Source organism: Stigmatopora argus, chromosome 14 (assembly GCF_051989625.1).
Source record: "Stigmatopora argus isolate UIUO_Sarg chromosome 14, RoL_Sarg_1.0, whole genome shotgun sequence".
In the NCBI taxonomy this organism is placed as follows: domain Eukaryota; kingdom Metazoa; phylum Chordata; class Actinopteri; order Syngnathiformes; family Syngnathidae; genus Stigmatopora; species Stigmatopora argus.
Window position 1 is genome coordinate 6,541,241 of NC_135400.1, and position 122,177 is coordinate 6,663,417.

The following is a 122,177-nucleotide window of genomic DNA, read 5'->3' on the forward strand; positions in this document are numbered from 1 at the left end:
GAAGAAATGCATGTTCAACAGGACTTTACTTTTCATCCTTAAACAGGGGGCGCCTGGTTCACACCTGTTTTTCACAAAATGGATGACTTCCCAAAATGAATGCTCTGCACTGCGTTTTTTTTAAAAAACATTTTAACCAATTGCACAGCCTTAAGTGAAACTAGTCAGCCAACTAAATATTAGATCTGTGCTTCTGGACTAAGTGAAGATAAGTAAATATTTCCTGCTGTGAAGAAAAAGCATTTGAGCTCAGATAATCTACTGTTGTTGTCAACACTATGCTTAAAGTAGATTAAAGGTTCAAATGATTTGCCTTCCTTGAACTGCCTGGAGTAGCCGGGTCCATCTTAGAACTGGGTTTGGGGACAGCTGCTGCTAGCGTCAAATGTTGCAGCATTATTCGCATGCACACATTTGTTGTGCACATTTGTTGGTGATTCATAATGTCAACTTTTTGCAACATTTTATTGATATTTTGGACACAGAAACATTTTCTTCCATGCAAAAGACTGATATATTTCGCAATCATGCTTTATTTGACAAGCATGTCTTGCAGATCATGGCAAAAGTTCAAAGTTGTAAATGGCTGCGATCTGGGAAACCATGTGACGTTTGTGTGACATTTGCTGGGAGAGCTACAAGGAGCCTACATTCCCTGTCAGTCATGAAAACCAAGAGCTAACCTAGGTGAATTTTACTGTCTGGTTGTAAAGTTTAAGCATGAAGAATAGTGGCACGTGACAAATACCTACATGAATTAAGCACATGGTACGTTTTCAGGAACACCTGGTCACTTTCACCGCCTCCTTTCTTCATCGTTGGTCTATTCAACTAACATGGCGTAATCTTCAAAATAATAAGATAATTTTTACAGGGGTGTCAGAAACTTCCACTGAAATGGGTCATATGTTGATATTTGGTATGCCTCTTCCGTTTATAGCAGGGGTGTCAGACTCGGGTTGGTTCGCGGGCGGCGTTAACGTCAACTCGATTTCATGTGGGCCGGACCATTTTAGATATAATATTTAGATTTTTTTTATAAATGGATTAAAAGCCCTGAATATTCAGTTTTTATAGATCTAAAACATTTTAGCTTTTTTAAAAAATATATTTTTAGATTTTACAAACTTATTTTTGAACTAAAAACACATTAAAAAATTACAATTATTGATTTAAAAGGGGGAAAATCAGGAAATGTAATATTCATCCATGCTCTTCATTTTAATTTCATCCTCAAACAGAAAGTCGGTACTCATGATTTACTTTCCCGGGCCACACAAAATGATGCGGCGGGCCAGATTTGGCCCCCGGGCCGCCACTTTGACACATGTGGTTTATAACATATACTTTACCAAATGGTATGTATATATATATATATATATATATATATATATATATATATATATATATATATATTGCAGCAACACGCTTATTTATTTATTTATGTCTTTATTTACTAACTTGCTTATTACCTAGTCTAATAAGATTATTTATCTATTTATGTCTAAAATGCCTTTCCTGTATCTGTATTCTCACCCTCTTGCTACTGTGACAATAAAATTTCCCGAATACGGGATGAATAAAGTTATCCAATCCAATCCAATCCAATCAAATAAAATTGTAGCAAAATGAACAGCTCAAATTTGGCAAAATATGTACACACCATATTGCATCTGAACATATTACTCTTTGTATAGTACAGGCAACATTGACCGTTGTGAAATTTTATACAATTTGATATCGCTTTTTCGAAACTCAAAGGGAACACTTTGGTTGTCAACATTTTTATGAGCTAACAGCGGGTGTACTTTCATGTGACTTCACAGTGGGTGGGGTTGGACAAGTGCTTCTCATATGCACACTGAAGTCACATTAGGCCCCAAAATAGCCTGACAGAAACTATATAGGTGTGCTAGCATGGCTTTCACCACAAGACGACCATTCTTTACATCTGACAACTTCCACCGCAACAGACAGAATTTCAGCAAGTGAAAGAAGAACGCAACTTTAAAAAGAATTAGATCTTGTCTAGGCAAAGAAAATGCCTTAACTTTTATCATTTATAGAAATTAACAGATGGATATCAGTGGACGCTGAAAAGAAAAGGACAAGCAAAGAGGACTAAAGGATTGAAAAGGATATTATTGTTTTTAGGACACTTTTTTATGTCCATCACGCTCGGCTGACAACAAAGAGGAAGAACTTTAAACGCTGCAGGAATGAAGTACAATTGCAATACTCTAGTGTCAACGTACACACGGCATTCCCAGTACACACCAACTTACAACACACCTACACAATATAGAACCAGTTACTATACACCATCATATCCCTCTGCATCAAATTACACCCTAACCCCTCACAGTGGCACACATTACACCCCTTCATACGACACACCCTCCTACAAGTATGCGTCGACATACATTCCTTCCCGGTACAGTTCAACGTGGCGCACCCAAACACGAGAAAATCCAGCTCCTGTGATACCAATCACACCTGCGAAGAGAACTGTGCACTTTCCCAATGACATCATCTTCCAAGATGTAGTTAGACACGGAGAACTGGAGCAAATTGGTCGTTTCATTAGAACAAGGAAGGTTCGCATCGATACACTCTTTCACTCAGGTGAGTAGTGCGCTAGTGGTTTCTTTGTGCATGCATGGGAACTTAAACTGTCAGTGGTTTGAGGTGAGAGCAATGCCATGCTGGAGTCATCTCATGTAGTGGGGTGCTTTCAGGTATGGCAGCGCTACATGAAGCCGTACTGAGCGGAAACCTGGAGGTGGTGAAGCTGCTGGTCAAGTATGGTGCTGATGTCCATCAAAAAGACAAAGAAGGCTGGACACCGCTTCACATGGCATGCAGTGATAGCTTTCCTGAAATTGCAAGGTAACACACTCTTACTTATTTTATCAATATTCAAAGAGTTGGCAGTGATAAAAGCAATGACTGATGCAAATTTAAAAAAAAAATGAAAGGTAGAGAATGATTTCATATGGCAAATGGTGGTTGGCACATTGTCCCAACACCGGAGTAGTTTCAGATTTTAATCTTAGTTCATAAAGGCTGCTGGTGGTCTTTTTTTTTTAATTAGCATCCAGTAATTAGCACGACACACAATCCCTTCTGTGCAATAACTTCGAGGTCTGCAATAACAATGTGCAATATCTTAGTCTGTGCAATATTTTATAATTTACCTTGCCCGGATGTGACTTTTTATATTTTTATATTACTTATTCATTTTTTTTACTGGGAAAACGCACTTTGTGGAGCAGCACCACCAATTTCGTTATACGCAGCTGTTTATAACGACAATAAAGGCTTTTGATTTGATTTTGATTAAAATGTTGACAATCAGGTCACATCAGAATTCATCTGCTATTACGTCATCTTAAAATATGTTGAAATTTGAAGACTATGATGAAGATGAGCTCGCTTGACAAAATGATTAAAAAAATAAAATTAAGAAATAGGCAGCTCAGTGGAAAATGGTTGGCATGTCAGTCTCACAGTTCTGAAATTGAGGGTTCAATCCCTGCTGGAGTTTGTGTGTTCTATCCAGGCTGGCGTGGGTTTTCTCCGGGTGCTCTGGTTTCCACCTTCATCTCAAAAACATGCATGGTGGGCTGGTGGAACACTTTAAATTGCCGCAAGATGTGAGCGTGAATGGTTGTTGGTCTCCTTGCGCTCAATTCAGAGTGTCCCACACCTACTCCCCATAGTTGGCTGGGATATGCTCCAGCACCCCCGGGATTCTTGTGAGGATAAGCAGTACAGAAAATGAAGGATTATTTAAGAATAATTCTATCCTCAAACCACATCCAAAATCAACCAATAACCAAAAGATTGTATTGGATTGTATTGGATAACTTTATTCATCCTGTATTTGGGAAATTTAATTGTGACAGTAGCAAGAAAAGGCATAGTTATAAGTTAGACAGTACAGACCACAGAACAACAAAGCAAAAAGCACAAAGTACAAAGCAAATATGAAACATAAATACAAAACAGATGAGAAAGTTAGGACTGAATTCATTCTTACACGGTCTGGAATTCTACATGTCATTCTCCACACAGCTATCTCCTTTCGTTGGGTGCCAGCACAGAGGCAGAAAATGAGAATGGCGAGAAACCGGCCGACCTCATTGACCCTGACTGCAAAGAGCTGTCCAAACTGTTTGAGGTTGGCTGTATGTAATGGCACTTCCGAGACAGAGGGGTGAAACTGAAGAAACAACTGAAAAATTGCTTTAGATCCTATTTTTAAAAAGTTTTAAACTGAGCTTGGTATATAATTTTCATGGGTTTTTTTTTTTCATTTCAATTAGGTAAGAACCTAATCTCCAAATAGTAATTTTTAATGTTTCATTTCTGTCAGCGTGTGACTCACAGTAAATGCTTATTTCCTCTCCTCTCGCTGGTGTAGTAAAATGTGTCACAGAATTGAAAGATTGTGCTCATTTACTGGAGTAGAGTTTAAGAATTACGTCTTGCAATAAATTGAAAGCAGAGTTTGAGATACTGCACTACAGATGTAGACCATTCAGTCAGATGGAGGTCATTCCTGTTAATTCTAACTGCTGGGCAGGGAATAGATCATAAAAATGATAAATTAACACTTCACTCCGAAATCCTAAATGTTGGTTATCTAATAATGTACTGCATTTCCCTTTCATGTTTTGGTGTTTCTTTTATCCTGGTGACTAAGCAAAAGAAAACAATGTCACCAATGAGTCTTATCAATTTCTCCTCAATAATTATTTTTGTACATTTTCATAAATAAAAACTTTTGATAAATAAATATTAGCTTTGTTATTTGTGCAAGTTATTGATTTTGTGTGTTTTTTACCTTAGCTATACAGGTTATCTATTATCATTAATTGAATTAGCTATTTCATCAATGATCATAATAATGCTAGAATGACTAATCATAAACACTATATTTACAAAAGAAAAGACCTGTTATTCTTTGTATTAGTGTTGGTATTATTATTGGTATTAGTGTTAGTGGAGGACGGCCTGGCGGATGAGTGGTTGGTGCATCAGCCTCACAGTGGGGGACCTGGGTTCGAATCCAGGTTGGTCCACCTGTGTGGAGTTTGCATGTTCTCCCCAGGCCTGCGTGGGTCTTCTCTGGGAACTCTAGTTTCCTCCCACATTCCAAAGACATGCTGATTGGACACTAAATCAGGGGTGTCAGACTCGGGTTGGTTCACGGGTCGCGTTAACGCCAACTCGATTTCATGTAGGCCGGACCATTTTAGATATAATATTTATATATTTTTGTATAAATGGATTAAAAGAACTGGATTAAAATCCCTGAATATTCAGTTTTTTTATAGATCTAAAACAATGTTTATTTTAGCTTTTTTTAAATATATTTTTAGATTTTACAAAATACTTTTTGAACTAAAAACACAGAAAAAATGATTAAAAAATTATAATTATTGATTTAAAGGGGGAAAATCAGGAAATTTAATATACATCTATACTCTTTAATTTGATCCTAAAACAGAAAGTCGGCACTCATGATTTACTTTCCCGGGCCACACAAAATGATGTGGTGGGCCAGATTTGGCCCCCGGGCCTTCACTTTGACACATGTGCTCTAAATTGTCCCTAGGTATGAGTGTGAGAGTGGATGGTTGTGATGCGAATAGGTCAGCAACTTGCATGTGTGATTGGGAATTTCTTTTTTCTGCTTCTATTACTGGGTCATGCTACATGCAGGATAGGCTCCAGCACCCCTGCGACTCTAGTGATGATAAAGTGGTTCAGAAAATGAGATGAGATAATTTTTGTATGTATGATGGAAGATGAGAGCTGATTCTTTCTTGGAGTCAGATTTTTTTGTGGGATTCGCCAAAACTAATGGACTCCTGATTGTATTGCTGTTTGCCCTAACCTTAACCCCGAAAAGAACGTATGAACAGTGTCTTAATTGAAAAAATAAACGATTTTATTTGACTGTAATTGTTCTGTTCCGTTGAACGACAGTGTGTAGCGCTTTAATGCCGTAAAAGAAAGAAGGAGGTGACGAAGAAGACCACTTCCGCGTTTCATACCGGAAATGATTGGTTGGCATTGGCAACGATTTAGCTCAATCCAGCGTCGTATACAAGTAAACTAAAATATATATTACTCACAGGTTTGTTTACTGCATTTACTTCCTTTTATAAATAAATCGTGGTTTGCACCTCAAGGAATTTTTTTATCTGGTGCTCATGTTGATAAAGATTCTGCGATTCAAAGCTAACGTACGTCAAGACAATTAACAGCTAGCTATGCGGAAAAATGTTAGCCGAATTTATTGTGTCAGCAATTCTACATCGGTAGCGGTCTCCTAGATTTACAAAACGACAACACATCCCCTTAATAATTTGAGGTATTTAACAACCAGTTAGTGAATAAAATAGCTAAACGTAATTTAATTGCATTGCTTAAATCCCTGTAAGTTAAGGGCGAGGAAAGTTTAGACGTAAACAAAGCTTTTTCACCGTAATTTCATTCTTTTCTGACGTATCACGAGCCTTTGCAACACGGCTAATAGAAAGATCTTAAAACCAACAGTAAAAATAGTGCCTGTTAAGCGACATCTATGTATTTGTTTAACACAAAAGTTGTTTGTGTTTTAGCATTGTTTGACGTTTTAAAAATCTCATTTTTCAGTGGTTGCTAGTTGAAGAAACCAGCGAATTCTTCCAAAGCAGTCACCGCAGAGCAGTGGGACGACAGCAGGACTGTAAACAGAATGACAAGGTATGTTGTTATTATATTATTACAAAAAGTAGTAAATCATTTCAACTGAAGGTAATGGATGGCACTTGTCTGTTGTTGTGTTCAAATTTTCCAAGCTCATCTGCTCCAAGGATGGTGAATAGTTACAAGCGCACTTCAAGCCCCAGATCACCTACCAACTGTGGGGAGCTCTTTACCCCAGCACATGAGGAAAATGTGCGATTTATCCATGACAGTAAGTGTTATTTCACTTTGGGTGGATTATTTTATTTCCAAATTGTACAAATATGCGTTCATCCAGTTTCTATGAGCAACCATTGATACTCATACCTAGGGACAATTTAGAGTGTTCAGCCAGCCTACAGTTTCCTCCCACACCCCAAAAACATGCTTGGTAGGCTGGTTGAACACTCTAAATTGCCTGAAAGTATGAGTGTGAACTTGAATAGTTGTCTATTTCCTTGTGCTCGTGCGAATATCTGGCCACCAATTGCACTAGAAACATTTTGAGCTATATTCTTATTTCAATTAAATTTTCGTAAATAATTTGGATATATCCAGTTTGAAGAAATGTTAATTGCAGAGCAGTTTTTTTTAGAAGAATTTCAATTCTTATTATTCCTAAAAGTATCATTGCATTTAATTGTCTTTTCAATCTAAAATTCCCTGATTGTACACCACAAATTAGAAATATATATTTTTTTTTCACAGCTTGGCAGTTTGTGCTTAGAGAAATCAGAGCAGCACAAAATACTGAGCGTAATGACCGCGGACCACAGGAATATGTTGAGAAGAATCCAAATCCTAACCTTCACTGTAAGCATAGTTGAAATCAAATACATAGATCCCATTAAATAGTAAAATACTGACACATTTTCCCTCTTGGTGATCATTAGCTTTCACGCCAGTGGACCTGACTGACCTCAAGAAACGTAACACACAGGACTCCAAGAAGTCTTAGTCCTCAAGATGGTCCAAGCACTTTTTCCCACACCCATCATCATTGAAAACTTTTCCTCTGACACCCAAGTCAGCCCCATTTGCCAATCTGAGGCAGAATGCCAAACATTTTTTTCTCTAAACTTTTGAACCACAGCAAGCTTGTCTTTCTTTACATCCTGCAAGTGATGGCGAAGAGTTCTAAGTAATTAAAAATCTCTGTTGTGAATCATATTGAAATGCAGCAGTCCTCCTACAGGACTGATTACTCTTCATCAGATATTGGGATCTGATGCTGAGGTGAAGACTTCCAATGGACACAAAAGACTGCAGTTAATACTGCTACCACAGACATTATAGAGAAAATAATAAAGGGCTTTTCTGTTTTTATTTTTTTGTAAAAAGTTATCTGGCTAGAAAAAGTGTAAATTTACAATGTGACACATCGGGTGCACGGTTGATGAGCCAAAAACAATGTCAACGTTTTTATCCAAATTTGTGTTTTTCCTAAAAATGCTTTTCCCCTCTAGTATTTTGTCCTGTCAATTAACACCTCTTCCGAAGGTATCCATCCACCATTTGTCTACAGGGACTGTGTAGTCTACGAGTACAGCTATTCCTGGATGAAGAAACCGAAACCTATGGATTTCTAACACCATTGCTGGAAAATTCTGTAACCTAAATGCAAAAGATATGAGGATGCTATTCAAAACATCTCACCCAGGCATCACATGCCCCGTTTGGAATAATGAACAGAAAAGGAATGAAAACACTTAATTCTCTACGCTTTGCAAACGCTTGGACCCGATGCCATGGCATCGATGCTGTTTTATTGTTTTTATGCCCATAATACCTTCAATGATTTTACAGATAAAATCCAATAATAAATACCTTATAGATCCCAATGTTGCAAAGTATTGTTACTCACGCTGAATGTTTTTTAATTGATCACAAATAGCCTTGACTATTGTCAATGCTGATTGTTTGGGCCTTGTGTAATTGACTATCCTTTTATTTTAACACGTGTAATATTTAGTTTGAATGTGTGAGTTACACTAAGAACTATAAATACCCAAGATTAAACACCATAAATAATTTGTACTGTACATATTTAAGAGTAAGATGATGTAAAACTATTGTTTCATTCATACCTTTCTTATAAACTTAAGTTACTCTATAGAGTATTATATATATAATATAATATATATAGTATATATACATATATATATCGCCATTTTGAATATATAGATATTGTGTGCCTGTTTGTGTGCATACATATACAAATACAAAGTTGGCATCATTTATCTTGAAAAACCACACAGCTAATCTACAAACACCAGACTATACATAGGTTATAGACATTATAGTACTTTTATTATTAATTTACTGTCCCATATAATAATATTTTGTATTAGTTTTTACACACAAACTCGCTACCACTTGCAAAACATGGCAATTTTCAGCGTCAGATGAACTTTAAACTTATAATTAGGTAGTGTTTCTCTTTTTCCACGTAGTTCCTAGCGTCAATTGATAAAATTTAAATGTTATACGACCAAAAAAAACAGCAAATTTTTGAAACGCAGACGCCATTTTGGTTTAATACGTGTGTGACGTTGTTACGTACGTTGCGTAATGACGTGTGGTTCCCGTACGGTTTTTTTTATGCTCTTTGTCTTGAACCTAGCCAGTTGATTTCCGTTTCGTGGAGGCAGGCGAGCAGCACTAGCAAGTTTAGGGCGTACCTTTTTTTCTAAACACCTTTTTTCAGTAGTTCATCTTTTTGAAGAGCATTATGACCGACAAAATGGATATGTCTTTAGACGACATTATCAAACAGAACAGGCAGCAGAGAGGTGGCGGTAGAGGTGGAAGAGGCCGCGGCCGCGGAGGCTTTGGCGGCGGCCGAGGAGGAGGCGCTGGGCGCCTTGGAATGAGCGGCGGAGGATTTGGAGGCCGAGGCGGAGGATCCGGTCCCATGAGGAACCGGCAAAACACGAACCGCGCCCGAGGCAGACCGACGCCGTACAACAGGGTATGAGAATGGGCAGAAAAGGGAAAACCTTCGGCAAACTTCGGAATGCCTGGGTAGCAACCTTCTATACTGCGGCCAGCTTGCTAGCTCAACGCCTAGCTAGCTAGCTAATCGACGAATAAAAGCGATTGCTAGCTGCCAAATTTCTCTCGACGGAGGGCTCTTAAACGAGCGGTTGAGCAGTAAAGGAAATTGTATGCTTAAAAGTGTTTGTCCTTTCCGAAACAACAGCGCCTTCCATTTTCCCCCTCAAGAAGATGCCCATTTTTGAAAGAGCAGATACGCAGGCCTTCTTGGCCTAGTAAAGTTGGATCGTGGAGGGTCTTGGCGTCGCCATTTTGAATCTTCTGCTGTTTCGTCGTCCACCGCCAATATATTTGCTATTCATCAAGTCTCTTCGTGGCGGCGAGAGGAGAACATCAAGAGCACCCCCAGTATTTGTTTTTGTTTTTATTTTTCCATTTTGAAAGGAGCACTGTATTGCGTACAGCCAGGATGTTGTTTGTCCGGGAGTGGCCCACAAGCGCCATTTGAGTGCTCTTTTCCCCCCCTTTGCAATCGATGTTGTGGATGCACACGAGGACTTCAACCCCCTTTCATAATGTCCTGATAGTTAGCTAATCCTCAGCCCGTTTGCGTGCGTCTCTGAACGTACCAGACAAAGTCAAAATGGCGTGTTCTCAAAATGGACGCTCGGCTAAAGCTACCCTCTCATAAACGCCGTAGCAGCTCTAGGTGTTCAGATCGAGCCACATTCATCATGGACACTTCTCCCCCGACATTTAAAGCCAATCTAATCGGCTTTTAACGAACTTTTGATCACCCTGGAAACATTTTCAACGCGGGAGGCAAGGCTGCTTCAGCAGGAGATCAACAAGATGAGGATAATTTCTGGAGAGCCTCCGGTGGAGGAAGCAGTGGGCCACATTTGATGTTAGTCTGGTGGGCCAATCTAAAAAAAGAAAAAAATGGCGCTGTGGTTAGGATGATTGTATTTTTTAGCAAACCTAAAAAGCCAAAAAAAAATCTGTGCTCAGTAATGCATGTATTCAAGGCAGTGTTGCCCATATAGATCTTTTTTTTGTGTATAACCTGTGAGGGGTGATTGGGTGGGCATTGGGCAAAAGGATAATGGGCACCCTCTTGGGGGAGCTGAGCACTCTGGCCATGTTGGAAGTGGAGCCTCTGCTTGTCCCAACGCCCAGCCATGTGGACTCTGTGATTGACAGAGACAAGCGGATTCCCCAAGTCAGCAGGTGCGTTCTCTTTGGTTTGTTGCAGCCTAAACAGCTTCCGGATAAATGGCAACACGACATGTTCGACAACGGCTACAGTGGATTCAACGGCGCGGCTGGCGGTGGGGCCGGCGTTGAAACCGGGGGGAAGCTCCTCGTGTCCAATCTCGACTTTGGTGTCTCTGACGCAGATATCCAGGTATCAAATCACAGTTTTGCTGTCGCGAATAAGGCGTGAAGTAACAATCATTCACCTTTTCTTTGTTAGGAACTTTTTGCCGAGTTCGGGACGCTAAAGAAGGCTGCAGTCCATTACGATCGTTCAGGAAGAAGTCTAGGAACGGCAGATGTCCACTTTGAAAGAAGGGCCGATGCGCTCAAAGCAATGAAACAGTACAATGGTATTCCCCTCGATGGTAAGTTCTTATAGTGAAGAGTTATTTCCTTGCAGAATTGCCAACTCGACGTCCACTCACGCCTGTTTTTTTTCCCAAATTTTTTGTCCTTTTAGGAAGGCCCATGAACATACAGCTTGTCACGTCACAGATTGATACACAGAGGCGGCCAATGCAGGGGTAAGTGTTGGCGAGAAACCTCATCCTAAAGAACACACCGTGACATTTTTTTTTCTTTCACCTAGCATGAACAGAGGCGGTGGGATGAACAGGAATCGCGGGGGCAACTTTGGAATGCAGAGAGGAGGCCGCATTGGCGGTCGTGGTGGTTTTAGAGGACGGGGTCGAGGAGGACGTGGAGCGACTAGTAATAAGCAGCAGCTTTCAGCAGAGGAACTTGATGCCCAGTTAGACGCCTACAATGCGAGAGTGAGTCTGGCTTTTTCTGGGTGGTCAAAAAGTAACATTTATATAGCTTACTAATTTGCTGTTGCGGTTCTGTATTTTCAGATGGACACCAGCTAAGCAGTGTTGCTGTTCTCTTTGGTCATCCTTTCTCATCATGTTCCACACTGAAAGGATGCCTGTTACAATAGTGCAAATTGTTTTACACATGGTTGTCCTGATGTGATTGGTCGTCGCTCCAGCCTGTTAACTGCTCTGAAATGTTTTTTACCTCTTTTTTTCTGATGAAAATGGTTTGTGTCTGTAGGTTCAAAGTTGGAATTTCCAAGTGCATTCCTCAAAACTTGTAGTAAATGAAACTTATAATAAAACCTGCAGTGTATATAAACCAACTATTGTTCTCTATTTTCTGGCTTGTTCCTACATCTGCAATGAATCCATCATAGTTTTAAATGATGTCAGCCATTCTTGGTTTATGAATAAATGTGAGAGTAATCCTAGGGCCCAATTAGTTAAAACAACCTTACAAACCCACATTGAGATTCATAATACCAGCATAATTTTATACAAGTAGCAGTGGGGCATTCATTAATTTGCCCGTAATCATTTAGGTATCTGTAATATGAATAAACTGGCAAATTCCTGTTATGAAACCTACATCTAATATATTTACTCCTTTAGATGTCGCTATAGAGCCAATTGAGAAATAAGTGTCCTCGGAAAGTTGAAGCTAAAATGTTAAGTCATCTACACTATATGGTGGCGACCCTGACAGTTTGCTGTGTTTCAAAGTAAAACACCCTTAATCAAAAATTATTTATCCTAAATACAAAGATAAACATATACTGCTTTTCATTCATATTGTCTAAATTTCCGACTGCTTTTATAATGAGCGCATGAGGGGGGCTGAATTGTATTATTTAATATGCCACGGGCTTTACAATACTTTTTACAAAATAATCTATATGTCCATCACTTTTAGAGTGGTAGTACCGTTCTCATTTTATCGAAAGTATGTAATGCAATATAAATCCTTGTTTCATATTAAAAATAGGTAAAAACAAAAACCACAAACCGTCTTTTGGGGTTTAAACATTTTTGCCTGCTTTGCCCTGAATCAGCTTTTCTTTTTACCCTTTTATTTTGGTGGTGCTTTTTCGGATGTTGTTTTGCCTGTTTACGGTAATCCTCACCTTTTTCCTGTCACTTGTACACTTCATTTGTGCCCAGTTCTCCACTCTGTAAGAGCCTGTCCGGTCACTGAGAAGTAAATAGGTAAGAATCAATGAAAGTTCGGGGGGAAAAATCATCGTTTTCTGTGTCTTGCAAGTAGAAATTGACCTTGTGTTAAAAGATGGATTACGTTCCAGCACTAAAAAAAATCGAATGATTAAACTATTAATTCGCGCAAAGAGCAACTTCCTCATAGAACTTGCCGTTTTATTTCACATTTGACCTACACTGTGTTTTTCGTGTGTTTTTTATCTGTTCATCTGTTGGTCAATGCTTCTGAAAAACGCGCTTCTTTGGCGTGGCTTGTAAAGTCCATTTGCAAATCATTTCCGGGTGTAAATCTGTGCATAACTATTGCGGTGTTGTTTATCTGCCATTACTAATTTATATACGATGATTTTTAAGGTAATGCGGCGTTACTCTAGTTGGTCCAATAAAGGTGGAAAAAGTTGACCACTTTTTATGAAGTCGATGTGGCGTTACTGGAAGATTCCATGCAACTTCCTGGATTTCAACTCTTTCCACTCCCTCAAGTGTTAATGTTTAAATTTCCATGCATGGCTCAAATTTGAATTGTGTTTTACAGTTCGAAGTGTGTAAAAGTCACACCTCTGTGGATCAAATGTACTTGAAGTGATTGTAGGCGATAGGATAGGCGATTATTCCAAATCCGCCCTTCTGTTTCTACCCTACTTCGGCGATTAAGTGTTAGCCCCCCCCCAAACGTCACGTTTAAAAAAAAATCCGAATTTCCCTCTCACAATTTCAGTCTTTACAAAAAACAAAAATCATTTTGTAATGATTTTAGTTACATGTGCAAGAAATTTGTCATTTTTCAATTAAGAAAACATTCCAAAATAATTAAGATGGTTTCTTTTACCTAACTGAAGGTGACTGTATTTTTTTAAATTCCCCAAGTAATAGTAGGAATTAAGTAATTTCATTTTTTTAACTGCTTGTCTTCACAAGAGTCGTGGGGGGTGCTGGAGCCTATCCCAGCTAACAATTGGCACTAGGCAGGGGACACCCTGAATCGGTGGCTAGCCAATCGTAGAGCACGAGAAGACGGACAACCATTCACACACACAATTTAGAGCACATGTGTCGAAGTGGCGGCCCGGGGGCCAAATCTGGCCCGCCGCATCATTTTGTGTGGCCTGGGAAAGTCAATCATGAGTGCCGTCTTTCTGTTTTAGGATCAAATTAAATGAAGAGTATAGATGTATATTAAATGTCTTGATTTTCCCCTTTTAAATCAATAATTGTAATTTTTAATCCATTTTTTTTTCTGTTTTTAGTTCAAAAATCATTTTGTAAAATCTAAAAATATATTTAAAAAAGCTAAAATAAACATTGTTTTAGATCTATAAAAAACTGAATATTCAGGGCTTTTAATCCATTAATTTAAAAAAAATCTAAATATATCTAAAATGGTCCGGCCCACATAAAATCGAGTTGACGTTAATGCGGCCCGCGAACCAACCCGAGTCTGACCCCCCTTGATTTAGAGTGTTCAACCATCTTACCATGTTATTAGGATAGGGGAGGGCAGAGTACCCGGGGAAAACCCACGCAATCCCAGGGAGAACATGCAAACTCTACCAAGTGCGGACCGACGTGGATTTGAACCCAGGACCCCAGAACTCTGAGGCTGAAGTGCTAAACACTCGCCCACCCTAAGTAATTTTATTCTAGGAAAAAAAGCCATCTTAAAAAGTCTGTGATGAGGTGCTATTTTTAAGATATGCCGTAAACTTGAAACAATAAAACAATGTTTTATAAGTTACAATGTCTACAAGGAAAAGGAGATCAAGTTAGCATTTTACGGAGGTTTCCACATGCTAGTGGTTTGATGTTGAATTTTTGTGCAACATTAAAACAGGGTTTGAGTCAATTTCCTCCTTGTATGACATTGAGAACAGGTGATGTTTACCTGGTGACAATACTTGCAAGGTGCATCATCTGACAATATTTAAATTATTCAGCAAACTTTTGCAACCTACGCCGTCATCTATCCTTGAACACAGATGTCGACCAACACTTAACCTGATTTTAAACAGTATGTTCCAGTGTTACCAAGTTTGTTTTTCAATGTCCTTATATTTCATTTGAAGTTACACTAACTTGGCATAACTTTTTTCGCAATACATGGTCAGAATAAGTAGCTAACCTACCACCAATCCTCTGAAAACTATTTAAGCAGGCCCGATACCCAATCAATCAAATGGATCAGTCACATTCCCATATTTTCTCGCATATATTTGTCACAAAAAATGATGACTGAATCGATGGCACGACGTATATCCGCACAAATTTAACTTGAGATGCACGAAATGCCAAAACAATGTGGCCGATGCGGTCATTTATTTCAAAATAGAGAAAATATAATCAGATAAAACGCTTAGCAAAATTTATTTTGACGTCCGTGAATGAAATTTAAAAAATCGTATCTTGCGTAAAATGTGAAAAAACTCACTCACTTGTGCCTGCCATTGCTCTCTCAGGGCGCCGCCATCTTACAATAGGGATGACAAACAAGACCGCTACGGACACACTTCCTGGTTGTACTGCGCACGTGACTTCCTTTTTTAATTTGTATACGTGCAGGCAACACCCCTTTGGAATGTGCAATCCAGCAATTAATTTATACTGTACTCAGAAATACCACGTGCGATGATTTTTCTTAAGATTTTCCCTTCAAAGAAACACATTTGTACTCCCTATTAAAACCTATGGAGGTGAAAATTGTGAAACGGGGTGTCTTATATGAGAAAAATTGTAAAATTCAACGATTTTAAGGCGATTTTAAGGATACGGCTTATATGTGAAGGTGGCTAATATGCGAGAAAATACTGTATGGTCTGGTCTTAGATTGGTGTATATTTGTTCTTTGCACTCTATATGGTGCCTTAATGCAGTGTTTTCCCAACCACTGTGCTGCGAGCGATGGTCAGGTGTGGCGTGGGAAATTACCAAAGGTCGTACATTGTAATATTCCAAGAGAAAATCTTAATATTATCAGATTAAAATTTAACTATTACAAGGTTAAAATCAAAATATGACAAACATTGAATCATAGATTGTACTATTACAAGATTCAAATCGTAATCTAATCACGTCGGCCTCACAGCTCTGGGGTCCTGGGTTCAAATCCAGGTCACGTCCACCTGTGTGGAGTTTGCATGTTCTCCCCGGGCCTGCGTGGGTTTCCTCTGGGTGCTCTGGTTTCCTCCCACATTCCAAAAACATGCATGGTTGGTTGATTGGAGACTCTAAATTGGCCCTAGGTATGGGTGTGTGTGCATGGTTGGTCTCCTTGTGCCCTGCGATCAGCTGCCCACAGATTCAGCGTGTCCCCCGCCTCTGGCCTGGAGACAAGTGGGATTGACTCCAGCACCCCCGGCCACCCTAATGAGGATAAAGCGGTTCAGAAAATGAGATGAGATGAGAAATCATAATATAGTATGGGATTAAAGTCATTTTGTTGTTTATTTTTACGTAACGTGAACTGGAAGTTGTTTGGCTTCACAGGCTTCAACTTTTGTCGATGTTAACTCTCTATGAGCATAAAACTAATCTTCGTGTAATGTTGAGAGATTGAAGTAATATTGGGAGTAAAAAAGTTGTAATGTTTCAAAATTTAAGTTGTTTTGATTTGTTTGGTTTCAACTTTTGGCAACGTAAAGTCTTGTGAGCACAACATTGCTCTTCCCAAAATATTTAAGTAATATTGGGGAAAAAGTAATAAAATTGAGATTAAAAACGTTACCATACCAATTTTTACATTACTCGAACCAGGCGTTGTTCGGGGTCCACAGACTTCGACATTTGGTGACATCAGGTTTGGTGTAAAAAATTTGATTTTGGAATAATTTGGGGGGATTATTTGATTCTTGTTGAAAACACTTTGATGAGAACAACTTTATAGTGGTAATATAGGCGACATTGTTTTAAATTAAATGATTTTCAGATGGTGGTGTGCCTAGAGATTTTTCAATCCAAAAAGTGAGCAGGAGCTCAAAAAGGTTGCCCTAATGTATATCTCCTGTAGTTTATGAACAAAAAAAAAAGAACACTACAATAGCATTGGGAAGTCAAAAAGCACAAAGAGCAAGCCAAAGCCCGGACAGTGGGGACCCAACGGGGGCTTTTGGTGCGGGTGGTGGGTCACTGTGTGGGAGAATAAATTATTGACCTTTCAGCTGGGCACCTTGCTATCCCATTCTGTCACAACTTCCTGCCACTGCCTGCAGGGATTTCTCCTCAGCTATTTTTAAAGCTTCTATTTGTTCTGGTCCTTCCTGTGATAGTCGTCTTTTGTTTCTCCTAGTCGGCGAGTCACACGTTTGATGTCCGTTTGTGTTGACGATGGGTTTTGGACAATTCAAAAGAGAAAATCTGAATACTTGCATGCATGAATTACCATAACCTGAAGCAGGGGTCGTTTTTCAAGAGTTTTTATGACACAAACGGACAATAACACGGCCAAAATAAGCGATTACGAGATGCAGGACCACACTGACCCGACCCACTATAAGATCCAAGTGAATTCTCCCTGGTGTTTTCTTCTTTTTTAAATTTTTATTTGTATTTTTTATAAATGCCTAATACCTGTGCAAAGAGCAGCCTTAAAGAAAATGTCCTTAACCCACTGTCCTCATTTGAGGACAGCCTGTAATATTTTTATTACTTGATATCAAGATGTTTTTCCATATTATGTAAATGTTCTGCAAATCTAAACTTTATTATCTTGGGTTAAAATGGGTTATGTTCATCCAACTTTGTATTTTTTTGTAAATGGCTATATGTGAGATAAATTTACTTTTATGTGAGGCTGAAAATAGTCTGCTTGCCAATGGTGATATTGTCTTCAGTTGATTACTTTATTTATTTCATATTCCACAGCAACTTTTGGTTTGAAGGTTAATTTGTGAAAATACAGAAGCCTGTCAAAATTTCTGCAGGTTTTATTCTTTACTTTAGGGCATTGTGTTATCTTTATTGCACGACAGAATAACAAAAATTACTTTTTAATATCATCACGTTTCATATTCTCTTTTCTTATAAAGTAAGGTAACATAGTTACTTTCATATTTGAATAAGGAGGAAAGTCATTTACTTATTCACATAAGTTTGAAGTTTCAAATTTGAACCAAAATATGTGATAGTTATCGTGATAATTATCGATATGGACTGATATTTTTTTTTATCGTGACATTTTTTAAAAAAATATCGCCCAGCTCCAAACGTAAACCGCTGTCCCCGAAAAGCTTAACTATGTAATCTTCAAGCAGTAACTTTTGGTTGAAAGCTAAATCAACTTGTCACATTTACTGGTCCTTAAACCATTTCCTTCTTCCCCTTTTGATTGCATAATTTTTTCATCACTCACTGGACTTCCGCTGAGTTGCGTTAGTTCTGCAGGAGTTCATGCTGTGGCACTTCCTCATTACTTGACTTGTATGCAAGTGCTTGACTCGTTTAAATATTTTTTGTCTAGCTATCTCAATCTGATGTTGCTTTCTTAGTGAAGAATCTATACTTTAATTAAAGTTAACTCAGGTACAGAGGTGGCAAGCTGGTTACACCAGAGTAACGAATGAACCAACTCTTTCCGGTTGAAGGAAGTATATGTAGTATGTTGCAAAGAGTGGACAGGGGTAGTGTTGTGACATAATGTTGCAGTACTTTTAGCGTTTTTGCGTTTTCAATTTTTAAATCCTAATTTTAAAGGTCTTTCCACAGGCTTTGAATTTGCATTATAATTTACCAGGAAAGCGACGAACAGATAATGTCATGCATTGGGTGCCTGAAATAATAGGAAAACACATTTTCAATATTTGTTGTAGTTTTAATGGAGATTTAGAAATGGATCATTGGGACCATTTGGTAGCAAAGAATCAAAACCACCACTAAAGTCTGAGGGGGCATCTTAAAAAATGATGTGATGCTGCCGCCTGCTAAATGAAATGTCATTTTTAGAAACCCTATAACTATTACTTGGAACCAAACAGAAATATTGTCTGTTTTAATGATCAAGTTTTATGTGGTTTTGAATGTGGTTGAGTGCCCGGTCTGCTGGTCAAGAAATAGATATAGATGCCCAATTGTTGATAATTAGAGACTTCTGTGGGAAGTCCTTGCACCATTTTGTTATTTGCAGTCTTCCAAAACCTTGCACAACTTGTCTAACCTGTCAAATCAAACAACCGTTGGTCATATAAAAGCACTTTAGAAGAAATAATGTAACCTTAGACAAGGGGAGCACTCTGAAAAAGTACCCTTCTGCTTAACCAGTTAAGTTCAACCCTCATCATCACCAGGCTGCCTAACTGTCATGTACATTTATCACCTCTTTTACCTTTGCATTCATGCGGCAAAATATTATCACTCTTTCTATTAATAATTACCTAACCTGGTCATTTGAGTTTATTAGGCTAATATGTTATCAAAATCGTGTGGTCGATTTACGAACACACACTCATCAGAGAGATCAGTTATCTGTTGGTGACACCAGTAATACTCAAGAAAATCCTCTTTAGCCAGGTACTTCCAAAACAATGAACTCATTGCTACGTTGCGTATAATCCCATTTACTTTAATCTCACTCTCTACAGCGGTGTTTAAAGTTATTCCAGTCACATATTTTTGCACCCTAGTTTGAATCCGAATCATTTGATTTCGAGGATTTGCTGAGAGAGATTACTACTGACCCGGGACTATCTATTATTTTGTTGTACATGTTAGCGATCCGATCTTTTTTTTTAAATTCCGTTCCTGCAAATGATGTGATCCGGCCCAATTTGCGATCACGTGATTGGATTCATTTTAGCTTGCCAAAACTGGAAATGATTATCTTTTGGAGGGTTTTCAATCCTCACAGGTATTTGATGAGGGTCAACAACATGATCCAGCATTTGCCTGGAAGATCTTATTGTGTCAGAGGACTAAACAATGAGCACAGCCTGCAGCCAGTTAGACATTGTGTGGTTTGTGCAGTCACCCTGGAAGAATGTGTATCATAATCACTGCCATGATTATGTTGTTAACGCCAATCTATTTTCCTTGTGGCTTGGCCTTAATTTGCTGATTCATATCTAGGAGTAAAACAAGACCACTAGGTTAAAGTTTTATGTATTGTTTTTTCTCTCTGAGTTAAATTATTTGCAATGTTTACTTTAAGATAAATTTGTTAATATTAAGAATTGCAGGAAAGGCATGTGTGTTTTGTAAACATGTCTTAAAAATAAAACGTTTTGTGTAGATGTGAAGTGGACTTGGCACTTCAGTAATTGGCTGTCCTTCACTGCGCTACACCTCTAATCGATTTTCCCTGAGGGAGTGAGTGAATGTTCATTCGCCATTCCCAATCATCAATCAATCAGATTGGAGATTTAGCATCGTCAATAGCATTCAAATAGTCCTATGACATGATCAGAAATCAGGCCCACTTTTATTAGAAATATTCTCAAAATCAGGTGAGTCAAACTCTGTTGCAAAAATGTGATGAGGACAAACCTGCATGCAAAGATAAGCATTCAGAGCCAGTGCTTCTAATTTATATAAATTGGAAGTCTTGCATTGTCAATTGTATGCAGTGAGTTAAAAACCAGCAGCCACAAGACTATTTTTTGTTCTATTTTATCAAGGTGGAAAAGCTTCATGTAATCTGCTTCAATATTATTGTGAGCCCTGCTTAAACAAATTCACTAGAAATTAGTCGTTCGATAAATAAAAATTTAAAAAATGCGTTAATGCAGCTACAGGTGGGAAAAGGACGAAAAAGGTTTGTAGAAGTCATACTTCCAGAACACCAAAACTGATAAACATTGAATTTGTAGTTGTTTGGATCACATTTTACGGTTGACAAACTATTTCAAGTTTTTATAAACAAAGGCCAGGTATTACATCTAAATATTGAAATATAAATTACCGTATTTTCTGGCATATAAGACGTGGTTGTAACAAAAAAAGATGACTGAATCAAGGCTACGGATTGCTATACTCTTTTTCACCGGTATATGTCGGCAAAGTAACATTTACTATTTGTTGGTTATTTTCTGCTTTGCAGTAAGAAAACAACCATTACTGGATGAATTAATTACTTATGATATTGATCCTAATAATGTACCTTGGATTCATACAGTATCTCAGAAATAACACGTGATGATTTTTCTTAAGATTTTCCCTTCAAAGTAACACATTTATACTCACTATTAAAACCATGAATATGGAGGTGAAAATTGTGAATCAGCGGCGGCTTATACGCGAGAAATATTAAAATTCAACGATTTTAAGGCAATTTTAAGGGTGTGGCTTATGCAAGTGAATACGCTATTTTTTTCTTGGTGAACAATTCCATGCCCTTAAATTGTTTTTTAAATTTTAATTAAACTAGACGCTCTTTGCGTTACTTTTTATGATTAAGGGCAGGAAACTGTAAACCAATTGAACGTAGCTCCATTATACAATGGTATGCAGTACATTGCTGCACTGTAAGACACTGAAGCAAAGTAGAAGAATAAATGACCTGCAAGCCTTGCCGTTGTGGCGGTGTGATTTACGACTCTCACCTCAATGTAATATGTCTCAGGTGTCTAGTTTTTGGCTGAAAGTATGTTGTCGTTTTTTGTTTGAGTTTGTCTTTTGTGTCATTTTATCCCATTGTCAGATTGTTCAACAACATTCAGCTTTTAAATCCATTTTTTTAAAGTATTATTTTTTAAAATAAAAACAAACTTGACGCATAATGGAAAAAAACCTCTCGAGCCTCTGCCTAGCCCTGAAATCCTGCTGCAATTCTGTGAGATGTGTTAAGCACAGTTTCCCTGATACAACTGTCAAGCGATGAGGTATTGGGTAAGGGGAGGAGGAGTCTATTTTAGTCCTCTGTTGAAAAACAAAATTTAAAAAAGGACAAATAAGGCATTAGTTGGCAGTTCAGTTTGAGTTTGCACTACGGGAAACTGTCATGATGTGGGCCATTTCATGTCACGTTTGATATCAATGTCACTATGTATGTAATTTTAAATAATTTGGCGGATTTTTTTTACAACAATTATGATAGTGTTTCCTCCACTACCTTAATTCCACTTACACTGACCTCCCACAAATGTTTAATCAAGTAGTGCTGCAACCTAAAACTAACCAGTAAAAACAGTAGCATAGATATTTTACAAAAAATGTGAAGATATTTAAGTTGACACTAATTGTGACTAGTGGTTTTAACTTTTAAGACTTATAAGACGAATAATGAAATCACATTGGAGTGAATTGTGTCGGAGTCTATTATGGGTTGCCTTTACATGCGTTACTTGCGTTTTGTTGGCCGGTGGAGCCAATTTACGAACTATTGTTTGGAGATTGAGACATCTTGTTTGTGGTACTACTACTATGGCATGTGCAATCACATTTGCCCATCTGCTGTGTTCAGGTCCAGTTGTTTTTGTGGCTTTTGTGGACATCTGCAACGTCAATAGAAACTTGGTATATGATTTTGTATATATCGTAAGCACTAAAACATTTCAGTTTGGTTCTGTTGTTGCTGAGGAATAGCAGAAAATAAATGGGTAAACATTGCTACTATGGTGACGGAACAAGACAAGAACCAGACTGACCGTGTCTAATGAGAAACAGATCTCCAGCTGCCTCTGGTTTGCTGCAGGTGTTGATAACCTGTAATGTTGGTCTCTGCCGAGCATACGTACGCCTCATGTCATTAGAAAATGCCGACGTTATAAGCTTTGTTTACTTTGGCGTCCAGTGATTGGCATGTTAGGGAATTTTGTTCAGAAAGAATTTACTATTTGTCTTTGGATTTCAGTGACGCTGGTTCACGTTTGTTTTCTTTTAATTACTGTGAGAAAAGGAGCTGAAACGGTTTTGTATAAACTGTTGAGCTTTGCTTCTTTGCCATTTTCTTTTGTATTTTTATGCCATTTAAAAGAAATATTTAAAAACAGGCAATTGAGCATGAATTTTGCAGTGTTATCACGTCATCGCATGCCATTGACAACAATAGACATCCATTTAAATTACACTGGAAGGACTGACTCGTTTTTCAGTGCCAGTTTCGTTGGTAGACGTCCAATCCAATTTGAAAGCTCCAGTCGAAATGCATTGGACGTGTAGCACCGCCAATGACTGTCAAAAAGGTAATAAGGCAAGTTGTCTCATCGTTTTTTGTGGCTTCCCCTGGAGCATCACTTTGTTTTGCTATCCCTCCTGACAGTCTCGCCGCGTTTGCTTCTAATGACCAATGACTGGTGTTTGTCTGCAGCTGGGCAATATAGCCCCCAAGTGTGTACGCGGGTGCATGAAAGGGGAAATTGAAGGCTTACAAGGACCGTTGTGTCGATAGCACTACACTTGAAGGCCTTACTGGCTACTTGGGCTCATCAAGAGATGGTCAATGATAGTGGTGAAAATAAATGTTGTAGCGGTTTTTCTCCAGGAATTTGTTGTAAATGGGGTATTTGTTTTTGCACTACTCTTGATAGTAATGACATTTTTTTTTTTCATTTTCCACTTTTAATGCATTTGCTGCCATTTTCGATGATGCATGTCCAATTTATTTGGACAGGGACGGGCCAAATGAATGTTTAACCACTCCCAGTCCAAATAAATTAAACGTTCATTACCGTTAATGGCACTGAGTGATGAGCATTCTGTTGTTGTCAATGGCAGGCAACGAGTTAACTTTGTGTCACTTTCTGGTTCATTTTAGGGTGTGTATTTCAGTACATTTTGTTTCATTTCAGTTTTGTTGTTGTTGTACATTTTAGATCATTTTTGTTGTTTTTAGGGCATTTCCGGGTCACTTTCTGCTAATTTTTGGTGTCATTAAGATGTTATTGGGGCATTCCCAGGTCTTATATTCTTATACATTTCGGGTCACTGTCTGTTAATTTTAGATTACATTTTTGTGGCAACAGTAGTACCGTATTTTCTGGACTATAAGTCGCACTTGAGTATAAGTCGCACCAGCCCAAAAATGTATAATTAAGAAGGAAAAAACATATATATAAGTCGCACTGGAATATAAGTCGCATTTTTGGGGGAAATGTATTTGATAAAATACAACACCAAAAATATACTTGTCATATTGAAAGGCAATTTAAAATAAAAAATAAAATAGAGAATAACAGGCTGAATAAGTGTAAGGCATGACTGACTTTCCTGGAAATGTCAGTAACAACGTAACATATTAAGAGTTATTCAGATAACTCTAGCATAAAGAACACGCTAACAAGTTTACAAAACTATCAGCTTCACTAAAACCAATGAAATCTTCATCCTCGGTGTCACTTTTAAACAACTCCCCCAAATCGAGAGGTAGATAATTTCACACATAAGTCGCACCAGAGTATAAATCGCACCCCCGGCCAAACTATGAAAAAAACTGCGATTTATAATCCGGAAAATACGGTAGATAAACCTCACCTAAACACGTTTTGAGGCCATTTCCTTCACTTTCAGAACCTTCTGTAGCATAAAACATGTGGACTGTTACATGTTGAACCGGGATCTGTTTAAAAAGTAAAACAAAGTATCAAGACTGCTTATTTTATTGCCACACCAGTCAACCATTAGTATTGCTTTTTTTCTCTAAACAGTACAACATATCTTTTTGGAAATAATTTTACAGTCCCCCTAGCCATGGCTCTAGAGACCTCAGTTTTAGAACCTAATTACCAGGCTCTGCAAATGGGCATATGGAGGCTAAATTACATTATTTTAATAAAAAAAAAAGACAGATTGTGATGTGCAGCCTCAATTGGTTGGGGTCTAACGATCGCCTCATTCTTTGTTCGTTGTGATCAGCACGCCATGGCAGAGTCGGAACCCACAACCGAGCAGTTGGCCGCCCTCGCCGCAGCCACCGAGGAGCCCGACACCGCAGTCAACTACAAACCTCCGGCGCCGAAGAGCTTGCAGGAGATCCAAGACCTTGACAAGGATGATGAGAGCCTGCGCAAGTACAAGGAGGCGTTATTGGGGAGCACCGCTCTGGATGCAGGTTAGACACCTACCAACAGACACGCAAACAATTTACATGCCAGTCGGGTTGTCAAAAGTATCAACAAAAATCAAATCAAAAGCCTTTATTGTCATCATATACAGCTGCATATAATGAAATTGGTGGTGCTAGTCCACAAAGTGCGTTTTCCCAGTAAAAAAAAACATGAATAAGTAATATAAAAATAGTAATATAACAATATAAAAAGTCACAATACTGAAATGCTGTATCTAAATATGAATTTTGAGTGCAAATCAGCATTGTTGTTAAAGTCACTTTGAAAAATAGTTATTTATCGTTACTTCTCTGAAAAAGTAATCAAATTATGTTACTCGTTTCTTAATGATGAAAGTAATTCTTACTTTACTTTCAAAAAAAGAAGTATAAATTCTTATTTGGCTGGCCACCAATTCTGGGTGTCCCGTCCCATTGTTGGCTGGGATTGGCTCCAGCACCCCCAGTAATGTTTGCACTGTGATTCTTCTTCACTTCGTGGCTTCACTACGTCGTGTTTTTTTTTTCTGATTTTTTTTTTTTAAGTTCACAAAAATTTCTAAATCTACGCAACCGGAAGACAGTTGAAAAATGGCGGATGTCAGGGCAGCGCTTCCTCTCTCAGCGCCGAAGAAGGTATCTACAATAGAGGGAGATTGGACACGCCAAGTATCTTATATACTGTGCTTCGATTGCGTCTTGCCATTTCCTCTTTTGTTGCGAGTGAATTTTGCCCTTTTTTGAGTCGCCGTTGAAAATGCCTCCTAAATATTTTTGTTCCTTTATATGGTAAGTGAGTAGCATGCAATTGCGTTATAAATGAATCTACACTGTGGCATTCTTTTGTACATAATTCAGCTGGTTGGAAACATTTAATATTAAAAAAAAATAAAATTACTTACTTTGTGTATTTACACTCCAGCCCCCCATTAACCGCGATAATCGAGGTATTACTGTAATGGTAATGGTATTTTTGCATTTTTCTTATTAATAGATAATTTTCCATTTGGACTGGGAGTTTAAATTGGTGGGACGTTTAGCACCATGATAGTGAAGGATAAGCAACAAAAGCTGACATTAACTCATTGGTTGCCTTTGACACTTGCTAGACATCCAACCATTTGAATGTTCATTCGCTGACGGCCCTTGCAGTTCAAATGAATTGGACGTCTACTAGTGACGAACACAGAAGGATGATTGGACACATTGGACATCTCTCATTGTCAAAGGCGCTGAAAGTGTTAATTTGAAATCATTTAATTTTTTATTGTATTGAGTAGTTCTTCAAGTATTGATATCCAATTAAAAACTTTATTATTTTGATAATGGTAATTGTAAGAATTTTTTTTTTTTTAAAGAAGGTGATTTACACATTCACTTCACTGTCCTTGCCTTTTTAAAGTGATTGAAGTATTTTCATTAATATTCTTTTCATTTTCATCTGTTTTAGATCCCAACAAACCAAACATTCAGGTGACGCGAATGACTTTGGTATGTGAGGCCGCACCATTCCCTTTGGTACTTGATCTGCAGGGTGAGTGTGTGTCAAATGGACAAGTGTCTTTAACTCTTTCATTACCATTGACGTCGATACACGTCAAATCCATTTTGACTGGGAGGAAGCCGTTGAATTAGCTTTTTCCAGGGGTAAACAGTAAACTAACAGTCGTTCTTTAGTTGTTTTTTTATTTATAAGCACTCACTAATTTGGACTAGGCAATCTATTTGTGTGTAAATAAATTAAAATCAATTACAATTGGTCAGTAGTAAACGTTTGGATGTATATTTGTTTTCACAAATCCCATTTGCTAAGCTCAATATGAACCAGTCTGACTTGGTAATAGTTTGCATTATGCAGAAGAGCATTTACTAATCAGGCATACCCAGAATCACGTGGGCTAAACAGATAATGTTCTTGCAAATTTCATTTTGTGCCTTCTGGGGGTGAGCATATGCAAATAGTTATTGATAATGATAGGACGATTTCCTCTTTATAGCATGATGCAGATTGCCATCTAGTGGTTAAACATCTTTACTGCAACTCTCTTAGGCTGCGTCTAATAATGAAAAAGATGTCATAATTTTCTAGTCAAAATTTGATCTAGAATATTTTAATGCATACGTTTTTGCAGGGCTGATTAATTCCAAACCAATCTACCTTTTTTATTTATACATTTTTCAATTCTAAAAAATACCATACAGTAATACCTTGAGATACGAGCTTAATGCGTTCTGGGACCGAACACGTGTCAATTTACTCGTATCTCAAATCAATTTTTCCCATAGAAATGAAATAAATACAAATTAATTCGTTCCCACCCTCTGAAAAAACACCCCAAAAAACTATATATTATATTACAATGGAAAAACATCTTTTTGTTGGTTCTAATTCACGTACTCATAAATTAACAAATACATATTTAGTGGTTATGATCTTTAATACAGACAGACGGCGTGGACGAGAGAGACTTGACGGACATGCTTGTAACATAACAAACTTTAAATTTAACTAAAATAAACTTAGATTACTATACACACACTTAAAAAATAAGTTTTAATCTTACGTTACGCTAAATTTAAACCTTCTTCTGCGATAACCAAGGCAAAGATGTTAATGTATTCCACCACGGCTTTCAAGGCGGAACTTTCTGCTTCTCGTTTTTCAAATTTATCAAACCAGCCACGACTCAGTTGGAAGGGTTACGCTGGTGTCTTTTTCAGATGGTTACTTTGCTTTCAAGTCCATGTAGATTCCGCTGGCTTTTTCGCAGATTATCGATTCGGTCACCAGTAAAAAATGCAACCTGTATGCCCAGTGCTCGTAGATATCTTTACGTGAGAGAGATGCGGCGAGAAAAGACAGTGCGCCGTTATCATGAGCGGTCTCACGCGTATTCGGCCACCAGGCTGTCTCGCATGCTCGTATCTCCAGGTAAATATTTGCACAGAATTTTCCTCGTATCTCCAATTTCTCGTATGTTGGAGCACTCGTATGTCAAGGCATCACTGTACTAATTTAAAAAAAAAAACTGTCTAATACCACAAAACTGCCTTATAATGAGCTTGAGGAATTCAGAATCATTAATTCATATGACAACAATGTAAAAACATACAGAAACCATGCAATGTCAATGAATTACATCACTCACCAAAGATAATGACTAAATTAATCACCAGTGATTCCATTTCTACGTATTGCTTAGCAATATAACCATTGTAATATAATGCCTTTGTTTATTTAAACTATTTTCAAATGAAGAATTCAACTCAAAATGCTTTTCTCACACTGGATTCTTTTAGGAGACCTGGACAGCTTTAAGAAAAATCCATTTGTGTTGAAAGAAGCTGTGGAGTACAAAATAAAAATCAATTTCAAGGTGAGATGGGCGCTGTAAAGTACAAGCTGGTCAAATGTTCACTGTACTTAACTAATATATATTTGCAGGTTAACAAGGAGATTGTATCGGGATTGAAGTACATTCAGCAGTCATTCAGGAAAGGAGTGAAGGGTAAGTGCAAATTTTATAACTGTCTAGATTAGGCATATCCCCATTTGTACAGTCATACCTCTACTTACGAATGCCTCTAGGTATTGGATTAGAAAAACATTTTTATTTGTTCTAATTTGCCGTCTATTAACAAAATAACAAATAACTAGTGGTTTAATAGTACTAAAATGTGTTTAATATTACTAAAATTAGACGGATTTCGCGGAAAGGAGTGACATGGGGATTTTTATGCACAGCAACACGCTCGTAACATATCATAAACAAATTTAAATGAACTTGGATTACGATGCAGACACTCAAAAATGAATTTAATCTAACCTTACACTAAACTTAATTCTATTTTTTGTTTTAAATTTTGATACCTTTCTTCTCCCGGGTTGGCTCTATTTGCCCCGCCTCCACCCTGACTTTCAGATGCAACCTATCGAGGGTTGTTTGCTTTTGTATTCCCTTCAAAATATTCCGAAAATGATGCACACAAATTTCCCCACAATAGGATAATGCACGACCACTTGCCAACTTTCCCGGGAAGTAGTACTCTTGTATTAGCGACAGGGGAAAAAACACTGAAAAATTGCAACGCTCCGCCCAGTGCTCGTAGAGACATTACATGAGGAAGTTGTGACCAGAAAGACAGTGCCCATGATGTTCGTATGAGGAGCCTCTCGCGTCTGCTGTTTGCTCGTATTTCAAAATTTGTCTCGTATCTCAAGATAAATATTTGCCCAAAATTTTACTCATATCTCAAATTGTTCGTATGTCTGGGCCAATGTTCCCTCTATTTTTTTGTTTGTCTGGGCAGAAAGACAACCTCGCTGAGCACACTGAGTAACCGGTGTGAGCAACATCGTCATTGCTCGCTATGGGCACACACCAGTATCACACCTGCCATAAGCAGGTGCATGCCCACTACACATAAATGATTTAGTAATAATAAAATGTAATGATTAATATCTATGAGTGGTTCGCGCGTCTTCCCCCATCACCCCACCCTCATTTAACAAGGCTATCCCTATACAAGGGTTATTAGTACTCTGGTTGTTTCAACAATGGAACGCTCTCTTTGTACAGTTGACAAGTCGGACTACATGGTGGGCAGCTACGGCCCCAGACCTGACCAAGAGTACGAGTTCCTCACCACCGTTGAGGAGGCCCCCAAAGGCATGCTGGCCCGCGGCACGTACAACGTCAAGTCCAAGTTCACCGATGACGACAAACACGATCATCTGTCCTGGGAGTGGAGCCTCACCATCAAGAAGGACTGGAAAGACTGACCTGCATCGACATTTTCCTCCGCTTTCTTTCCTCTCTTGCTGTCATTCCATTCTTCTTTTTTTATTTTTTGTTTTGCTCTCTCCGTCCACTGACATCACCCTCCCTTGCACTTTCGCTCTCGACTTTTTCTTTTTTTTATTAAGTATTAAATCCTGGAATTGTGGATGGAACATGCACAATATTTGATTGTGACGTTCGTTCAAGAATTCACTTTTTTTTTGTATGATTTTCTTTTTCTGCTTTTCATGCATCTGTCAGTCAGGATTCTGTTTTTAAATAATCACCGTGTTTGCCTTCGGAAGCTACAGGTGCTGTGCTGTATGTATAGAGTGCGCCGAGCCGCCACATGATTACTTCGCATCGTTGCTGGACGCACTTCTTGGACTCAGCCCCTCTAAAGCCTTTGAGCAGATTTGCCCACTTGATAAAATATTTGGAATTCAGGTCACCTCTTTTTCTCCTTAGCCAATCATTTCAGAGAAACGATCTATCATCCATATCTTTTTTTTTTTCATTATCGCAACCTATTGCTTTTTAACATCAACCTTCAGGGCCAATTATTATAAAGACCTTTTTCCTTCAGGTTATTAACCCTGGAAACAGTCTCTATATTCCCAGTTTTCATTTTTTTGCATGTCTTGTGGCAAACATATCTGTCATCCGCTCCTAGTTTTCTGAATCCATGCATGCACATGCTCCAAAGTGGCATCCTATTTACCATCCCACAAACTGAAGAGTCCCATTGAGTGTCATGTTTTTCTTACTGTGACTGAGGCTGCAGCTTCATTCAGATCTTTCCGGTGTTTAGGGTGGGTTTGAATCAGTGTTCGCTAATGCTGCCCATTGTTGTTACAAGCTCCTGATATGACATTAAAATGTTTAAATTTGAACATGTCCTTTTTTATTTCAGGAAACAACCTGTCGTTGCATTCCTTTTTAATGAGGTCAACAAAAGGGAGACAAAGGCAGTAGAGATTGGCAGTTATGGGGCAAAGGTTGAAATTGTTTGTACAAACAATTCAGGTAAAAGGCACATTAAAAATGGTTTAAATCAATTTTAGAGAATTCTTAAGGCTCACTTTAAAGCAGCGGGATTTATTAGAAAAAGTACGTCAAAATGTTTTCACATGAATTCCTAAGTAGACCAAACACTTTAATTTATCCAACCCTTAAAATGTCTTAAAATAGCACTTCAACTTCAGGTGTGTTTTGCATTGCATATCAAAACCAAAAGATAACTAATAACCTACATAAAGATACACATTATTTTTAAAGCATTGAAAGAATACATGTGGTTATAAGAAATATTTATCTTCACAGTCCACCACTGAGTTATTGTATACAATACAATGAGGCAATCTTTGCATTTCAAATGTCAAACTTTTAATGGAGCCAGGTGGCCTGGAATAAAGGTGAGTTGATGTAAAATACTAACAATATTTGGTCAAATTAGTGTATTAAAACACTGTTTTACAGTTTGAACACTGTTCAAATCAGGAGCGAGTTCAATTCCACTCTTTGCAATTCTCAAATTGTTTATTGAGGTAATGAAAAGGATAGATATAACTTCCAATCACATCATTTCAGAAGACACTGTGGTCCAGTGGCAAAGACAATGGGTCAGAACTTCAGGTGGACTCAAGTTCAAATCAGGAATGAGTTCAATTCCACTCTTTGCAATTCTCAAATTGTTTATTGAGGTAATGAAAAGGATAGATATAACTTCCAATCACATCATATCAGAAGTCACTGTGGTCCAGTGGCAAAGACAATGGGTCAGAACTTCAGGTGGACTCAAGTTCAAATCAGGAGTGAGTTCAATTCCACTCTTTGCAATTCTCAGATTGTTTATTGAGGTAATGAAAAGGATAGATATAACTTCCAATCACGTGATTTCAGAAGTCACTGTGGTCCAGTGGCAAAGACAATGGGTCAGAACTTCAGGTGGACTCAAGTTCAAATCAGGAGTGAGTTCAAGTCCACTCTTTGCAAATCTCAAATTGTTTATTGAGGTAATGAAGAGTATAGATATAACTTCCAATCACATGATTTCAGAAGTCACTGTGGTCCAGTGGCAAAGACAATGGGTCAGAACTTCAGGTGGACTCAAGTTCAAATCAGGAGTGAGTTCAATTCCACTCTTTGCAATTCTCAAATTGTTTATTGAGGTAATGAAAAGGATAGATATAACTTCCAATCACATGATTTCAGAAGTCACTGTGGTCCAGTGGCAAAGACAATGGGTCAGAACTTCAGGTGGACTCAAGTTCAAATCAGGAGTGAGTTCAATTCCACTCTTTGCAATTCTCAAATTGTTTATTGAGAACTTCAGGTGGACTCAAGTTCAAATCAGGAATGAGTTCAATTCCTCTCTTTGCAATTCTCAAATTGTTTATTTAGGTAATGAAAAGGATAAATATAACTTCCAATCATATATAGGCGGGCCGCCTCGTGGTGTAGTGGGTAAGTCACCTGCCTGCGACGTGGGTGTCGAGGGTTCACGTCCCGGTGTCGCCAGTCAACGACTGTATGGTGTCGGCAGTCGGCCGAAGGCCGACTGTCGAACACCACCAGGAACCCCCCCTCCCAACTGTCTTCCGGTCAGCCGAAGGCTGACCGGAAATATTGTTTTGCTGAAAAAAATGACTAAGTCTTTATTTGAATGAAAAAAGGATTACCCATTTACTGAACTACTAGTGTAGTGATTAATCAAACGAGAGCGGGATTCGAACCCCATCTCCCACATGGCAGTCAAATCCACTAACTTGAGGTCTGACCCATTGTCTTTGCCACTGGACCACAGTGACTTCTGAAATGAGGTGATTGGAAGTTATATTTATCATTTTCATCACCTCAATAAACAATTTGAGATTTGCAAAGAGTGGACTTGAACTCACTCCAGATTTGAACTTGTGTCCAACTTCAATTTCAACCCATTGTTCTTGCCACTGGACCACAGTGTCTTCTGGAATGATGTGATTGGAAGTTATATTTGTCCTTTTAATTACCTCAATAAACAATTTGAGAATTGCAAAGAGTGGAATCAAACTCACTTCTGATTTGAACTTGAGTCCACCTGAAGTTCTGACCCATTGTCTTTGCCACTGCACCACTGTAAAGTTGGACGTTGTATTTATCCTTTTCATTACCTCAATAAACAATTTGAGAATTGCAACGAGTGGAATTGAACTCACTTCTGATTCCCGCCTCATGTTCTGACCCAATGATTTTGCCAGTGGACTACAGCAACAACTAGAAGGTGAAGAATCAGAAGTCAGATTTATTCACCGACTCTCTTAGCCTTACTTGCCATGTCATTTTTTAAAGAAAAAAAGCCTTACTATACTATGTCGTTTTTTAAGAAAAGAAGCCTTACTATACAATATCGTTTTTTTAAGAAAAAAAGCCATGCTATACTATGTCGTTTTTTTAGGAAAAAAAGCCTTACTATACTATGTCATTTTTTAAGAAAAAAAGCCTTACTATACATGGTCTTTTTTAAACAAAAAAGCCTTACTATACATGGTCATTTTTTTAAGAAAAAAGCCTTACTATACATGGTCTTTTTTGTAAATGTAGGTTAATATATTTGTTTATTGAAGAATATCCAAGTATTCATCCACATAACAGCTTACAACTTCATTATAATGTGATATCTGATCTATTTTATGAATTATAACACCATGGTGAGGTTTTACTGAACACAAATTGCCGTGTTACTTTTCTCCCTCTTATATAGGTAAAGTCCACAGGTCTCTGGCCAAGTGAGGCATCAGACTTTTAAGGTAAAGATATTATTATAGCCAAATAGTTTTAAAGATAAACTTCATTTAATATTGGTGCTGAATTTTTTTTAAAAATATTTCTAAGTGTTTTTGGGGCAGGATCTAATTCTAAGTCTTATGTAAAGAGTGGCCACATCAAGCAACACTTCAATGTGATGTGAACTCCTAAATGTTTTCCTGTTAATTAATAAAAGCGTATAACTTGTCATGTTACTTGTATTCTTTTGCTAGGTAAATGAATAAGAAATGTATACAATTCAAGAACATTTATTTTTCCACAAACATTGGGGCTTTTGAGATAGGTTCGCATAGGCCATCCAGCATTTAAAAATAGGGCATTACCATTACACCAAGTCCAACATTTAAAATAAAAAAAATACTAGGTTTAGTATTTTCAATCAAAAAGATACTTACCAGGAGGGCTCTTCCCATAACCATACTCATGTGCCATATCTTCTTTGCTCAGTCAGCAGGCCTTCATCCCACTGCAAAGGGCAAGCAATATTAAAGCCACAGGATGTACCCTGAAGAGAAGCAACATACAAAATGAGTAGGTTTAGTACACATGACATGAAAATAAGGAATAAAATAAACACTTGGTTCTTACCTCATCCATAACTTCTGCCTTTACTTTGGTCTTCTCATCGATTTTGACAGCTTTCACCTACTTTGTCACCTCTTCCACTGTCTCCATGGCGTTAAACCTCTGAGGTCTTCCTTTAAGAAAGTGAAGGGAAAATAAGGCCAAGGTAAAGGTATATATTCTATAAGTGTACTTTTTATTCCTTACACCTCCACTGATGGCACTTGTGTGGGTGTGAGTTATCCACACAGGTTCTTACTATTAAAAACCAACACCAGACCAGTTCGTGTGTTTTCATTCAAAATCTGAAGGTATCATTATAGAAAAAAAACAAGCTAATTGAGCAAAGCCTTGAATACTGAACGCTGACATTTAATTATTACACGGATAGAGAAAATAGAAACTAGTATTTAAAAAAAATGACTCACTTTGCCGACAGCTCGTTATGGCGTCAACAAGTTACTCCTTTTTGGCAGTTTTGGACACATTCTTGAGCTTTCCCCAAAAGTCTGTACTCGTTGAGGAAGTGAAACACACAAGGGAATGATTTGCTTTTAAACACAAAGAGCGATAGGTAACGCAATGTAGCCAATTTGTCGCCAAACATTTTTCTGTCTTCATCCACGTGGGGCTACAGCACGCGATCGAGGCATGCTCCCGTCAAAAAGCACTCTTAAAATGAGAACTGGGGCTTCTAAATAAACAAATGACAACATACCGAATGCGCTGCATTGTCCTGTGAGCTTTATTAGGTCTTTCTTCGGTAAATCGGCACTTCTGATATGCTCTGCAGTCCACTCCCGAAATGCCTCCTGGCTTTTGAAAAATGGCAGCGGCGATTTGAACTCGGACCTTTGTCATTCATATAAAAGTCCATCTTGAAAATGGCTTTGACAGATGTGCAACCAAATCCATTTCTTCTCCTCCTTCAGCCATTGTGGGTTGACAAAAGCGCTATTAAATCAACACAACAATATATTTGCTTGTGCAGCTCGCTACAGATACAGTTTGTTAGCTCTGGCTAGTCCACTCTATCACTAGCCAATCATAGTTTGTGGAAGCGATGACGTATCTCTACGCCAATGAGAGGGCCTTAGTGTCCCAACTCGAAATCTGATTGGTACACAATAGTTTTACCCACGCCTTTTTATGCTGCAGGGTGGGCAGAACTGATTGTGAAGGCCTCCCGGTAGATTTTTGACCCTGACAACAAATACTGGCTGAAATGTGATTGGCTAAATGCTTAAATATGAAAACACATCAGGAAGTAGCGCAAACAGGGTAAAGCAATGAAAGGAATCTAACAGACAATTTGGAATTATTTAATAAGTATTCATGGACAAAATATAATTAAGTCAGTCTGGAATTGAGATATTTTTAAGGCCAGCAGAGAAGGCCATGCAAGCCCTGACGGTCCACCACTGGATTAATCTAGTTGAAGTAATCATAGAGCCTCTAATTAATTGGAATAATACTTTTGAGTTCCACCCCAAATATTAAATCCAAAACAAAGGTCCATAACTTTCATTCTTGCACTAATCGGTCATTTAATCATGCTCACTATTCACAACCATAGAATCTTGTTACACTCTTCATTTCACAAAAAACATTAACTTAGAAGCATTCTGCAAGCCCACAACTATTCGGTCACAATAACCATTGAGTGAAATGAATCACGTTTTAGAAGCAACAAAAATTAGGCTTACTTGACATTATTATCCATTTTCTCTTTAGGGTGAATTGAAAGCGAATTATCACTGAGGACAAAATTATCTGGCCGGCGACCTATCCAAGGTATACCGAGCCTCTGCCTGACCCGAAATAAGGCAGAAAATGCTTGTAAATATCACAAAGCTGCTCATTTGCCACCCTTTCTGCCCTTGGCCACGCTCACGTCGCTCTTGGTCTTCTGCAAGCGTGAGAAGATCTCCTTGAAGAGCGCTTTGTACTCTGGCGTGTTCTGGCCGAGACGTTTGTCCACTTGCTCCACCTGCCTGCTGATGCCCTCCAACGCCTCCGGCGTGGACGGGGCGTCCGAAGGAGTCGCGGGGGATCCGACCGATGCGGCAGCCGCCATGCTGTACTCCTTCAGCGAGGGGTCCCTGGACACGGGCCGCGACGTCTGCACTTCGGCGTGGCGGAGGCTTTCCTCGTCGCGCCGGCACTTTCCCAGCAGCTCTTCGTACTTCTCCAGCAGGGCGTGGTACTGCTCGTCCACCTCGCTCAGGATGGACATGCCTCGTTTGCGCCCCGCCTGGCGCCTTCCCGGCGGGTCGCGGACCGTGACCGCGCTCAGGGCCGTGTCGCTGCAGCTTTTCCTCACCGGACCCCCTGGATCGCCGGCGGCCACGTCGCCGCCCGCTTGCTGGCCGGCGGCTTCGTCCGGCACGTCCGTCTCGGGGCAGTTGACGAGCAAGCTTTGGATGCCCTCCTCAGTCAGGCACGCCCGGGATTTCCTGAGAAGCTGCATCTCCCGGAGCTCCGCCTCCAGCTCCCGAACCCGCAGCTGGCAGCCCTCGGCTCCGAGTAGACGCTGCTCGATGCGATCGAACTCCTGCAGCACGGCGGCGCACTCCCGCTCGGCGCACTCCCTCTTGGAGCGCTCGGCCGCCATGGCCGAACGCAGAGACGTCACAACGTCCCTCAGGCGCTCGTTCTCCTCTTCGGCCGCCGGCCGCTCCACGAGATCCACGCTGCCGGGGTTGGCCAATAGGAAACCGTCCTCATACCTTCAAAAGAGGCAGGAGATCAAAATACAAAATTATTTGGGAAGAGCTGATTAGCTTGGCTGCGATTGGCTGGCTACCAATTCAGAGTATGTTCAGGACTATAAATCGCTTTTTTATGTGTGAAAATATTCATGTTATTTTCACACAGAACAATAAGAGGGCGCTGTAGGTTGATAACTTCTTTATGTGATTATAATTTGCATTGGCGATGGGTGGACTTTTGTCGTAGAACAAAAGATCTTAGTTTTACAAAACGCTAATGATTTACAGAAATTATTTTGTGTTAGCATGACTATAAAACAAGACAAACGTTGGAATAAGACACAATTACAATCAAAAAACAATTAATCAATTCTTACAGTAACACTTAATTTTTTTTTTACTATACTTAGACAGGACAGGGGTCTTAAACAGTGGTCTGGAGGTCAATTGCGGACCACATGACCATATTTTGCCACCCCCATTCGACATCCAATCGCACTATTAGTGTTGTCTCCAAGTAATTTAACTAGCATGAAGTACTTAACTGAAAGATCAAACTTGAAGGTATACTTTTCAAGTAGTAATAAATTTAAATATATATATATATATATATATTTGTAAAAAGCCACAAATATTTAAATATTTTGAATAAAATACAAATAAGAAATCGATTGTACGTCATAATAGTATCAATTTCCCTCTTTTACCAGCTACCATAACAAATACTGGTAGTGAATGTGTTAAGATAATTAAAACTTTTAAATAAGTGTACACTGTCATCACCACTATCCCCAAAAAAGTAAAACATATTTGTAACTCACTGGTATAACAAAATAAGAAATACCTTTTTAATTTCACAGGAATAAAGTCAAATTAAAAATAAAAAAACAGGAATTTTTGGGATAAAAACTGTGCCTAATAAGCGCATTACCACCACCTGCCGGACAAGTATGAAACTGCCTGACAGATTGAAAACTTCTGCATTGTGTGAAACCACACAAAACTTGTTTTGTATTTAATTTCAATCATTTGAATCTCTAATCTAACCAAATAGGCAGAAGGCATGCTTGGCGTAACCTTGGAGCAGTGCAGAGTTCTTTGAGGCAGGGAAACGAGTGGACCGTCTTGCGGCGTTCCCGCTTCTCTCGGAGGACCCTCAGCTCGTCCAAAGTTTGCAGTTCCTCCACCCGGGTGGTCAGAGAGTCGACCTGACCTTGCAGGGTCTCCGTGGTGCCCGTCAACCTGCACGTAAGCGGAGCACCTGTTATGTCATTAATGTGGGAGATTTGGCCTCTGAGCGTACCATGTGCCCTTTTTTTACAAGGTGTTATTGTGACCGACTCTGAAAGCAGATTTAAAAAGGATTAAGACTCCCTCGGAACATTAGCAATTTTAGTTTTTTGTTCCAAGGTTGAAGTCCTTAACAAATCTTCACGGTATTTAGATTATTATGAATGTTGGAGGTGGTCTTGCGCCCTACAGTTCTGAAATGTAGAGTTATATCCCCGGTGGGTTCCGACCTTCCCGTGTGGAATTTAAATGTTCTCCCCGGGGCTGTGTGGATTTTCTCCGGGTACTCCGGTTTTCTCCCACATCCCAAAAACATGCATGCTCGGCTGGTTGAAAATGCTAAACTGCCCCTAGTTTAATGTGAGCGTGAATGGTTTTCCATCTCACAGAAATCATCGAGAAGTACTGCGTTAAAGTCATGTATAGTAAGGCATTTTTCTTTAAAAATGACCATGTATAGTAAGGCATTTTTCCTAAAAAAAATGACCATGTACAGTAAGACTTTTTCTTTAAAAAATGACCATGAGTAAGGCTTTTTTGAAAAAACTAAAACATTACCATGAATAGTAAGGCTTTTAATTTAAAAAATGACCATGTATAAAAGGGCATTTTGTCTTAAAAAATGACCATGTATGTAAGGCTTTTTCAAAAGTGACTATGTATACTAAGGCTTTTTTTTAACAAACAAAATAATGAACATGTACAGTAAGGGATTTTTCTTTAAAAAATGACTATGTATAGTAAGGTTTTCTTTAAAAAATGACCATGTATAGTAAGGTTTTCTTTAAAAACTGACCATGTATACTCCGGCTTTAAAAAAAAAAAAAAAAAAAAAAAAATTACCATGCATAGTATGGCTTTTTTAAAGGAAAAAAGGACCAAGTATAGTTAGGCATTTTTTCTTTAAAAAGTGACCATGCATACTAAGGCTTTTTTTAACAAACCAAAAAATGAACATGTATAGTAATTTATGTTTCTTGAAAAAATGACCATGTATATATAGTAAGGCTTTTTTTACTTTAAAAAATGACCATGTATAGTAAGTCTTTATTCTGGTAAAAATGTTGTTCCAAGTTAACCAAGTTATAATGGTCCCATATAATTTACTTATTGCTGTTTATCGCCATTTTGTTATATCGTAACCTCGATGCTCACCTGTCTATTTTCTGATGGGAGGCCTTGCTCTCCAAAACCAGCTTCTCATTAGTGATCTCCAACTCTCTAGCAGTCACATCCAGCTGTTCGTAAACCTTTGCATGCTGCTCGTTCATCTCGCGTAACATCTCCAGCTGCTTGGACAGGTACTGGCAAATTTAATGATAAAAACCTAATCAGGCTAATGGCAGCAACAGTTAGCACTTAAGAGAAAAACCAAGAAGAGTTGCTATTAGGAATGCACCAAAAACACAAAATTCATGGCCGAAGACTGAAAATAGGGAACGCATTGGTAGAACTGAAAAAACTAAATACATTATACTAACTTTTTTTCTAGTTAATAAATTATTTGGGGGTGTCAAACTCATTTTGGGTCACATGACATATGCCAATTAGATCTCATGTGGATCAAACCAGTTTATTTTTATTTTTGGCGAAATAAATGAACTCACTGGCTACTATTCACGGCGCTAGACGTTCAATTTATTTTGACTGGCACTTGCAAGCCACGTTCTGTACATTTTGGGGGATCTCAGAGTCATTTCCTGTATATTTTGCGACCTAAATTGGAACATTGGGAAGATGTAACCCCTCTCAAAAATGTGGCGCTTTGTGAAGAAGTTATTATTCTGCTTATTGAATTACAAAATAACAGTGACTAATCCCAATTTTCAAATGAGTGCATTTTCACGAACCGTTAAAAAATCTGACTAACATCAATGGCAATGGGAGTCTGGGCTGCTTTGATGTTTCAGGACCTGGACGACTTTCTCTTATTGATAGAATGAAGAAATCCCCGTCCTTTATCATAAAATGCCGAGGAGAATTTTGGGGCCATCAGTTCACGATCTGAAGCCGAAGTGCAACTGCAGCAGAACAATGTTTTGCTAAAAATAAAATTCTGCAAGTCAGCTGCCTAACTATAATTTTGTGTACCTCTATCTCATGCACTTGGTCCTCATTGTTGATGTACATCTGCTGAAGGGAATCCTCCAGCTCCTTGTTACGCTCCAGAAGGGTTTTGCCGAGCTCTGCCGCCAAGTGCAAGTCTGTTGGTAGGCGCATAAGTAAGACCAATATAAACAGTGGGGAAATGACAACCAGGAGAATGCAATTAGAAGTGAAGCTTTTCTCTGTTGTTTATGCAGCTTATCCTGTGAGGAGTTAGGGAAACTCTAGACTTTACAGTCAAGATGGTTGACAGCTGTAGACTCAATTGTAATTCAATTGTCATATGAGCATTTTTAGATACGAGTAAAATTTTGAGCAAATATTTATCTTGAGATACGAGACAAATTTTGATATACGAGCAGATACGCGAGAGGCTGCTCATAAGAACATCATGGGCACTGTCTCTCTCCCGCAACTCCCCCGTGTAATGTCTCTGTGGTCGCAACTCCCTTGTGTAATGTCTATACGAGCACTGGGCGGAGCGTTGCTTTTTTTCCATTGTTTTTTTTTCCCGCTAGTCAGTCCGAATGGCGGAGCGATCGCTAATACGAGAGGAGTATATACTACTTCTCGTTGGCAAGTGGTCGTGCGTTATTCTATTGGGAGGACAAACAACCTTCGATAGGTTGCATCTGAAAGTCAGGTTGGAGGCGGGGCAAATAGAGCCAACCCGGGAGAAGAAAGGTATCAAAATGTAAAAGAAAATTTGAATTAAGTTTAGTGTAAAGTTAGATTAAAATTATTTTTGAGTGTCTGCATCGTTATCCAAGTTCATTTAAATTTGTTTGTTATGTTACGAGCACCTTGCTGTGCAATCATTATTTTCCCTCTGACCAATGAAAACCGATTACATTATATTTTTTGTTAACAGATGCCTAATTAGCCTGTTCTTCTCTATTTTACTAAGGTTACTTTGACATGTTTGTTTGTGGTTTCCGATCAAATAAAAAATTGCCCTCCCAAAAATCTGACTAATTTTCCATTATATGGCTGGAGCAATTTATAGTCCGGAAAATACGGTAAGTACATTTTATTTTCTGAATTTAAACCTGGAGTACCTAAATTGAAAACAACTATGATACAGAAAAAGGACGACTAGGGCTTGACACGCTAGAAGATGTACCGTAGGGTAGCAAGTGTGAGAGTTGTTGTTACAACTTGTCAACGGGCGTGCAAATTACATTAGCCTGAAAAATACAAAGAGCACATTAGCAATAACAGCTGAAAGCTCGGGTGGTTGAGGCGCTAATGAGCTTGTGAGATATGGAGCCTCCACTCAAGAGCTTTATTTCTCACGGGTTGCTTTGTACTGTTATGTCATTTCCCAGTGTTGTGAAAAGAAGAGCTGGGAAAGAGGACTTGCCACCACTGCGATGTACTGCTTCTTTTGAATGCTAGATTGAGCACGGCTCTGACGTGATATTTTCCCACATTTAGCTACTATTTAGGTACGTTGTCAAAATATATACTCAACTATTTTTGCTTTTGCACAACCACAGGTCATCAAATGCTTTTTGTCAGAGGCTAAATTTTATTATGCACTACTTTTGATTGTGAAAGACAATATCGTTATATTGCTAACTCATTGACTAAATTTCACATCACTAGCGGACCAATCCATTTTAAGTTCAAATGGTCTGCGTGTCTACGAGTGATAAGCTTATTTAGAATTTTAATTTAGTCTTAGGCGGCCCAGTGGATGAGTGGTTAGCGTGTCGACCTCACAGTTCTGGTGTTGATGGTTCACCAAGCAGGAGACACCCTGAATTGGTGAAATTAATAACTAGGGGAGATCTGGAGTGTTCAACAAGGCTACCATACATGTTTTGGGATGTAGGAGAAAACCCACGCAAGCCCAGGGAGAACATGCAAACTCCCCACCGGAAGGTCCAGACCTGGGATCGAACGCTCAATCTCAGAACTGTGGGGCCCAAGCGCTAACCACTCAACCACCGGGGAAAATATTTTGAGGGAAAATTGCGGAGGGTGTCAATGTCACAAAAAATCTCCATTTTGGCGATACTGACTATTTTTGTTAACTAGCTCTGCAATTCATTGCCGTGTACACACACCAAAAAAACTTCTGCAATGATGACATTGAATTAATTGCCCAATTTCTCCTATTTACATTAAATAGTCTATGTGTTATATCTTGAACAGCATATGTTTGACTTATCAAAATAACCTCATAGGTCACCAGATAGCAGAAAATGTTATATAAGAGCAGCGCTCCTCTGGCAAATTTACGCACGAGTGCCGAATTAAGCTTTTGCAAGCGACAGCTAAAGCTACGAGAAGTCTGGTCTGGACTAGTCTGGGGCTGTCTAATCAGATCAAAGTAAGAGAAGGGCTGCATGATTTAAGACTTTGGTGTGGAACCCCACCGAAGTGGGATGCTACTTGTTTACAATGACGAGCCACAAAGCAGCTTTGCCTCTCTGGGTCATCAGGTAATCAGGAGCTGGGGGTGATGCCAGGGCCAGCAGTCAAGATATCCAATGAAAGCTATTCACATATTAACACATTGGCTGCCATTGACAGTGATAGACATCCGATCCATTTGCACAGGGAGGGTTGGCACCCTCCCAGTTTAAAAGGATCCAACGTCTACTAGTGATAAATAAGGAGGCAAGGGGCTACCTGATTGGACGTCTATCCTCGTCAATGGCAGGAGGGAATCAGGCTCACACATTTTAACAAACTGTTTTAGCTTTTTTTCCCAAGTTCATTGGATGAAAATACACCATAGCTCATTCTATCATGAATTGTACCAACAATAGTCAATGATTGTGTAGGACCGGGCTGAGGTTATTATATTAAAAATGTGATAGCTGTCCAAATTAAGGCCTCACCTTGCTTCAAATCACGTTGATCGTACCATGGTTCCTCTTCCTCTGTGACAAACTCCTCCATTCTGCCCGCACGGAGCATCAAAGACGCCCAACTTGGATCACCGGTGATCGGCTAATTCACCCCACGGCTCTCCCGGAAGTGACAAGCCACAAAAAAACGTGGTGGCGTTCACCCTTCCCGAGAGCGTCAAAGCTGTCGAGACAAATAAAGAGCACCGTTATGATGGAGGAAGGGTGCTCAATGGCCGCAGAGAGGTTCGAGTAGAACAGAGGTGCTTGTTGTAGTGGTACCATCGGGCTTTGATGAGCATCATGTACGTCCGTTCTCCTGGGTGCTGCCGAGGCGTTCAAAGAAACTCGGAAGAAACGAATAAAGGAACTTTGTCACGTATGAAAATATCCTTGTCATTATCTGTCATGTATTATGATGGTTAATTCACCCGATTCACTTTTAAGAAAATGATTGCTGTAGTGTTTTTTTTAAATCTTTCTGGATGTCTGTGTACAGAAGACAAGCCATAAGATGACTTGCAGATATGAAGCGTCCACAAAAGTAGAAGTGATGATTTGAAAATGTTAACACTGGTAGGAATGCGTAGAAAAAGTGTTGCACATTATTTTAATTATGGTGTTCAAAATCAGTAATTGATAATGATGACATAGGTAGGGATTTTGCGATTTTATTTTCTGAAGACCAAAATCTTAGCCCTTTACATGAACCTGCACTTCAAAGATTCAACAGGATTCCAAATTAACAGGAAAAACAGTATATCAAGTATTATAAAATTTGATTCAATGCTTTTCGATAAAGGGTAAATAACCAGGCATCTTTGAAGGCAGCACAACGGGAGGTGACGTCACCCATTAGTTTACAGCGCCGGCAGCATTTTCTCTTTTCTCAAATGATCCTCTCAAACATAAGCTATACAACAGTAATGTACGGTCCAAATGAAAACATTAGGCTTTATAAACAATCAAAAATAACGTGAAATGCATCACTGACTAATGAATATGTAAAGCCCACAACAGTGATGCTCCAAAATCAAAAACCCATTTCCAAAGCCAAATATCCCTTAAAAACAAACAAACATTAGCAATAAAAGCATAGAACATCTTTCATTGGATGACCAATTGTTCAACTCACTGAGTAAATGGTGACTGCCAACTCTCCCATTCACATTTGTCAATGGCAACGGATGAGTCAACAGTACTCTGAGAATTCCCCTGCTCATTAACAGTGAAAAAATAGCAGCAGTAAACAAATATAACTCTAAACACATTCTATACAATTCGACATTTTCATCGATTTGTTAATTGCAGGCATGTAGCGTATTGCTTGCATCTTTAAAGATCAGGTCCGTAAACCTATTGTCAGCGAGTGCACGCGCTGAAATCTAAGCCGGCGTAAACAAGACAAGGTTGACGCTAGAAAAACTACGCTGAATCTTCCAAATCCTTCAAACTGTCCTGGTCAATGCCGTTGGGGTCTTTTAAGATGCTTCCAGTCCGCTTCACTCTCGCAGCGTTTGACCTTGCAGAAGAACTGCTTGATGAGTTTCTTGGCCTCTGCTTTCACTGTGGTTCAAGCAGGAGGAAGCAAACTTATTACAAAGTATTTTTCCAAGTTACTTGCTCATATTAAACATTCAGAGGAAACGGCAATAACTGAGTTAACTGTTTTGCATTTTTACATGAAGTTTCATTGCACACACCATCGTAACCCCAAATGTCTCAATTACACTACATTACAATTATTACATTCGTTTTGTGGTTTAACATGCAAGAAAAAAAAAATTGAGATGGGATCATATTAACTAAAACTAAACCAAAGATTTCCATGTATTTGTCTCACCTTGTCCCTTTCCAAGATCTCTCCCCTCTGCAAGAAGGTGCGATAAATAGCGAGCGAAGGACTTGAACAGCGCCTACAAAAAAGGGTGTTATGATACCAGGCTTCTTACACGTTTCAACAAGTAAAATTTAAGTCTCTTATAATCACTTAACACAGAATTCTATGCCAGAAATATGGAAATTGCCCAGCGAAGCTCAGCAAAAAAATAAGTTAACTCCTAAAATGTCAGAACATTTTACAGACAATTGCACGCAATGCATCACAATTTAAAATAGAAGTTTATAAAGTACCTCGTGTGATTGAGAAAAATTGTCCAGTTTGATAAATATTTTTAGTTTCATAACAATCCTAACCTCCGGACTACGTCATCGGTAAACATGATTTATTCAATCTTGAACTAAGAAAATGTGAAATGCAGTTTTACTGTAGGCAGCGCTAAAACGTGGTTTAAGCACGGAGTATAAATTTAACAGGCCTTTGTGAAATTGAATTTAGGACAGCTGGCACCAACTGTCAAATATCTTTTCTGTCTCAAATCACCATTACAGGGTAAATGTGAGTATATTGTGGGTTGCGTTATAGTGCATTCCCATCGTCTAGTGACGAGATGGAGCTGTAGTAGCAGTAACAGGGGAGGTATTCTTCATCCACTAGATAGAGCTGTAGTAGTGGGTTGTGGTAAAGATTCACTAGGTGGAGCTGTAGTAGTAGTGGGTTGTAGTAAAGATTCACTAGATGGCGCTGTAGTAGTAGTAGTGGTAGTAATAGTAGTGGTAGTAATAGTAGTGGTAGTAGTAGTAGTAATAGTAGTAGTAATAGTAGTGGTAGTAGTAGTAGTAATAGTAGTAGTAATAGTAGTGGTAGTAGTAGTAATAATAGTAGTGGTAGTAGTAGTAGTAGCAATAGGGGGTTGTGTTATACATCCACTAGATGGAACTTTAGTAGTAGTAGTAATAGTAGTGGTAGTAGCAGTAGTAATGGGGGTTGTGTTATACATCCACTAGATGGAACTTTAGCAGTAGTAGTAGTAGTAGTAGTAGTAGTAGTAGTAGTGGTGGTCAGAGTAGTAGTAGTAGTCGTATTAAGCACTACTACTACTAGGGGGTTGTGTTCTACATCCACTAGATGGAACTTTAGTAGTAGTAGTAGTAGTCGGAGTAGTAGTCGTAATAAGTACTACTACTAGGGGGTTGTGTACTACATCCACTGGATGGAACTTTAGTAGTAGTAGTAGTTAGTAGTAGTCGTAATAAGTACTATTACTAGGGGGTTGTGTTATACATCCACTAGATGGAACTTTAGTTGTACTAGTAGTAATAAGTAGTTATAGGGGGTTGTGTTTTACATCCACTAGATGGAACTTTAGTAGTAGTAGTAGTAATAGTAGTGATCAGGGGCCGTGTTATACATCAACTACATCGAGCTGTGCTACAGGGAATTTCATAATATTAACCAATATTGATGCATATTTAAGGCGCACTAGTCTTAGTTGTAGTTGTAAATATTTTAATTCAATGCTTTTTAAAGCTTTTTAAGGACCCATGGGAACCCTGGATAAAGTAATTCAGCTTGGGCTCCCCCTGGGGAAACTGGACACATCTCCCACCTTTGTAGCAAACTTCCCACTAGTGTAAAACGGGTCCAGGTATCGGACCACCACATCAGCTGCCTCTTTCAGCGTCACAGCTGTCTTTGGGTCGTCCACCACTTTCGCGGCTGTCTGGCCCGTGGGGGGCTTGAACGTTAGTCTGCTCTCATTGTCTTCCACCAAGCGACCTCGCTTTGGCGGAGGATGCTCTCGTTTGGCTTCCAGAGTACACGGCTGCTGGGAAAATTGAGGTTAGTCATAGAGCGGGAAATCAAAAACTAAAGTCCGATGGTGTTGTACCTCTTCTGGTTCAGCTGAGGGGTTGTCTTCTGTTGGGTTGTGTCTGAGTGGAAAATGAAATTGATGCTATTAGTGCAAGTGGAGCCATTGATTGGTATAAAAAGTACTCCAAGAGAATTGATGGAATGTTACCAATCCACCAGTTGTTAGTACAAGATTGAATATGTCTTACTCCCTGGTAGAACATGGATTCAGTTTTGACGTGTGCCGATCCATCACTGCTTCAACATTGTCGTCCTCGATGACAATGATTGCCGACTCTGTTTCTTTTATCATTGGTTCCACCACACCGCCATCAGATTCGAGACTTACAGGAGAGTGCTGAGCACTGCATGTCGCTTCTTCCTCTTGGCATAGGATTCCGTCATCTATTTCCTGGCTTTGGTTCATTGTTGTCTTCTTGACAAAATACTGAGAAATGCAGCGAGAGCTTTTTGCAGCTTCCTCCAACTTCTGCTGCTTCTTGTTCACGATTGTCCTTTTCTTAGTTGGGCTGATCGAAGAAGCAGACCAGGTAATGGCGTTTGCTCTTGCTCTGATGGATGACGTCACAGTCGTAGGCATTATTGAACATTTTTCGACTGGCTCCTGTTGAATGCTGACTAAACTGCTGCTTGGTGTTCCCTCTTTGGAAGTCTTCAGCAGATCTTTTGCAACTTGGTGCGGGTTGGACGAACCACTCTGGCCTGCTCCAACTCGCTTTCGCTTCATCTGAAAAATGATGAGTAACAAAAGGTGAATATTCCATTCACGGAGAACTCTCCAATATGGAGTTACAAGCTCACTTATGGACTCTTTAACCCCTTGACGCCTATCTTTACATTCAACAAATATACATAAATTATTTATAGCAATACATAAGTCCATAAAATAGTATTAATGTAATGAATTTACATATAGCAACATTGAAAAACAGTTAAAAATGTACAATAAGATAAACCAAAAAAAAAAAAATATTAATTGATGCAATAAGGAATTAATTATCAAATTTATATTTAGATTTTTTTAAAAATAGTTTTTGTACATTTTGTATATTTCTCTTCATTTGTACAAAATTTCCTTTTGATTTTTTTTAATTTAGCATTTTCCAATTTTAGTATAGCATATAACAAAATTGAAAAATACAATTAAAAATGTAAAATAAGATAAACAAAAAATAAATATTAATTGATGCAATAAGGAATTAATTATCAAATTTATATTTAGAATTTTTTAAAATAGTTTTTGTATATTTTGTATATTTCTCTTCATTTGTACAAAATTTCCTTTTGATTTTTTTATTTATTTATCATTTTCCAATTTTAGTTTGCAACTTGATGTTCTATATTTTATATCATTATGGACATGTACTTATGTTTCTCCCAAAGCCTTTGAGATATATCAAATTTCCCTGTGAATGACAATATATTTTATTCTCGTTTATCAAAGCAGCCCCATTAAATGCAGATATATATTAAAGCATTATAAAATCAAACTGTTGATATACCCCACTATGATCGCACTTTCCAAAACAGTTAAATTTACACTATGACTTCCAGATATACAGACACATTTGGCGAAAACTCTCTATAACTTCATCAAACAAAAAGCAAGTCATAACTTTCTCCTGCCTGACAAACAAAGACCATAATCTTTCCATTGAGACCCAACGCTACCTCACTTTTTGAGAGCCGATAGTTAATCAACCAAAGTCTTAAGTATAAATTCTAGCATGTAAAATGTGTCAACTCACGGAGTAGATCTGGGATGCTGGTTTGAATCCATGCAAACCCTCCGAAATGGTAGTAGACGTGGAAGTGGTCTCTTCTTGTTTTAGCACCGCCTGACTACCAATAGTGCTCTTGTCCCCCTCTGCTTCAGCATGTGCTTTCTTCAACTCGGCTACCTTGATGAAAAGATGGTCAAAAGACTATTGTCAGTCTGGTGCAAACCTTATTTAACCGAGCAACATCAGTGTCACAGAATTAGACAGAACCTTCTTTAACACTGCAGCTTTGTACAAGTTGGAAGACTTGCTTTTCTTGAACACTTCATGCTCAATATCCACAGCTTCAGACAGATTATCACAGCTGTGAGAATACAAACAGAGTTATTGTTTTAAAAACACACTTATTTCTAATCTAATCTTATCTAAAAATGTCAGGCATGTGTCTTTGCATTACCCAAATGGTTCGTCTTCCCTCTGGTGGCCATATAATGCCTCTTGCAAAAGTGTCAAGCAGTGCTCTCTGGACTGAAAAACAATTTATGTGGTTGCAAAAAAGCAAAGTTGAGATCTTACCAACAACAGAATTAAAAAAAATAGTGTTATTGAATTTAAAACAGCATTCAGAATCAACTTTTTCAGGTTTACAGCATTTTAACAACTCGTGACCTGGGTTACTGAATTTCAGGGACTATACTAATTAATGTCATACCAGTGAGGAATGTGTTTGCGTCATACCTTCACTGGCAGCTTTGGTATCCTTTGACTGCTTGCGTCTTTTAGTGGGCAGTTTGCATCTTCAAGACGATTACCAGGAAAGAGGAAAAAGAGCCTGCTTGTAATAATATTACCCAAATATTTTTCTCACTAAAAAGGTACTCAAGATTTTACCTGGGGGAATGAAGCCATCCTTCTCACTGTGAACTCCCTAAAGAGGAAAAAATAATCATGCAAAATTAAAAACAATCATCACTGTTGGGCAGAAACTTCCTGTGCTTAAATTGGAGTGATTTAACTTATTAACCTATTTAACTCCCTACTATTTGTAAGTATCTGTCAATTTCTTTTTTTACAAAAACTCACTGCTCTGAAATGTATGTTTCAAGCTCAGAAAGACTTGACATGTCAAACAATGTTGAGAAATTGTCATTTCTACTTTTTTATGTAGACCATCTAAAACAGTGGTCTCCAAATTATACCAGAGGGTGCAAGATTTAATTCCAACTAAACAAGACAGCATCTTTTCCCCAATCTGCTGTCTTCCAACTGCAATTAGTTGATCGCATCTTTTCCCCAATCTGCTGTCTTACAACTGCAATTAGTTGATCACAGTCAGGTGTTGCTGTTTTTAGCAGAAACCTCATTGGTTAAACTCTGTGCTAGATCACTTGGAACCAAAACCAGGTCCCCCAATTGCCCTTGAGGATCGGTTTGGGGACCCCTGATTTAAAGTAAGTGCAACAGAAATACATAATTTCAGTAATATTTTGACATAAGAGTGCCCCGACATACGAGGAATTTGAGATCCGAGTAAAATTCCGAGCAAATATTTACCTTGAGATACGAGCATTTGAGACAGCCAATTGGCCAGGCCGCGAGAGGCTACTTATGATTTCCCTGCACTGTCTCTCTCGCCGCATCTCCCTCGTGCAAAGATCTTTACAAGCACTGGGGGGAGCGTTGCATTTTTCCATGCATTTTTTGTTTTGCGCATTAGTCAATGCAGAATTAAGGGAAACACCATGAATCCAAAGCAAACCGATGCAATGAAGGGTAGTGCAAAGAAAAGGCGTATGATGACAATCGATATTAAGCAGGCAATAATCGAAAAGCATGAGTAGTATATGTGGAATACATTAACCCCTTTGCCTTGGTTATTGCACAGGAAAGTTTATATTTGGTGTAACGTAAGATTAAAACGTTTTTTAAGTGTGTGCATAGGAATCTAAGTTCATAAGCTCGTATCTCAAGGTACATGCTGTACAAAAATGAAATACAGGATGGCAGGCTGGAACTTCATTTTTAGCTTCTCATGAGTCACACCCATTACTTTGTCATTTTAAGGGCATTTTTTAATTCTGTCAGCTAAAAAAAGCTTTTTTAAACCAATATATGGTGGGATAATGTGGCTCATATACAACATTCATTCATTTTCTGTACCGCTTATCCTCACAAGGGTGGCTCGCGGGGGGTGCTGGAGCCTATCCCAACTGACGGGGGACACTAGCTAGCCAATCGCAGAGAACAAGGAGAAATTTAGAGTGTTCAACCAGCCTATGCTGCATATTTTTTTAATTGAATTGTATTGAATGCTTTTATTGTCATCATACATGTATGAGATTTAAAGCTTTCACCACAAAGTGCACAAATAAGAACAACAAACAAACAGACAAATTAATAAATAATGTTTTTTGGGTGGGGGTGGGCGATGTGGGGGGAAACCGGAGTTCCCGGACAAAACCCCAAAACCCTTGGGAGAACATGCAAACTCCCCACAGGAAGGTCCGGAACTGGGAACTAACCCTCAATCTCAGAACTGTGAGGCCGACACACTAACCAGTCGCCCTCCGAGCCCAAAGAAATCTAATTAAGCAATTTTTGGAGGAAAAAAATGGATACATGTGCTACGTTTAGAAAGTAAAATAACTTATGACAACTCACAAAGTGATGTCACTCTCTTAAAAAGCATATTAAAGCTTTAGTAGCAAATTGTTTTGGATGATGTCAAATAGAATCAAGCTAGAAGGTTCAAGATTGTCCGGAAATGTTGACGACAGCGGAAAAGAAAACAGGTAACTTCTTTTTACAAAGCTGTTCTTGACTGATTGTAATTTCTCAAAAATTTCAAACTGGAAGAGTTATGCTTTGACGACATGACAGACTGTCTGATGATATCTATATTTTTAAATTAAGGGGAGTATGTACTTGTGTGGCAAAGCTGTGCCCACAGCAGTGAAAAATGTTTAGACCAGCTCCAGTTGCTGAGGAGTATTTTTTTTTAACCTCTGTTAACCAGATGGACTCACTTAAGGGAGTCACAGACGCCAACAGCTGCTGAAAACGTGTTCGGTATAAACACATATACACAGATAATTCCAGTAAGGCCAACATCTCTATTGGCCCACAGCAAATGATGAGGAAAATCATTGAATATGGCCTACATTGCACTTCTCTGCTTTAATAATAAATGGAGGTATTAACTTAATCAGCACCTCAAAACCTGAGAACATGTTAAAACAAAGGTATAAAACTGTAGACCTTTTTAGTAGCGTAAATATAAGTATAGTGGTCCCTCTGCTTAAGAAATTAATTCATTCCAGAAGTGGTTTCGTAATTTGGATTTTCTGTCCTAGAAGCATATTTTTGCATTGAATTAGCGTAATACCTTCCACGATCTTTAATATTTCCCCCTAAATCCTTTACAAATTATAAAAGCATACTAATTTTGTATGAAATATGTCATGTCTGCAAAAAGGATAAGAAAATTATTTTTTAAGCCATTAAAATGAATAAGAAATGCAAAGGGGGGGCCCGGTGGCGCGAGTGGTTAGCGTGTCGGCCTCACAGTTCTGTTGTCCTGGGTTCAAATCCAGGTCACGTCCACCTGTGTGGAGTTTGCATGTTCTCCCCAAGCCTGCGTGGGTTTCCTCCCACATTCCAAAAACATGCATGGTAGGCAGATTGGACACTCTAAATTGCCCCTCGATATGGGTTGGTTGGGGGGGTTCATGTTTTTTTGTCTGCTTGTGCCCTGCTATCGGCTGGCCACCGATTCAGGGTGTCCCCCGCCTCTGGCCCGGAGACAGCTGGGATTGGCTCCAGCACCCCCCCCCGCGATCCTAATGAGGATAAAGCGGTTCAGAAAATGCGTTGAGATGAGAAGAAATGCAAAGATAATTTCCAATGAGGTGGAATTGCGAGTGCCAGCTGAGTAAACGTACAAACGCAAGACATGAGATCGGGTCAAATTTCCGATGATGTGATCAGATCGGGGACAAACCAAGTTTAGATGAAACATAATTACCTTCCTTAAGGTCATCTGCTTTTTGAAGAGATCAGAGAATTCCTTTTTCCTTTTGGAACCATCGTCATTGTCGTCTTCGTCCTCGTCGTACCTGTGAAGAGACGATACTAATCATACGAGGCAAACGCGGCAAATCAATATCCCAATCATTAACCTGCCTCTCAAAGCCGTAGCCCTTCCTTCCTCCTGCATAAAGTTCCGGGTCGAAACCAAATGGTTTTGGTGCTTCTTTTCTATATACCGCAATGCTGGTGTTTTGTACCGCCTCCAACTGTGAACGCACACCTTTTGGATTGGAACAATAGTCGCAAGCACCTGCGCAGTTCGGTGGTCGGTCACCAAAAAACTTGGAAATGGTGGCGTGGCGGCAACTAAAGGGAAGACACAGAATGTATTGACAAGTTATGTATATTTCCATTCTATCATCCTGGCACTCATTGAAGAGCATTTTTGGATTCAAATTACCAGACATTTCGGAATATGTCACAACAATGTATAAATCGCACAAGCCGAACAATGCACAATGAAGATGAAAGAATACAGTAATCCCTCGAATATCACAGTTAATGTGGAGCAGGGATGGCCGCGATAATCACACAGCGAAGTAGGGCAACATTTGTAAAGATCACTGCCTACATTTACATGCACAAAAGTTCTCTTACAAAATCATGAGTGGATGCACTGTTTTCATGCATATTCAGAAATATTCATCTGATTAGAATTTGCATGTTCAGGGATCACATTATGGTTGAAACATGTTATTTTGACATGCACAGATTGACCGATATACCAGAAATAATAGTAGAAGATTAGCGTTATTTTGTGTATCTTTCCTATTTTTCTCCTGTCAGGTCTTTCAACCATTGTAAGATCTTGCAATATCTCCAGCAACATGTGCTTCTCGCATACAGAAAGCTCAAAACAAGTTGTTTTTTTTCCTAAAATGCTACAAACAAATAATGTGAATAGATAATACTATTGTGCCCAAATTTTCCTATCAGCTACACGAAAAATCAAACTAATGGGATTATCTAGTCAACAACAGTCTTTTTGGGCAAGACCAACAACAACAAAACTCAAATTAACTATAGTAAATCTTATGCAATTAAAAAAAAGTCCTAAATTAAGAAAATGTATTTATCGCCCATGCCAACATGGGACAATGCAGTGCTGTAATATGTATAAATTTAAAACAGAAACAGTACATGACAGTCTGCTGCTTCCAATTATATTCATTTTTAAATGCGGACTTTGTTTTCTTCCCATCCGACATGACATTCCGTTCTAAAGTGGGAGTAACAATTGAAAACTGAGATTAGCGCCATCTACATAGTTTGACTTTAGTTGTTGAACTTTGTGAGGAATTTATGAAACTTCCATTAAAATTCCCTCAAATGCCACATTGACAGCGGAAGAATTGTCTTATAAACATGTTATTCATGTCTTTGCATTTTCTAAGACACATACATATAACTTCTCTATAAAAATTGCTGCCTGCCTTCATGTTTTCCACCTAAAATTCCTATACTATAAAGAGAACAGGCATCAAACCTACGAGTTTGAGCTTGTATTACGTAACAGGCTGTATACACGCACACAAGCGCGCACATAAACAAAGGCGGCACTGGAATCTACTTTAACAACATGTGGACTGCTTCGTAGGGAAGACGGACGCTGTTGAGGGAGCCATGAGAAGGGGGGTGGGACATTTCCATAAAAGAGGTGGGGAGAGCGAAGCACACAAAAAGACTCTTTGCTGTGGACCGAATGCTTTGGAAGGAAAAAAAATGGAATATGTAGACTACTATTCGCGCGACAAACTAAAGACAAGTAAGACCTAAATTCTGTGTATTTCTTTCTTACAGATTATCATCAGTGTTTTAAGAATTATATCTCAGTATGAGGGCCAAATCTATTTTGCATCTGTGGAACTCTGGATGACGTACTGCTCATTCTGGCAAATAAAAATAACACGTATGCAGGTAAGCGTAAACAAAGGGACACAGAGAATTCCATACATTTAAGTTGGGTGCTCAATACCATTTTGTCGATGTCAGTCTGGACTATTTTTTATGGTTCAAAATGAGCATAAAATGTGGCAACCACAATTCTGACTTTCAGGGGTTAATTCTAATTATATTTTATTTAGTTGTTTTTTTTGCTGTTGTTGCTTTTTGACCAAGGATTGCCCAGGATATAACTCAATCCAAAGTAAATACTTTGCTCATATGCAGTAATTTGTCTTCAAATTGAATATTTTATGTAGGGCTGCAATAATTTTATAACATTTTCTAGAGTTTACAATTTGACACATTTCTACTTTAAAAAAAAAAAAAATTTAATTGTTTTAAACATTAGTGTATGTGTATGTGTATGTGTATGTGTATGTGTATATGTATATGTGTATGTGTATGTGTATATGTATGTGTATGTGTATATGTATATGTATATATATATATATATATATATATATATATATATATATATATATATATATATATATATATATATATACTTCAGCAACACGCTTATTTATTTATATATTTATTCATGTATTTATTTATTAACTTACTTATTACCTATCTATTCATATCTAAAATGTATTTTCTTGTATTTGCATACTCACCCTCTTGCTACTGTGACAACGAAATTTCCCGAATACGGGATGAATAAAATTATCCAATCCAATTTCATCTTGTCGGGTTGGAAAGACAGATTGACAAAATATCCTTTTTAAGATTCATACATATTTTTCTTACATTTGAAAATTTGATATTAACTCGAAACCTTTTGCTAGTTTAAATGAGTTTGTCACTAGTAGGCGTCCAATCAATAAATTAATCATCTTCTGAACCACTTATCGTCACAAGGGTCACAGGGGTGGTGGAGCCTATCCCATCTGAATTAGGGTACCAGGCAGGGGACACCTGGGAATTAGTGGGCAGCCAATCGCAGGGCAAGAGGAGACGAACAACCATTCATGGTAGTTGGCATGCAATCAATTAAAATTGGGAGGCTCGTCATTCGCTTTCAACCATGCCAGTTCAACTCATTGGACATCTTTCGGTGGCAACGATGTGAAACAATCACCAATTTTAAACTGGCTCATTTGAAGTTTGACTTACAAAAGTGACTGCAATCAAATCACAAATCACATTGATGATAAACTTCAACTTTGTCTATGACAAACACATCCATCCTCTTTAGGGTGTACATATCGGTTACTATTTAGTAAACTAGGTGAGGACAACACTGAGAATTACCATGGCCCTTTTATCTGTATGACAAACAGGTTAATAAGCTGTCTGGGACTCACAAAAATCATCACATTCCATTTTTTTTTTTCAATATAAAGGCAGGGAAGGGAAGTAGCACATTTTTCGGAAAACAAGGTCCACAGTCAATGAAATCTCGCATCTTATGCATGAAACTGACAAAAATTCTACACGATCAATTTTTACTATTCTTTTTTTTTAATCACTAATTATCCTCTTCACGGTGGTTTGCATTAATAAACATGAGTTAGTAAATGATAAACTAGGTCAGGACAACACCCTGAGAACAGGTTTGTATGATGTCCTGGACTTACAAGAATCCTCTCACATTCCCTTTCTTAAAAATATTTTGGCAAAGAAAGGAAGTAGCACATTTTTGGACTACAAGATCCACAGTAAATAAAATAATTTATTTTATAGGCACATTAGTGCATCCATGTATTCTGTATTTGTCATTTGTTCTTCTTTTAACATTGTATTTCTTATTTTGATTTATTTTATTCTCTACAGGAGCATATTTTTCGGACTGTAAATTGGATTTTTTTTCATAGTTTGGCTGCGGCTGCGACGTTTTTTTTATATTTTTTTTCTCTGACCACTGACAGCCTGTTGTGTTTTTAGTCTTTAGTTATCTAAAAGAAAAATAATAATAATCGGACATAGTCTTTGTCACCAAAGCCTATGTCCGATTATTATTATTTTTCATGTTATTGTTGTGTTAACAGATGCCTAATTCGCCAGTTCTCTATTTTACTATTCTTTGACATGTTTTTGTTCTTGTTTTCTGATCAAATTAAAAATATATATATTAAAAAAGGATCTTTATACTCCAGTGCGACTTAAATTTCCGCTTCATTGTGTGTTGTTTGGCTGGTGCAATTTATATACGGAAAAATACGGTATGCTCTAGCAAAATAATTTTGAGGTCGTTATGGCCCCCCCCAAAAAAATCGTGTAAACAAGCTATTTTTCTTTATTCTTTGAGCACCAAAAAACAGTACTGATTGTTATCTCATTAGGATGGACTCCAAAAATGAAGCACTGAATCTTCTAAATAAGATTTGGGCCAAGCTGCAGGATTTACCCAATGCCAGCCCTGTCGAAATAGGAGGTTTCTTCATCCTCTTAACATTCATCCGTGAGTCTTTTCTCTCCGGTGTGAACATCTGAATTTTGCTCGATCTTATTGTTTATTTGCTCCCCTACAGTGGTGGTCTTTGGTACAGCCCTTCTGACCTGCACACCATTCTTGCGCTATTGTACCTGCTGCTGCCGCAAGCGCAAAAGGAGGCAGACATCTGAAGCAATATAATGCATTCATGCATTTTCTAACTTACCAATCCTCATTAACATCAAATAAACTACACAACCAACTAAAAGAGAACAAAGGGGTTTTCCAAGACATGGAGAATCTGATTCTGTGATTGTACTTGCCATGAAAATGTGGTCAAGCAAAGGTGTGCCCAATAGGGTGGAGTAGGCCAAGCCCTTTAAGTGGTAGTAACAGTGATGTCCTGACTCACTGACACACCTTTTGAAGCTGATGAACAACATTCCTTGACCCAGTTTACGAAAACAAAAATAGCTCTTCTGATTTCAGGACAAACAACCAAATCATATTCAATCGTGTGAACACAAATGGAACACATGGAAAAATACAACATGTCGATACTATAACTGAACATGTTTTTTTCCAGAGCAAAATGAACATAGTACTATTTTTACTGCCTGCTTTAACTTCATACGTGAATAAGGAATGATATTCACTGAAATGAGGTATTGTTGGAGAGTATCAGTAAACCGTAAAACTATACACACTGAATGGTGAGATCTTCCTCCGCTATACAAAGAAGGAAATCAACGCAATTATTTTCCAACCAGGCCTTTCCTAAACTATTAGATATAAAGCCAATGTACCAACAGGTTTTATGCAAGGAATAAGGCAATAAAGAAATAGAATCTCATGTGTAATGTCTTGACTTACCTCTCCTGTTCACAAAAACGCACCATTGCGCCAAAGTCCGTAAGGGCTGATTTATCTGATTCCTTTACATAGTTCCGTTTTTGCTGCAGTCAAAAATAGGAAATATGATTGGTGCTAAAATTAACATTAATAACAAACTTTGTGAATTAGATGATTTTTTACTGACCGTTCTATTTAGGATCTCTTTATTGATGAAAAACATTATTTGCTGTTTGTCTTTCTGGGAGTAGTAAATGCGACAAAGGGATGGCAAACCGTCTCTTCCTGCTCGCCCAGATTCTTGATAGTAGCTTGCCATTGATTTTGCAAGGTTCCAATGAGCCACAAATCTGTGGAAATGATGGAAACATTAATACATATCTTTAAAAAAGTATTGCAGATATAATCCCTTACCTTACATTAGCCTTGTCTACACCCATACCAAAACTGATGGTCGCCACAATGACAGGCACTTTCCCACTCATCCAGTCGCTCTGTGCTTCTGTACGATCTCCTGTCCTCAGACCTGCAGAATTACAAAAAAATAAAAAGTAAGGCCTAAGCCAGGGGTGCTCAATAGTTAGAATTTGTGAGCTACCAGTTGATCGCCAGGGTACTCACTATTGGTTGATATCGCACGAAAATAACATTTGATCCTGTCTGTTGTTTTGCTTAGCTCGGCCATTATGAATTTCCGCATGTCCGCAGTCAGCGAGCGCATGAATCGAGAGTATTTTTCCTACTGCTAACATACATTTTGATATACCTTGCAATAGAGTAATGCAGTAGTTCTTGACCTGGGTTTGATCGAACCCTAGGGGTTCAGTGAGTTGGTCTCAGGGGTTTGGTGGAGCCTCTACCGCAGAGGTCAAGACACATCCACTCATCATGTCTATTCACGATAACATCAACCGCTTGACTTTTTCACCAGCTCCATCCATGGTCATGTAACATTGCTTGGCCAATCAGTGCTGTGAGGAATTTATATACAGTGGTACCTCGACCTACGATCAGCTCTACCTACGAAAATTTCGATCGAATAATTCGCCCGCGATACGATCAAAATTTCGAGATGTGACCAAGACGGGTGGCCATGACATGAGAGGCTGTTTATCATTGTAGCGCACTGCCTTTTTTGCCACATCTCTTTCGTGTATAACAGATATCTACAAGCACTGAACAATTTATTCAGACGAGTTTCGACCAGGAAACGCACAACGCGCATGCGAAGGCAAAAAGAGGGCTTTCTGGGTAATGAAGTATACTCGTGCACACAACACCGATAGGCAATGGCATCCTTTCTCAGAATAAAACTTCATTACCCACAATAAATACGTGGGTAAGCTCACCTGTTATTCTTTCCTTAGCCTTAGCTCCCGCGATCGCTCATTCAAGACTACTTCTCGTTGGCAAGTGGTCGTGCGTTATCCTATTATGAGGACATTTGTGTGCATCATTTTCGGAATATTTTGAAGGGAATACAACAGCAAACAGCCCATCGATAGCGAACGTGAGGGTGGAGGCGTGGCAAACCACTAACCCGAAAAACGAAGGTAAAAAAAGATTAAAACAAAATTAGAATTCAGTTTTGTGTAAAGTTATATTAAACGTATGTTTGAGTGTGTCTATATATTAATCCAAGTTAATTTAAATTTGTTTGTTTGTTTACGAGTGCGTTGTGGATAAAGTCCTCCTGAACACCCCCCTCCCCCGCTTCCGTGTATGTCGCTGTCTCTACCCTCCGCAAAATGCGTCTAATTTTACTTCTATTGAACACATTGTATTAGTATTAAACCACTACTTATGTGTTACTTTGTTAATAGATGGTGAATTAGAAGAAATAAAACATTTTTTCCAATCCAATATCCTGTTTTTGGTGTTTTTTCAGAGGGTTGGAACGAATTAATTTGTTTTTAATTAATTTCAATGGGAAACGTTCACTCAAGTTACGAAAAGCTCGACATACGATCTCAGTCCCGGAACGGATTAAGATCGTATGTCAAGGTACCACTGTATATATTTTATTTTACACTAAAATAGGCTTTAGAGAATGCGCATATGAATTTGTTGGGGTTCGGTGAATACGCATATGAAACTGGTGGGGTTCGGTGAATGCGCATATGAAATTAGTGGGGTTCGTTAGCTCCAACAAGTTTAAGAACCACTGGTCTAATGCGAGGTATATCAACATAAATAAATGCTTAGCTTTTTCCGGTGCCTGGACAAAAGGTAGCTTGCGGGAGGCTGACTTCTTGAAAAGTAAATCTTGTAACCAAAAAGTTTGAACACCCCTGGCCTAAGCAATTTGTTAACAGTTATTCCGTGCCTCGCACATTGGTACAAGACATACTAACCACCATGATAAGGCTTTGCAAGGACACCACACCTAGTAAACATGCTTACCGGCATGATAAGGCTTTGCAAGGACACCAAGCCTGGTAAGCTGATCGGCTACATTTTCACAGGCATCCCTGGTCCGACAATACACAATCCCACAACCCTGTCAAAAAACACAGAAATCTGGGTTATGTTATACTAAGTTTCCTACCTCAGACAACTATGCTTTCCCATAAAGAAAAATAATGAGGATGCTCAAGCTTAAATAGTCAAATGTAGGTTTCAAAATGACAGTTTACCAACCTGTCCATTGGAGCCACCAACAAGAGTCATTGCCTTTTGAATAAAAGTATACAAGTGAACAAAAGGGTTTGGAAGAACTTCACTGAATATGACATCATAGTGCAAATTGTGGCGAAAAACGGGTATAGTGAAAGTCAGTGGATTATGCAGGTTTAGGGACTGAGCGATGTCCTCTTGGACATTTTTAGGTGCTGTCGCAGTGAGCGCTAAGCAGGGAATCCCAGAGAAGCAGGTACGCAAGTCACCCAGTTTGAGGTAGTCTGGTCTGAAATCATGACCCCATTGGGAGACACAGTGAGCCTCATCCACAGCCAGGTAAGACAGCAGGCCTCGGGAGAACAAGTCATTCAAGTAAGGCCGGAATGATTGAGAAGCAACTGTCTCTGGTGTGATGTAGAGAAGTTTGAGCTTTGGGCTTCTACTCTTCAGATCAGCGAGAATCATACGACGCTCGGCCACTGCAAGTTTTGAGTTGATAGAGCAAGCAGGAATGCTTAGATCTCTCAAGTGTTCCACTTGGTCCTGAAGGAACAGCAACACATTTAATGGCAAACCACGTAAGATCTAAAGGTGGATGGTAGAACCAAACTAACCTGAATAAGAGCAATTAAGGGGGAAATAACCAGAGTGATTCCTTTAGCCAGGACAGCAGGCAGTTGATAACACAGAGACTTTCCTGCCCCAGTAGGCATACAAACAAACACATCCCTGTCACCTGCAAGAAGGCGCACGTTAGTCATTCTAACAAACCTGACAAAAATGTAATATCCATCTTCAAAAGGTGGCGAACAATGCACTTTCTTTTTTGTTGTATAAGGACTAGTAGGTATGTCACAAATGGCAGCAATAAAGACACATCGGCAAATTCGCCCATGAACTTACCGCTGATAACTGCTTTGACAACATTTTCCTGCACTTCAGATCGGAAGCCATCAAAACCAAAATGGGTTTTCAATGCTTCTTTTAAAGTTGTTGCACCTGGATCCTCCATTGGCAGTAAAAAAAATTAAAAAAAAAAGATGCAGCGTCGCATGATGATTGCGTCATCGGGTGACGCTCGAGCCATTAATATGTTTTCGATTTTGTGGTAAAGGGTTTATTTATCCCAGTTGAAATATATTATTTGTACCCAAAAAATAAATAATAATTATTTAGGGTTATTGCATTTCGATTTTAAATTATATTTTTTGACGAATGTAAAGAAATTAAATTTAAATGACCAGCCTAGTTACATTTCAATTCTGTTTAAATATAACATGGTCACAAATAAAAATAAATGTCGAAATTTTTATCTATGCCAACTTCTTGTTTAATGTGGTAGTCCCTGATCAAGTTTGTCAACTTCATACTAACCAGTATCCTGAATGTTATATTTAATTTCATGGTTGTTGTACTAAATGACAGCATCCAACATTATTATACTTTATTTTTTAACTGTACCTGGATAGTGATTCATATCATTCTGAAACAATCAATGAGAGAATCTGTTTAAAGTAACAGACAGTAAATACCACCAACATTAATTTGGTTTATTCAGTGTTTGATTAATGGTACAGTACAGGAAAATGAGTCTACAGTTCTCCTTCCAAACACCACATACGTGAGCTGTTTATAATTTGATTGTGGAAAAGAGCAAAGTAGCAGCAGCATAGGGAGTGATCACACTTTGACACTATTTGAAAGCACAACAATGGACTCTGACAGCAGGTTCTTTAATTCCCACCCGTGATTAGTATATTTGCATAACCTTGTAACCTTTTTATTCCTTAATATGACATCTACTGAATATGTTGCAGGAAGAGTTGGCAAGGTAAAAAAAAAATTCAACCCCACAGGCAGGATGTGGCGCAGACACATTGGGTGTTTGCTTCAGGGGTCCTTATCACTAGATCATCAATAATCTCCACCGTACCAAAGAGTGGGTAGAGCTTTTCATCAAAGCTCTCGTTGTATGTGTATATGTGAACCTGGCGGTCCACATCATAGAAGGACAGCTGGCCGCCATCGTAGTCAAGGTAGACGCCTACTTTTCGAGGGATGAGACTTGGCGGCAGAGCTGTGAAGGGCACCGTGAGCGCTTTAAGCTCAGTGCCCCTTTCCAGTCGTAGGGTCAGGTAACCCGTGTCGGTGTTGAGTGACTTGAAGCCTTTCCTAAGAGCGGACTCTTTGGCCACGCCCAGGCGCCAGTCTCGCTCACCCACCTCTACTTCCCAATAATAACGGCCTGATTCAAACCCGACCATCCCAACAGCACACCACCAGCCATCAAATCGCTGGTGGTAGTTGGGAATATCTTTCCTCTCCAAGCCGCAACGCATCCTCTTATCATCTTCTGAGATGAGAAGATCAGGATTGGCTGTGTCGTGGTTCAGAGTCACTTCCACTGGCATAAAATACATAATTCATGAATTCACAGAAGATGGGTAGAGAGGGTTATAGTAGTATGAAGTGGGAGAATTAACACATTACCTGCAGAATTTGTGATCCAATCCCACACTGCCACAAAAAAACATTTTATTCATTAGGATTATGGTTTAAAACAATATTGCAATAAGGTTATTGTACAGATGAGATGGTATTATGATGACCAAATGAAGGCGACTGACCTGGCTGAGGGACGTAAGATAGAGCACCTGAAAAAAATGCAGCAAATTTGTCAATAACAATATGAATATATCTTTAAAAATACTTGTATAGCAATATAACTTCCTTTTCCTCATAACTTTCTGTATTTTTTTTATTTACCAATCTTGGTCTTCTGCTTCCACATCAACCACTGCTGCGGTATGGTATCCTATGGAGGTGTATAAAAGCTTAATTTTTTTGCTACTAGTAAACTCTTGTTGCTTGTCATCAACATGTACACACCTTATCACAATTTTCATACAACAACGTCCACAAAACCAGCTCCATGGCACTCAAAAGGTTTGGCACACGGCCCCAACGCCAAGCTGACCTCAAGTCCTCCAGGACATTTATCACTGTTTCCCCAGGCCAAACGCTTTGCTGCGCAAAAAACAATACTTGTGATTAATAGGAAGGAAAATTATCTTACTATTGTAAACAGAAGAAGAAAGTCAATGAATGTATTTGCCTCAGGCTGCGCTCTCAGATCTTTCATCCACTCGAGGAGGCTTAACTTAGCGTTGAGCACGTCCTGCTGGTCAATTAGCTCACACTTTTTTTTACCTTTGGTTTCTGGCCAGCCATCAGTTTGCATAGGTCTTTTCTGCAGACAAATGGAGTGAGTTAAAAGTGTGCACCATCGCTCCCCATGGACTTTGGATCTCAGAAGCAATTACCCCAACACTATCCTTACCTTTGTCTCTAACATGGAAGCCCATTCGAGAATAAACACCCAGCACAAAGAGGTTGGCCAAATCTCATCCTGATTGCAGATGTACTCTAGCACTGATGAACTCTTCAAACATAACAGTGGCAAAATGTTAACGATAAAAACTTTTTTTACTTTGAAGACACAGACTGAAAAAAGCTGATATGTTCTGTTTGACACTAATTTCTTACTATCAATCAGAATGTCAGGCAATTCTTGAAAAATATACTTTTCTTTAAATACATATTGCCTATTCATTATAACTTAATAGATTTTTTTAAAATGTCATTGGGGAAATTGGATTTTTCGCTACTCTTGGTAGTAATTATATTATGGCATAGTTTTACATTTTCATTAACTGTCCTATCAAGTCAAAGTCAAAAGCCTTTATTGTCATTATACAACAATTGCTTATAACGTAATTAGTGGTGTTACTCCACAAAGTGCGTGTTTCCCAATAAAAACATAAATAAGTTATTTTAAAAAACAAGATAATAGAAAAAAACATTGAATATTCTAAAATATTGCACATTGTTATTGGACACCCCGAAGTTATTGCACATAAGGGATTGTATGTCATGCTAATGTAAGTATATCTATATCTGCGCTAGACATCCCATCCATTTAGACAAAATGATACAAGATGTGTGAGATGCCTAGCGCCGCAAATGGCACAAAAAGATTAGCAACAAATGCTACTTTTAAGCTAAAAATGTTAATTTTGTGACAAAGTGGGATTGTTTGCAGAGGCGATAATAATTTGTGATGCATTTGTAAGTACATATAGTGGAAATATCGGCATGATAATGGAGCAAGAAAATTACATGTTAATTTGTGGATTTGACATCTCTCAACATCATGGATGTCCTGTCTACAAATACATGACTGGTGAATACACTGTCGATAGCACCTGGCACACACGGCGGAGGTCTCTCGCCAGTTCCACAACAAACAGTTGATCATCATCCACATAGTCAGTCTTTTTTTTCTTGGATTTCTTATTGGATGTCTGAAAGGGAAATCTGGGTTAATGACAGATTTTTATTTTTTTTGAAAACCTGCCAAAGTTAAAGTATGATTGTTGGTTACACCATCTTCCTGCATATTTTGGACAAGATGGAGGAAAAGCAAGTTAAACAGCCTTCAAATGTCAATAAACATGTTCGGTAAATTTGGTGTGAGAGATGTAACTGCTACATTGCATTTAATTGTTCAAGAAAGCAGTCAAGTCAAACCTGAAAGTAGGCATAACATACTTATTATTCTGTTTACCTGCCAGCAGTGAAGGAAAAACAACATCCTCTCTAGTTTTTGTGGATTGATTTTGTCAGAAAATACAAAATAGTCACTAGTTGGGGTGCATTATATTAAACTAGTTTAGAATCTTCATTGTAGTATTTTCTTAAAAGCATATATATAATCATATTTTGTTATGGTCCATTTTAGTATAAATGCTCAATGCCCGTGGATGGAGGTGACCTATAAAACAAAAGCAATTCCAGTTTACACATTAAACACCAGTGAATGAGTTACCTTTATTTTGTATGTGATGTTTTTGATGGGCTCGACCATAAAGGGAAAACACTGCAACATCTTGGCTTCCTTTGTCACAAATGTATAATGTGATGATGCTGAAAGAAAATGCGCAATCAAGATTTTCATAAATACACAAGTATCTTGGTGCTGTTATTTAGTTATTATTATTTTTAGATTTCAGTTCAGGTTCCATTTAAAAACAAATGTCATCATTTATGTGCAAGCAATGACCGTGCAACTTTCCCCAACATTGCGACGTTGGCCCACCTGACATACCCGCTGCACCAAAATATGCAATAAAATACTATTGTGCACAATATACTATATCTCCGTGAAATGACGTTTCCAATGCAAACTTGTTAGTACATACAAAAGCAAAATAACCTACCGTTTTTTAATCGTCAGAGGGATAAACTTAGTTCTTCCTAATAGAAGAGGAGTTGATCGCAGGTCTGTCGATTGCGTGCTGCAGTGCCTTGCCTGACCTTGTTTACCATCAGACCGAACCTTCGGAGAAATCCGGCTTTTCTCGTCGATTGACATCACGAATGTGGCTACACTTGGCAGCCATGTTAGGAAGGTAAAGATGAGGTCACACTTCCGGGTGTGAAAGCGAGTACATATGTATTATTGTTATGGTAGTTGAAGCTATATTACGGAAATACGGAAGGTTATCGCATTCACCTTAAAAATAAAAAAAGCCGTAGCCGTTTTTCAAATTATTTTTTTGTGTGGTTGTTTTTTAATTTTTTTTGGAAAACTCAGTTTTTCAAATTTTAATTATTTTCTTTCTTTTTTTTAAATTGATTTTTTTCTTCATTTTTCAAATTAATTTATTTTCTAGGGTTGTTTTTTGAATTGTTTTTTTCTTCGTTTTTCAAATGAATTTATTTTTGGGGTTGTTTTTTTATTAATTATTTTGAAAACTCAATTTTTCAAATTAATTTATTTTCTGGGGTTGTTTTTTGAATTAATTTTGAAAAATGGCTAGGGCTTTTTTATTTTTCAGGTAAATGCTAAAAGCATAAACATTTTTCAATAACCTGTCAAATGTTTTAATTACAAGGAAATAAACAACAAAATCAACTAATAGTTTTTAACTTGTTTGATCTGCTATGGTAGATTTGATTTTGACATTGTTGGACAATGGTAATAAATGTCGTCAAAGGGTTATATATTACATAAGAAGCCATTTGTTTGACATAATGTCTGTGTTAAAGAAAGATTGCCAAAGTCTCTAGTTATTATGGAAGAGGTTTAAAATGAATCAATAGTTCTACCTAGCGGTCGAGGGTGTATATTACATTTCGTGTGGATTTTTATTGTCTAATAGTTGTCCACTGTAGTGATCACTTTCCCTCTAACTTTAACGCAACATTTTTATTGAAAATTACACTTCACTTTTTTAGGATGTACAACATATATGATGACATACTGTATACCCCAAAATAATTATAATTGTTTGTAAAGATGAATAGTAAGGAGTCATCTTTTTCATCAATAAATATACAAGCAGACCAAACACTGCCTGAAAAGGTAATGTAACCATGGCAGGACAAAAAAAATATTTTCTTCATTCATTCATATTCACAAAGCTTTATGAGGCATTTATTATTCCAGTGCCTGGATACTATGAGGCGAACCATCACCAGAGCAACCAGTTAAGGAATGGGTAAATAATTACCTGAATCCAAAACCCAGTAACAGTGAACAAGCATTGCACTAAATCACATTGTAGACAGTCAAGTAACTGAAAATAATTAAATTATAAGGTTGTACATTTGAAAATTTCTGAGTGGATTATTTCATCATCATCTGGGATGTTTCCCATGTATTTTTGGAGCAGTTGTTGGTTACCTTCACTCAAAGATAGCAATAAACTGTAAACGCAGAACTCAAGTTTTCTTCTCCGCACAAACAGCAAAGCAAAAATGAAATTGTACTCAAACAATACTTTTATGACCTCGAATTTAAAAAAACAAAACAACTTTTGGCATTTTCAGTCATTCAGTTCACAGTTTTCATGCTGTCCTCTTTCCGTCTCATTCAAGTTGTACCAGCAACATTGAGTCTTTTCTCCATTCTGGGATAAACACAAATGTGTTCAGTTCTCTCTTTTTTTGGTCCTAATTGCCAAAAATCAGTTCTGAGGTATTTCAATCAAGGTACTTGTGAGCAAGGTTCCAACCATTTTATGGTTTTGAATTCCTCTCATTGTCAAGATTTTCACATTCATTAAACGTCGTCAGAATTCAGCCTCCATCACACGGGAAGAACATTATTGCTGCTTTCTGAGTTGATTACATTAGGCGCCTCAGTTTGAATATCAGAGGCTGAGGTGGTATGGTTGCCCAAAGTGAAGGAAGTGTCTAAATTGGGTGGAAGAATATTGTACGACAGCGCTACAGACTGACGGATGGTCTCTTCATATGATGGCGGTGGCTGAGAAGAATGTTGGGGAAAAAACATGTGGGTTAAAAAATTTCTTTAGAGGTGATCTTGCATATTTATTTACAGCCTTTTTCATAATCTTTCATTACATCTCATTTTCTTAACCGCTTTATCCTCATTAATCCACGTGGCTTTTCTCCGGGTACTCCGGTTTCCTCCCACATTCCAAAGACATGCATGGTAGGCTGATTGGACACTCTAAAGCACATGTTTCAAAGTGGCGGCCTGGGGTCCAAATCTGGCCCACGGCATCATTTTGTGTGGCCCGGGAAAGTAAATCATGAGTGCCAACTTTCTGTTTTAGGATCAAATTAAAATGAAGAGTATAGATGTATATTAAATTTCCTGATTTCCCCCCTTTTAAATCAATAATTGTAATTTTTTAACCATTTTTTCTGTGTTTTTAGTTCAAAAATCATTTTGTAAAATCTAAAAATATGTATTAAAAAAGCTAAAATAAACATTGTTTTAGATCTATAAAAACTGAATATTCAGGGATTTTAATCCAGTTCTTTTAATCAATTTATAAAAAAAAAATCTAAATATTATATCTAAAATGGTCCGGCCCACATGGAATCGAGTTGACGTTAACGCGGCCCGCGTACCAATCCGAGTCTGACACCCCTGCTCTAAATTGACACTAGTTATGAGTGTGAGCGTGAATGCTTGTTTGTCTCCTTGTGCCCTGCGATTGGCCGGCCACCAATTCAGGGTGTCCCCCGCCTCCGGCCCGAAGTCAGCTGGGATAGGCTCCAGCACCCCCCGCGACCCTAGTGAGAATAAAGCGGTTCAGAAAATGAGATAAGATGAGATGAGTTTATCACTAGTAGACATTCAATCTTTTTGAACCGGGAGGGTGGCGGTGAATAAATGATCATTCATCTGCGGTCAGCCCTCCCACTCCAAAATGATTGGACATGTAGTACTATCAATGGCATCCAATGAGAAAAAGGAGAAAAGGTCAACGCTTCAAAAAAATGACACGGGTACAAAGCAAGGTATCTAGAACACTTGTGCAGGGTGCTTGTTTTAATTATATTTGATGTCCCTTTTTCTCATTACCTTGTTTGCTCAAGCGAGTCAAAAGCTCAGCAAAAGATCAACACAGTAAAACCTTGAAACGTGGCGGCCAAAAATAATTGTCCAATAAGTTAATAGTATGTTCGGTTTACTAGGCCCTGAATGCAATTTATCTTCAAATGAGCTCTCACTGTTATGTATACAATTCTTTATTATAGTGGGATTATACGTTTATCATGTCAATAAAAGGCTATGTTTAGAGTCCGTCATATAATAGTCGAGATAAAATTCATGATGAGTATCACAGTGGGACAGTTTTGACAAACAGTAATAATAAAATATTATGTTGTCGTATAGCATGTGTGGCTGTGCAAACTTTAATGTATCCTACCTCGGTTTCAATGGTTCCATTGAGGCCAAAGCGGTCTGCTATCATCATATGGATCTGCCTCTGGCGATCTTTTTTTCGGACACTCTCGTAGGAGGGCAGCCTGGCTAAGGGGGGCTCCAGAGAGGGCAGACTGTAGCTGGAGGGCAGGCCAACATAGAACAGCTGACTCTCCTGCACATATTGTCGCATGTAGGTATAAATAAAACAGCAGGGTGGTTATTAAGAAAGAGGGACACATTACACATGCTGTCGTGGGTCTTGGATGATTGGCCAAGAAATGATTTATATGATCGTTTGTACGTCAACAAAGTCAAAAGTGAAGCATGTAATTAGTATAGACGGGCGTATTTATTTAAGTGCTCATTTTGTGAATTAAAATAAGATCCCAAAGCCAGGAATGACATTCTGGTTTATTTATTTATGGTGTTGCTATGGCAGTGTATGAGGCAATGCAAAATTCGCCCTGTTTGGACAAAACACACATTCATTAGTTGTGTTCATTAGTTTGCGCAATGTATAACAGGATCTAATGCTAGAGCTATTTTCTAAATTCTGTGTTCACAAGTAAGGGGGACTTTTTGCAAGGCAACGTGCTCGTAACATAACATAAACAAATTCAAATGAACTTGGATTACGATGCAGACACTAAAAAATTAGTTTAATCTAACCTTACACTAAACTTAATTCTAATTTTGTTTTAAATTTTGTTACATTTCTTCTTCCGGGTTGGCTCTATTTGCCCTGCCTCCACCCTGACTTTCAGATGCAACCTATCGAGGGTTGTTTGCTTTTGTATTCCCTTCAAAATATTCCGAAATTGATGCACACAAATGTCCTCACAATAGGATAACGCACGACCACTTGCCAACGAGAAGTAGTATATACGCTATTCGCACTGACTAACGGGGAAAAAACATTGAAAAAATGCAATGCTCCGCCCAGTGCTCGTAGAGACATTACATGAGGGAGTTGCGACCAGAAAGACAGTACCCATGATGTTCTTATGAGCAGCTCTCGCGTCCGCTGTCTGCTCGTATGTCAAAATTTGTCTCGTATCTCAAGATAAATATTCGCTCAAAATTTTACTCGTATCTCAAATTGCTCGTATGTTGGGGCACTCATATGTCGAGGTACCACTGTATTGTAATTTGCAGATACGAATTGTAAAGCATTGTAACAACATCAGTGTTACTTAACTATTTTATTTTTTTAAATTTAAAACTATTTTTTTTACCTAGGTCTACAATGTCTTTTGTGTCTTGTGTCTGTCTTGCTACTGCAACCAAGGAAATTTCCCGAATATGGGATGAAATAAAGTTCTAATCTAATCTAATGATTTTGGCAAGGATAAATGTCTGTTCATGTGTCACCGGTAAAGCAAATCAGAAACACAATTTTAAATCTGGTTGCTGAGAAAATCATCAATTTTACTGTATGGTATTAAATCCAGATCTTACTCTAAAACTCATCATACTGTGCGTGGGTGAAAAATGAACAACTCCCAACTAAATTGCCATGTGCTTCCACTGCTCCAAAAACACTGTAACTCACTCACATCAGGATTGTCGGCATCTGGGATGTCTGTCTGCTCGAAACAAGATGATCCCACCAGTGTCTGTCTACTGCTGTAGTACTGAGGAGGGGCATCCTGTAAAACCAGCAACCATAAAAGTGTCTGAGACAAAACCATGATCCGTCAGGCAGTAAGTTTAATATAGCACTACCAAATGTGTCAATTAGTCCGATTGTTGCAACTTTTGGACCAATTTTCACGCCTTGTTTAATCATTGTGCGCAATGGCTGTTTTAGCAGTACTATAAATCAGCTAATCAATAAGACGACCACCCGCTGATTTCTTTTCCACATCCCATTTCCACCCCTTTTTACGACACCACCTGTCAACGTCGCACTGTTGGAGGTGTTGGCATCTTTGAGAGGGGGGGAAAGCCTCCGAGGAAAACGAGGTAATTGTCTTGACTCTAAATGAGTCTCCTTTGTTTGGGGTACAATATGACATCCTACTGTGTCATCAGGGTCCCTAGGCAACAAACCACACAGTGTGGCCTTTTCAGCATCTCTTCATTCCTCTTTTAACCACAGTAGGTACCGCTTAACGAGCACACTCCACTACACATTATGACCTTGTATGTCATTTGGGACGGCGTTACAACAATGTCAATATATTGCCTGACTAAATTTAGAGGGAGGATACAAGAGGGGATCTCAACAGTTTTTTTTTTAAATATCCAGTTAAGTTTGAACCATTTCATGCGCAGGTTTAAAAAAAAAACTTAAATGGTCATATCATGTATGGGAACTGGGATCTCAAACTTGGACACAAAAGGGCAAATTCAACCCGGGGGACCTTTTTATGACCTCTATTTAACATTGAATTGTTGGATTAGTGATACCCGCATGTATTTGCAATGGGCAAAAAAATATGTAAATAATTTGAATTTAAATTCATTTAAAAAAATTAAAGCTTGAAAAATTGGCCAGTGGAGGAGTGGTTAGCACATCAGCCTTACAGTTCTGGGGTGGGTTCCGACCTTCTAGTGTGGAGTTTCCATGTTCTCCCCGGGATTATGTGGGTTTTCTCCGATTACTCCGGTTTCGTCCCACATCCCAAAAAAACATGCTTAGTAGGCTGGTTGAACACTCTAAATTGTCCCTAAGTGTGAGTGTGAGCGTGAATAATTGTCCCTCTTATTGTGGTCTCTGATTGGCTGGCCACCAATTCAGGGTGTCCCTCACCTGGTGCCCATAGTTGACTGGGATAGGCTCCAGCACCCCCAGCGAACTTTATAAGATCAGTGGTACGGCAAATAAATGATAAAACTTTTAATACATTGCAAAAAAATATGAAGTACATAAAAACAAACAGAGCGACCCATGTGTATTTTTACGCTGAGAATTTTATTTAGTTTTTATTTCTTTTTTTTATATATATAAATCTCTTGTGACCTTACATCACTTAACTCTTTGGATGCCTTGATGTCAATATCAAACAATTGCTTCCTCAGTGCCCGAGTTGAAATGTATTGGACATCAATTCCCATCAACAGCTGTTTTAAATATCAATTTCTCCTAACTACTACGACACACTCTCTGAACTGCATTGACAAGAAATGAGTTAAGATAATGATAACTTTTAAATAGATGTACACTCTAGTGACCAGTGTCCCTGAAAGGTTTAAATGATTTAACTTCTCCCAAGCCACAATACATCCACTTACATTTTAAGTGACGCTCGCAAATGACCTTTGCCATGAGCATCACATCATTTCAGGGAGACAGAGATGACACTAAAAATGTGATGTCAGAGGTCATTTTCCCTCACTGCCTCATAGTTTCAAGAAGCAAAGAAAGAGAGAGAGAAAAGAAGAGTTGTTCCTTTGTCTCAGCCATTGACTCAGCTTGTGTGAAAAAGCACAACCGTGTAAAATCAGCATTGAAGCCGGGGGAGGATCCCAAGGGCAGTGTGCCTTTTTCACAAGCGCAAACTAAAAAGGAGACCCATTGTCTCCTTGTGTCCCCAACACCCACGTTGGAGTTTGTCCACTATTCATGGTGCAAAATGAAGCAGGGAAAGGTATGTGATGATGTAGTTGAAGACATGGAAATGTCTCACAGCAACACATTAGACAAGTGTGTTTGTTTCCCTTGCGAAATATCTATTCTTCTTAAACATATTAATAATAATGCTATAATTCATCTTCATTCAAACTGATAAAGCATCTGGAATGTACTTTATCTTAACTGTTTGCCATACAGCATGGACTCTTGACCAGCCTTATCAACCACATTCAGGTGAACTTGGCCACTTTGTTCTAGCGAAACGCTCTGTTAGTTGTATGGTTCAGTTAACAGAGGATCTTCTTAAAAACGGTTTCCTGTTAGTTGTGGTAAGGGAGTTGGAGCTATGACTCATGTCCCTGCAATAAGAAGATAACGGTTAAACCTTACCCTCTGGGACTCACAGGGGTGAGAAAGAACTCAGGAAGAGGAAGTAGAAAGAATGAAAACGGTACCCCTGGCTTGTTTACTTTCACTGGCACTATCATCAACAGCTTTATAAACTTATTATCTAAAATAGATAGTCCATGTAACGTTGTGATCATGTGCCTCATGTTCTTAAAAGAAATCCCAAACAAAAAAAGCCATTCTGTACTTTAAAAGGTCCCTGGTGTCCCATTTAATTTTGTTCATGCAATTGGTTGTGACAAATTCATTATCAGCCAATGATCATATCAGGTTTAATATATAATGTTTCACACTGCTCAGCAAATTGAATGAGGCACTTGATAATTGTGACACATTAGGATCACGTTTGGTTGTGGCTATTTTAAGTCCCATCTTGTAACAGAACATGCTGGCCACTTGACACGACAATTCAGCACAAAAGGCATTTATTCCCTTTTTTCTTGTTGTTCCAAGAGCTTACCGTATCTGCATGTGGTCCTTGATAGGAGCGCAATCTGCAACAACGACGATCCTTGCGGTAAATGATGGATAGGAGTACCACAATAACAACAAAGAACACCAGGGAGGAAACTGTGTGAGAGCAGGAGAAATAATAATAATAATAAAGGCTTCAACTAAGATAATCTCTTGTTACGAACCAAATGTATTCACAGGGCTCAAAATATTGTTGAGTAAATTGGAATTAAATTAAAAAGCGCATAGAGCGGGGCACAGGAGCACCACATAATTTTAATTGGCCCATAAAGCAAATATAGTATGTCCATATAATGTTTTTGTTAAGTATTAACAGAAAGTTGTGACTTTTACTGACTAAAACCAGTTTTACCAGCATTTCAACTTGTTTTACAACCATTTTCTTTCTTCAAGAGTTCAAAGAAATTTGAATCACTACATCCTTTCCCATTTTCCAATATCTTTTAATATCAAATTCAATTAATTGTAATTTTAAAAAAAATGTGCCATATTATGAGGATAGGATTATTTGGAAATGATGTGTGTTGACTGGTGTTTTCTTTGGCGTTCTCTTTCCATACTGAGTTTTTCTGCTTTTCTGTCTTAATGATTTGATTTGGTGATTCTTAAAATGATCCCATTTACTTTGATTTGCTTTGTACTTTGTGCTTTTGCTTTGTTGTTCTGTCTAATCACCCTCTTGCTACTGCCACAATGAAATTTCCTGAATACAGGATGAATAAAGTTATCCAATCCAATGATAAAAACATCAACTAAAATATCAATTTCAAAATTTATCATTGTAAAACTAAGTGAAAAAATTGTTTGGAAGCGACAGACGCGTCTTACAAAGGTACTCACAACAAGCGGCGACCACGGTGAGTTGATCCGATGTCAATTGAGAAGAGGGAATGGTTGGACTTGCAGTTGCGGACATTTCCGCTGTGTAAACAGTTAATGTAGCTTTCAAAGATGACCCTGAACTCATCATGTTTAACACCAAAGATGTCATCTTCCTAAAAGGGAGAATCCTCGCTGGCGCCGAGCTTCGCAGGTCTTCCACATGGTGTAATCCAACAGGCTGTCAATCCGCATGCTCTCCGCGAGCCGGATGGCCAAATGTCCGGCGGTCTGTAAACACACCGCCGCGTTTAGGAGCGGCTGAAGGCGAACTGACGTCACCGGGCCGTGGTCACATTTACAAACAGCTTACTGGTTTGTTGACTCCGAGAAAAAAAGTGCACCAGCATATGTTTTTCACGCGGAACACAGGGGGAAAAAACAGTCATTAGTTTGGCGTTCCAAATCTAACGATGAGATTAATGTCTTTCTTGTTTCCTCAACAGAGGCACCCCAGCCAGGAGGTCTGAATGTCTGAAGTGGTTTCTGATCACCCTGGAAACCACGCATGGAGATATAGGATTTCTTTAACTCAAACAAGGAGCTAAAGTGGGAAAAAAAGGAATCTTGGTTCACTAGGGTCGTGGGGGGTGCTGGAGCCTCTCCCAGCTGACTTCGTGCCAGAGGCAGGGGACACCCTGAATCGGTGGCCAGTCGATCACAGGGCACATAGAGACAAACAGCCATTCACACTCATACCTAGGGGCAATTTAAAGTGCCCAATCAACCTACCATACATGTCTTTGGTATGTGGGAGGAAACTGGAGTACCTGGAGAAAACCCACTAAGTCAGCTGGGATAGGCCCCAGCACCCCCTGCGACCCTAATGAGGATAAAGCGGTTCAGAAAATAGATGTGGATCATCAGAACATAGAAATAGATCAGAATATATATATATATATATATATATATATATATATATATATATATATGTATATATACATATACCTATATACATATATATACATAGATATATGTATATATATAGATATATGTATATATATATATATATATATATTTATATATATATATATATATATATATATATATATATATATATATACATATAGATGCTCTACATCTATTTTCTGAACCGCTTTATCCTCATTAGGGTCGCAGAGGGTGCTTCATAATTCTTCAGAAAACCAGCTCCCCTACAAAAGTAGGCTATAGGTGTAAAAAATGTTTTATATACATACATATATTTTGAAAAATTATATATATATATATATATATATATATATATATATATATATATATATATATACTCAAAATATGTATAATATACATACATATATTTTCTTTATATACATTGTATATAAAGAAAATTTTACACCTGTAGCCTACTTTTGCAGTACATGTCGTTACAGGGAAGCTGGTTTTCAGAAGAATTATGAAGTGTTATTTATAACCGTGCTTGTGAAGAAAAAGAGGAGGGGGGACGTTGAGGAGGAGCAACTTCCAAATGAAAAGCCACGTCAAAAAAAAAAAAAAGAACGGGTGCTCGCTCCTAATGCGCCATCCTCGCGCTATTTCAAGTTAGTCCGTTCAGAGTCGAAGAAAAGATGGTGGCCACCGCGAGAGTGCGGAAGCTCCTCCGACGATATAAACTAGCGATTGCAGTCGCTTTAATGATCCTCCTCGTTCAAGCTCTAGCCGTGTGGAGCCTGAAAAGTCTGGAAGACGGCGAGACGGCGGTAAGCAGCAGTCCGCTATTTCGCATAGAGTGAGACGGATCCCGTTTGGTATGTTTGCACCGCCGAGGGTTAGCTTAGACGTCACTTCAAATACAAAATAGCTAGCTGATGTTAGCTGAGAAGAAGCCTCGCTCATTATACCATCCTAACACTTAGTACTTAAATTGACGACAACAGACTAAACATATTGCTTACATTTAACAATCCCTCTATGTAGTTTAAAAGGAAAAATCATACTCTTCTGAGTCCAAAATTCCATCATCCTCATCAATCAAAAACACCATCAAGATAGTTACTTTGACTATTTCAAAACATACGATACATTGTTTTTAATGCGATCAAAGTGGCGCAACTGTTAAGCACCCGTAGTGGTGATTAGTTTCTGTTAATTATTTTCCCCCCATTAATATTTGTGTGGGCGAGTTGTTTGTACGTATGTGGTTTATGCGTTACAGTTTGGCGGCTTTACATTTTTGGGATGTTAAAATATTTCTGGGTTCGGTAAATGTTGGGGCAAAAATAAGTACATTTGATTTTTCAGTAGGTGTAAATGTTTGTTTTTATGTGCTCGGCAATTGGCTGGCGACCAGTCTAGGATGTTTCTTGTCATATAAAATGAATAAATGACTGTAAAGTGGTGAAATTACAAAAAAAAGAAAAGAAAAGGCACTCGTTTACATGTATGTATTTTAACTTTTAAATTCGTGGTATGGCTCATAAGGAATAACATTGGAAAATATGAATTGTTTATGGCTCTCTTCGTCAAAAAGGTTCCTGACCGGTCCTATACATTCCAACGTTGGCTGTCAAAGCTGAAAAATGGTTGAGTTGAATGAGTTCACTGATTTGAACCTTCTGATGTAAAGCTGGATTGTTTGCAGGAATCTCTAAATTCAATCACAAGAAAGACAATCACAAATGTATTTGTTTAATAATCAAATTGTCACTTGTAACTGATACCAAGCAGGGAGTTTGGGTGGCGATGAAATATCTCTCAGAAATGCAGATGCTCAATTTATTGGATTATTATTTTTTTGTCTACTTGGGATTTTTTGTAGTTGTTAGCCTTGATGAAAATGTTTTATTGCTCAATCGCAGTTGAGGTGGTCAAAATCTCTTTAAAGTGCGTTTAGTGCCCACCTTGCCGAATTACTTGGTCTCATCTCATTTTCTGAACCGCTTTATCCTCACTAGAGTCGCGGGGGGTGCTGGAGCCAATCCCAGCTGTCTCCGGGCCAGAGGTGGGGGACACCCTGAATCGGTGGCTAGCTGATCGCAGGGCACAAGGAGACGGACCACCATGCACACTCATGCATAGGGGCAATTTAGAGAGTCCAACTAGCCTACCATGCATGTCTTTGTAATGTGGGAGGAAACCAGAGTACCCAGAGTAAACCCACTGCAAACTCCACACAGGTGCACCGACCTGGACTTGAACCCAGGACCCCAGAGCTGTGAGGCTGACACGCTAACCACTCGCACCACTGGCCCGCTAGAATTACTTGGTTTATCATGAAAATGAAGTTGATTGATCAAGTTTTTTATTATAAGTGAATGAGCATGTATGATCATACAGTACAATATGACTTAAAACTTGTATTTATTTCTACACTGTTTAAAAAGTATGTGGTTTAAGTGTGTCCCTGAATTTGTTTTTCACACTCGCGTAATTATGGTGTGACCACTTTTTGGAAAACCCCTTATGTGTTTTCGGAGAAATTGCGCCAAGCATTTCGTCTTCTTTTTAAGAGCTGTTAAAATGAAAGATAATTGCCAATTACATATTTCAAATATTTACTAATTTTGATGATACTTTTTGTGTAGTCCGTTGATGTTTTCAAGGTGCACCTTTCAACTCTGTCATAAAATATGTAAAAAAAAAAAAAAACCTCAAATACTTGCATGTACATTGCAGGAGTACCCTTGTCCCATTTCCGCCGCGAATGCGATTCACACAAAATCGATATAAAATAAGCGTAGAACAATCTAAATCAAATGGTTATTATCCTGTTTTCACATTAATTTAAATATTGTGTTTTTGCAAACTATTCAAAAAGTACAGCATTATGAAAATATGTTTATCTTTGTGTTTGGGTCCTTCTACGTGCGTTTTACAGTAAGTAATTCCAACATGGGTCACGCCGAAGTCGCACTTGCAAGTTGTGCAATGTGCAAATGTCGGTCCTTTTGGAGACGGCTTCAACATGGGATATTTCGTCCAATACAAACCAATAAACTTCTGCTAGTGTCGGGGTTTCTAATTAGAAGTTTCATCCAAATTACCATCAATTTTTGGGGAATTTCTGGAATTTAGGGAGTAGTTGGCAGCCCTGACATTGTCTGCATGCAGTTACTACTTCTTAATTTGTGAAAATGTGAAAATATTTGGGAACTTGACCAATGTGTATTTCTCCCGTGTATTCGGGATAATGAGAAAAAGGGTGATAATGACTCGCATTCAATTTCCAATTTCTGGTCGTCATATTTCTTCAGTTCCAATGCCTTATGATGCTTATAACTCTCATGTGCTTAATTCGTATTTACATTTAGAAATGTTGAAAAAGAGATTTTGTATTTTATTTCATTTTTTGGCTCATCAGTTGAATTCTGTGGAGTTCAGCACTTCACTAATAAGTGCTGTGATGCCAACAGCTTGATGTTAATTCTTTAATGCTTTTGCTTTCCGACCAGGTGCACAAACGTTCAGTCATATGCACTGGAACGGAGACATCTAGTCAACCTGGCTATAATGAGAGAGCAGAGGAGGAATTTGGCTTTGTATGGCTGCTTCGTGTCATGCAAAGATTAATGACAAATGATGTACAGGAGGTCGCAAGGTTTTCTGGAGAATTTAAGCAAATACACATTTAAGGTCTTAGGCCATGGCTTTTTACTCGACTCGGCTCAAGAAATATGTGACATTGCTTCGTATATTAGAAGTAGAAAGATTATGCTTGGCATTGGGAAAGACATGTTAAACACTCAAATTTCAGGCTTAAGAATTGAAACTAATCCCTGTTCACTCATGCAGGTAAATTTAACTGGAATGTATCCATCGTTAAACAGCATGAACGTGTACCTTCATAATCTAATTATGGCGTGACATGCCTGACAATTCTAAGTCCAACACAATATCACGAAGTCGTCAGTGTGTGATATATTAAAAAGCTTTCTGTTGAGAAGGGAAGCAGTGAAAAGACGAAAAAGTTGTTATCAGTTTTGGCTAAGCTTTAGAGAATGGCTGATATGGCTCCTCACAATAATTGGAAAGCAAAGAGGCTGATTCGCTTGTATTTGAATCGGTACTTTTTTGACATGATGGCGTTAATTAAAAGCAGTGCAAATGCCTGATAAAGAAAATTGAAATTTTAGGAACATTAGGTTGTCTCTAGTTTGTGAATTTCCTCAGCAAAATGGAAATTATCTCACATTTACTGGTGTTAGAAGGCAAATTCTAGTACACCTTTCAAGCTTGTATAGAGAGAGCGTCAAAGGCAATTACAGTGTTCTCAAATAATTACATTTTCACTCATGATCTTTATCATAGTCTTGGTAGACTCTTCAAGTAACAATTTCTTTTGTTATCAGTCGATAATGCTCTTGTATGTTTCTATATTCTATGTGTATGTGGCCATCTTGTGTTTGTTGGCAGATAGTTTACTGGGAGACTAGTGTATTAATTTCCTCGCCCATTTCACAACCACATAACTCTGGTCTCTTGCCTACTTCCATCATCTTTGGGCAGTAGTCCCAGCATCTGTGACAGGCAAGGTCCTTGAGGCCATGACACATCAACAGTCAAATATCTCAGCCCATTTATTTGCTGTGCTTCCTCCTCTCCAAGCACACCACTACCACATGCAGTAATACCTTGAGATACAAGGTTAATGTGTCAATTTACTCGTATCTCAAATCAACGTTTCCCATAGAAATGAACTAAAAACAAATTAATTCGTTCCAACCCTCTGAGAAAAACACACCTAAAAACAGGATATTGGAATGGAAAAATATTTTTATTTGTTCTAATTCGCCATCTATTAACAGAGTAACAAATAACTAGTGGTAATGATGTTTAATACTAAAATTAGACGGATTTCGCGGAGGGGAGAGAGAGAGAGATTTTTTGCACGGCAACGCGCTCGTAACATAACAAACTAATTTAAATGAACTTGGATTACGATACAGACACTCAAAAATAAATGTAATCTAACCTTACACTAAACTTAATTCTAATTTAGTTTTACATTTTCATACCTTTCTTCTGCCGGGTTGGCTCTATTTGCCCCGCGGGCCTCCACCCTGACTTTCAGCTGCAGTTTTTAAAAGGAACCCATCGAGGGTTGTTTGCTTTTGTCTTCCCTTCAAAATATTCCCAAAATGATGCACACAAATGTCCTTGCAATAGTATAACGCACAACCACTTGCCAACTGGAAGTAGTATACTCCTCTCGTATTGGCGAGCAAGCAATGCCACTGACTAATGGGGGAAAACACTGGAAAAAATGCAACGCTCCACCCAGTGTTCGTAGAGACATTTACACGAGGGAGTTGCGACGAGATGATGTTCTCATAAGCAGCAGCTGTATGCTCGTATATCAAAATTTGTCTCGTATCTCAAGGTAAATATTTGCTAGAAATTTTACTCGTATATCAAATTGCGCGTATGTTGGGGCACTCGTATGTCAATGTAATACCGTATTTAGAAGGATATTTTGTGCTGCATATCTGAGTGTGCCAAAGCAAAGTGGCAAGTTGTCATGGTTTGTTTTTCTAGGTTTGAAAGATTTGTGCAGTAAATTATTGAACCAAAAGGAAATAGTATGTATTTGTTGTTTATTACACTAGGATGCCTTTTGCTGGAATGTGGTGCTCCTTGACTATTATTTTCAAGCTGTAAAAATGTTTGAGGTTTGCATGCTTTTTCCATGCTGGTGTGGAATGTGTGTGAACATGTCCTTCACCAGGGTATGTTTTTTCCACCTAGCAATCTTTATTTCAGGGGGTAGGGGGGAAGTTTTCTGCAGCTATTCATTTGGTTTGTCTTTCAACTATTTGGTAAAATTTCTTCAAAAATCAATGAGGGAATTCCAGTAACTCCTCACCACTTTGCAGATCGACGATCGCAGATTCACCACACCGCACCTTGGATCCACTAAATATACGTATATGAATAGTTTATAGTGTAGGAACAATAATACAAACCTGAAATGGGGAATGTTGGCATCACTCTCCATTTTGTAGTGAATGAATTTACCATAAGGGTTGTTAGCCTCAAAATACAGTACAATCTTTATTTTTTAAAATATTTAATGTTATTTCTTATTAGTGCAAGAACAGTGAACAGTATTGTAATGGGTGAGTTAACTAATGGTAGAGAGTTGGTTTTAAAAGTCCAAATATATTAAATAGACACCATAACAAAACTCCCTCCATTGCAATTAATCACCCATTGGAATTTATTAACCATGATAAATTAGTTTTTTCTGTAGTATTCTTTGTGGTGATGTCTTCTGCTGACTTGTTAGGTTTATCAGCCTCATCAAAAATCTGTGATCAATACGCCTCTGTGTTTTAGGGAAAAAATATATATTTTGTATATTTCACTTGACTGAGTTTAAGTCAATCCGTTTCTCTCCATAGAAAAAAACTCGAAGATCTAAACTGCCTGACAACAACCAGGACCCGCTGAAGGGTGCCACCATTTTCGGGAGACACAACCAGTGGCCTAAGAGTTACAAGGGCTTATCGAGCAGCAGGCTGATAAGGAACGGGTACACAGCAACCAGTCCACCAAGACTGGGGACCAGCCAACTACAGGGAAAGCCAGGCATCATGCAGAAGAATCCCCTCGAGCAGGGACAAATGGGAAAAGGCTTGGACGGAGTGGCACCTCATGACCCATCAAGTAACTTGAATGATATCAAAGGCGGTGCCGCCGCATTTCCAGGCGAGCCAGGCAGTGTGGACGGGGCTCAGCAGGCCTCCAGCACTGATTTTGAGGCCAAATGTAATATCATAAGCAAGGATGCCCTGTCGGCTCTACGACGTGCGACTACACAGCAGTGTAAACAGGATATCGCCGACATAGTGTGCCTGCATGAAGCTGGAGTCCTCATGCCACATGCCTTGCCACAGTTCTGCCCTCAGATCAGTGAGAAGCCTTTACACTTTGCACTTATATCTGGGTGATTTGGGATGGGAGAAAGCTTGCAAGCACCATTTTAACGTACCGTATTTTCACGACAATAAGGCGCACCGCATTATAGGGCGCACCCTCAATGAATAAGACATTTTAATTTTTTTTCCATATATAAAGCACACTGGATTATAAGGCGCCCTGTCTATTTTAGAGAAAATTTAAGACTTAAGTGCGCCTTATAGTCGTGAAAATACAGTATTTGTTACGAGTGTTGCACTTGTATCGGTATCGATACGGCACTAAAATGATGGTTTAAGTCGGATGTGTTATCGCTGCTAGTTTTCCCACTTCGAAATGGATTGGCTGTGTAGCGCTATCAATGGCAGCCAGTGAGTTAAGTGAGAGTTACGTTTATTATTGACAGGGGAAAAAAGAATAATTGAATTTTTACATTTACTTAAAAAACCACACAGAAACACATGGTATTGGTCGACATCACGCAGCTATGAGTCAGTATCAAGAGACAAAAAATAGTGTTGGTGCAACACAATGGGCAATTAGTAATGTGTTTACAAAAAAATGATGGATGTTTCCTAAGTCCTTGTCTGTGTCCATTGAGGGGATTGGCACTCAAGCATTTAATTTAGTGAAGAGTATGCTGTAAACTTGGAATGCAGGGGATTCCCGTTCCAGACTCACTTGCAAAGAGTCCAAAAATTCTAATCCTTACCCTGCTATCAAATGCAGAAAACACATTACTAAGTTGATTTAAAAAAAAATATTTTGTGACTATATTATTTATATTTTAACACATAATGATTCCCTGTCACTCACACTGTTAGTTTTTATTTTGAATGAACAAACAAATCACAGTTTATACTGTATTTAAACAGTAAAAAGTAGCTCTCTACATTTATACCTGACTTCAAATATTGGAAATGCTTAAAGTATCTGGAATGTAGTGGAGTACCAAAAGATTAAGTGTGCTATAGTTCATATAATACCTAATTACCTAGAGTTACCTGCATTTGGCTCCAGTTGACCTTCGACCTTAGTGGCTGTAGGAAGTACCAAGCCATGTTTGGTTGGTTGATTCCAATGTTTTAATTTTTGCATACGCTCTCACTGCAAAAAAAAAAATACAAAACCATACTTTGCATCACTGCAAAATGGCAGCCAATCCTGACTCTTTGAACACAATGAATTTGAATGAATTCTGATGTGAAGACATAATATGTTTTTCATAGTTGTTGTTTTCTTTCATTATTATAGCTCAGTCACTTGCCACTTTTTATGTCCTTCCTAAATAGATACGTCAAGTCCTGTTCAGGCTTTTGACGTTGAGCTGGACAACAGCCTGTCCGACGAAGAGACACCTGTCCGGCTGGCTTTTGTCTTGATGATTCATGGCCGCGCTGTACGACAGATCAAGCGTACTATTAAAGCTATCTACCACTCGGATCACTTCTACTACATCCACGTAGACCAGGTAAGAGGACTGAAGTCTTTAGTGTCTTAAGAAACAGTACAAAATAGATAAGGATTTCCCCGCTCTAGTTTTACAGTATTGCTTGACGTTGCCTTGACAAAAAAATGTGTTTACCTTCCCACTGACATTATGTAGGTTGCATTTACCCTCCACGTCTGACAGGAAGGTTGATGGGATTAGAATAAAGAGACGTTATTCTTAGCAGATGGATTTAGTGAACGGCACCATGTGTTGTCGGAATTCCAAAGGCAAAACATGTTTCGATTTAGATTAGATGAAGAAAAAGGAGAATTGCAAGGATCATTTGAGTCTTTTTTTAAAATTTCGAAGTATGGTTAGTTTCTAATAATGTAAAGACAGCATGTGAAGGCTACTGTCATTTGTCAACCTGCCTTAGCACATGTACATCAATTTGCTTTTTTTGGGCGTGATGGACTGCAAGCTATGCGCTAGTATAATATTTGAACAGGTTCAAAGGAAAAAGGCATTCTGAACAGTCAAACAAAAGGATCGGATATTACAAAGTAATGGATTGTGGATTAAGACCTAAGGTCTGAATTTAGCTAAAATGAAATGTGTTAGTGAGACAACTAAGTGTGCTCATTACAAAAACACAACTTTCATGTAATGATTTGATGTGGTGTTCTTGATCATTCTAGAGGTCAAACTACTTGTATCGGGAGGTCTTTAAAATAGCCCAGCAGTACCCAAATGTGCGTGTGACACCCTGGAGAATGGTGACCATGTGGGGCGGTATCACCCTGCTAAAGGCGTACCTCCGCTGCATGGAGGAACTCCTCGCCATGCCGGATTTGAAATGGGATTTTTTCATTAATCTCAGTGGCACAGACTTTCCCACCAGGTTAGTTAGCTAATTCAATCAAATCAATTTAGAGCAATTTAGCTCTCTGATGTAATCCGTTATTTTCCGAAAGTCTCTATAAAATATTTTTGCATTTATGAGATGTTTTCTTGCACCCTAATGATTTGAGTGTTACATGTTGAGATTGTATTTAACTTTTGAAATATGAAATTGGTCCAAAAACATAATTAAATTGTTTTGGGTTTGGCATTCAAGGCTGAAATTTTCAATGCCAGACAACTTGTATTACTTGCACGTTTAAAAGAATCCCATTTTGTGAGTTCTTCATTCTCATACGTAATACTTTTCCTTTTTTTTCTTGCACCCCAGGACAATTGGTGAGCTCGTTGACTTCTTAGGACAGGACAGAGACAAGAACTTCCTTAAGGCCCATGGCAGAGAGACTAGCCGGTGAGGATTCTTTCTATGAAATCTGAAAGTTTATGAGTTGATGTGAGGGGTAAATCCCCAACATCAAAATAATCTTCAAGCAGAGGAGGCACCAAGCATGTAATAGTTTTAGACTCCGTCGGCCTTCTCGGAGTGGTCGAGTGGCAGGCTGCTTTCCACGACCGTCGCGGCTCGCTAGCTTCTTTGTCTCGTTCGCCCCCACCTTTCCGAAAAGGGGGGGAGCGGACGGACAGAGCCCACGTCGATCTGGTAGCTCTGCTTTGCCAAAAGCACACCCGAAAAGGGGACCGCGAGCACTTTTATTCAAGGTAGGCGGAGACAATCTTTAGGCGGGAACAACAAGGGGAGGCGCTATATACAAAGTGATGACAGGCCTTGACCAGTAGGTGTCACTAAAATTCTATTCTAGATGCTAACGCTAAGAATACAAGAGAAATACATTCCATATTCCACAGTTGAATTCACAAATTGAAAAGAAAAGTCCATACCTTATTTGGCATGTAAAAATGTAAAATAAGTGAATTCATGAGTGACATGTGCATTCTGAATAATTATTACTTAAAGAACCAATTAATGAATAAAGGAAAGTTTTTCCCCAAAGGCATTTTCAAATGAAATCTTTTGAAATTTATTTTAAAAAGACCACTACCTTTTGTGAATCAAACATTGCTGCTTGTTTTGTGTTGAAGGTTTATCAATAAGCAGGGGATTGATCGTGTCTTCTACGAGTGTGACAACCACATGTGGCGTGTTGGAGTGCGCAGCATTCCAGAAGGCCTGGAAATCTCTGGCGGCTCCGATTGGTTTGTACTCAACCGCCAATTTGTGGATTATGTCGTCAACTCTCAAGATGACATGGTGACTGGACTGAAGCTGTTCTACTCCTATACTTTGCTCCCTGCTGAGGTGAGAAGGTTTTAAAGTTCAAACACTCAGGTCAAAATACTGTTATTTTACTAAGTTTGTCTTTCTGTCCTGTTCTCAGTCTTTCTTCCACACCGCACTTTTGAACAGTCACTTGTGTCACAGCTTAGTCGACAACAATCTTCGTATGACCAACTGGGTTCGCAAACTAGGCTGTAAGTGCCAGTACAGACACATTGTGGATTGGTGTGGCTGCTCTCCTAACGACTTGAAACCTCGCGACCTCATTCGTATCCAGGTAATTGAATTGCTGTAAAGCCGCTGCCTTTGTTGCACATTCTTCTTTTTTATTAAATGTTCTTTTACATGTATTTTTTTAACCTTGCAGAAAGTGAACCGACCGACATTCTTTGCACGCAAGTTTGAGTCATCAGTTAACCAAGAAGCAATTGAGATCCTGGACACTCACCTGTATGGCCAGTACGCACCAGGAACTGTTGCCATCAAGGCGTACTGGGAGAACACGTATGAGCAGTTGGACGGTTTGCACTCGCTCAGTGACGTGGCACTCACTGCTTACACTTCTTTGGTTCGCTTGGGTCTGAAAAGTCTTGCGACATCTCCAACCTGCAGGTGCAGATACTTTTACATTAATTAAAATCGTACATTAGACCTCAATTTTTTTTTTTACCGATCAGCTCATATCCGCCTATTTACACGTGCCATTTTCCACCTTTAATCCAGCTTTGAACCGAAAGGCTACCCTTCAGCAGTGAACATGTACTTCTATGATGACCAGTTTAAAGGGTTCTTAATACAACAAGAGATTCAGACCGTGGGCTCAAAAGAAAAGGAGTCAATAGAGATATGGTTTATGCCCCAGGTTAAGTTGAAATTTGAAAGGCATCGTCAGGAATTTGAAAGGCTGAGAAATGCAGAGGTAAGTACATTTTAAGGAAATCCTTACAATTGCTCGGCTATTAAAGATGTTTTTTTTAAACGAGCCATTCGGAGAGAGTGCTCTTGAATGCAAACAATAAAATATGTATTCGTCATATAAAATCTTATTATATTCTCTACTCTAACAGGTTGGCACAGAATGGGACCCAAAAGAAAGACTGTTTCGTAATTTTGGTGGGATCATTGGTCCTTTTGACGAACTATCCTCGCTGCAGAGTTGGGGTCGCGGGCCCAACTTGACAGTTACGATGGTGTGGATTGATCCCGCCCTGGTAGTGGCAACCTCTTATGACGTCAAAGTGCCAAAGGATTCAGAATTTAGCATGCATAAGCCACCGCTGAAGCAACCCCTGCGGCCTGGCATTTGGTCATTACGTATATACCAAGAGTTGGAGCAGATGGCAGAATTGCAATTCCTTGTCCTTCCTTTGAACTTTAAAAAGAAGGCACCACTTTCCAAAGGTACGGTTTAAAAAAAAATATATATCTATCTATATATATATATATATATATATATATATATATATATATATATATATATATATATATATATATATATATATATATATATATATATATATATATATATATATATTTCTTCATATGTATTTATATTTATTATTATAAAAAAATAATTTTCTTCTTTGTCCACAAATATGAATCCAAACCTTCAGATGAGGACAGTTGGATGCATGCAGGTCCATTAGAAAATTTTTACATGGAAAAGAGCTACAAACACCTGAATTCCATCCTGCAACTGCCACCTCAGGAACCTGCCATGCTGGAAGCTCAACAAAATGCCCAATTGGTGGGCCCCGCCCTTGAAGCGTGGATTGATCACTGTATGGAAAACTTCTGGATTATTGGTGGTTCTTGCACCACCCAAAATTCATCCTGCGCAGCCTTGCCGCCCTGCTCCAAAACATCATGGAGCTCCCTGTCCCCGGACCCCAAGTCGGAACTAGGCCCAGTCAAAAGTGACGGGAGAATCAGGTAACCCCAGGGGCTTGGTCTAGATCAGGGGTTGGGAACCTTTTTGACGGAGAGAACCATAAACAATTCATATTTTCAAATGTTATTCCTTGAGAGCCATACTCAGAATTTCAAAGGAAAAATACACTAAAATATGTGCTAAAGTGGTACCTCGAGATACAAGCTTAATGCATTCCGGGACTAAGCTCGTATGTCGATTTACTCGTTACTCAAATGAAGAAATAGTAGTACTGAGCTCTCTCAACAGCGGTTCCCATATTTTACCTCACAATTTAGCGGAAGGCCGTATGCACCTATCAAAAGAGCCAAATATGGCTACCGAGCCTTAGGTTCCCTATCCCTGGTCTAGATTGTGGGAGTCAACGCAGACAGACGTAAAGGAAGGAGCAGGCCTGTTTTGGACACTTGGAAACAGCAACGAGAGTTTTTAAGGCCACGTGTGTGGGAGGTTTGGCTCAAAGCTGAAGGTCGCAAGAACAACATGAACTCTTGCACTGAAGAGCCACCATGTTCTCGGAAGAAATGAGGTGCGAGAGGTCAATGCTGGAAATTTGCACAATGACGACTGCAAGCCCAGAGACTTTTCTTGGTTTTCAGGATGGCATTAATGCCTGATGCTTAGTTTTGTTGTCGTTGCTGAAAGCAGCTATATATGGTTTTAACGGTAGATGGGTGTTTAGAATACAAAACAAAAAAATCACCTCAACTTTGGAGTCAGGATGCAATTTGAACTTGTTTTGTCAAGGCAGAATTAAATTTACGGATCATCTTGTGCTTATTTTGAAGCATTTTATAATGGACATGCAAAACCGTTGCACTACACTGTTACAAACTGTCATGCAAAATTTAGGTGATTACAGTAGGCACGAGGAGAAGCCAGATGTCAATTAGTTTTTTTGTTTGCATTTTCGCACGTAATTATTGAATGACTGGTTCAACAATTTTATTGCATTTTTTTGCAATGCATTCATTTTAAAGTTGCAAAATGTCAAGAGGTGTTTGCTGTAGATGCCAAAAGAGAAATGCTGGTAAAACAAACTTTCTGTAACCACTGCTGCTTGGTTCTCATTTTGAAGTACTTTTTGGAAGGGGAAATTTGTTGTTACATATCATACCTCTGGTGTATTAGTGAATATGGATTTTTTTTTAGCATGGGTCTACTTTCCAGTCCAAGTCCTACGAACAAAATTGGCAGATACTGTATGTTGTGTATTTTTGGGAAATATTTCCATATATCTAAGCTGCCTTTTACTTAGCTGAGATGACTTGTTTACTGAAAAGATCCAGGATGTGCAATTTCTGCCTGTTCTAGTCTGCATCTAAGTTTGCAATATTAACACATTTAATGTGAGGCATTTTATGTTTTTAAAAATGGTGATTTTTAAATGGTTTTTTTTTATTTCAAGTGACCTTGTACATCTTGCACAGTACAGTTGCTTCAATGAAGCCCTATGTCTGTTTAGAAAGAGAACTGCAGATGTTATTTTTATACTGTATACTGTTTGAGAAGTAGTGTGTCCATAAGTCTTGGGATTTTAAACTAGCATTAAAATGTGGTCTACTTATATTTTGTTTTCTAAGTGGTGATAAAGGGGATGAATTTCCTGCCCTTGCTGCTGTCGTAAGGTAAGGAGGTGTTGGGGTGGGCTTGACAATGTGTTTGGTCTCCAAAGAAAACGAAGGAATCAATAAAAAATGGACAATGGAGAGTAACGTGTGGCTGTCTATTATTGCATCAGTGGGGGCGCTCACAATGTTTTTAAAGAGAATGCAGTGGTACCTCGACATACGATCGTAATCCGTTCCGAGACTGAGATCGTATGACGAGATTCTCGTAACTCGAGCGTACGTTTCCCATTGAAATGAATGGAAAACTAATTAATTCGTTCCAACCCTCTGAAAAAACACCAAAAACAGGATATTGGATTGGAAAAAATGTTTTATTTCTTCTAATTCGCCATATATTGACAAAGTAATAAATAACGAGTGGTTTAATAGTAATAAAATGTGTTTAATAGAAGTAAAATTAGACACATTTTGCGGAGGGGAAGGCAACGACACACACGGAGGCGGGGGGCAGGTGTTGGGGGGGACTTTATCCACGGCACTCGTAAACGAACAAACAAATTTAAATTAACTTAGATTAATATATACAAACAAACAAATTTAAATTAACTTCACACAATACTGAATTCTAATTTGTTTTAATCTTTTTTACCTTTTTAACGGGTTGACCCCAACCCGACGTTCCGCCAGAGCCTTCAAAACGAACGCATCAAGAGTTGTATGGAACTTGCCGCTTCCCCGTGTCTGATTACCGAGTGTATATTCCAGATCTTTTCTTTGCAAAACTCTGCCGATCCATTGTTGTTTACCTGGTATGTAAATGTAGACCAAAGTGGGGGGGAAAGAAACGGGTGTGGAAATGCAAAGTTCGCCCAGTGCTCGTAGATATATTTTATACACGAAAGAGATGCAAAAAAGACAGTGCCATGGCCACCTGGCTTGGTCGCATCACGAAATTTTGACCGCATCACGGGCGAATTATCCGATCGAAATTTCCGTCGTAAGACGAGAATATTGTAAGACGAGCGGTCGTATGATGAGGTACCACTGTACTATATATAATTATGTATTCATGTTTGTGCATTGAGTAGTCAACAGTGAAGAAGGTACTTTAGTTAATTCAAATGTAATTTTAAATAAGTATGACAAAATACAACAAAAGTAGTGCGACCTAGTCGGCGAGTAAACTAACAATAAAGCAAAAATGGCCAGCAAAAGTCAAAACTAAGGTACTATGTGGGTAATTGGGTAAAGTCAAAAACACGACCGAGTTGTCGAGTAAAATATCAAACTAATACAAAAGTAATACTACAATCATACAAATGGTGCTGCTATTGCCCAACTGGTGAGGCGGTTGACCCACCAATTCTACGATCTCAAGTTCTGGAAGGGAAGGGAAAAACAACGCAGAGCAAAGCAGACATGACATTAAGTAAGTGTTTTGGTTTCCGATCCGCTCGGGTCACATTGTATGCTTACTTGTGCAAATTCTTATGCAGGTGTTTTTTTCGTGACTGAATGGACAGAGGAGTATACCGTTTTTCAGAATCATCCTGGATGAAGACGAATCGGGAGTGATTTTCCTTGCAAGTTGTAGCCAGTGTATGTTAAAGATGTCTCTCTGTTTGATTAAAGTGTATTAATAATAAATCCATCACAACACTAAACAGTATTTATACTGGTTGCTTCTGGATAGTTCAATAAAATCCATGTGTATAATTTATAATGGGTAGGTACCTTTGGGACGTTGCCCTGGTTTGGGCCTGAGGTTACTTTGCACATTATGTCTGTAACAAATTGAACAGTTCCTACAAAAATTGTAAAGTAGGTATTTAGACCTCTGGGACATGGACCACACGCTGTACCATGTCCATCATCCCCCCTGTTGAGGCATGGCTGCTTCCATCGCTCAATTTTGGAATAAATTCTTTGGTAGGCACGGTAGAACTTTAGTTGTGACTAGGCCGTCTGCAGACTGTTCTGTGTCTTCATGTATCCATGACTTTTGCATATCAATTAATACTGTTTTTGAGATCGACTCAGTTTTGTGGTTTATGCTGTCCAGTAAGTGTTTGCGCTGCTGCTTTAGCTGCTGTATTCTGTCACATGTGAAAGTTGGCTCCGTTGTCTGGTGCTGTTATGAATATCTTAACAGTTATATAAAAGTGCAAAGCTATCACATATATGTATATGATTTATTTTTTACACCTGTAGCCTACTTTTGTAGTACATGTCGTTAGGACAGGGAAGCAGGTTTTCTGAAGAATTATGAATTATTATTTATAGCCGTGCTTGTGCAGAAAAACAGGAGGAGGGACGTTGAGGAGGAGCAACTTCCAAATGAAGAGCCACGGCTTAAAAAAGAAAGAAAGAAAGAACTGGTTCTCACTCCTAATGCGCCATCCTCGCGCTATTTCAAGTTAGTCCGGTCAGAGTCGAAGAAAAGATGGTGGCCACCGCGAGAGTGCGGAAACTAGCGATTGCAGTCGCTTTAATGATCCTCCTTGTTCAAGCTCTGGCCGTGTGGAGCCTGAAAAGTCTGGAAGACGGCGAGACGGCGGTAAGCAGCAGTCCGCTATTTCACATAGAGTGAGACGGATCCCGTTTGGTATGTTTTCACCGCCGAGGGTAGCTAGCTGATGTTAGCTGAGAAGAAGCCTCGCTCATTATACCATCCTAATCTGGCACTGGTTACAAACTTAGTACTTAAATTGACGACAACAAACTAAACATATTGCTTACATTTAACAATCCCTCTATGTAGTTTAAAAGGGCAAATCATACTCTTCTGAGTCCAAAATTCCATCATCCTCAACCATCATAAAACACACTGGCGGGCCGTCAGGGCCTTCAAGGCCTTCTCTGCTGGCCTAAGAAATATCTGAATCATATTATATTTTGTCCATCAATATGTACTTATTATTCCAAATGGTCTGTTAGCTTCCTTTCATTGCTTTTCCCCCTGGTTGCACTGCTTCCAGATGTGTGTTTTCAAATTGAAGCATTTAACAAATCACATTTCAGCCATTATTTGTTGCCAGATCAGATCTGCCTCAAAGCCTGCACAATAAGTTCTTGGGGGCTCTGCTGCATTAAACTAGACTGTTGCTTTTAACCAATCAGATTTCGAGTTGGCAACCCCACAATGATTTTTCATAGGCGTTAGCATTTTGCTGGCTGGGACATGTCATTGCTTTCACAAACTATGATTGGCTAGTAGGCGGGCCAAAGCAGTACCGAGGCAGCCGAGATCGCAAACTCCACCCACTATGGCCGACAGAAGCAAAAACAAATAGATTCTGTTTGCTCACAAAGCTATTTTCCAGACGGACTTTTTCAGGAAAAAAATGGACATCATTAAGAAAGGGCGGTCAACTCCGAAGCTAGCAAGCCTGTTACAGCCGGGAAAATGGTGTGTGGGGCACTTTCAGCGCGCTAACTTAGCTCCACAAGCAAATACAGTGGTACCTCGAGATACGAGCTTAATCGGTTCCGGGACTGCGCTCGTATGACAAGATTCTCGTAACTCGAGCGGAAGTTTCCCATTGAAATGAATGGGAAACAAATTAATTCGTTCCAACTCTCTGGAAAAAAACACCAAAAACAGGATATTGGATTGAAAAAATGTTTTATTTCTTATAATTCGCCATATATTGACAAAGTAATAAATAACGAGTGGTTTGATAGTAATAATGTGTTTAATAGGAGTAAAATTAGACACATTTCGCGGAGGGGAGAGACGACACACACGGAGGCGGAGGGGGGGGGCTGTTCGGGGGGACTTTCTCCACGGCAACAATGCACTCCACCCTCACGTCCGCTATCGATGGGCTGTTTGCTGTCGTACTATTCCCTTCAAAATATTCCGAAAATGATGCACACGATGCGAATTATTCGATCGAAATTTCCCCCGTAAGACGAGCATTTTGTATGACGAACGGTCGTATGACGAGGTACCACTGTAGTATATTGTTGTGTTGATTTAATGCTAATTTCAAAACGGACTATGCCGGAAATATGACAGGACAGGCTCGACTTTCATCATTAGCTTCGATGGCGATAGGAAAGAAGGAAGAAAGGAGGATGGATATTGTGTAAAAAGGATTTTTGGTGAGTAAAATATATTCCTAAATAATATTTCAATTGTGGGCCAAGTTCTGATATCTGAAAAGCTCCAGTGTTTGTATTTAATCACAAAATGCTGCTAGGAAGTGGATTTTACCCCAGTTTAATTTTTGGCGTTTCACCATTGACGTCCATCACTGTCTTTTCCCAGGAAAAATCACCCCCCTGGCCTGGTTGTAATGTCTCAAAAGCTCCAGTATTTGTATTCAATCAATAAATGATGCTAGGAAGTGGATTTTACCTAATTTTAGTGCATTTTTTTGTCATTTCACGTATGGACGTATCGACGTTCATCGCTGTCTTTTTACCGGGGAAATGATACTCCGGGCCCGGTTCTGATGTCTAAAAAGCTCCAGTATTTGTATTTAATCAATAAATGCTGTTTTTGGCTGGATTTTACCCCATTTTCGGGCAATGTTTGCCCGTACGCCATTGACGTTCATCGCTGTCTTTTCCCGGGAAAATCACCCACTGGCCTGGTTTTAATATCTGAAAAGCTCCAGTATTTGTATTTAATCATGAAATGCTGCTAGGAAGTGGATTTTACCCCATTTTTGTGCATTAATTTATTGATTATTTTTTATGTGTCGCAGCTGTAGCTGCAGTAGAGGTTTTATAGCCATAAAATAGTTTTTGAGGGTTGGATTGATACGTTGAAGGCGCTACCAGAAAATGCACCGCCCGCCACTGATAAAACACCATCAAGATTGTTACTTTGACTATTTCAAAACACGCAATACATTGTTTTTAAATGCGATCTAAGTGGCGCAACTGTTAACCACCCGTAGCAGTGATTAGTTTCTGTTAATTATTGTTTTCCCCATTGATATTTGTGTGGGCGAGTTGTTTGTACGTATGTGGTTTATGCGTTACAGTTTGGCGGTTTTACATTTTTGGGATGTTAAAATATTTCTGGGCTCGGGAAATGTTGGGAAAAACAAGTACATTTGATTTTTCAGTAGGTGTACGTGTTTGTTTTTATGTGCTCGGCAATTGGCTGGCGACCAGTCTATGATGTTTCTTGTCATATAAAATGAATCAATGACTATATTCTAATTATTATCCCCAAAGAAGTTAAAATCACGCATGGTTTACAGTATTTCTGCTGCACACCACATTAAAACCCACGCACAAAAAGATGTGAGTGTAACAATGTACAATGTAGTCATGAACTAAACTAAATAACTAAATCAATGTGGTAGTACCAGTGAGTCAGGTTATTATCTTTGACTGATGCAAGCAGGGAAAGCCACATTACCGGTGCAACGTTCTTTGACTTTTAGACAATTAAATGTTACTTGAAACCTCAAATTAAACCAAGTCTAACTTGTTTGCCTTTATTCTATACATTCCAACGTTGGCTGTCAAAGCTGAAAAATGTTTGAGTTGAATGAGTTCAATGATTTGAACCTTCCGATGTAAAGCTGGATTGTTTGCAGGAATCTCTAAATTCAATCACAAGAAAGACAATCACAAATGAATCACCCATTGGAATGTATTAACCACGATAAATTAGGAATTTCTGTATTATTCTTTGTGGTGATGTCTTCTGCTGACTTGTTAGGTTTATCAGCCTCATCAAAATCTGTGATCAATACGCCTCTGTGTTTTAGGGAATAAATGTATATTTTGTATATTTCACTTGACTGAGTTTAAGTCAATCTGTTTCTCACCATAGAAAAAAACTAGAAGATCTAAACTGCCTGACAACAACCAGGACCCGCTGAAGGGTGCCACCATTTTCGAGAGACACAACCAGTGGCCTAAGAGTTACAAGGGCTTATGGAGCAGCAGGCTGATAAGGAACGGGTACACAGCAGCCAGGCCACCGACACTGGGGACCAACCAACTACAGGGAAAGCCAGGCATCATGCAGAAGAATCCCCTCGAGCAGGGACAAATGGGAAAAGGCTTGGACGGAGTGGCACCTCATGACCCATCGAGTAACTTGAATGATATCAAAGGCGGTGCCGCCGCATTTCCAGGCGAGCCAGGCAGTGTGGACGGGGCTCAGCAGGCCTCCAGGACAAATTTTGAGGCCAAATGTAATATCAAAAGCCAGGATGCCCTGTCGGCTCTACGACGTGCGACCACACAGCAGTGTAAACAGGATATCGCCGACATTGTGTGCCTGCATGAAGCTGGAGTGCTCATGCCACAAGCCTTGCCACGGTTCTGCCCTCAGATCAGTGAGAAGCCTTTACACTTTGCACTTATATCTGGGTGATTTGGGATGGGAGAAAGCTTGCAAGCACCATTTTAACGTATTTGTTACGAGTGTTGCACTTGTATCGGTATCTATACGGCACTAAAATGATGGTTTAAGTCGGATGTGTTATCGCTGCTAGTTTTCCCACTTCGAAATGGATTGGCTGTCTAGCGCCGTCAATGGCAGCCAGTGAGTTAAGTGAGAGTGAAGTTTATTATTGACTGGGGGGGGAAAAAGAATAATTGAATTTTTAAATTTCAAAACACATTCAAACACACACAAAAACACATGGTATTTGTCGACATCACGCAGCTAGGAGTCAGTATCAAGAGACAAAAAATAGTGTTGGTGCAACACGATGGGCAATTACTAATGTGTTTACGAAAAAATGATGGGTGTTTCCTAAGTCCTTGTCTGTGTCCAGTGATGGCATTGGCACTCAAGCATTTAATTTAGTGAAGAGTATGCTGTAAACTTGAAATGCAGGGGATTTCCTTTCCAGACTCACTTGCAAAGAGTCCAAAAATTCTAATCCTTACCCTGCTATCAAATGCATAAAACACATTTCTAAGTTGATTAAAAAATATATATTTTGTGCCTATATTATTTATCTTTTAATACATAATGATTCCCTGTCACTCACACTGTTAGTTTTTGTTTTGAATGAACAAACAAATCACAGTTTATACTGTATTTAAACAGTAAAATGTAGCTCTCTAAATTTGTACTTGACTGCAAATATTGGAAATGCTTAAAGTATCTGGAATGTAGTGGAGTACCAAAAGATTAAGTGTGCTATAGTTTAGATCAGGGGTCGGGAACCTTTTTGACGGAGAGAGCCATAAACAATTAATATTTTCAAATGTTATTCCTTGAGAGCCATACTCAAAATTTAAGAGGAAAAATACACTAAAATGTGTGCTATTTGTAGTAATGTCACCACTTTTAAAGTACAAACATTCTCTGAGATCTTTTGACAATATTGTCGCGCTGTTGCTAATCAAGGATAACCAATGGGAGTATGCATGCAGAAGAATCTAATGGAAAAAAATGTTTAAAGCTGCACTAGAAGTAGTGCCTGCGCCACAATGATCACATAACGCTCCTACTGATGCATTCAGGACTGAGCTCTCAACAGCGGTTACCATATTTTACTTCACATTTTAGCGGAGAGCCGTATGCACCTATCAAAAGAGCCACATATGGCTCCCGAGCCATAGGTTCCCTACCCCTGGTTTAGATTATACCTTATTACCTATAGTTACCTGGGTTTGGCTCCAGTTGACCTTCGACCTTAGTGGCTGTAGGAAGTACCAAACCATGTTTGGTTGGTTGATTGCCATGTTTTTATTTTTGCATACGCTTTCACTGCAAAAAAAAAAAATACAAAACCATACTTAGCATGATTGTAAAATGGCAGCCAATCCTAACTCTTTGAACACAATGAATTTGAATAAAATCTGATGTGAAGACATAACCAATATGTTTTTCATAGTTGTTGTTTTCTTTCATTATTATAGCTCAAAGTCCCTTGCCACTTTTTTTATGTCCTTCCTAAATAGATACATCAAGTCCTGTTCAGGCTTTTGACGTTGAGCTGGACAACAGCCTGTCCGACGAAGAGACACCTGTCCGGCTGGCTTTTGTCTTGATGATTCATGGTCGCGCTGTACGACAGATCAAGCGTACTTTTAAAGCTATATACCACTCTGATCACTTCTACTACATCCATGTAGACCAGGTAAGAGGACTGAAGTCTTTAGTGTCTTAAGAAACATAGTACAAAATAGAAAAGGATTTCCCCGCTCTAGTTTTACAGTGTTGCTTGACGTCGCCTTGACTAAAAAATGTGTTTACCTTCCCACTGACATTATGTAGGTTGCATTTACCCTCCACGTCTAACAGGAAGGTTGATGGGATAAGAATAAAAAGACGTTATCCTTAGCAGATGGATTTAGTGAACGGAACCCTCATGCGCTGTTGGAATTCCAAAGGCAAAACATGTTTCGATTTAGATTAGGTAAAGAGAAAGGAGAATTGCAAGGATCATTTGAGTCTTTTTTTTAAATCGAAGTATGGTTAGTTTATAATAATGTAAAGACAGCATGTGTAGGCTACGGTCATTTGTCAACCTGCCTTAGCACATGTACATCAATTTGCTTTTTTGGGGCGTGATGACTGCAAGCTATGTGCTAGTATAATATTTGAACAGGTTCAAAGGAAAAAGGCATTCGAACAGTCAAACAAAATGATTGGATATTACAAAACAATGGATTGTGGATTAAGACCTATGGTCTGAACTTAGCCAAAATGAAATGTGTCAGTGAGACAACCAAGTGTGCTCATCACAAAAACACAACTTTCATGTTATGATTTTATGTGGTGTTCTTGACCCTTCTAGAGGTCAAACTACTTGTATCGGGAGGTCTGTAAAATAGCCCAGCAGTACCCAAATGTGCGTGTGACACCCTGGAGAATGGTGACCATGTGGGGCAGTATCACCCTGCTAAAGGCGCACCTCCGCTGCATGGAGGACCTCCTCGCCATGCCGGATTTGAAATGGGATTTTTTCATTAATCTCAGTGGCACAGACTTTCCCACCAGGTTAGTTAGCTAATTCAATCAAATCAATTTAGAGCAATTTACCACTCAGATGTAATCTGTTATTCCAAAAGTGTCTATAAAATATTTTTGCATTTATGAGATCTTTTCTTGCACCCTAATGTTTTGAGTGTTACATGTTGAGATTGTATTTAACTTTTGAAATATAAAATTGGTCCAAAAACATAAATTGTTTTGGGTTTGGCATTCATGGGTGAAATTTTCCATGCCAGACAACTTTTATTACTTGCACGTTTAAAAGAATCCCGTTTTGTGAGTTCTTCATTCTCATATGTAATACTTTTCCTTTTTTTCTTGCACCACAGGACAATTGGTGAACTCGTTGACTTCTTAGGACCGAACAGAGACAAGAACTTCCTTAAGGTACTTGACAGAGGGACTGGCCGGTGAGGATTCTTTCTATGAAAACATAAAGCTTATGAGTTGAATTCACAAATTGAAAAGAAAAGTCCATACCTTATTTGGCATGTTGAATCAAAAACGAATCCTCCGGCTCTGTAAAATAAGTGAACTCATGAGTGACATCTGCATTCTGAATAATTATTACTTAAAGAACCAATTAATGAACAAAGGAAAGTTTTTTCCCCTAAGGCATTTTCAAATGAAATCTTTTGAAATTTCTTTAAAAAAAGACCACTACCTTTTGTGAATCAAACATTGCTGCTTGTTTTGTGTTGAAGGTTTATCAGCAAGCAGGGGATTGATCGTGTTTTCTACGAGTGTGACAACCACATGTGGAAGGTTGGAGTGCGCAGCATTCCAGAAGGCCTGGAAATCTCTGCCGGCTCCGATTGGTTTGTACTCAACCGCCAATTTGTGGATTATGTCGTCAACTCTCAAGATGACATGTTGACTGGACTGAAGCTTTTCTACTCCTATAGTTTGATACCTCTTGAGGTGAGAAGGTTTTAAAGTTCAAACACTCATGTCAAAATACTGTTATTTTCTTCTTAGGTTGTCTTTCTGTCCTGTTCTCAGTCTTTCTTCCACACCGCACTTTTGAACAGTCACTTGTGTCACAGCTTAGTTGACAACAATCTTCATATGGTTAACTGGGTTCCCAAACTAGGCTGTAAGTGCCAGTACTTGCACATTGTGGATTGGTGTGGCTGCTCTCCTAACGACTTGAAACCTCACGACCTCAATCGTATCTGGGTAATTTAATTGCCGTAAAGCCGCTGCCTTTGTTGCACATTCTTTTTTTTTTTAAATGTAACTTTTTTAACCTTGCAGAAAGTGAACCGACCGACATTCTTTGCACGCAAGTTTGAGTCATCAGTTAACCAAGAAGCAATTGAGATCCTGGACACTCACCTGTATGGCCAGTACGCACCAGGAACTGTTGCCGTCAAGGCGTACTGGGAGAACACGTATGAGCAGTTGGACGGTTTGCACTCGCTCAGTGACGTGGCACTCACTGCTTACACTTCTTTGGTTCGCTTGGGTCTGAAAAGTCTTGCGACGTCTCATCCGACCTGCAGGTGCAGATACTTTTACATTAATTAAAATGTACATTAGACTTCTTTTTTTACCGATCAGCTCATATCCGCCTATTTACACATGTGCCATTTTCCACCTTTGATCCAGCTTTGAACCGAAAGGCTACCCTTCAGCAGTGAACATGTACTTCTATGATGACCAGTTTAAAGGGTTCTTAATACAACAAGAGATTCAGACCGTGGGCTCAAAAGAAAAGGAGTCAATAGAGATATGGTTTATGCCCCAGGTTAAGTTGAAATTTGAAAGGCATCGTCAGGAATTTGAAAGGCTGAGAAATGTAGAGGTAAGTACATTTTAAGGAAATCCTTGCGATTGCTCAGCTAATTAGCTATTAAAGATGTTTTTTAACGAGCCATTCAGAGAGCGTGCTCTTGAATGCAAACAATAAAATATGTATTCGTCATGTAAAATCTTATTATATTCTCTACTCTAACAGGTTGGCACAGAATGGGACCCAAAAGAAAGACTGTTTCGTAATTTTGGTGGGATCATTGGTCCTTTTGACGAACTATTTTCGGTGCAGGGTTGGGGTCGCGGGCCCAACTTGACAGTCACGATAGTGTTGATTGATCCCGCCCTGGTAGTGGCGACCGTTTATAACATCAAAGTGCCACAGGATTCAGAATTTAGCATGCACAAGCCACCGCTGAAGCAACCCCTTCGGCCTGGCATTTGGTCGTTACGTATATACCAAGAGTTGGAGCAGATGGCAGAATTGCAATTCCTTGTTCTTCCTTTGAACTTTAAAAAGAAGGTGCCACTTTCCAAAGGTAAGGTTGTTTTTTTAATATATTTATATTTATTTATATATGTATTAATATTTATTATAATAAAAAATATCTCTTCTTTGTCCACAAATATGAATCCAAACCTTCAGATGAGGACAGTTGGATGCATTCAGGTCCATTAGAAAATGTTTACATGGATAAGAGCTACAAACACCTGAATTCCATCCTGCAGCTGCCACCTCAGGAACCCGCCATGCTGGAAGCTCAACAAAATGCCCAATTGGTGGGCCCGGCCCTTGAAGCGTGGATTGATCACTGTATGGAAAACTTCTGGATTATTGGTGGTTCTTGCACCACCCAAAATTCATCCTGCGCAGCCTTGCCGCCCTGCTCCAAAACATCATGGAGCTCCCTGTCCCCGGACCCCAAGTCCGAACTAGGCCCAGTCAAAAGTGACGGGAAGATCAGGTAACCCCAGGGGGTTGGTCTAGATCAGGGGTCGGGAACCTTTTTGACGGAGAGAACCATAAACAATTCATATTTTCAAATGTTATTCCTTGAGAGCCATACTCAGAATTTCAAAGGAAAAATACACTAAAATATGTGCTACAGTGATACCTCAAGATATGAGCTTAATGCGTTCCGGGACTAAGCTCGTATGTCAATTTACTCGTTACTCAAATGAACGTTTCCCATAGAAATCTTCCCATCGTGGAGAGAACCAGGACTTTCTTTTTATGACTCGGATCAGGATCCAGTCACCTGGCTTCACCACCTCCTGCAAGATAGACAAAAGCATCACGGCAGCTTACATGTTCTTTGGATAATTTTCTCTCCTCCCTTAGTGTCTCGTCATGGTTCATCTTCCCATAGAGGAAGTTGGAATGGTCTTCCATGAACTATCTCAAAAAGGTGTTAATCCGGAGCTCGTTGTTACTATCTTCATACGTTTTGGCCTTTGTTAGGCGTTCTGGCCATGGCTTCTTAATCTCCCCCATGGTTTATCTTAAGCCTTGGTTTTATCGTACCATTTGTTCGCTCTACCAGTCCTACACTCTGCGGATGGTACGAGCAGTGGTTTTTTAGACTCATTCCTAGGTGATTTGCCATGTTTTGCACTATGCTGTTTGCAAAATTAGCTCCATTGTCACTCCAGATGATTGTGGAGATCCCATCTTCTGGGATGATGTGTTTACAGATGGCCTTAGCCACGTTAATGTGTCTGGTGATTTTGCGGGGACTATTTCAGTCCATTTAGAAAATGAGTCAATCAAGTGTTGGGTTTATTCTGGGATGTTTCTATATGTTCATTAAGCATTTTAATAGGTAATAAAGCTATAAATTAATTTGTGCTTTATGTTGGGACCAAGTAAGCACGAGGACACTTTCCCCCACAGCTGCTTTCTAGGCCAGTTAATTGTTTTCAGGACTATTGACTGAACAGGACACCTTGTTCCAGGCCGAGACTGTTGATCTGAGTTGGCAATGAAGATCTACAAGGGACTCATAAATTGTTTTGACTTGGATGCCGGCAGATGGCGATAATTGCATTATTGTTTAAAAATAAGGCTGCTCTGTTTACCTTATAAAGAAATTATTATGCTTATTCTGCAAATTCTTACGCAGTTGTTTTGCTTTCCGATCCGCTCGGGTCACATTGTATGCTTACTTGTGCAAATTCTTACGCAGGTGTTTTTTGTTTCGATCTAATATGAGATTGTTGTGACAGTTGTTTTTTGACCTTAATGGTGTTATTCGGTTAGCTTATGCAATTGTTTGAATCAGATTACATTAAATGTTTTGAGTATGGCGCGAATAAATGGACAGAGGAGGATACCGTTTTTCAGAATCATCCTGGATAAAGAAGAATCGGGAGTGATTTTCCTTGCAAGTTGTAGCCAGTGTATGTTAAAGATGTCTCTCTGTTTGATTAAAGTGTATTAATAATAAATCCATCACAAGACTAAACAGTATTTATACTGGTTGCTTCTGGATAATTCAATAAAATCCATGTGTTTAATTTATAATGGGTAGGTACCTTTTGGACGTTGCCCTGGTTTGGGCCTGAGGTTACCTTGCACATTGTCTGTAACAAATTAAACAGTTCCTACAAAAAATTGTAAAGTAGGTATTTAGACCTCTGGGACATGGACCACACGCTGTACCATGTCCATCATCCCCCCTGTTGAGGCATGGCTGCTTCCATGGGTCAATTTTGGAATAAATTCTTTGGTAGGCACAGTAGGCCTTTAGTTGTGACTAGGCCGTCTGCAGACTGTTCTGTGTCTTCATGTATCCATGACTCTTTTCTTTCTGTGGTGCAATGTTTTGCATATCAATTAATACTGTTTTTGAGATCGACTCAGTTTTGTTGTTGTTTATGCTGTCCAGTAAGTGTTTGCGCTACTGCTTTAGCTGCTGTATTCTGTCACGTGTGAAAGTTGGCTCCGTCGTCTGGTGCTGTTATGGATATCTTAACAGTTATATAAAAGTGCAAAGCTATCACATATATGTATATAATTTATTTTTTACACCTGTAGCCTACTTTTGTAGTACATGTCGTTAGGACAGGGAAGCTGGTTTTCTGAAGAATTATGAAGTGTTATTTATAAACGTGCTTGTGCAGAAAAAGAGGAGGAGGATGGACGTTGAGGAGGAGCAACTTCCAAATGAAAAGCCATGGCTAAAAAAGAAAGAAAGAAAGAACTGGTTCTCACTCCTAATGCGCCATCCTCGCGCTATTTCAAGTTAGTCCGGTCAGAGTCGAAGAAAAGATGGTGGCCACCGCGAGAGTGCGGAAACTAGCGATTGCAGTCGCTTTAATGATCCTCCTCGTTCAAGCTCTGGCCGTGTGGAGCCTGAAAAGTCTGGAAGACAGCGAGAGGGCGGTAAGCAGCAGTCCGCTATTTCGCATAGAGTGAGACGGATCCCGTTTGGTATGTTTTCACCGCCGAGGGTAGCTAGCTGATGTTAGCTGAGAAGAAGCCTCGCTCATTATACCATCCTAATCTGGCACTAGTTACAAACTTAGTACTTAAATTGACGACAACAAACTAAACATATTGCTTACATTTAACAATCCCTCTATGTAGTTTAAGAGGGCAAATCATACTCTTCTGAGTCCAAAATTCAATCATCCTCAACCATCATAAAACACCATCAAGATAGTTACTTTGACTATTTCAAAACACGCAATACATTGTTTTTAAATGCGATCAAAGTGGCGCAACTGTTAACCACCCGTAGCAGTGATTAGTTTCTGTAAATCATTTTTTTCCCCATTGATATTTGTGTGGGCGAGTTTGTACGTATGTGGTTTATGCGTTACAGTTTGGCGGATTGACATTTTTGGGATGTTAAAATATTTCTGGGCTCGGGAAATGTTGGGAAAAACAAGTACATTTGATTTTTCAGTAGGTGTACGTGTTTGTTTTTATGTGCTCGGCAATTGGCTGGCGACCAGTCTATGATGTTTCTTGTCATATAAAATGAACCAATGACTCTATTCTAATTATTATCCCCAAAGAAGTTAAAATCACGCATGGTTTACAGTATTTCTGCTGCACACCTACGCACAAAAAGATGTGTGTAACAATGTACAATGTAGTCATGAACTAAACTAACTAACTAAATCAATGTGGTAGTACCAGTGAGTCAGGTTATTATCTTTGACTGATAGAAGCAGGGAAAGCCACATTACCGGTGCAACGTTCTCTGACTTTTAGACAATTAAATGTTACTTGAAACCTCAAATTAAACCAAGTCTAACTTGTTTGGCTTTATCCTATACATTCCAACGTTGGCTGTCAAGGCTGAAAAATGTTTGAGGTGAATGAGTTCAATGATTTGAACCTTCCGATGTAAAGCTGGATTGTTTGGAGGAATCTCTAAATTTAATCACAAGAAAGGCCATCACAAATGTATTTGTTTAATAATCAAATTGTCACTTGTAACTGATACCAAGCAGGGAGTTTGGGTGGCGATGAAATATCTCTCAGAAATGCAGATGCTCAATTTATTGGATTATTATATTTTGTCTACATGGGATTTTTTGTAGTTGTTAGCCTTGATGAAAATGTTTTAATGCTCAATCGCAGTTGTGGTGGTCAAAATCTCTTTAAAGTGCGTTTCGCGCCCACCTTGCCGAATTACTTGGTCTCATCTCATTTTCTGAACCACTTTATCCTCACTAGAGACGCGGTGGGTGCTGGAGCAAATCCCAGCTGTCTCCGGGCCAGAGGTGGGGGACACCCTGAATCGGTGGCCAGCCGATTGCAGGGCACAAGGAGACGGACCACCATGCACACACACACTCATGCATAGGGGCAATTTAGAGTGTCCAACTAGCCTACCATGCATGTCTTTGGAATGTGGGAGGAAACCAGAGTACCCAGAGTAAACCCACACAGGCTTGGGTAGAACATGCAAACTCCACACAGGTGCACCGACCCGGACTTGAACCCAGGACCCCAGAGCTGTGAGGCCGACGCGCTAACCACTTGCACCACCAGCTGCTAGAATTACTTGGTTTATCATGAAAATGAAGTTGATTGATCAAGTTTTTATTATAAGTGAATGTTGTCTTTGGTTTGAGAACATTTCCTCGGCAAAATAGGAAGTATCTCACATTTACTGGTGTTAGAAGGCAAATTCTAGTACGCCTTTCAGGCTTGTATAGAGAGCGTCAAAGGCAATTACAGTGTTCTCAAATAATTACATTTTCACTCATGGTCTTTATCTTAGTCTTGGTAGACTCTTCAAGTAACAATTTCTTTTGTTATCAGTTGAGAATACTCTTTTGTGTTTCTATATTCTATGTGTATGTGGCCATCTTGTGTTTGTTGGCGGATAGTTTACTGGGAGACTAGTGTATTAATTTCCTCGCCCATTTCACAACCACATAACTATGGTCTCTTGCCTACTTCCATCATCTTTGGGCAGCAGTCCCAGCATCTGTGACAGGCAAGGTCCTTCAGGCCATGACACATCAGCAGTCAAATATCTCAGCCCATTTATTTGCTGTGCTTCCTCCTCTCCGAGCACACCACCACCACATACAGTAATACCTTGAGATACAAGCTACAGTGAACAGTATTGTAATGGGTGAGTTAACTAATGGTAGAGAGTTGGTTTTGAAAGCCCAAATCATATTAAATAGACACCATAACAAAACTCCCTCCATCGCAATTAATCACCCATTGGAATGTATTAACCACGATAAATTAGCTATTTCTGTATTATTCTTTGTGGTGATGTCTTCTGCTGACTTGTTAGGTTTATCAGCCTCATCAAAATCTGTGATCAATACGCCTCTGTGTTTTAGGGAATAAATGTACATTTTGTATATTTCACTTGACTGAGTTTAAGTCAATCTGTTTCTCACCATAGAAAAAAACTAGAAGATCTAAACTGCCTGACAACAACCAGGACCCCCTGAAGGGTGCCACCATTTTCGAGAGACACAACCAGTGGCCTAAGAGTTACAAGGGCTTATGGAGCAGCAGGCTGATAAGGAACGGGTACACAGCAGCCAGACCACCGAGACTGGGGACCAGCCAACTACAGGGAAAGCCAGGCATCATGCAGAAGAATCCCCTCGAGCAGGGACAAATGGGAAAAGGCTTGGATGGAGTGGCACCTCATGACCCATCGAGTAACTTGAATGATATCAAAGTCGGTGCCGCCGCATTTCCAGGCGAGCCAGGCAACGTGGACGGGGCTCAGCAGGCCTCCAGCACTGATTTTGAGGCCAAATGTAATATCAAAAGCCAGGATGCCCTGTCGGCTCTACGACGTGCGACCACACAGCAGTGTAAACAGGATATCGCCGACATTGTGTGCCTGCATGAAGCTGGAGTGCTCATGCCACATGCCTTGCCACGGTTCTGCCCTCAGATCAGTGAGAAGCCTTTACACTTTGCACTCATATCTGGGTGATTTGGGATGGGAGAAAGCTTGCAAGCACCATTTTAACGTATTTGTTACGAGTGTTGCACTTGTATCGGTATCGATACGGCACTAAAATGTTGGTTTAATTCGGATGTGTTATCGCTGCTAGTTTTCCCACTTCGAAATGGATTGGCTGTCTAGCGCCGTCAATGGCAGCCAGTGTGTTAAGTGAGAGTGAAGTTTATTATTGACTGGGGGAAAAAAAGAATAATCGAATTTTTACATTTCAAAACATTCAAACACACTGTCGGATCTAATCCATATACATTCAATAACTTCGAATTAGAGGAAGCACACAGTCAGGCGTGATGAGTTTTATCTAGCTTCAGCTGAAGGAGGGAGTCAGAGTAGCCAGCGCCAGGAGATGTGTCTATACTCCAGCCTGACCAGTTTGAATCCCCGCCTGCCCCTTACAGATCAGCCAGCTTTATTGACAAAGGTCATGTGACATAGATACAAACTTTAGGCGGGAAAATGTGAACAAGGTAATGGGCGTGTCATTGTAGATGACGCGCCCCTAACTCATAGGCGTCACTGACGGAAATTTCCACTAAGCTATGCAAAATTCTATTCTAGTGACTACACTAAATAAACCAATTGACTAAAAAAAAGCATAAGAATACATTCCATACTCCAGACACACACACACACACACACACACACAAACACATGGTCTTGGTCGCCATCACGCAGCTAGGAGTCAGTATCAAGAGACAAAAAATAGTGTTGGTGGAACACAATGGGCAGTTACTAATGTGTTTACGAAAAAATGATGGATGTTTCCTAAGTCCTTGTCTGTGTCCAGTGAGGGCATTGGCACTCAAGCATTTAATTTAGTGAAGAGTATGCTGTAAACTTGTAATGCAGGGGATTCCCGTTCCAGACTCACTTGCAAAGAGTCCAAAAATTCTAATCCTTTCCCTGCTATCAAATGCGTAAAACACATTTCTAAGTTGATTAAAAAAAATCTTTTGTGCCTATATTATTTATCTTTTGATACACACTATTCCCTGTCACTCACACTGTTAGTTTTTATTTTGAATGAACAAACAAATCACAGTTTATACTGTCTTTAAACAGTAGAATGTAGCTCTCTAAATTTGTACTTGACTGAAAATATTGGAAATGCTTAAAAGGTTTCTGGAATATAATAATAATAATCGGACATAGGCCCCGTCGTCATCATCAACAACAAAAGCCTACTTGTCATCACACCCAGAAACTGCGTATGACGAAATTGGTAGTGCTTCTCCATAAGGTGCGTTTACTCGGCAAAAGACCTAAATAAGTGATAGTTACGGACTTGTAATTTGGCATTCTGCTGTTATGGATACAGGTCACTTACCTCTCACTGTCTTTCACTTACCTTCAGTCAGCTAGTAGGAGGCAGATCACCACCCAAACATCTTTTCATATTACCTCAGAAGGGAATGTGTGTTGTGTTACCGCAAATTTAGAGTTCTGATGGATGTGGGGGAAAAACTGTCCTTAAGCCTATTTGTCCGTACTTTGTGGGACCTATAGCGTCTGCCAGAGGGCAGCAGCTGGAACAGATTGTGACCAGGGTGGTATGGGTCCCCTATGATGTTCCTGGCTCTGCTAAGGTAACGAGGGCTGGCAATGTCTTCCAGTGAGGGCAGAGAGCAGCCGAGAATCCTCTGGGCAGTGTTAATCACTTTCTGCATGGCCTTTTTGTCTGCCGCCATGCTTCCAGCGTACCACACTGTGATGCAGTACACCAGGATGCTCTCTACAGAGGTTCTATAGAAGGTTATCAGAAGCTTGGTGTCCAAGTTGTTCCTCCTAAGTACCCTGAGGAAATTGAGTCGTTTCTGAGTCTTCTTCACTACTGCCATGATGTTTGTAGACCATGAGAGCTTATCCGTGACGTGGACCCCCAGGAATTTAAAGTACTGGACCCTGTCTACACATACTCCATTTATGAGGAGTGGGGCCAGATCTGTGCCGTGTTTGCGAAAGTCCAGGATTATTTCATTAGTTTTCGTGGTGTTCAGTGTGAGATTGTTCACCGAGCACCACGAAGACAGTTTGTTGACCTCATCTCTGTAGGCCGACTCATCCCCACCTGAGATGAGTCCGACCACAGTGGTGTCGTCAGCGAATTTGATGATGGCGTTAGACTGGTGGGTGGGTGTACAGTCGTATGTGTACAGGGAGTACATAAGAGGACTCAGTACACAGCCTTGAGGGGAGCCAGTGCTCAGTGTAATGGAGGAAGAGAGGTGGGGACCAAGTCTAACAGTTTGTGGTCGGTTGGTAGAGAAGTTCTTTATCCAGCAGCAGATTGAAGAAAATAGTCCAAGGTGGGAGAGTTTGTCAGTCAGAATGTCTGGTTTTATGGTGTTGAAGGCTGAGCTATAGTCAATGAAGAGCATCCTCACGTAGTTCCCATGGTGTTCCAGGTGGCTCAGTGCTGAATGTAGAGCAATGGCAATAGCATCCTCAGTGGACCTGTTTGCTCTATAAGCAAACTGGTGAGGGTCAGTGGAGTACCAAAAGATTAAGTGTGCTATAGTTTAGATTATACCTTATTACCTATAGTTACCTTGGTTTGGCTCCAGTTGACCTTCGACCTTAGTGGCTGTAGGAAGTACCAAACCATGTTTGGTTGGTTGATTGCAATGTTTTTATTTTTGCATACGCCCTCACTGCAAAAAAAAAAATACAAAACCATTATTAGCATCATTGTAAAATGGCAGCCAATCCTGACTCTTTGAACACAATGAATTTGAATAAAATCTGATGTGAAGACATAACCAATATGTTTTTCATAGTTGTTGTTTTCTTTCATTATTATAGCTCAAAGTCACTTGCCACTTTTTTTTATGTCCTTCCTAAATAGATACATCAAGTCCTGTTCAGGCTTTTGACGTTGAGCTGGACAACAGCCTGTCCGACGAAGAGACACCTGTCCGGCTGGCTTTTGTCTTGATGATTCATGGCCGCGCTGTACGACAGATCAAGCGTACTTTTAAAGCTATATACCACTCTGATCACTTCTACTACATCCATGTAGACCAGGTAAGAGGACTGAAGTCTTTAGTGTCTTAAGAAACATAGTACAAAATAGAAAATGATTTCCCCGCTCTAGTTTTACAGTATTGCTTGACGTCGCCTTGACTAAAAAATGTGTTTACCTTCCCACTGACATTATGTAGGTTGCATTTACCCTCCACGTCTGACAGGAAGGTTGATGGGAATAGAATAAAGAGACGTTATTCTTAGCAGATGGATTTAGTGAACGGCACCATCATCTGTTGTTGGAATTCCAAAGGCACAACATGTTTCAATTTGATTAGATTAGATAAAGAAAAAGGAGAATTATAAGGATCATTTGAGTCTTTTTTCTCTTTTTCGAAGTATGGTTAGTTTCTAATAATGTAAAGACAGCATGTGTAGGCTACTGTCATTTGTCAACCTGCCTTAGCACATGTACATCAATTTGCTTTTTTTGGGCGTGATGGACTGCAAGCTAAGCGCTAGTACGTATAATATTTGAACAGGTTCAAAGGAAAAAGAAATTCTGAACAGTCAAACAAAAGGATGGGATATTACAAAACAATGGATTGTGGATTAAGACCTATGGTCTGAATTTAGCCAAAATGAAATGTGTCAGTGAGACATCTAAGTGTGCTCATCACAAAAACACAACTTTCATGTTATGATTTGATGTGGTGTTCTTGACCCTTCTAGAGGTCAAACTACTTGTATCGGGAGGTCTGTAAAATAGCCCAGCAGTACCCAAATGTGCGTGTGACACCCTGGAGAATGGTGACCATGTGGGCCAGTATCACCCTGCTAAAGGCGTACCTCCGCTGCATGGAGGACCTACTCGCCATGCCGGATTTGAAATGGGATTTTTTCATTAATCTCAGTGGCACAGACTTTCCCACCAGGTTAGTTAGCTAATTCAATCAAATCAATTTAGAGCAATTTAGCTCTCCGATGTAATCCGTTATTTTCCGAAAGTCTCCATAAAATATTTTTGCATTTATGAGATGTTTTCTTGCACCCTAATGATTTGAGTGTTACATGTTGAGATTGTATTTAACTTTTGAAATATAAAATTGGTCCAAAAACATAGTTAAATTGTTTTGGGTTTGGCATTCAAGGCTGAAATTTTCTATGCCAGACAACTTTTATTACTTGCACGTTTAAAAGAATCCCATTTTGTGAGTTCTTCATTCTCATACGTAATACTTTTCCTTTTTTTGCTTTCACCCCAGGACAATTGGTGAGCTCGTTGACTTCTTAGGACAGGACAGAGACAAGAACTTCCTTAAGCTCAATGGCCTAGAGACTAGCCAGTGAGGATTCTTTCTATGAAATCTGAAAGCTTATGAGTTGAATTCACAAATTGAAAAGAAAAGACCATACCTTATTTGGCATGTTGAATCAAAAACCAATCCTCCGGCTCTGTAAAATAAGTGAATTCATGAGTGACATGTGCATTCTGAATAATTATTACTTAAAGAACCAATTAATGAACAAAGGAAAGTTTTTCCCCAAAGGCATTTTCAAATGAAATCTTTTGAAATTTATTTTAAAAAGACCACTACCTTTTGTGAATCAAACATTGCTGCTTGTTTTGTGTTGAAGGTTTATCAATCAGCAGGGGATTGATCGTGTCTTCTACGAGTGTGACAACCACATGTGGAAGGTTGGAGTGCGCAGCATTCCAGAAGGCCTGGAAATCTCTGGCGGCTCCGATTGGTTTGTACTCAACCGCCAATTTGTGGATTATGTCGTCAACTCTCAAGATGACATGTTGACTGGACTGAAGCTGTTCTACTCCTATACTTTGATGCCTGCTGAGGTGAGAGGGTTTTAAAGTTCAAACACTCAGGTCAAAATACTGTTATTTTACTAAGTTTGTCTTTCTGTCCTGTTCTCAGTCTTTCTTCCACACCGCACTTTTGAACAGTCACTTGTGTCACAGCTTAGTCGACAACAATCTTCGTATGACCAACTGGGTTCGCAAACTAGGCTGTAAGTGCCAGTACAGGCACATTGTGGATTGGTGTGGCTGCTCTCCTAACGACTTGAAACCTCACGACCTCAATCGTATCTGGGTAATTGAATTGCCGTAAAGCCGCTGCCTTTGTTGCACATTCTTTTTTTTTTATTGTTCTGATGGATTAATTATTAATACAATTTAATTAACATGGAAGACATCTTTAAACATACACTGGTTACAACTTGCAAGGAGAAATCACTCATAACGCGCCTTCGTTCAAGAGGATTCTGACGAGCGGCATACTCTTCTCTCCATTTAGTCGCGACATACTCAAAACATTTAATGTAATCTGATTCAAAACAATTGCATAAGATAACCGAATAACACCATTAAGGTAAAAAAACAACTGCTTATATTAGATCGAAACCAAAACACCTGCGTAAGAATATGCAGTATAAGCATAATAATTTCTTTATAAGGTAAACTGCCGGCGTCCCAGTCAAAGCAATTTATGAGTCCATTGTAGATCTTCATTGCGAACTTGAATCTGGGTGTCTGGGTTGCGAGGTGTATCTCCCAGTAAACAGTCCTTGGAGCGTCAACAAGCTGGAGCCAGCTGTCCTGGAGGGTGACCTCGAGTTTGCCCCAGTCTCAAATTAAAGACACTCTTATACAAAAGTAAATAAAATGCATACATCTATAATATTATCCAGAATAACCCCAACATGTTCTTTTACATGTATTTTTTTAACCTTGCAGAAAGTGGACCGAACGACATTCTTTGCACGCAAGTTTGAGTCATCAGTTAACCAAGAAGCAATTGAGATCCTGGACACTCACCTGTATGGCCAGTACGCACCAGGAACTGTTGCCATCAAGGCGTACTGGGAGAACACGTATGAGCAGTTGGACGGTTTGCACTCGCTCAGTGACGTGGCACTCACTGCTTACACTTCTTTGGTTCGCTTGGGTCTGAAAAGTCTTGCGACATCTCCAACCTGCAGGTGCAGATACTTTTACATTAATTAAAATCGTACATTAGACCTCAATTTTTTTTTTTACCGATCAGCTCATATCCGCCTATTTACACGTGCCATTTTCCACCTTTAATCCAGCTTTGAACCGAAAGGCTACCCTTCAGCAGTGAACATGTACTTCTATGATGACACGTTTAAAGGGTTCTTAATACAACAAGAGATTCAGACCGTGGGCTCAAAAGAAAAGGAGTCAATAGAGATATGGTTTATGCCCCAGGTTAAGTTGAAATTTGAAAGGCATCGTCAGGAATTTGAAAGGCTGAGAAATGTAGAGGTAAGTACATTTTAAGGAAATCCTTGCGATTGCTCGGCTAATTAGCTATTAAAGATGTTTTTTTAACGAGCCATTCAGAGAGAGTGCTCTTGAATGCAAACAATAAAATATGTATTCGTCATGTAAAATCTTATTATATTCTCTACTCTCACAGGTTGGCACAGAATGGGACCCAAAAGAAAGACTGTTTCGTAATTTTGGTGGGATCATTGGTCCTTTTGACAAACTATCCTCGCTGCAGAGTTGGGGTCATGGGCCCAACTTGACAGTTACGATGGTGTGGATTGATCCCGCCCTGGTAGTGGCGACCGCTTATAACATCAAAGTGCCACAGGATTCAGAATTTAGCATGCAGAAGCAACCGCTGAAGCAACCCCTCCGGCCTGGCATTTGGTCGTTACGTATATACCAAGAGTTGGAGCAGATGGCAGAATTGCAATTCCTTGTTCTTCCTTTGAACTTTAAAAAGAAGGCGCCACTTTCCAAAGGTAAGGTTTTTTTTTTAAATATATGTATTTATATTTATTATTATTTAAAAAAATGATCTCTTCTTTGTCCACAAATATGAATCCAAACCTTCAGATGAGGACAGTTGGATGCATGCAGGTCCATTAGAAAATGCTTACATGGATAAGAGCCTCAAACACCTGAATCCCATCCTGCAGCTGCCACCTCAGGAACCCGCCATGCTGGAAGCTCAACAAAATGCCCAATTGGTGGGCCCGGCCCTTGAAGCGTGGATTGATCACTGTATGGAAAACTTCTGGGTTATTGGCGGTTATTGCAGTACCCAAAACTCATCCTGCGCAGCCTTGCCGCCCTGCTCCAAAACATCATGGAGCTCCCTTTCCCCGGACCCCAAGTCCGAACTAGGCCCAGTCAAAAGTGACGGGAGAATCAGGTAACCCCAGGGGGTTGGTCTAGATCAGGGGTTGGGAACCTTTTTGACGGAGAGAGCCATAAACGATTCATATTTTCAAATGTTATTCCTTGAGAGCCATACTCAGAATTTCAAAGGAAAAATACACTAAAATATGTGCTACAGTGGTACCTCAAGATATGAGCTTAATGCATTCCGGAACTAAGCTCGTATGTCGATTTACTCGTTACTCAAATGAACGTTTCCCATAGAAATGAATTAAAACCAAATTAATTTGTTCCAACCCTCTGAAAAAACATCAAAAACAGGATATTGGATTGGAAAAACATTTTTATTTGTCCTAATTCGCCATCTATTAACAAAGTAACAATAACTAGTGGTTTAAAAGTACTAAAATTAGACGGATTTCGCGGAGGGGAGGGAGAGAGAGACAGAGAGACAAACTTTTGGCACGGCAACGCGCTCGTAACATAACATAAACAAATTTAAATGAACTTGGATTACGATGCAGAGACACTCAAAAATAAGTTTAACCTAACCTTACTTAATTCTAATTTTGTTTTTAATTCTGATACCTTTCTTCTCCCGGGTTGACTCTATTTGCCCCGCCTCCACCCTGACTTTCATATGCAACCTATCGACGGTTGTTTGCTTTTTGTCTTCCCTTCAAAATATTCCGAAAATGATGCACACAAATGTCCTAACAATAGGATAACGCACGACCACTTGCCAACAAGAAGTAGTAGGACTGAGCTCTCTCAACAGCGGTTCCCATATTTTACCTCACAATTTAGCGGAAGGCCGTATGCACCTATCAAAAGAGCCAAATATGGCTACCGAGCCTTAGGTTCCCTATCCCTGGTCTAGATTGTGGGAGTCAACGCAGACAGACGTAAAGGAAGGAGCAGGCCTGTTTTGGACACTTGGAAACAGCAACGAGAGTTTTTAAGGCCACGTGTGTGGGAGGTTTGGCTCAAAGCTGAAGGTCGCAAGAACAACATGAACTCTTGCACTGAAGAGCCACCATGTTCTGAGAAGAAATGAGGTGCGAGAGGTCAATGCTGGAAATTTGCACAATAACGACTGCAAGCCCAGAGACTTTTCTTGGTTTTCAGGATGGCATTAATGCCTGATGCTTAGAGTTTTTTTTGTGTGAAAGCAGCTACATATGGTTTTAACGGGAGATGGGTGTTTAGAATACAAAACAAAAAAATCACCTCAACTTTGGAGTCAGGATGCAATTTGAACTTGTTTTGTCAAGGCAGAATGAAATTTACGGATCCTTTTGTGCTTGTTTTGAAGCATTTTATAATGGACATGCAAAACCGTTGCCCTACACTGTTACAAACTTTCACGCAAAATTTAGGTGATTACAGTAGGCATGAGGGGAAGCATTTTTTTTTCAATGCATTCATTTTAAAGTTGCAAAATGTCAAGAGGTGTTTGCTTTAGATGCCAAAAGAGAAATGCTGGTAAAACAAACTTTCTGTAACCACTGCTGCTTGGTTCTCATTTTGAAGTACTTTTTGGAAGGGGAAATTTGTTGTTACATATCATACCTCTGGTGTATTAGTGAATATGGATTTTTTTTAGCATGGGTCTACTTTCCAGTCCAAGTCCTATGAACAAAATTGGCAGATACTGTATGTTGTGTATTTTTGGGAAATATTTCCATACATCTAAGCTGCCTTTTACTCAGCTGAGATGACTTGTTTACTGAAAAGATCCAGGATGTGCAATTTCTGCCTGTTCTAGTCTGCATCTAAGTTTGCAATATTAACACATTTAATGTGAGGCATTTTATGTTTTTAAAAATGGTGATTTTTAAATGTTTTTTTTCCTTTCAAGTGACTTTGTACATCTTGCACAGTACAGTTGCTTCAATGAAGCCCTATGTCTGTTTAGAAAGCGAACTGCAGATGTTATTTTTATACTGTATACTGTTTGAGAACAAGTGTCCATAAGTCTTGGGATTTTAAACTAGCATTAAAATGTGGTCTACTTATTTTTTGTTTTCTAAGTGGTGATAAAGGGGATGAATTTTCTGCCCTTGCTGCTGTGGTAAGGTAAGGAGGTGTTGGGGTGGGCTCGACAATGTGTTTGGTCTCCAAATAAAACGAAGGAATCAATAAAAAAATGGACAGGGAAAGTAACGTGTGGCTGTATTATTGCATCAGATGTTGGCGCTCACAATGTTTTTTAAGAGAACACTATATATAATTATGTATTCATGTTTCTGCACAGAGTAGTCAACAGTGAAGCAGGAACTTTAGTTAATTCGAATGTAATTTTTTAAAAAGTATGACAAAATACAACAAAAGTAGCTCGACCTAGTCGGCGAGTAAACTAACAATAAAGCACAAACGGCCAGCAAAAGTCAAAACTAAGATATTATGAGGTCTATGCGGGTATTAGGGTAAAGTCAAAAACACCACGACAAGTTTAATTTTAGTTGTTAAATTAAGATAGTGATGTGATCGACACTCAATCATAATCAAAATACTGTTTTTACATTTGAAATTTCCCTTATGGCTAAAATAACGTCAGCCTATTTCCATTCTCGGTTTGGGAGGTCAGCAAAATTTGTTTGAGTAGCAAAACACATCAGTAAGCATGTTGTTATTGATAAATATTGATTCTGAACTGATCCAAATTGTCTTCATTCCACTGTATGATTTCTAAAACTATGACAACAATAAAGGCAGTCTTAAAAGGTTGAGACGGGTGAATCCCTTGTTGAGGTCAAGTACAAAATCTTCGCCCCACTACTGGAGTTAATTATTGTTTTTGAAGGCAATCAATCTGATCAATGTCCGCAAAAGAGGTCTGTTGCTGATGAGCATCTGTTGCTGATGAGCTTCGGGTGAAATGAAACCATTACCATGGCGACAATGTGCATCCTGTAATGTGAAGTCAAACACTTCACTACACTTACACATTCCTTAAAGAATAGGACCCAGATGGAAATGTATTGTAATAGTATTTACTGTTTTGGTTGTATTGGGAAAGCTTAAATTATGGTTATTATTTTGAATACAGTGGTACCTCTAATTAGAAAAGTAATTGGTTCCAGAATGTTTTGTAACTTGGATTATTTTGTAAATTGATCAAAGTGTCCCAATTTTGTATGAAAGATGTGAGAAACAAACATTTGTGATAATTTTGTATTGTTGTATTAAAATGTGTGTAAAACCATTTTCTGTTAGGGTTAGTTGGGGTTTTGGTGTGTTTGTTTGCTTTTCGCCTATTGTGTCCCTCATGGTTTTCCTTCCTTCGTGTGATCAGGTGTGTGTACTTTGTCATCAATCCTTGTCTGTCTGATTAAACCCTGTGTGTTTGTTAGTCTTTGTGGGATCGTCTGCTGTGTTTGCATCATGCTAAAGTTTTCATGTTACAAATGCCTCGTTTTCCCATGTCCTTCTATGTCAGCTTTGGTTTTGTTATTTGATTTCTCATTAAAAGTTTTGTCAGAGCACTCCAATCACTTGTCCATTGCCTGCTTCCCTGCAGTTGGTGTGGGATAGACTGGCCAGTTGGCTTAATAATTGTTTCTTCATGTCGCGCCTGCTTTTACAATTGTTTGTTAAGATTGTAAAATGTAAGATAGACTGGCCAAACATGCTTTACAATTGTTTGTTAAGATCATGGAATGTAAGATAGGCTAACTAGCTGGCTTTGCAATTGTTTGCTTGTATTGTGCGATGTGGCAAACTCAGTTTGTAGTTGTTTGCTTGTATTGTGCGATGTGGCAAACTCAGTTTGTAGTTGTTTGCTTGTATTGTGCGATGTGGCAAACTCGGTTTGCAATTGTTTGTTCGCATCGCGCAATGTAAGATAGGCTGCAGCAGTTTATGTGAGCTATAAAAATATCGTGTTTGCATACAACTTAGCCCTGCAAATGTCTAACCATATCAGCCTAAAGTTTTGTTTACATAAACTTTGTCCTACATCGCTGTCTTAGAAATATTACCCTGTTTTCCTATATAAAGACTGACCCACTGTTCATTCGGAGAGAGAGTTGCAAGGACAACAGACTGTGAGTGTGTTCGCAGCTGTTAGCGCTCTCTCCCCATCCTGCAGTCTGGTAATAAACCTATTTCCTATTAAATTGATCTCACTCTTTCTTAACCTGTTCCTGAAGTTGTATTTTCAGATCTATCAGTTGGGTCCAACTAAGTTCCACAACCGACCAAGTTGTAACACAGGTTCATAAGTGTAAGATCGAAGCTAACGGTAGGCAACTGACAAAGCACATGAACACATCTAAGCAACTCATACCTAGGATCAATTTTGAGTGATCAATCAGCCTGCGCTGCATGTTTTTGGAACATGGAAGGAAACCAGAGTACCCGAAGAAAACCAACACAAGCCCGGGAGAACATGCAAATGCCACACAGTGAAGACCGAGCTGAGATCGAACCCTCGAGCCCAGAACTGTGTGGCCGACGGGTTAACCACTTGGCGATCGGGCCGCCGCCTAAATTCAAAACAATTTAGCATTCAATAGAACTTCCAATACAACTCATGGATGGATAACAGGGCCCTCTTCTTCATTTCATTTGGACCATTACTTTTAAATAAAGAACAAAGTTGCTTTAACCACACTCGAAAAATAAAAAACAAATAAACATGGAGTTATTATTGGGAAACAACCAATGGGAAGCCAGCGGAGTGTAGGAAGATTGTCAAGCAGAACGCAACGCTAGCGCGACAATTTGAAAATAAAATAATGAATACAAGAAATATATGTGCATTTGGGGGATTTCTTAACTTGGTACTTTTGTTTATTTGAACAGTCATTTGAATGTTTTGTATGTAGACGCATTTTTAAGTAGATGTACCACTCTAGGTATAACGTTTCTGCAGACCATCCTGGTGCGCGTAAGACCTTTTTGGGGGTCGAGTACATCGAGATGAAGCTCATTCAGCCCTACTGTGGGCATCGATTCCACAGTGAGTACACTTCCTGCCGTGCACCCACTCACCAAGAGTTTGTTTTGCAAGATTCTCACACTCACACAAGCTGCTGCCTTCATCTGAGAGATGAGAAGGACATGGCATCACGGCGGGCTGTTTGTACTCAAGATATGACATAACAGAAGTCTGAGTTCCCCCTCTTTTTTTCCTAATTCACAGTGGAGTGCTTGAGTGGAGAACGAGCCAGTCGTAGGAAGAAGCTTCCTCTTCTCACTGCATTCATTAGATTTCTCAACATCCTGCGGGAGTTTTCCTGACGGATCATTGGTTATTAAGGATAATTATGCTCCTGTTGTGATTCCATGACCGTCACCCGGGCTTTAACATTGAATATTGTGGAGGCAGTCTGTTTGCTTCTGGGTGTTGGTTCCATTGCTATTTTGAACAAGGATGATATTATGCTTTGTGACGTGGGGGAGGAGGGGCAGACAAGTGGAATGGCTTAGTGTAATGGATGATGTGGCATTTGCTTTTACATACAGTATGTCACTGCTCTTATAGAGCAGTGTGGTGGAGTTGGACAGAATGTGGAAAATTTCGTCTGCCATTTAGATTATCTTGTAGGTGCTCAAAATGGAGCTTCAGCTACAGTGGCTGCATGCATTGAAGTGTAAAAAATGGTGATGAATAGTCCTATTTATGTTTTCCTCACATCTGGATCAAATGATGCAACATCAAAATATATATACTATATATGGATTGGTATTCGCATTGTGTCAATGTGGTATTCATTAACAATACCATATATTTAGTACAGGGGTCGGGAATCTTTTTGACGAAGAGAGCCACAAACAATTCATATTTTCCAATGTTATTCCTTGTGAGCCATACTACAAATTTAAAAGTCAAAATACATACATGTGAACGAGTGCCTTTTCATTTTTTTTAGTAATTTCACCACTTTTAAAGTGGAAAAAAATGAATATTTTTTAAAAGAATCTTATGCTGTTGCTGATCAATGAGAGGATGGATTCCAGAAGAGTCTACAGCAAAAAAAGAAGAAGATTAAAGCAGTTCTAGATGTAATATATCAGTTCTGTCACCAGCAATTTCCATATTTTAGCTCACAGGTTAGCAAAGAGCCAGATGCACCCATCAAAAGAGCCACATGTGGCTCCCGAGCCATAGGTTCCCTACCCCTGATTTAGAAGGAGTTGTGGTTTGGTTATCCATTGGTGCCTTGAGATACGAGAGTAAAATAGTTACAGTTGTCTGTTGTTGTTTTTTATATACATATATAAGTACGATGCTATTTATTTGAATATTTCTTATGTGTTATTTCGGGAAACTGTAGCAAATACATTACATTTACATTGATTGCAATAGGAAAGGAGAATTTTAAATAAATCATAAGATTTTGAGATAAAGCATGGTCGTCATGTAAAGAATTACACTCACATCTCGGTATACGGTTGATTGGTCGCCGGCAATGTTCCCTCTAAGCTGCGCGCGTGCGCAATTGCGCACTACTCTCGTCTTCTCCGAGCAGCAGCAATCGTATGGCGCACACCTAAAAAAGTCCAAACTTTTTTTTTCCTCCTTTCCCCATGATGGCGCCGTTCACGCGGTAGCCAGCGACAGTAGCTCTGTCCACTCTTATGCTTTTCGTGTTTTACAGCCCTTCTATCTTTTTTTAATTACATTTTAATATTTCTTAATACATTCCTTTTTACTTTACTGTGCAAATAGAAGAACAGCGGTGAAATCGGGTGAGAGCGGTCTAAATCTGCGGTGTGTGTGGTCGTGTGCATGCGTGTGTGTCTAGTATGTGTGATCGTTTGTCTTCAACCTACACAATGGCCTATACATGGAAATTAGCCCTCGGCTACAATCTTACATATATATGTTCATTAACATGAATATAAATATGTTCATTAATATGTGCTATCCCTTATTAAATAAATCAAAGCAAAATCATGGAAAATATTGCATATAAATGGAAACTTGACTATCTCAAGTAACACGTTCAGCAGATGTGTAAAATAAGGTAAAATTTAAGTCGGATTTGTGCATATTCTAATGGCATTTATGAAGATGTTTTATTCATAGATATTTTTTCATTCATTTTCTGAACCGCTTTATCCACTTTATCACTCGCGGGGGGTGCTGGAGCCTATCCTTGCTGACTTTGGGCCAGGGGCGGGGGACACCCTGTATCGGTGGCCAGCCGATCGCTTTTATTGATGCGTAGACCGTGTTGTTTTACCTTGTTTTGTCGCCGATCTTTTGGTCGTCGGTCTTTTGGTCGCCCGTTGTTGCGGTCTGGGCGACCAAAAGACCGCGACCAAAAGACGGCGACCAAAAGACCGGCGACCAATCGACCGCACAAGCACATCTCAAGGCATTACGATTAATTATCACGTCATGACACATTTCAAAAATAAAGAAATTTTTTGTTTTAAATTTAAACCTACCAGAGAGCTGTGTTTTATTGCAAATATGTAGCTAATGTTGTAACCTTTTGCTGCCCCTTCCCTTGTAGAACTTTTTGTCAGCATTGACATTTAAAGATGAAAGTTTTCTCTTCATGCTGAATCACATTTGGTGGAATATCTCATTAATTATACTTTGAAGAGTTCAAAGTGGCATTAGCTGATTTTTGAAAAAAATAATTTTATCATAAATCATACTGTTCTGCTATTTTTCATTTTGATACCCACTTAGATAAAATATTCATATATAATATTGGCCTCACAGTGTGAGACCTGAGTTCAAATCCAGGTCGGTCCACCTGTGTGGAGTTTGCATGTTGTCTGTGGGTTTTCTCTAGGTACTCTAGTTTCCTCCCACATTCCAAAGACATGCATGGTAGGCTGATTGGACACTAAATTACCCCTAGGTATGAGTGTGAGCGTGAATGGTTTTTTTGGCTCCTCATGCCCTGTGATCGGCTGGCTACCAATCAGGGTGTCCCCTGCCTCTGACCCGAAGTCAGCTGGGATAGGCTCCAGTCCCCCCGCGACCCTAGTGAGGATAAAACGGTTCAGAAAATTAGACGAGATGAGATATAATATTGATAAAATACCTAAGTAATCCACTGAAACTAATGCCTTTTACATTTTTAATAACCCCAAATAATCACTTGCTCTTTAAAGCATTAAGGTTCTTGCCTCTAAAAATAAAATAAAATAATTGTTGATTTTTAAAAATATTATAATCCATTCGTCATCTAAACAGCTTGCCCTCACAAGGCTTGCAGGGGTGCTGTAGCCTGTTGCAGGAGGATGGGTACACCCTGAACTTCTGAACACGAACGCTAGGGGGAGACAAATACTGCATAGAAATTCCGAATATAATTTTTAAATTCCCTCTGTAAAACAGTTTGGCACGTACATGTTCATTACCAAAACGAACGTAATACAAAATACAATATTGATAATTGTTTATTTTATTAAAA

General features: G+C 39.1%; 11 protein-coding genes and 1 long non-coding RNA gene across 16 annotated transcripts; 8 read left to right on the forward strand and 4 right to left on the reverse strand.

The window, feature by feature from the left end:
* The first annotated feature begins 1,955 nt into the window (after nt 1-1,955).
* Nucleotides 1,956-4,741, forward strand: ppp1r27a (protein phosphatase 1, regulatory subunit 27a). The gene is made up of 3 exons (XM_077619530.1): nt 1,956-2,625; nt 2,739-2,889; nt 4,078-4,741. Exons 1-3 carry the CDS (start codon nt 2,220-2,222, stop codon nt 4,196-4,198), a joined length of 678 nt encoding a protein of 225 aa, XP_077475656.1. The 5' UTR covers nt 1,956-2,219; the 3' UTR covers nt 4,199-4,741.
* Nucleotides 4,742-6,002: 1,261 nt separating this feature from the next.
* On the forward strand, nt 6,003-8,582 carry mcrip1 (MAPK regulated corepressor interacting protein 1). 3 transcript variants are annotated; one of them, XM_077619022.1, is made up of 5 exons: nt 6,003-6,148; nt 6,670-6,759; nt 6,855-6,973; nt 7,450-7,554; nt 7,635-8,582. In XM_077619022.1, the coding sequence occupies exons 2-5, from the start codon at nt 6,752-6,754 to the stop codon at nt 7,697-7,699; spliced, it is 297 nt and encodes a 98-aa protein (XP_077475148.1). In that variant the 5' UTR covers nt 6,003-6,148; nt 6,670-6,751; the 3' UTR covers nt 7,700-8,582. The 3 variants fall into 3 exon arrangements, with proteins under 3 accessions (XP_077475148.1, XP_077475150.1, XP_077475149.1); XM_077619024.1 differs by lacking the exon at nt 6,003-6,148 and adding an exon at nt 6,210-6,257; XM_077619023.1 differs by lacking the exon at nt 6,003-6,148 and adding an exon at nt 6,288-6,385.
* Nucleotides 8,583-9,330: 748 nt separating this feature from the next.
* On the forward strand, nt 9,331-12,139 carry alyref (Aly/REF export factor). Its single transcript, XM_077619514.1, has 6 exons — nt 9,331-9,712; nt 10,994-11,146; nt 11,216-11,363; nt 11,459-11,522; nt 11,588-11,771; nt 11,853-12,139. Exons 1-6 carry the CDS (start codon nt 9,473-9,475, stop codon nt 11,865-11,867), a joined length of 804 nt encoding a protein of 267 aa, XP_077475640.1. The 5' UTR covers nt 9,331-9,472; the 3' UTR covers nt 11,868-12,139.
* A 741-nt stretch (nt 12,140-12,880) lies between these two features.
* Nucleotides 12,881-30,667, forward strand: arhgdia (Rho GDP dissociation inhibitor (GDI) alpha). The gene is made up of 6 exons (XM_077619427.1): nt 12,881-13,022; nt 24,804-24,999; nt 26,444-26,527; nt 28,294-28,370; nt 28,439-28,502; nt 29,574-30,667. The coding sequence occupies exons 2-6, from the start codon at nt 24,810-24,812 to the stop codon at nt 29,774-29,776; spliced, it is 618 nt and encodes a 205-aa protein (XP_077475553.1). The 5' UTR covers nt 12,881-13,022; nt 24,804-24,809; the 3' UTR covers nt 29,777-30,667.
* A 3,146-nt stretch (nt 30,668-33,813) lies between these two features.
* cdr2l (cerebellar degeneration-related protein 2-like) lies at nt 33,814-43,506 on the reverse strand. 3 transcript variants are annotated; one of them, XM_077619652.1, is made up of 9 exons: nt 43,396-43,506; nt 43,105-43,297; nt 40,238-40,350; nt 39,302-39,450; nt 37,934-38,098; nt 34,864-36,874; nt 34,574-34,654; nt 34,170-34,279; nt 33,814-34,086 (listed from the first exon to the last, which is right to left on the reverse strand). In XM_077619652.1, the coding sequence occupies exons 2-6, from the start codon at nt 43,181-43,183 to the stop codon at nt 36,004-36,006; spliced, it is 1,377 nt and encodes a 458-aa protein (XP_077475778.1). In that variant the 5' UTR covers nt 43,184-43,297; nt 43,396-43,506; the 3' UTR covers nt 33,814-34,086; nt 34,170-34,279; nt 34,574-34,654; nt 34,864-36,003. The 3 variants fall into 3 exon arrangements, with proteins under 3 accessions (XP_077475778.1, XP_077475779.1, XP_077475777.1); XM_077619653.1 differs by having other exon boundaries at nt 34,170-34,275; nt 43,105-43,439; XM_077619651.1 differs by having other exon boundaries at nt 43,105-43,439.
* A 262-nt stretch (nt 43,507-43,768) lies between these two features.
* On the reverse strand, nt 43,769-61,501 carry recql5 (RecQ helicase-like 5). The gene is made up of 19 exons (XM_077618991.1): nt 61,334-61,501; nt 61,045-61,166; nt 60,452-60,973; nt 60,215-60,311; nt 58,226-58,337; nt 57,999-58,161; nt 57,833-57,915; nt 52,732-52,944; nt 52,574-52,664; nt 49,441-49,477; nt 49,288-49,346; nt 49,007-49,077; nt 48,820-48,913; nt 48,577-48,729; nt 47,017-47,555; nt 46,845-46,887; nt 46,563-46,778; nt 44,957-45,029; nt 43,769-44,679 (listed from the first exon to the last, which is right to left on the reverse strand). The coding sequence occupies exons 1-19, from the start codon at nt 61,440-61,442 to the stop codon at nt 44,576-44,578; spliced, it is 2,901 nt and encodes a 966-aa protein (XP_077475117.1). The 5' UTR covers nt 61,443-61,501; the 3' UTR covers nt 43,769-44,575.
* LOC144088527 (uncharacterized) lies at nt 54,304-57,812 on the forward strand. The gene is made up of 3 exons (XR_013304893.1): nt 54,304-54,555; nt 56,868-56,986; nt 57,057-57,812. It is a non-coding gene; the product is annotated as an uncharacterized LOC144088527 (long non-coding RNA).
* A 458-nt stretch (nt 61,502-61,959) lies between the features above and the next one.
* On the reverse strand, nt 61,960-65,879 carry LOC144089115 (uncharacterized). The gene is made up of 10 exons (XM_077619991.1): nt 65,710-65,879; nt 65,319-65,416; nt 64,696-64,794; nt 63,771-63,872; nt 63,546-63,680; nt 63,320-63,457; nt 63,197-63,245; nt 63,058-63,084; nt 62,921-62,947; nt 61,960-62,834 (listed from the first exon to the last, which is right to left on the reverse strand). The coding sequence occupies exons 2-10, from the start codon at nt 65,376-65,378 to the stop codon at nt 62,275-62,277; spliced, it is 1,197 nt and encodes a 398-aa protein (XP_077476117.1). The 5' UTR covers nt 65,379-65,416; nt 65,710-65,879; the 3' UTR covers nt 61,960-62,274.
* A 1,022-nt stretch (nt 65,880-66,901) lies between these two features.
* LOC144088841 (uncharacterized) lies at nt 66,902-86,757 on the reverse strand. Its single transcript, XM_077619527.1, has 7 exons — nt 86,452-86,757; nt 83,379-83,481; nt 74,482-74,751; nt 73,628-73,737; nt 70,739-70,831; nt 69,184-69,354; nt 66,902-67,763 (listed from the first exon to the last, which is right to left on the reverse strand). The coding sequence occupies exons 3-7, from the start codon at nt 74,630-74,632 to the stop codon at nt 67,584-67,586; spliced, it is 705 nt and encodes a 234-aa protein (XP_077475653.1). The 5' UTR covers nt 74,633-74,751; nt 83,379-83,481; nt 86,452-86,757; the 3' UTR covers nt 66,902-67,583.
* On the forward strand, nt 75,988-89,642 carry xylt2 (xylosyltransferase II). Its single transcript, XM_077619523.1, has 11 exons — nt 75,988-76,217; nt 81,858-82,368; nt 83,667-83,845; nt 84,505-84,707; nt 85,038-85,118; nt 85,808-86,024; nt 86,104-86,280; nt 86,371-86,615; nt 86,727-86,922; nt 87,071-87,404; nt 87,617-89,642. Exons 1-11 carry the CDS (start codon nt 76,086-76,088, stop codon nt 87,937-87,939), a joined length of 2,598 nt encoding a protein of 865 aa, XP_077475649.1. The 5' UTR covers nt 75,988-76,085; the 3' UTR covers nt 87,940-89,642.
* A 2,251-nt stretch (nt 89,643-91,893) lies between these two features.
* On the forward strand, nt 91,894-102,658 carry LOC144088839 (xylosyltransferase 2-like). The gene is made up of 11 exons (XM_077619524.1): nt 91,894-92,061; nt 95,305-95,815; nt 97,398-97,576; nt 98,237-98,439; nt 98,763-98,843; nt 99,138-99,354; nt 99,436-99,612; nt 99,691-99,938; nt 100,045-100,240; nt 100,394-100,727; nt 100,835-102,658. The coding sequence occupies exons 1-11, from the start codon at nt 91,948-91,950 to the stop codon at nt 101,155-101,157; spliced, it is 2,583 nt and encodes an 860-aa protein (XP_077475650.1). The 5' UTR covers nt 91,894-91,947; the 3' UTR covers nt 101,158-102,658.
* Nucleotides 102,659-102,801: 143 nt separating this feature from the next.
* On the forward strand, nt 102,802-115,808 carry LOC144088840 (xylosyltransferase 2-like). Its single transcript, XM_077619526.1, has 11 exons — nt 102,802-103,573; nt 106,074-106,584; nt 109,498-109,676; nt 110,349-110,551; nt 110,882-110,962; nt 111,255-111,471; nt 111,551-111,727; nt 112,372-112,616; nt 112,728-112,923; nt 113,078-113,411; nt 113,506-115,808. The coding sequence occupies exons 1-11, from the start codon at nt 103,460-103,462 to the stop codon at nt 113,826-113,828; spliced, it is 2,580 nt and encodes an 859-aa protein (XP_077475652.1). The 5' UTR covers nt 102,802-103,459; the 3' UTR covers nt 113,829-115,808.
* Nucleotides 115,809-122,177: the final 6,369 nt, after the last annotated feature.

Coding starts and splice junctions, on each gene's coding strand:
- ppp1r27a (XM_077619530.1), top strand. CDS start 2,220: ATGAAGTACAATTGCAATACTCTAGTGTCAACGTACACACGGCATTCC. Junction 2,626..2,738: donor CGATACACTCTTTCACTCAG/GTGAGTAGTGCG, acceptor GGGTGCTTTCAG/GTATGGCAGCGCTACATGAA. Junction 2,890..4,077: donor AGCTTTCCTGAAATTGCAAG/GTAACACACTCT, acceptor TTCTCCACACAG/CTATCTCCTTTCGTTGGGTG.
- mcrip1 (XM_077619022.1), top strand. Junction 6,974..7,449: donor TGTGCGATTTATCCATGACA/GTAAGTGTTATT, acceptor TTTTTTTCACAG/CTTGGCAGTTTGTGCTTAGA. Junction 7,555..7,634: donor TCCAAATCCTAACCTTCACT/GTAAGCATAGTT, acceptor GGTGATCATTAG/CTTTCACGCCAGTGGACCTG.
- alyref (XM_077619514.1), top strand. CDS start 9,473: ATGACCGACAAAATGGATATGTCTTTAGACGACATTATCAAACAGAAC. Junction 9,713..10,993: donor GACCGACGCCGTACAACAGG/GTATGAGAATGG, acceptor GGTTTGTTGCAG/CCTAAACAGCTTCCGGATAA. Junction 11,364..11,458: donor CAATGGTATTCCCCTCGATG/GTAAGTTCTTAT, acceptor TTGTCCTTTTAG/GAAGGCCCATGAACATACAG.
- arhgdia (XM_077619427.1), top strand. CDS start 24,810: ATGGCAGAGTCGGAACCCACAACCGAGCAGTTGGCCGCCCTCGCCGCA. Junction 28,371..28,438: donor AAATAAAAATCAATTTCAAG/GTGAGATGGGCG, acceptor ATATATTTGCAG/GTTAACAAGGAGATTGTATC. Junction 28,503..29,573: donor ATTCAGGAAAGGAGTGAAGG/GTAAGTGCAAAT, acceptor CTCTTTGTACAG/TTGACAAGTCGGACTACATG.
- cdr2l (XM_077619652.1), bottom strand. CDS start 43,183: ATGCTCCGTGCGGGCAGAATGGAGGAGTTTGTCACAGAGGAAGAGGAA. Junction 39,451..40,237: donor ACCAAGTGCATGAGATAGAG/GTACACAAAATT, acceptor TAAATTTGCCAG/TACCTGTCCAAGCAGCTGGA. Junction 36,875..37,933: donor GAACTCTGCACTGCTCCAAG/GTTACGCCAAGC, acceptor CCTCTTTTGAAG/GTATGAGGACGGTTTCCTAT.
- recql5 (XM_077618991.1), bottom strand. CDS start 61,442: ATGGAGGATCCAGGTGCAACAACTTTAAAAGAAGCATTGAAAACCCAT. Junction 49,478..52,573: donor AGCAGATGACCTTAAGGAAG/GTAATTATGTTT, acceptor TTTCCTCTTTAG/GGAGTTCACAGTGAGAAGGA. Junction 46,888..47,016: donor AATCCATGTTCTACCAGGGA/GTAAGACATATT, acceptor TTTTCCACTCAG/ACACAACCCAACAGAAGACA.
- LOC144089115 (XM_077619991.1), bottom strand. CDS start 65,378: ATGTTGCAGTGTTTTCCCTTTATGGTCGAGCCCATCAAAAACATCACA. Junction 64,795..65,318: donor ACATCACATACAAAATAAAG/GTAACTCATTCA, acceptor TTTCCCTTTCAG/ACATCCAATAAGAAATCCAA. Junction 62,835..62,920: donor TTGGATCACAAATTCTGCAG/GTAATGTGTTAA, acceptor ATTTTATGCCAG/TGGAAGTGACTCTGAACCAC.
- LOC144088841 (XM_077619527.1), bottom strand. CDS start 74,632: ATGACATCTTTGGTGTTAAACATGATGAGTTCAGGGTCATCTTTGAAA. Junction 70,832..73,627: donor AAGGACCACATGCAGATACG/GTAAGCTCTTGG, acceptor CTGGTTTTACAG/GATGCCCCTCCTCAGTACTA. Junction 69,355..70,738: donor CAGATGCCGACAATCCTGAT/GTGAGTGAGTTA, acceptor CAATATGTGCAG/GAGAGTCAGCTGTTCTATGT.
- xylt2 (XM_077619523.1), top strand. CDS start 76,086: ATGGTGGCCACCGCGAGAGTGCGGAAGCTCCTCCGACGATATAAACTA. Junction 86,923..87,070: donor AAAGGCTGAGAAATGCAGAG/GTAAGTACATTT, acceptor CTACTCTAACAG/GTTGGCACAGAATGGGACCC. Junction 87,405..87,616: donor GAAGGCACCACTTTCCAAAG/GTACGGTTTAAA, acceptor CCAAACCTTCAG/ATGAGGACAGTTGGATGCAT.
- LOC144088839 (XM_077619524.1), top strand. CDS start 91,948: ATGGTGGCCACCGCGAGAGTGCGGAAACTAGCGATTGCAGTCGCTTTA. Junction 95,816..97,397: donor ACGGTTCTGCCCTCAGATCA/GTGAGAAGCCTT, acceptor CTTCCTAAATAG/ATACATCAAGTCCTGTTCAG. Junction 99,613..99,690: donor ACGACCTCAATCGTATCTGG/GTAATTTAATTG, acceptor TTAACCTTGCAG/AAAGTGAACCGACCGACATT.
- LOC144088840 (XM_077619526.1), top strand. CDS start 103,460: ATGGTGGCCACCGCGAGAGTGCGGAAACTAGCGATTGCAGTCGCTTTA. Junction 103,574..106,073: donor TGGAAGACAGCGAGAGGGCG/GTAAGCAGCAGT, acceptor TTCTCACCATAG/AAAAAAACTAGAAGATCTAA. Junction 110,963..111,254: donor AATGGCCTAGAGACTAGCCA/GTGAGGATTCTT, acceptor TTTGTGTTGAAG/GTTTATCAATCAGCAGGGGA.